We start from the raw sequence: 144179 nt of genomic DNA on the forward strand, positions 1-144179 counted from the left end.
CACAGGCACTCCAACTGACTCCGACAGCTGAACTTGAGGTGAGGAAGAATGTTTCATTCCTACCAGAGTTACTCCTATAATCTAACAATATAATGTGTATCTTTATACAAAATATTCAGCTAAAAAATGTACAAAGGACCCTCCTTCTATACATCTATATCTGTATAGCAGGCCCAGTAGGCATCTGATAAAGAAATGCATGTCATGTAGTAGAATGCCGCTGGCATATCTCTATCTCTCTCTATCTCTCTGGAGCTAGGCCTAAGCTTCTCTTCCTTTTATATAGGATATATACAGTGCATTTGGAAAGTATTCAGACCCCTTCCCTTTTTCCACATTTTGTTACGTTAAAGCCTTATTTTAAAATTGATCTATATCAATCTACACACAATGCCCCATAATGACAAAGCGAAAACAGGTCGGATCTGAATGCATATGGATGTCGGGTACATTTCTCAAATGTTCGGTAAATTAAAATCCGGTCACGTTGTCCGTCGCCACATTTTCCTGAAGGAAACCCTGAAACCCAGTCTTCCCTGTGGCTCAATTGGTAGAGCATGGTGTTTGCAACGCCAGCATGGTGTGTGCAACGCCAGGGTTGTGGGTTTGATTCCCACGGGGGGCCAGTACAAAAAAAGTACAAATAAATGCATGAAATAAAATGTATGCATTCACTACTGTAAGTCGCTCTGGGATAGGCTTAAACAAAAATCTCAAAAACAAATTTCTATCTCTGGAATCGAACATGCACCCTTCGGAACCAGAGGCAGATGCTTATGCCCATCCGCAAAACCAAAACCTACTTGAAGGTAACAGTGCTCAGTGTTGTCCCAAGTGACCGGTTTTCACGTCATCTCCCGAAGTCCTCAGACATGGATGGACGTCGAATACTGACTTGTATCACAGGTGACCTGGCTGAGTTGTAGACCCCGTCTCATGAAAGTGTTTTTATTTTATTTGATCTATGCCATCTTTTTTCCTATCTGTTTTTTTGCATGGGCTGCATCTCAATCCACCACATCTGTCAATGTCAACCTTGGTGGAAGGTGGCGGAGCTACAGTGATGTTTGCAGTTGCCGTGCGTGGGTAAAGTAACTAGGGAAACTAAGCCAGGAAAAAAGCCATATTACAACCTATGTGTTATGATAATTGCATTGTTTGCTCTATAAATCCTGTTAATTGATATGCCATGCCACCGTCATATATAGGCCTAGGGCCGAGAAAATAAGAAAACACAGTAGCAGAATAAATTCAACCACACATTTGTTTCATCACAGAACTGGAAAACAACATCTGTCTGGTGAAGTCCACAAAGCATATTGCATGTAACCAACAGTTACATGAATTACAGCATGCTCAAGCAAGTTAATGTTTCCAACATTTTTGGACTACTAAATAGCTATTGATTTAGAACCATGGAGAGTTACTGCAAGTCGCAAAGAAAGCAGGAGCTGCCTCCAATATTCCAGCACCATTTCAACTTTGTTGGGTTTACATGTAAACACCCTCCAAACACCAGATCTCAGCTTAGGTGCACTACTTTTCATGGTTTTACTACACAATGATGGTATTTTGAGTCTTTCTATTTTACCAAACCTAATGTGAGAAAAACTGACAGAGACACTCTTCCCAGCACCTCACCTGAACAGATGAAAACAGAACCTGATAAAGAGGGCCACAGTATATCAGAACCAACCAGTAAATCCACTCTGTTCTGCAGCACATTGAAAATAGTGATGATCGGGTGGAGAGAGGAGGATCTTGGTGACTAGGATCAAAGAGAATACAGACTATAAAAGAACAAATAGTCATCAGCGGTAATAAGGGTAGGAAATCCATGGAATTGTCCCATTTGAAATCACCTAGTAGTGTAAGTCAAAGTCCTGCTGCTCTGCCTCTTCATTGCGTTAAAGGTGTGTGTGGAAAGTATTTCATCTCCATGGTTTCTTTAGTTAGTCACATGAAAATGCATACAATGGATGAAGACCTTTTTTGTGGTATGTGTGGAAAGTATGCAAGTTCATCTCCAAACTCATAGTGAAAGTGACTCATAGTACTTCACTATGAGTACTAAGCTAATAATGCATATGGGGATTCACAATTATTAAAATGGCCACATTTTGGGAAATGTTTCAGCAACAGCTTTAATATGATCAAACACATTAGTAGCCACTCAGGGGAGAAAACCTATCAATGTCCTCATTGTGGCAAAGGTTTCAGCAATAGCTCTAATCTGAAAGTTTACATCAGGAGCCACACAAGGGAGAAATCGTATCACTTTTACTTTTGTGGCAAAGGATTCATTCAGAAAACAAACATGTTGCATATAAGGATTCACACATGTGAGAAACTTCATACTACATACTAGTAGTTTTTGTGGGAAAGGTTTCCGCTTTGGCACAGATATGAACGCGCACATGACTAGACACACAGGAGAGAAATTGACATGGGAGAAATCCCTTAATTGCAGTTTGTGTTTCGCCGCTCACATTTCTCTGACAATTTACATGAGGATTCATACAGGGGAGAGATCATACACTCAGTAGCCAATTTATTAGGTACACCTCCCCGTTCACAAAAATGGTTCGCTCCTACAGACATTGAGTCATGTGGCCATGGCATGCTATATAAGGCAGACAGGTATTGAGACATTCAGCTGCTGTTTGATTGAACGTTAAAATGGAAAAAACGAGTGATCTAAGTGACTTTGAGTGTGGTATGACTGTTGGTGCCAGGCACGCCGGTTCCTGTATCTCAGAAACGGCCTCCCGGGCTTTTCATGCATGACAGTGTCTAAGGTTTACCGAGAATGGTGCCACAAACAAAGAACATCAGTAAGCGGCAGTCCTGTGGGCGAAAACAGCTCGTTGATGAGGGAGGTCGAAGGAGAATGGCAAGAATCAGGCAAGCTAAGAGACAGGCCACAAATAGGCAAATAACGGTGCAGTACAACAATGATGTGTAGAACGGAATCTGAGAATGCACAACTTGTCTGTCCTTGTCACGGATGGGTTATTGCAACAGACGACCACACCGAGTTCCACTCCTATTAACTAAAAACAAGAAGAAGCGGCTCCAATGGGTACACGACCACCAACAGCAGAACACAATTATTGAGGAGTGGAAAAATCAGAGGGAATAGCCTGAGTGCCTTGTGTGGGGAGAGGGTGTCATGTCTGCTCCTGCTCCTCCCCTCTGGCGTACGACGTCAACAGAATACTAACCACCGGCTTGATTCAATCTGTATCACGGAATTTACATTCAATCTGTATCACAATTTACATTTAAAGGCAATGTTCTAGGGTTCGCGTGACTGCATTCACAGTAAACGCTACATATGTTGGCTCAATCGTAATTTACCTTTACATTTCAATTGCACTATACCACGGATCTTCTGCGATACTGATTGAATCGAGCCCTAACAAAGAGCAGTAAGTGAGTTTCTGCGCAACAGTAGTCACTGCTAATTTGTTCAACAGGACATTTGAACTGATGTATTGTATCTGTACACAGAGCTTGCATTTGATTTGATGTAGAATTTAATGATATTTGACATCTTTTGATATCCCAGTTGTTTTACTATTTTGTTCCATTGTATTGAAAGCAACTTATTTTGAAAACGTCACTCCATGGTTGTTGAATAAAGATTTTATGAACCATACTGCAGCTCTCAGAGGTGTCATGACCTGAGGAAACCTCAAAGGTGTTATGAATGCCTATGTATACCCATTAAAGTGTTTTTCAGTGGGGTATTCTTATATACAGTGTAGTACAGTAGAGACAAATGCAGATGATTTGACACATGGTAAGTGTTTATTAGGTGGGTTTTTCTCCATTACAAACAGCGCAATAAGGGGGAAAGCAATATCAAAACTGACCATTATACAAAAGACAGGATTGACATAAAACAACCAAAGTCAAAGGGATATGGAGACAAGTGGACCTGCAAATACAGTGGTATAACCATCGCATATATATTTACATATTAATTTGTAATTGCATGGGAAAAGAAACAAAATGTAGAATGCTACAAAAGTATTTACAAGTTAATAAATAAAGCAAACACACACAAAAAATCTAAAGTACAAAGGACATTGAGTCTTTTATAATACAAAAAATACAAAAAGAACATAGAAAAAACATTGAACAGGTAATCGTTAGAGAGTTCTGAGTCTTTGCCAGTGATGGAGAGCGATGGCACAAAGGTTTTAAGGATGATCATTGTGAGAGGGTGAGGCATGGGGACATATTCCTGATCAGGCAGTGTTTCTGAGAGGGACTAACTTAGTTTGATCGGTGCAGTCTTTGGCCCTTACTTCTACCAAAAACAACACAGAGACAGAAGAGAGTCTCTTTCACACACACACACAGACTAACATTTGTGAAACCTGAAATGTTGACATCTTTATGACAGACCCCCCCCCCCCCCTCTCTGATAAATAGATATTCTGGGTACCTGGGCACACAAAGACATTCGCAAAAAAAGAGAAACAATAAGCACACATTCCGGGATGAACTCTCACTTACACCCACACATTTATTGGGAACTTACACAAAAGTTTGAGATGTGGACAAAGGATCCATCCCTCATTCATTGACGCATTACAGAAGTTGTCTTTAACCACAGATCTAGGTTTAGCATTCCCAACCTCAATCCTAACCTTGGTCATAGGACATAGGAATAGAAGCTGACCTTGAATCAGGGCTTAGGGGCAACTTCCATCAACACCACCGATATGAAGTCCAGCGAATGACATAAGGGCAGTAGACTCCCGGACTCCAATATTCACAAACATACAGCAACCATCACTGTCACCAACCAGCACAGTTGAATGCATTCATAATGCAGTACTTACATAATGTGACTAGGGAGAGGCTATAAGGACACATCTGGTGCTCAAATGGATGACATTGTCACGCCCTGATCTGTTTCACCTATCCTTGTGCTTGTCTCCACCCCCCTCCAGGTGTCGCCCATCTTCCTCACTATCCCCTGGGTACTTATACCTGTGTTTTCTGTCTGTCTGTGCCAGTTCATTTTGTTCGTTCAAACCTACCAGCGGTTTCCATTGCTCCTGTGTTCGCTATAGTCCCTGTTTTCTAGTGTCACCGTTTTTACCTTTTCTGCCTGCCCTGAGCCTGTCTGCCTGCCCTGAGCCTGCCTGCCATCCTGTACCTTTGCCTCTACTCTGGATTTACTGACCTCTGCCTCACCTGACCCTGAGCCCGCCTGCTGTTCCGGTGCCTTACACTCTCTCTGGATTATTGACCTCTGCCTGCCTTGACCTGTTGTTTGCCTGCCTCCGTTTAAAGAATAAACTTTTGTTTCTTCAACACTGTCTGCACCTGGGTCATACCTTAAAACGTGACAGACATATGTCGCGCAGCTGAGAGTCGAGTGTGGATTTGGTTCAGTCAATCGTCCTGATAGGCCCTTCCCAGCTAGTTTATGCTGACTAGCTGGCAACAGCAGCAGCGTGGCGCTAGTTAAAACTTGTAAAAGAAAGGGATGGGCGAGGAAGAAATAACTTGTAGTATTGGTAATCTGGATTTGGTCACCATCTCCAATTTGTTCCATCCCACTTGATTTTATTTTGAGTAGGATAGCAGCCTACATGAAAAATAACTACCAACATTAACTACGTAATGTTGGTAGTACTCTAGATGGATGTCACCGTTATGCAGTCTACACTGCTCAATGGGGAGAGTTTGCACTGCAAGCCAACGCAACACAGGGCACCGTGTCCTTCTCTCCCGCTTGCCGCAGTAAGGATAGGGAAGTAGATAGTGTAGCCAATAGTTATTTTCACCGAAAATGTACTACTACGACATTAACCTCTAACGTTACATTTTGTAAAATAAATAATTTGACAAAAACTAAAGGATTCTGAACACTCCCAAGTCCCAACTTCGGCCGACAAGTCTCAAGTTCTCGCTGAAATTTTTAGCCACAAGCATTAAACTAGCTTGCTGGGAACGGCTCATCAGGAAGACTGTCTGAAATGACTGCACCGAATCCGTTCGTCACCACTCGACTCTCACTGCACAACAAACGTCATAAATTTGGGCACCAGGAGTGTCCATATAGCCACTCCCCTATGACCACCCATCCTTATGATAAGTGACATATGAAAAACTATCATTATAGCACCTGAAAACATTTCCATGGCTTTACTATTAGGCACATCAAGGATGTGTTGTGAAATGTAAATTCAATGTTTCAAACTGTTGTGGCAGTTGACATACCCTTTTTACACTACTGTACTGAGCTGAGCCAAGCTGTACTGCGCTGGCCTAGTTATGCATCAACCATAGTTGCTGGAACTGTGCTGGAAAGGACCATGTTAAAATAAAATATCAGAGCCAGCCAGCACACTATGGTTCAGGTTGGCACAGTATGAAGTAAAGTATAGCCAGCCTACATATAGCCTGCCATCTGATAGAGACCCAATCCTGTGTCCCTTTTAGAATGTTTATTGTCATGCACTGGCCACAGTGTGACACGGTCACAGTCAAAAAGTCAATCATTTCAGAAAACCCTTTGAGCATGAACACAGGCTTTAACACTGTAATCCACAATACCACTGACATGGCTGCTGATAATTAGGGACGTTAGGTTTGATCCTAAGTGCTGCAATACTGTAAGAAATTGATAAACATGGGGTACTACAAACCAAGGACTCGTCATGTCAGATTATCTTCTATCAGAGTCATAGACAGAGAATCACACATCTGTGCAAGGAATCTCTCAACAGCAAGCAAACTCACTCCCCCACTGCAATCTCCATGCTCCCAAAAACGGTCTACGATCATATATCATAGTCCACTCTTCTCTGTTCTTTGGCACACGTGGAGTGGACCAGTATGTTTTAATTTGAGTTATTTATTTTCCTCTCTTTCATTTATCTCCTGAATTGAACTGAATTGAAATGAAGTTGACCCCTACCCTGGTACACAAGGAAGAAAGGCCTTAATGAAAGAGAGAAATAAAGGAGGGAGCAGACAAGAAGAACAGTCCTTTCATTCTTCTTTTTTTCTTTACACTACATGGAACAAAACGACTAGACATTTAAAGACCACGGTTCATTTCACAATACAACATTCATGTTTCCATCTCTGTCCATCTCTCTCTCGCTCTTTCTCTGAGTGCTTGAGTACTTTGCACGCACGCACGCACGCACACACACGCACACGCACACACACACAAAACATGCTGCATCTGCTGAGGGAGGGTTCTGTAGAAATGATAGGGAGTGTAACTCCTTTAGAGGGAAGGCCTTTTCAGACGCACCTGGAGGAAATACAGTTACCATTTTCCCTCAGTTTTCCCTCTTGAGTGCTCACTCTCGATTAGGATGTCCACAGAGAGCTGAAGCTAACAGGAAGTGATTTGTGCAAGTTCATTGGCCTATAGGGCTTTCCATCCCACTCAGCTGTATTAGTCCTCTGAGGCTTTGACGCTCAGACGCCGAACACAAGACCGAGCTGGTGGCTGGCCCCTCTACCATGGCACAGCAAGGGTAGTACTAAAAGATGGCACCCAGAGAGCCCAGCAGGAAGCGGGAGGTGGGCGAGGACATGGTGTAGCCCCTCAGAAGATGCCCTTGCCGATTTTCAGGCCTTTCTGTTTCATGCGCGGCAGTGTGGAGCTGGCCACGTGCTTGGTCCGGCACACCTTGGGGAAGCCACGTTTCTTCAGGACAAAGTCGTAGTTGGCCGAGGAGTTCATGGCATAGAAAACGTTGGCATTGTCTGGAATCTTCAGCTCTGTGGAGGGAAGGGGGTGCAAAAGAAACACAGGTACGGTTAAAAGACACATTGAACCAACAGGCAAGATGGAATGTTCAAATCTGGTTGAGAAGATGGACGGAGAGATTGTTAGACAAGACTTAAAGTGTGCAGATATTTCTAAAAAGTACAGTAGGACCAGAGATAGGAACACATTGGAAATGGGTTAGGAACACTGAAATGTTTGTAACTTTGTAATGTAGTTCAAAATGCATCAACTCTGAGGTTTGTATCTTTCAGGTTCCGCTCAAAGTCTTGAGGTGAGCATGACAGACAGCTGACTGACCTTTCTCCTCAGAGATCTTCTGCAGCAGTTCGTAGTCCTCTGCTCTCTCCCGGTCCAGGTTGTGTTTCACCATGGCCTTCCTGATCACCGCCGGCGTCTTGTCCTGACTGGTCACCTGGAGATCACATTATGACCACATTGAGGCATTGGGATTGGCTCAACCAGACCCCACAACCACCAAACACATTAGCAGGGAATTTCTCTTTCTAATCTACTGTAATCATCACCAACGCGGCAGCTCACCAGGATGCTCTTGTACATGTTGCCGTTGTCCACGTCCAGGCTGACCCGGATGATGCAGCAATCGTCCACCTGCTGGTTGTAGAGGGGCAGTGACAGCGACGAGTAGTTGGACACACCCGACACGGAGCGCTTGTGTGAGCGGGAGCCGGCCCCTACCACGGGCGTGGAGGACATGGAGGAGGAGGAGGCGCTGCTGGAGCCCGAGCCAGATCCCACACCAGAGGCGTCCAAGGAGGACAGAGAAGTGGACTCCCAGAACTGGAGAGAGACCAAGAGAGAAGGGGGACAGCACAGGTTAGACCACAGTGCCACTTAAGACTATTGAAATGCAATCAAGGAAAGCAATGCATTTTAAACAGGTACATTTAACATGTTTGGAAACTGTTGAATAAATTCCAGTGTATTTTGACAAACATTTGGGAACACTGGAATTGAGACTGGTGTTGTTTTACATTATGAGTAATGGGATAGTGTTTGCATGACTTGAACATGCCACTAACATGACATGCATGTAGAAAACACAATGAAAAATGTGGACTGATGAATGTGCAACCAGGTGAAACCCACAATGCTACTTCAATTGAGTTGTTATGAGCAGTATGGATACAAGGTGAACTCTTCATCCCCGATTAAAGACACAACAAATGAAACCAGTCAAAAAAACAGGTCAAAGTGCAGTGATGATCAAAGTGAGCAGACGTATAAATCGATTCGACACCTGCACACATTCGAAAACTACTCAACATGCACACGCCATTCTCGCCCAACAAATGGCTACAGGGATGATGTAATGGTGACGTCACACAGCTAGATAGAAACAGTGCAAACAGCACACTCCTCTAATGGTAGTGTAAAATGGCTGTGCCACAAGCTAGTGTAGGTGAAACAGAAATATGGTACAGGAAGTAGTAAATAGTACCGTGGGTGCCAGGTCAGGCAAGGGGCCGCACTTCCCTAACGTGGAATTGGAATGTTTTACGGAAGGCGTGGAGGTCTACAGAAAAGGAATTAAGAGCTACAGTCACCTGTGGGCTTCACATGGGCTGTTTCTTGTGGGCTGGAAGAGTTAGAATATGCTATGACAGTAGTTTCGCTATAGTGATCATACTGGTATCATGGTCTTTAAAGGTAGACTCAATGATATGACATCATCATCTTACACAGTGGAGCAACTTCCTGCTTACAGACATCAACAATGACAGAATTCAATAGCACACTGTCCTCTGACATGTCTTCATTGTAAATAGGAGTGTATTCTTAACTTACCTTCCTGTATTAATGAAGGTTAAATTGATAAATAAAACATCTTTCTCACCTTTCGTTCGTGGGCGTCAGGCGAGTCAGAGATTAAGCTGATATTTATCTCTTCGACGTCGGAGCTGCTGGAGCCGGCTGAGGTGACGCTCAGGGAGTCCGCTCCATCACCCCCTCCACCTCCACTTGAGCCCCCCAGGCAGGGGGCGTAGCGCAGCTGGTCAAAGGACTTGGAGTGAGAGCTGCCCGCACTGCAGTAGCCTGGCTCCGAGCTGGCCGGCTGGCGACTGAAAGAGGGAGTGAAGGAATGGGAGGGAGAGGGAGGAGGGAGAGATGGAAAAGAAAATGCAGAATGAGAGGAAGAGTAAGAGAAAGAAGAATGAGTAAAATAAATAAAACATTGACACAAATAGACTGCAAATCATTAGGGGGGAATTCCGACCCGAGTTAAGCACGCGTAATTGGAATGTAATTCCCTTTTATGCACTTTTCTCGATACACGTATTCTGACCTTGAACTTAAGCATGAGAACAGCATGCTATTCCCCCGCCATTGGGTTGAGGTGGAGATGGAATAAATGAACACACACACAAACACTCACTCCATCATTTGCTCACTTACACATAATATGCACACACATCTAAACTGACTCTACAGTACACACCCACTCACATACAAACTGCTTCTACTCTGCTTATCTTATATCCTGTTGCCTTGTCCCCTTACCGTTATCCTCATCTACCGCCATCACTCCAGTATCCATGCACATTGTAAATATGGTATTGGAACTGACTTAAAAAATATATTTCCTGTATCTAGTATGCTTACTTACTTATGTTAGATTCTGGGTGAAACTTGGAATATTGTAATACTCAGAAGCATAGCATATAAAGGAGTGAAAGAGGCTGGTTTTTATATCCGAAGTTAATGGTTATCTGTAGGAGACAGATGGCTTTGGAATGTGTTTGGTGGACGGGAGGAAGTCACAGGATTGCTATAGGGGAAGCGGATGGACATATGTGGATTAGGCGAAGGAGGGGTTGAGGTCAGGTCAGATCCCCTGAAGGTAGAAATGATGGTTTATTACCCTATTTCCCTCTTCCTGTGGAACCATAAGGATTGGAGAGAAGGAGGAGGGCCTAAAGTGGAGCATATATACTTGTGATGGTGGGAACATGTTTTTGTCTGAATGCAGCTGTATCGACCCTTTGGGAAGAATTAGACTTGGTTAACCTTCTCTAGTGTCCGTGAGGTATTTACTCTGGTAATACATTGTTTTTGATTATTGCATTGATGGGTTTTGAGTTTGCACATGTACTTGCATGTGACATTAAAACTTGGAAACTTGAGGTGTGTCTACAGATACACCATATTCTGACCTTGACTAATTCCCTAATAATTCTACCACCTTTACGTGCGATGAAACCATGAATAAGGTCGAGAGAACATACTGGTTCCAAGTGGGAAAAGTATCTACTTACTTTTTTCAATTGAAATAACACAATTTTCCAAGCACTGTAATTTATAACTTACAAGAGCTATTGATCAGAGGTAAGTAAATAAGTAATCCATTTGGATATGGGGATTGTAAATATAAATTACACATGTTTTAGATCTATAATGTCTTATTATGATCGCTGGAGACAAATGTGAAACCAGTCATATGGCAACAAACTGAAGCATATCAACATATCAACTTTCCCACAGTAAAGTTTGGGAACTCTCGAATGTCTTAATTATAGGCTATCCCGACATCCTCTGTTCCCTATTTCTATCATGTTAAATATTAGCCACTATAAGTATTGAACATCGCTTCCCTTCATTTGGTTAAGCCTACATGATCATTTAATTACATTGTTTCCTTTACCTTCATTTGCCTCCTCTGTAAACACCATCATGGCCGTGTGGTTGTTGCTGAGGATCATTAGTAACAGTTGATAATATTTTTTGTTGATAATACATGTAGGCTAATTACATCGTTATGGAGCGCAGACCAAGCCGTAACAGTTTGAACCCAACGCATGGCGCAGTACTTGGCTGTGTCATCACACAGTTCCATGGTTAGTGCAGGCAATAGAGGAGGGTATAGCCTACTATTGAACACTATTCTCCCTACTATAATTCTATGTACACTAATCTTCCAACATTACAATGGGTTAAAGAAATGAATGTGGCAATTTTCAGAATTAATCTTTCTTTTGTGCGTAAAGGCTCTCCAAATCTGTTTTCTATGATTCATAAATACTTTACTAAACCTAAATAATCTACAAGATCAGAGTCTTTCTAAATCTACCAATTGGTGCTGAAACAGAGATGAATATACATATATTTAGATAGCTTTCTTTCATTGATCCCTAATATTCTGAACCCGTTCTCTCGATATATTCTAGTGATTCTGTTGACAAAATTCTAACTAAAAGGGTACACTTATTTAAAGGGATGGCTTAAGATACTGAAAACCCTATTGTATGAAAACTCCACGAGAAAATCCTTTGCCCAACAAGTGTGAGGGTTTTCAGTTGTTTAATAACATTTATTAAGAGAACGCAAGGTAGCACCTGCAGAGCACGTTACGCGAATGAATAAGGTAAATCTAAAAGGTGTACATTTCCTAAGACTGAATCGGACCCATATTGCACCCATTGAACAGAAATACTTTCTGCAATAATTTTGGGAGGATTTATTTCTTGACTCACTCGCTCCAGCGTTTGATGATTCCTGTGTTCTTCTTTTTCAGAGTATTTGAGGCTGACTCCGACAGCGGCTCGATCTCACACGACTGACTGTAGCTGTGGAAAGCACATGAAGAAGAGTATGTGTGTGTTCCTGTCTTTTCAAATGTCTAGTCCTCCCCTTCCCTCTCTTCCACTGTCCCTCTCATAATCCTCTCCCCTCTCCCACCCTTCCATTATAATGCATACTGTTTGTCACACCCAGCATAATCTTTTTCTGGTGTTTATGAAAATACTATTTCATGTATTTCTAACAGAATACTCTCTGTTCCTTCTCTTACCTCTCGGCCTCAGTGAGTTTGTCCACACCGGAGAACCACTGTCGGAAACGCTTGTTGCGGGTAAAGTTATAATTGTTGCAGGCCAGCTGCAGAAGCTTGATCTGGGCAATCACCTCAAACTCCTACGAGACCAGAGGAAATATAAGGGTAAGTGTGCAGTGTTCATCTTCATCATCATCACACATTAAATACATGTGGCATTTCTTACCTTCCTCCTCTTCTCAAAATGTATCAGCCCTCCCTGTAAGCAAGAAAATATGTTCTTTAGAACAGAAATTGTTTAAGAAGGTGTGTGTTCATGCATGCATGCGTGCCTGCGCGTGTGTGTGACTCTCACGTCCAGGTAGTCCTTCATGGCAGTATCCATCATGACTAGGTCTGTCAGGAAAGTACCCAGGTAGGGAATGGTCCCCTGCATCACACTCTGAAATACACACACACACAGGCAGACAGAGACTGGGGTTAGTGTGTGTGTGTGTGTGTGTGTGTGTGTGTGTGTGTGTGTGTGTGTGTGTGTGTGTGTGTGTGTGTGTGTGTGTGTGTGTGTGTGTGTGTGTGTGTGACTTTGCTAGTGATGAAATGATGCATTACAGACTTTTTCCCCGCTGAGGACACATGTAGATGAAAATAAATACACATATTTATTAATCTCCCTCTGTGTACAATGATTAGGTTAATGAACTATCTCCAGTTGGCTATTGTTCCCAGTTTAATAATTGCACAACTGATCATATGACTACACTGTAATTACAGTCAAATGAAACTGTAAAGTTGCGTATCACTACTACAGTCATGGCCAAAGGTTTTGAGAATGACACAAATATTAATTTTCACAAAGTCTGCTGCCTCAGTTTGTATGATGGCTCTTTGCATATACTCCAGAATGTTATGAAGAGTGATCAGATGAATTGCAATTAATTGCAAAGTCCCTATTTGCCATGCAAATGAACTGAATCCCCCAAAAAACATTTCCACTGTATTTCAGCCCTGCCACAAAAGGACCAGCTGACATCATGTCAGTGATTCTCTCGTTAACACAGGTGTGAGTGTTGATGAGGATAAGGCTGGAGATCACTCTGTCATGCTGATTGAGTTTGAATAACAGACTGGAAGCTTCAAAAGGAGGGTGGTGCTTGGAATCATTGTTCTTACTCTGTCAATCATGGTTACCTGCAAGGAAACACGTGCCGTCATCATTGCTTTGCACAAAAAGGGCTTCACAGGCAAGGATATTGCTGCCAGTAGGATTGCACCTAAATCAACCATTTATCGGATCATCAAGAACTTCAAGGAGAGCGGTTCAATTGTTGTGAAGAAGGCTTCAGGGCGCCCAAGAAAGTCCAGCAAGTTCCAGGACCGTCTCCTAAAGTTGATTCAGCTGCGGGATCGGGGCACCACAAGTACAAAGCTTGCTCAGGAATGGCAGCAGGCAGGTGTGAGTGCATCTGCACGCACAGTGAGGCGAAGACTTTTGGAGGATGGTGTGGTATCAAGAAGGGCAGCAAAAAAGCCACTTCTCTCCAGGAAAAACATCAGGGACAGACTGATATTCTGCAAAAGGTACAGGGATTGGACTGCTGAGGACTGGGGTAAAGTCATTTTCTCTGATGAATCCCCTTTCCAATTGTTTGGGGCATTCGGAAAAAAGCTTGTCCGGAGAAGACAAGGTGAGCTCTACCATCAGTCTTGTGTCATACCAACAGTAAAGCATCCTGAGACCATTCATGTGTGGGGTTGCTTCTCAGCCAAAGGAGTGGGCTCACTCACAATTTTGCCTAAGAACACAGCCATGAATAAAGAGTGGTACCAACACATAATCAGAGAGCAACTTCTCCCAACCATCCAGGAACAGTTTGGTGACGAACAATGCCTTTTCCAGCATGATGGAGCACCTTGCCATAAGGCAAAAGTGATAGCTAAGTGGCTCGGGGAACAAAACATTGATATTTTGGGTCCATGGCCAGGAAACCCCCCAGACATTAATGCCATTGAGAACTTGTGGTCAATCCTCAAGAGGCGGGTGGATAAACAAAAACCCACAAATTCTGACAAACTCCAAGCATTGATTATGCAAGAATGGGCTGCCATCAGTCAGGATGTGGCCCAGAAATGAATTGACAGCATGCCAGGGCGGATTGCAGAGGTCTTGAAAAAGAAGGGTCAACACTGCAAATATTGACTCTTTGCATCAACTTCAAGTAATTGTCAATGAAAGCCTTTGACACTTATGAAATGCTTGTAATTATACTTCAGTATTCCATAGTAACATCTGACAAAAATATCTAAAGACACTGAAGCAGAAAACTTTGTGGAAATTAATATTTGTGTCATTCTGAAAACTTTTGGCCACAACTGTAAATTGAGCTGTGAGCATTTTACGAGTAAGAGTGATTCCATAAATAACCACTAGAGGTGTGTCTCCCTTCTATCCACCACAGAGAGAGAGCAAATAACTATGAACCCCTTCATTTTGAAAATAAAAATACTGCTCCTCTAAGCTATCTACATTAGATGCATCCATGACAGTCATTTGCTACAAAGTGGGCCAATTTCAAAGACAGTGATTTTAAAGTGGAGAAGACGAGTGAGAGTGAAAGGGCAAGAGGAGAGCGTTTTGTTTGTGTGTATGTGTGTGTGCATGAATGACTATGCACACCTGTGTGCTTGTGTGATAGTACGCTGTGTGTTTGTGTTGTGTGTGTGTGTGTGTTAAAGTGAATGCGTCAGCAGAGTTCAGTGAGGACAGAGAGAGGGGCTGCTTGTTTCCTGTTCGATGGCTCTTACCCACTGGAGCGCTAATTGACAAAACCCAATACTCCCGCCAGTCTTATCTATAGGGCCAAGATGGGAGTGCTTTCATTACATCTGGCACCTCCTTCTCTCTCTCCATCTGTCTCTTGAAACAGACAGTTGAAGTCAGAAGTTGAAATACACCTTAGCCAAATACATTTAAACTCAGTTTTTCACAATTCCTGACATTTAATCCAAGTAAAAATTCCCTGTTTTAGGTCAGTTAGGATCACCACTTCATTTTAAGAATGTGAAATGTCAGAATAATAGTAGAGAGAATGATTTATTTCAGCTTTTATTTCTTTCATCACATTCCCAGTGGGTCAGAAGTTTACATACACTCAATTAGTACTTGGTCGCATTGCCTTTAAATTGTTTAACTTGGGTCAAACGTTTTGGGTAGCCTTCCACAAGCTTCCCACAATAAGTTGGGTGAATTTTGGCCCATTCCTCCTGACAGAGCTGGTGTAACTGAGTCAGGTTTGTAGGCCTCCTTGCTGGCACACGCTTTCTCAGTTCTGCCCACAAATGTTCTATGGGATTGAGGTCAGGGCTTCGTAATGGCCACTCCAATACCTTGACTTTGTTGTCCTAAAGCCATTTTGCCACAAGTTTGGAAGTATGCTTGGGGTCATTGTCCATTTGGAAGACCCATTTGCAACCAAGCTTTAACTTCCTGACTGATGTCTTGAGATGTTGCTCAATATATCCACATAATTTTCTTTCATCATGATGCCATCTATTTTGTGAAGTGCACCAGACCCTCCTGCAGCAAAGCACCCCCACAACATGATTCTGCCACCCCCGTGCTTCACAGATGGGATGGTGTTCTTCGGCTTGCAAGCATCCCCTTTTTTCCTCCAAACATAATGATGGTCATTATGGCCAAACAGTTCTATTTTGTTTCATCAGACCAGAGGACATTTCTTCAAAAAGTACGATCTTTGTCCCCATGTGCAGTTGCAAACCGTAGTCTGGCTTTTTTATGGCGGTTTTGGAGCAGTGGCTTCTTCCTTGCTGAGTGGCCTTTCAGGTTATGTCGATATAGGACTAGTTTTGTAGACACTTTTGTACCTGTTTCCTCCAGCATCTTCACGAGGTCCTTTACTGTTGTTCTGGGATTGATTTGCACCAAAGTATGTTCATCTCCAGGAAACTGAACACGTCACCTTCCTGAGCGGTATGATGGCTGCGTGGTCCCATGGTGTTTATACTTGCGTACAATTGTTTGTTACTGATGAACGTGGTACCTTCAGGCGTTTGGAAATTGCTCCCAAGGATGAACCAGACTGATTTTCCCATGATGCCAAGCAATGAGGCACTGAGTTTGAAGGTAGGCCTTGAAATACATCCATAGGTACACCTCCAATTGACTCAAATAATATCAATTAGCCTATCAGAAGCTTCTAAAGCCATGACATCATTTTCTGGAATTTTCCAAGCTGTTTAAAGGCACAGTCAACTTAGAGTATGTAAACTTCTGACCCACTGGAATTGTGATACAGTGAAATATTATAATAATTATAAGTGAAATAATGTGTCTGTAAACAATTGTTGGAAAAATTAATTGTGTCATGCAAAGTAGATGTCCTAACCGACTTGCCAAAACTATAGTTTGTTAACAAGAAATTTGTGGAGTGGTTGAAAAACGAGTTTTAATGACTGTAAACTTCCAACTTCAACTGTATATCTCTATCTCTCCCTTCTCTCTTTCCCTGTCTGTCTCTCTTTCCATCTCTCTTTTCCCTCTATATCCCTCTATATCCATCTCTCTCTTTATCTCTGACTGTCACGCTTTCACTTTCATTTTTTGAGCTCCCCTTTACTCTCTTCTCCTGCCCTCTTCTCTCTCTAAATCTGTCTACCAGGTCATTTAATTTCTCTCTTCGCTCCCTCCCTGCTTTTCATGTCATCCTCCATTTCCCTAAAGCCACTTTTTCTATCTTCCTCATCAATCTTTTTAGTCCTTTATCTCTCTCTCTCTGTCCAGTCCATCTCCCCCTCCTTTGTTGCATTCCCTCCATCTTAATGTCCTTACCAGGTCTCGGGGTTGCTGCTGTCTCTTCTGGGCTCGTTTGGGGTTTATTTCCAGGGTGGCAAATTTGGACGTGCCCTCCTAGACAGAGAGAACAGACAACAAAAACACAGTGAGATCAAATGCCTAAGCCCCTATTTCAGCGATCAAATAATACCGGTTTCTGTTTTTGTTTGATTAACATGGTTAATTAAATGGAAGAATACACGCCTTTTTCCTGGAAAGCGTCCTGTCCTTTATCAAGCTATGAAATGGTAAACATACACACTCCCACATTCTACTTCAGAGGAACAGGCAGAGTAGGGATATCCCCAACTGGCACAGCCTACCACCATGCTATGATGTCACTGGGGGATTCCCCACCCCCCAATAACACACCTACCCATCCTTAATACACACATAAAGGCTACCTCTAGGTGCCCTGACATCTGTGTGCGTTTGCTTTGGAATTTGGGGAATGTTAGGGTTTGAGGTCTATGTGTGCGTAAGCGGGCTTAGTTACTATCCCTCCAAACAAACACACCCCCACGTCCAAGTAAAGACCAACCACCCATGACCTGCCCTTTATATCGTTCTGTTCTATTCTGTTCTGTTACATAACAGTTGATAATGGATTAGCTAAATTAATCATGTTCCCAAGTGCACAAAGCGCTATACATTGTTAGGTAAGAACTCTTCTCATAGGGAATGACCAGACATTTCACCAAGATATTGCATTAAGATAGGAAACTCCTGATGACAGAATTCCACACTTTGTTTTTTAATTTGATGGTGGAGAAATTGTATTGCTGTCCATTCAACTACCTGAATAAAGTCTTGTTTTTATGTGTCACAAATTAATTTCAGAATGACCTTTTTGGGCACCAAGCACGTCACACGGCCTGTTAGTTACTGCAGGGTAGTGTGTCAGCCACAACCTGTCATCTGATCCTGAGTGATGACACCCTCAGTGTGTGTGTAGGAGTAGTCCTAGAGGGGTGTGATCCCACACGAAGGAAATCATATCACTCAACTGCCTAAAAGGTGACTCCATCATAGCCTACTGTGATCAGAGCAGTGTGTGTGTGTATAACATATTTATTAATGCTTTATTGATTCTGCCCCCCAAATACATAATGCATGCACATGCACGCACACACATACAGGTGCGCCAGGGTTTCTGTTAGGAAAATGTGGCGCCGGACTACGTGACCGGGAAGATTTTTATTTACCGGCCATTTGCAAAATGTACATGACCCATATGCATTGGGTGCATAACCCACGGTGCTCAGAATGACAGAGATCACATTTAGATTATGGTAATGCATCTTAACAGGATGTTAAGTTAATGCATCTCAACAACTCATGTAATGAAGCAGCCAATAAAAGGTCATTTTCAAACCTTTGCCATAAGGCGATTCGTGGGAAAACACCATTCTAAACAACGCACCTGGGAAAACACCATTCTAAACAACGCACCTGGGAAAACACCATTCTAAACAACGCACCTGGGAAAACACCATTCTAAACAACGCACCTGGGAAAACACCATTCTAAACAAGGCACCTGGGAAAACACCATTCTAAACAACGCACCTGGGAAAACACCATTCTAAACAACGCACCTGGGAAAACACCATTCTAAACAAGGCACCTGGGAAAACACCATTCTAAACAGCGCACCTGGGAAAACACCATTCTAAACAGCGCACCAGGGAAAACACCATTCTAAACAGCGCACCTGGGAAAACACCATTCTAAACAGCGCACCTGGGAAAACACCATTCTAAACAAGGCACCTGGGAAAACACCATTCTAAACAACGCACCTGGGAAAACACCATTCTAAACAGCGCACCTGGGAAAATACCATTCTAAACAGCGCACCTGGGAAACTACCATTCTGAACAGCGCACCTGGGAAACTACCATTCTAAACAACGCACCTGGGAAACTACCATTCTAAACAGAACACCTGGGAAACTACCATTCTAAACAGAACACCTGGGAAACTACCATTCTAAACAGCGCACCTGGGAAAACACCATTCTAAACAGCGCACCTTGGAAAATACCATTCTAAACAGCGCACCTGGGAAAATACCATTCTAAACAGCGCACCTGGGAAAATACCATTCTAAACAGCGCACCTTGGAAAATACCATTCTAAACAGCGCACCTGGGAAACTACCATTCTAAACAGAACACCTGGGAAAATACCATTCTAAACAGCGCACCTGGGAAAACACCATTCTAAACAGAACACCTGGGAAACTACCATTCTAAACAGAACACCTGGGAAACTACCATTCTAAACAGAACACCTGGGAAACTACCATTCTAAACAGAACACCTGGGAAACTACCATTCTAAACAGCGCACCTGGGAAAACACCATTCTAAACAGAACACCTGGGAAAACACCATTCTAAACAGAACACCTGTGAAAACACCATTCTAAACAGAACACCTGGGAAAACACCATTCTAAACAGCGCACTTGATAGCGGTTCCATAAGTGAAAGAGATAAAAATCTCTGTTAGAAACTTAGAAAGAGGTAATATGACTGGGATTGTTCCTTTGGCTTCTGGACAACAAAATAAATATGAAAACCAATAGAACAGGAGAGAAATGTCATAGCGGTGGGTGCAATAAGGAAGTAAATGGAAATAAATTAGCCAAAATGATATTACTCCTGTCTATACATAGAATCGTGTCTACAAATAAAATCATTCAAAATACTTCACCAGAAAGCATCACTTAGCCACAGAGGAATAGAGGATCAATCGCTTCTTTTAAAAAATTGCTGTGGATTGTTTCAAATCACAAGCTCGTAGGCCTATGCCTATGCCTATTTGGGAAGCCCACAATTTGGGCAGCGCGCGTGACAATAGGCCTAGCTGATTATTGAGTTTCGGCTATCAGTGAAAAGCATCTTTAAAATATGTGTGAAGATAATGTGTCTTGAGTGTAATTTAAAATGTTGAGACAAGAAGAGGGGGAGGGGTGTGTGGCGATATAGGCGAGTCGCTCTCCAGAATGTGTCACGTTCGTCGAAAGGAGCGGACCAGGCGCAGCGTGCGTAGAGTTCCACATACTTTATTACAAAGTGAAATTTAACAAAAACAACAAAGAATACACGAACGAACGAACGAACGTCCAGTACAGCGCGCACTTAGGCACTAACTGAAAACAATATCCCACAACACAGGTGGGAACAATGGGCAACTTAAGTATGATCCCCAATTAGAGACAACGATAATCAGCTGCCTCTAATTGGGAACCATACAAATACCAACATAGAAATAGAAATGCTAGAAACCCCCCTAGTCACGCTATGACCTATACACCATAGAGAACCCAGAGAAACAGTTTTTAACAGGCGATTGCATTTGAAATTGTTGGGCAATGAATGGGCTTATAAAAGCACATGTTTTACACCAGCATCAAACACCTGAGGAGCTGCAGGAGAAATCCTGCTCATAATTGGCTCTGTATGCTCAATATAGTCTCTGTAGACCACCAAGTGCTAACAGTCAGTATCTGGATAACATGTGTGAAATGCTTGATAATGTATGTGATATCAATAGAGGTATATTTTCTGGGTGATTTAAATATTGACTGGCTTTCATCATGTTGCCCACTCAAGAGAAAGCTTCAAACTGTAACTAGTCCCTGCAACCTGGTTCAGGTTATCAATCAACCTACCAGGGTAGTTATAAATAGCACAGGAATGAAATCATCAACATGTATTGATCACATCTTTACTAATGCTGCAGAAATTTGATTGAAACCAGTATCCAAATCCATCGGATGTAGTGATTACAATGTAGTAGCCATATCTAGGAAAACCAAAGTTCCAAAGGCTGGGCCTAATACAGTGTATAAGAGGTCATACAATACGTTTTGTAGAGATTCCTATGTTGTTGATGTAAATAATATTTATTGGTACATGGTGTGTAATGAGGAGCAACCAGACGCTTCACTTGACACATTTATGAAATTGCTTATTCCAGTTACTAATAAGCATGCACCCATGAAGAAAATGACTGTAAACTGTTAAATCCCTGTGGATTGATGAGGAATTGAGCAATTGTTTGGTTGAGAGGGATGAGGCAAAATGGCAAATAGGTCTGGCTGTACAACCGATTTGAAAACGTACTGCAAATTAAAAAATCATATCACTGAAATCACTGATAAAAAGAAGAAGAAACTACACAATGAAACAAAGATAAAGGACATAAAGAATGATAGTAAAAAGCTTTGGAGCACCTTAAATGAAATTTGGGGCAAAACGTCAAACTCCACTCCATCATTCATTGAATCAGATGGCTCATTCATCACAAAACCCACTGATATTGCCAACTATTTAAATTATTGTTTAATTGGCAAGATTAGCATGACATGCCAGCAACAAACACTGACACTACACATCGAAGTATATCTGACCAAATTATAAAAGACAAGAACTGTAAGAGGTTAAAAAATGATAGTTGTCTGTCAACAATGACAAGGCACCGGGGTCTGACAACTTGGATGGAAAATTACTGAGGATAATAGTGGACGATATCGCTACACCTATTTGCCATATATTCAATATAAGCCTACTAGAAAGTGTTGCCCTCAGGCCTGGAGGGAAGCAAAAGTTATTCCCCTACTGTAACGCCCTGGCCATAGAGAGGGGTTTTTGTTCTTTATTTTGGTTAGGCCAGGGTGTTACATTGGGTGGGCGTTCTATGTTCGTTTTCTAGGTTTTTTGTATTTCTTTAAATAAAGGTTAAATAAATAAATAAAATAGTAAAGCTCTCTTTAATGGCTCAAATAACTGACCAATCAGCCTGTTACAAACGCTTTGTAAACTTTTGGAAAAAAATAGTGTTTGACCACATATAAGGCTATTTTACAGTAAACAAATTGACAACAGACTTTCAGCACGCTTATAGGAAAGGACATTCAACAAGCACTGACACAAATTACTGATGATTGTCTGAGAGAAATCGATGATAAAAAGATTGTTGGGGCTGTTTTGTTAGACTTCAGTGCGGGTTTTGACATTATCGAGCATAGTCTGTTGCTAGAAAATTTTATGTGTTATGACTTTACACCCCCTGGTATATTGTGGATAAAGCGTTAGTTGTCTAACAAAAACACAGAGGGTGTTCTTTAATGGAAGCCTCTCCAACAAAATCCACTTAAAGAGCTGCAGTTAGTGACCGAATGGGTGGCAAGGAATAAGTTAGTCCTAAATATTTAAAAAACAAAAAGCATTGTATTTTGGGCAAATCATTCACTAAACCCTAAAGCTAAACTAAATCTTGCAATGAATAACATGGTAATTGTAACGATGTGCGCTGAGAGACGGGAAGCAAGTTCAGGGAGTGAGTGTTTTAATAAATAAAACACAGCATAATACAAAAATAAGAAACACGAACAACGCACAGAACTGACACAGGAACAGAAACAATGACGCCTTGGGAAGGAACCAAAGCGAGTGACATATATAGGGAAGGTAATCAGGGAAGTGATGGTGTCCAGGTGAGTCTGATGACGTGCAGGTGCGTGTAATGATGGTGACAGGTGTGCGCCATAACGAGCAACCTGGTGACCTAGAAGCCGGAAAGGGAGCACACGTGACAGTAATTGAGCAAGGGAAGACTAAACTACTTGGAGTACCCCTGGATTGTAAACTGTTATGATCAAAACATATTGATACAACAGTAGCTAAGATGGGGAGAAGTCTGTCCATAATAAAGAGCCAGTCTGCATTCTAAACAGCACTATCAACAAGGCAGGTCCTACAGGCCCTAGTTCTGTCACACCTGGACTACTGTTTAGTCATGTGGTCAGGTGCCACAAAGAGGGACTTAGGAAAATTGCAATTGTCTCAGAACAGGGCAGCAAGGCTAGCCCTTGGATGTATGCAAAGAGCTAACATTAATAATATGCATGTCAATCTCTCCTGGCTCAAAGTGGAGCAGAGATTGACTTCATCACTACTTGTATTTGGGAGAGGTATTGATATGTTGAATGCACAGAGCTGTCTGTTTGAACTATTGGCACACAGCTTGGACACCCATGCATACCCCACAAGACATGCCACCAGAGGTCTCTTCACAGTCCCCAAGTCCAGAACAGACTATGGGAGGTGCACAGTACTACATAGAGCCATGACTACATGGAACTCTATTCCACATCAAGTAACTGACACAAGCAGTAAAATTAGATTAAAAAAACAGATAAAAATACACCTAATGGAACAGAGGGGACACAAACATAGGCACAGACATATGCATTCATACACACGATAACATACGCACTATACACACGTACACATAGATTTTGTATTGTAGATATGTAGTAGTAGAGGGGGCCTGAGGGCACAAACTTAATATGTTGTGAAATCTGTTGTGAATCTATCATAATGTTTTTAAAAATGTATAACTGCCTTAATTGTGCTGGACCCCAGGAAGAGTAGCTGCCAGCAGCTAATGGGGATCCATAATAAATACAAATTCAAATGCTGTGCGCGCGTGATAGTTGTGTGGGTATTCAACAAAAATACCCACAGGCCAATTTAATTCCACTAGATTATGCAAATTAACCTATAGACCGATAAGCATTCTGGTCAAACGTATTTACATTGACTAGTAATTCCATCAATAAAAAAGCATTAAATTGCAATGGCATTTTTTTCCTCACGGTTATTTTGGCCGGCAACAGGTTTATTTTTTGACTTTTCAAATACATTTTTTGCCCAAAAGCCAGCAACATACAACACCAGTCAAAAGTTTGGACATACATACTCATTCAGGGGTTTTTCTTTTACATAGTAGAATAATAGTGAAGACATATTAACTATGAAAAAACACATATGGAATCATGTAGTAACCAAAAAAGTGTTAAACAAATCTAAATATATTTTATATTTGAGATTCTTCAAAGTAGCCACCCTTTGCCTGGTTGACAGCTTTGCACACTCTTGGCATTCTCTCAACCAGCTTCATGAGGTAGTCACCTGGAATGCATTTCAATTAACAGGTGTGCCTTGTTAAAAGTTCATTTGTGGAATTTCTTTCCTTCTTAATGCGTTTGAACCAATCAGTTGTGTTGTGACAAGGTAGGGGTGGTAAACAGAATTTAGCCCTATTTGGTAAAAAACCAAGTCCATGTTATGGCAAGAACAGCTCAAATAAGCAAAGAGAAACAACAGTCCATCATTACTGTAAGACATGAAGATCAGTCAATACAGAACATTTCAAGAACTTTGAAAGCTTCTTCAAGTGCAGTCGCAAAAACTATCAAGCGCTATGATGAAACTGGCTCTCATGAGGACCGCTACAGGAAAGGAAGACCCAGAGTTACCTTTGCTGCAGAAGATATTTTCATTACAGTTACCAGCCTCAGAAATTGCAGCATAAATAAATTCTTCACAGAGTTCAAGTAACAGGCACATCTCAACATCAACTGTTCAGAGGAAACTGTGTGAATCAGGCCTTCATGGTTGAATTGCTGCAAAGAAACCACTACTAAATTGTTTGGGCAAAGAAACACGAGCAATGGTCATTAGACTGGTGGAAATCTGTCCTTTGGTCTGATGAGTCCAAATTTGAGATTTTTGGTTCCAACCACATCGTCTTTGTGAGACGCAGAGTAGGTGAACAGATGATCCCCGCATGTGTGGTTCCCACAATGAATCATGGAGGAGGTGGTGTGATGGTACTTTGCTGGTGACACTGTCTGTGATTTGTTTAGAATTCAAGGCACACTTAACCAGCATGGCTACCACAGCATTCGGCAGCGATACGCCATCCCATTTGGTTTGAGTTTACTGGGACTATCATTTATTTTTCAACAGGACAATGGCTACCAGGCTGTGTAAAGGCTATTTGACCAAGAAGGAGAGTGATGGAGTGCTGCATCAGATGACCTGGCCTCCACAATCACCAACCTCAACCCAATTGAGATTGCTTGAGATGAGTTGGACCGCAGAGTAAAGGAAAAGCAGCCAACAAGTGCTCGGCATATGTGGGAACTGCATCAAGACTGTTGGATAAGCATTCAAGGTGAAGTTGGTTGAGAGAATGCCAAGCGTGTGCAAAGCTGTCATCAAGGCAAAGGGTGGCTACTAAGAATCTCAAATCTCAAATATATTTTGATTTGTTTAACACGTCTTTGGTTACTACATGATTCCATATGTTATTTCATAGTTTTGATGTCTTCACTATTATTCTACAATGTGGAAAATAGTCAAAATAAAGTAAAAACCCTTGAATGAGTAGGTGTGTCCAAACGTTTTACTGGTACTGTACACATACACACACATCCTACCTTGATGAGCAGCTCTCTGCTGAGCGAATGGTTATTTTCATCTGAGAAGATTTCTGACAACTCGTGGAAGATGCGGAAGTTCTCCCTGGACACCTCATCCCATGTCCTCTTCAGCCGGTGGACCGGGTTGCACTGCAGAGCAGAAAGGATGGCCCGCAGCGAAGAAAAGTTCTTCAGGATTCGACACTCCTGAAGGGAAAAAAGACTGTATGAATATCAAGGAGATATCAATGAACCCAATTAAGCACCGGTGGCATATCAATTCATTGTATTATTATGGAAAGAGAAGCATCCAAACTTTTTTTACTCAAATATATATTTTGAACATGGCATTATGGGTACTGTAGTCATCATGCTACACAACACACACTGTGCCTCTGCAGGAACTGACGCCAAGGACACCTCAGAATCTCATGCCAACAACAACAACAACAACCACAACAACAACAACAACAACTCCTGATAACAACAGCTCCTCACCCTGGCCACTTCGATCCAGCGCTCCACCAGTTTGGCCCGCTGTGTGGGTTTGAGCAAACGCTCGCTCAAGCAGGTGGCAATGACACAGTTGGTGACGCAGTTGAACTGTGTGACAGTGGCACGGATGGTGGGTGCCAGATGCTCCTTGCCCTTCTTGTCCCGCTGCGACCAGATACTCCCCAGACAGTGGTAGGGGACCACCTTCTTAAAGAGCTCCTATGAGGAAAAAGGGGAGTAAGAACTCGCAACCAGTGATGTATTTTAGATGAGTTTAACATGTTTTCACTCTCATGGACAGGAGGGAGAGAAAAGAGAGGCAGGCAGATACTTTAGAAGGCTTCAAGGAGGGATGATAAAAGTGTCTGCTGCACTCCTGTCTCCTAACAAAAGTCCGTAGGAAAGCCTTTGGAGTGACATTTGTTTATGAGTGGTAACTCAACAGCAGAGTGGGCATAAAGCCCTCGGTGTCTTCTGTCTCTCCTCACTTCTTCTGACTCTCCTCACTTCCTGAGTTAACTAACACGGCTTATAGTCCTGCATCAGGTCGCATACCCACGGTTCCAAGTCGTTGACCCGCAAAAAAATCAACTGGTGGGTGGAATGAAAACATTCTGGAAAACATTTTTAAATCAAGATAATATATTTTTTACAAACACAGGAGCTTGTTGTGATGAATTGTGTTGCGAAGTCCATTAGGCTAGGTGAGCGGTGAGGCAGACAGCCACGCAGCGAGAGAGTGGAGCGGGGAACTATCCATTATTTGTGTGGTGCTGAAACATTCCTAATTTGTCCACGTGCAGAGTTTATATATTCCCTTCCACCACGCAACATAATGTTGCTAAGTTTATTTTCCCTGATTCCTAGCTCACGCGAAAATGTCTAACGTAACAGAAGAAAGGTTATGATGGTGGAATAGGCTACACCATCATGGAAACGTGTTGCGCAAGTGAAATCCCCGGTTTGGAAGAATTTTGGAGTCATTGTGGACAAGGAGGACAACAACCCGGTAGATGGATAAAAAGTGCAAAAGTGCACGCAGGTATTTATTTACAATAATTCAGTTAACTATTTGTTAATTATTATGTTAATTCAGGCTTTAATTCATTTAGACCATACACAGGCCATATAAAGTTTAAACCTGTGAGACTGGTAAAAGTTTGAGTAGCAAATATCCTACTAAATAAATGTAGCCTAGGGTCACGTCCTGACCATAGAAAGATGTTATTTTCTATGGTAGAGTAGGTCAGGGCGTGCCAGTTTTTTTCCTATGTTTTCTATTTCTATGTTCATGTTCTAGTTTTGTATTTCTATGTTGGTTTTGTTTGGGATGATCTCCAATTAGAGGCAGCTGGTCCTCGTTGTCTCTAATTGGATATTATACTTAAGTAGGTTTTTTTTTCCCACCTGGGTTTGTGGGAGATTAATTTTGAGTTGTGTATGTTTCACCTCTGCGTCACGTTTTTTTGCTTTTGTTTATCAGTTTATTTATGTATTGCATAATTTCACAGTATAAATAAAATGTGGAACGACACACACGCTTCACTTTGGTCCGCTCCTCCTTTCGACAACCGTGACAGAATCTCCACCACAAAAGGACCAAGCAGCGTGATCAGGAGTGGACCTGGGAGGACATTTTGAACGGCAAGGGATCCTGGACGTGGGAGGAGATCCAGGATGGATGGGATCGCCTCCCATGGGAACAGGTGGAGGCAGCGAGAGCAGAGCGGCGACGAGAAGAGGAATTAGCCCGGCAACGAGACAAACACAAGCGGCAGCCCCCAAAAATAATTTGGGGGGGGGAGCACGGGGAGATTGGCAGAGTCAGGGTGGAGACCTGAGCGAACTCCCCGTGCTTACCGTGGGGAGAATAGGACTGGTCAGGCACCGGTTATGCGGTAATGAGCACGGTGTCTCCAGTGCGCAGCCACAGCCCAGTGCGCTCTGTGCAAGCTACTCACAGTGGCCGTGCTAGAGTTGGCATTCAGCCAGGAAGGATTGTGCCGGCTCAGTGTTCCTGGTCTCCTGTGCGTCTCTTCGGCCCAGGTTATCCTGTGCCAGCTCTACGCACGGTACCCCCAGTTCGCCAGCACAAACCAGTGCGACCTGTTCCAACACCCCGCACTTGCCAGGCTACGGGGGGTATCCAGCCAGGACGGGTTGTGCCAGTCATAAGCTTCAGACCTCCAGTGCGCCTCCAAGGCCCAGTATATCCTGCGCCAGTTATACACATTGTGTCGCCAGTGCGCCTGCACAACCCAGTTCGTCCCAGCGACCCGCCTTTCCGGACTAAAGTAAGCATCCAGCCAGACCTCCAGTGCGCCTCCACGGCCCAGTATACCCTGTGCCTGCTCTGCGCACCCGACCTCCAGCGATGTTCCCTAGTACAGAGCTCCCAGCCACGTTCCCCAGTCCGGAGCCTCCAGCAACGTTCCCTAGTCCGGTGAGACCTGTTCCGGCTCCACGTACGAAGCCTCCGGTGATGATCCATGGCCCGGAGCCTGTAGGGATAATCCATGGCAAGAAGCCTGTAGGGATGATCCATGGCCCGGAGCCTGTAGAGATGATCCATGGCACGAAGCCTCCAGTGATAATCCATGGCCCGGAGTCTTCAGCGACGATCCACGGTCCGGTGGTACAGAAGCAGAGGGATCAGCGGGCGGCGCGGGGGTTACGCCCCGAACCGGAGCCGCCTCCTCTGTGGGAGAATCCGCAGGATGAGAAGGTTATGGGTACTGCACCAGAGCTGCCATAGACAATAGTTACCCACCCTGCCCTCCCTTTTTTTTGGGGGGGGGGGATTGTTGTTGTTTTGTTTAGGTGCGGTCGGAGTCCGCACCTTTGGGGGGGGTACTGTCACGTCCTGACCATAGAAAGATGTTATTTTCTATGGTAGAGTAGGTCAGGGCGTGACAGGATTTTTCCCCCTATGTTTTCTATTTCTATGTTCATGTTCTAGTTTTGTATTTCTATGTTGGTTTTGTTTGGGATGATCTCCAATTAGAGGCAGCTGGTCCTCATTGTCTCTAATCGGAGATCATACTTAAGTAGTTTTTTTCCCACCTGGGTTTGTGGGAGATTAATTTTGAGTTGTGTATGTTTCACCTCTGTGTCACGGTTTGTTGTTTTTTTGTCATTCAGTTTATTTATGTATTGCATAGCTTCACAGTATTAATAAAATGTGGAACGACACACACGCTGCACTTTGGTCCACTCCTCCTTTTGACAACCATGACACCTAGGCAATTTTTTCAGCATATAATCTACTTGATTCTTGGAACTGTACATTTAAGTTTCAATTAAACTATGATTATCTAAACAATATTGAATGTAAACATTTTGTTATTCTCGGCTATTAGGCTTTCATTATGTAAGAAGAAGACTTTTTTCCAAAGGCTTTTAAGTTGTCAATGTACATTGTGAAAATAAGAAGACAGGCCTATTGTTCTTAATTCATGGCATGTTTTCCTTGTATCCAAATATTGAATAGACATGCAGACTAATTAATGTGGGGAATGGCAATAGCCTAAAAGCCTACTACTCTGGAGTCATAAAAACAATTAAATAAATTGATGTTATTTGGCGGATCACGGACCGGCTCTCTGAACAACTCCATGCGGGTTGGTTGGGTTGTGGAGAAAAATCTGTCCTGATGTTTATTATCAGGTGGGGCATGGAATTGATGTGGCCAGTGTGGGGCGGGTGCGGCTCCAAAAAACTGACCCGTGCAGGACTCTATCTCGGCTCCAATGCTCACAAGGGGACAGAGTTACAGCGTTTCATTTTTCATTGTGGATCAAATCTGGCGTGGAAAAATACACAAACTTTTTGAAAACAATGAGAAAGTAACTAAACACTATAAAGTGCAATGGTGGAAAATGATGATGGAAAATAATAGACTAAATGTAATTAAAAAATCGAACAAAAACTGAGTTAATACTGTATAAGCATATGTTGTTAGTACAAGGACATGTGCTGTTGGGAATCTGAGTTTTGTAATGTTTTGGCATCTTACCGCGTCCATGAGGGTGAACTGCTCGGCTACCACCGCTGGGTCAAAGTTCAGAAAGTCCAGTCGGTCATCCTCGTAGCCATTCTCCAATAAGGTGAAAGGATAGCCGCCATGGTCCAGCGCTGAGGGATGACATCACAACTCATTAGCTTAATTACGTCAAACACACTTTCACCACTTTTTATGAGCGGCTGGGGTTTATAAAGTCCTTAATGTAGTGGAGGGCCACCACACTCAGATATAACTTTCGTTGAAGATGTAGATCGAAATGTCGTAAGCTAATACAGGTGTGTGTCTGACTAATAGAGCATCTGACTGTGCTGGTCCTACTTTACTGCATGACACCCACGACCACGTCACACAGTTTTGTCTGTAACACAAAAAGGGATTCACAAACAGCAGTGTTCTCTTATTTGGAGTACCACCCAAAACATCTCTGGCCTTCTACTTAATACGAATTATATGGACTCTACATGACCATGTTTAGGAGCTGAGGTCAGGGTTCAAAGTGCATAAGTTTAGTTGGGGGTTAGGTGAGTGCCTTACACTCACTCTCGGGCTCTTGGAGCTGCCGGCGGTGGAAGTGGGCCAGGAGGTTGCAGGCGCGGCGTTCCAGGTCCGATCCCGGGAAGTTGAGGTGCAGGTAGGAAATGAGACGTCGCAGGCAGCTGTACTCCGGAGGATTCCAGAAGTCCTCAGAGTACTGGTCAAGCCATGCCCCCAAGATGGAGGATATCGTGCTGGGGAGAGAGAGAGAGAGAGAGAGCGATGGAGAGAGTTTGGATGGCAAATTTCTCTACCTTTAATAATAATAAAAAAGAGAGGGAAATGGAGTTGAGAGATAGGAAAGATAAAGTACATAGAGAGAGGGGTGTATCAAGTACAGGAAAAGGATGGGAGAGTGAAAATAAAGGGACTAGCTACCTAGCTGCTTAAAGTCAGAGAAGGACAGGAAAGATATATATATAAAAAAGTGCCCTGAGGATATGGATCACAACCTATAGGACAATGATGACAAACTTTGTAATGCGGTACAACACCTATATGAACACAATAGAAACATATCCAATGTCCATAATGGCAAAACTGCCTACGTCAGCAGAATAGTGCTTGTGGCAAGGAGAAAAAAGAGGTACACAGATGTAGGATTTTAATTTGACCTGTGTTTAGTCCATAGTGTTTCTTGATCAGTGGGTAGGATATTAGCTGGTCAAAATGAGGCTACATTAAAAGTGGAATACTGTTACTATAACAGTGTGTTAGTGCAGGTTTTCAGTGAATTTATGTTAATCATGAAGCTCATCTGCATTTCTTGCAGCGAAATAAAATTCTCAGCAACAAAAGAATGATCAAATTAAGATCCTACAACTATACTAGCTTGTAGGACAGATGAAGTGGCTTACTTTCTTATGTCTTAGAATAATGTCTTGTAGGTGTAAATATTACACATTCCTGGCAACAAAATGTGAAAATTATGTACGTTTCTCTGTTTTCTGTCACAGTACAGTATGTGTTGAAAAGGAGGCTATTTGAGAGAACTATTGTCCACAATGTGTTTCTGAGTCAGACAGAGACTTACTTCCTCAGATCTGTGCGATCATCATGAGTCAGTCTGTGGCCCTCTGAGCCAGGCAGGTGCTGGAGCTTGGCATACCTGAACAAGGTGGGGTTGGTATACAGAAGATAGCCCTATTTGGTAAAAGACCAAGTCCATATTATGGCAAGAACAGCTCAAATAAGCAAAGAGAAATGACAGTCCATCATTACTTTAAGACATGAAGGTCAGTCAATGAGGAAAATTTCAAGAACTTTGAATGCTTTGTCAAGTGCAGTCGCAAAAACCATCAAGCGCTATGATGAAACTGGCTCTCATGAGGACCGTCACAGGAAAGGAAGAGCCAGAGTTACCTCTGCTGCAGAGGATAAGTTCATTAGAGTTACCAGCCTCAGAAATCGGCAATTAACTGCACCTCAGATTGCAGCCCAAATACATGCTTCACAGAGTTCAAGTAACAGACACATCTCAACATCAACTGTTCAGAGGAGACTGCATAAATCAGGCCTTCATGGTCGGACTTCTGCAAAGAAACCACTACTAAAGGACACCAATAAGAAGAAGAGACTTGCTTGGGCCAAGAAACACGAGCAATGGACATTAGATCAGTGGAAATCAGTTTGTTAGTCATCTATCTATCTATCCATCCATTCATATATCATCCCTGTATCAAGACATTCATTCCTCCACCCTCTCGTCCACACCCTCCATTCATCATGTCATTCATGCATCACTCCATCCACCCACCTTTTCCATCCATCTATAATTCTTCCACCAATCAACTGATGGATCCACCCATGCATACATCCGTAAATTCATCCATCTATCCATCCATTTATGCACCAATGTATCCCTACCTCCCTCTCTCCCCCTCTACTCACCTGTTGAGCAGCAGGTCCAAGACCTGCTTGGTGGAGGCGAAGGAGCGGTAGGTGCAGAGGAAGATGGTAACATAGGTGGAGTCATTGCCCCGGAATGCCGCCACCATGTACTCCACCAGCTTCTCCAGCGTGCCTGCCTTGATGGTGCGCACCTTGCACGTCTCATACAGGCTGAGCGATGCGTCCACACCTAGCCAGCGTTGGCCCTTAATGGCCCCGCTGCCACCAATGTGGTGGCCAGGGTGGTGGTGGTGGTGGAGCATCTGCACCTTCCGCAGGGTGATGGTGTATACCACCCCGTCCTCCACCTCCTCGCCAATCTCCTGGGTCGCATTCTGAAAGACAGAGGGAAAAAGTGAGAGATAGAGAGAGAGGTTTAAATACTCTTTCTTTCTTTTTTCCACACACGTGAAAACAAAATGAAGCCTGGTCCATACTAATTCTGGTATTTCTCCAAAAGGTAAGGGCTGGCTTTTCTTTAGTTACACATCGAACCATGCATTACATATAACCATTGATTAATAGACTACATGTATATTGCTGTAAAATACAGTATTGGAGTATTCCCCTTCACACATTATTTGTATTATTGTGTGACAATTTTAGAAGGAAGTGATTTTATTTGCCTCTGGTCTAGGCTATAGTCCCATTATCCAGTGACAGACATCACAAGCTTTTGGCCTCTCTCCCTCTGTTGATTTGTTGGGCTAACACCCATATCACTCTGGCCAAACAATATTCACTCCATCATCCTGTGACCCATTTGTTCTTTTATGGATTATTTTTCTATCAGAGTCCAACTCAATACCTCACAATTTAACTAGCCCCTAGCCTCGGGCCAAAACCAATTATGGCACTCGACTCAATGTTTTGCCACAATCTGTTCCCTGTAGTTTTTGGTTCCCCAGCCAGCTATTCACCAGCACGACACAGCACAGGGAACGACACTGAACAGGGCACAGCACAGGCCACAGCACAAGGGTACAACACAGGGCATGCCTTCTTAACGGTTGGCATACAGGATGTGGATAAGGGCTGATAGCAGAAGTGGATGTTCGTAAACAGAGTGAAGACTGAACAGCTGTGGTGGTAGAGGATGGACATAATGGGCTTAGGTTTGCTTGCAGACACATTGGAGGATATTTTGACAGTATAAAATAAAAAAATGTAAAAACCCAGTTTTTAAAGTAGGTGCTATAGCTTTTGGCTTTTTAGCACTGCACTGCATCTATCTGGGATTGCATTGAATGATTCACAATGCAAAGTTTTGATCACAATGTCGAATGCCACTGCCAAGACTCTATTCAACTATCCAATTTAGTTAAACCGTAGATAGGGGACACCCATGCATCAGATGGGTCAACAGTCTGACGTTGAAGGCAGACAGCCTTTCTGTGACATGCTGAGGAAGTTTTGAGCTGGACTGAAAATCGGCAGGCAAATATTTGATATTAGAAAACATGTGGTATAAATATTTACTGAACGTGAGCAGGTACAGTGTCACGTATTCAGTATCAGTGTCAGTCTGTGCCAAGTATGCTAATCTGAGAACAGTTATGCTGTGATGTCTACGACTACATAAACACTCAGTTTCATGACTGATACGTTCATTGAGCTATTATAGGTCAGGATATAATGTGCATGCTACAGCAATCTTTTGTTCTGGCCAACCAGTAACGTGATGGATTCTACTAATAAATTAATCATAGTCTTTATTCAAGACTTTCATTAGGAGAATCGGATGTGTTAGTGCTTGGTTGGAACAAAAGCCTGCACCTACACCCAGAATGCGCATACAGTGTACGAACAGTATATGTTTTAGCTAACTTCAAGGAAGTAAAAGAGAGAGAGCCTCTTCCATATAAGGGGGATAAGAAGAAAACATAGAAGGGTATAGCAGGGTTAGGGAATGTAATCGCTGAAGGAGAGCGGACACAGATGCTGCATTGTTGTTGTCCGCCTGCCTGCCTGCCTGCCTGCCTGCCTGCCTGCCTATCCGCCCTTTAGTCTGGCCCTGGCCCTGTCTGGCTGTTCTGGTATGTCATCCAACACTCCAGATAACCATGGCTCCACAGAGAGTAATATCAGTTCCAGTTTGTTTGTACTGTCTGTGTGTACTGTATGCGTGTGTGCACACACACGTGTGTGCGGTGTGTGTACAGTACATCAGATCTGAACCTGTGTGTGAGTATTTGGAGAGTGTGTATGTCAACTGCAATAGAACTCTCCAAAATGTCTGCTTTTAATATAGTAGGATTTACTGTATGTAGTGAGGATATACCTACAGCTAGGTACAGTTATGCTAAAATAGACACATGTATGGTCTGTTTATGGTGTTGCTATGACAATGGGAGGGAGATTACACACACACACTAGATATGCTGAAAGGCACATTAGGAAGGGTTTGTCAATCAACAGGCTCCAATTGGTGAGTCACCAGATAGCTTGGACCGCACAGTTGGCTTGGGTTTGGCTGACACACACACATACTCGCACACACAGAACCGAGCACCATTCACAATGACCTACTGACTTTTCTTAGTATATACAACAAAGTGAGAGCACTGAAAGCCTTTGGATTACTTTGACAATCTTAAAGTGTCAGTCCAGCCAGGTCTGGTTCAGTTTCCCCTCGATGTGACTCAGGGTCTTAAAATCCTGTCACACACCATACACACACACACCACACACACCTCCCTGCCCCCCTTCTGGCAGGCGCTATGACTACCACTAGCTTGAATTCCTCGACTTCCCCTCATCTCTTACTTTCTCCATCTCTCCCTCTGTCACTTTTGTGTGGTTCCTCTCAATATTATAATTATTACAGACATTCCACTGGCGCTTCACCGGCACTCTCGCCCTGCCGCCATCGATCGAGAGGGGGCGGGGGGGTGAAGATAGACATAGAAGATGAAAAGGAAAGAGGGATGACAGAAAGGGAGAGAGAAAAAAAGTGAGAGGGAGAAGTAAGAGGGAGAGGGACTTTTGTGCATGTGTATAATCACTGTGTGTGTATGTGTATGCGTGTTCATGTATGTGTTTGTGTGGTACTAAGGCAAAGCTGTGCTGCTGTGAGAGGGGTTATTGTGGCGCAGTGGTCTAAGGCACTGTATCTCAGTGCAAGAGGTTTCACTACAGTCCCTGGTTCGATTCCAGGCTGTATCACATCCGGCCGTGATAGGGAGTCTGTTACATTCCCCAGTTTATGTGTGTGTATTTCAGGAAATGGCTTCCTGAAGTCCTAAGCAGCTGATTGGTCGGCCCCATTGATGATTGGAGCTCTGACCCCGCCCTCTCATCTGGAGATACAGCTGTTTTCAATTACCGACTCCTTCTGCAGCTTTAAAAGCCAGTGTTCCTTTGTTAGGAGGAGAGAGCTTCTGGGTATGTCCTGTATTGGTTGTTGCTCAGAGAGAGCTACTTGGTATGTCCTGGTTTAGGCTGTCATTGTAAATAAGTATTTGTTCTTAACTGACTTACCTAGTTAGATAAAGGTCAAATAAAAAAATGCAGCCTATTCTGGGAAAGTTTCACACACAGCACACGGATGCTTAGTCATAGACTTCAGAGGGGGGTTACAAGGGGAGTCTTGAAGTTTGGGCACTTCTCTGCTCTCTGTGGAGAGTGGGAAGAGATGGAAGTGAGATGGGAAGACAAGAAGAAGGGACCTCACACATACACACTGCACGTACACTCCTGGCTCTAGTTATGAGGAGTACTTATGTTTGCCTGCATTTGTCTACTTTGTCTGACATACACAAGGTGTAGCACTGCCAAGTGGTGGGTTTGTGTGTGTGTGGGGGACATTGAACTAACTACTAGTTGTTCCTGGGGAAAAAAGAGAGTTTAAAGGAAAAGTACATCCTGACAGACACATCCTAGACAACTGTGTGTGTCCCCTGTACTAGGACAAGAGAAAGGTATGACATCCTTCCTCTGGAATCATGGATGGGTTGAGGATGGATGGGTTGAGAATGGACCTGCGGTCCAAGCTAATTTCCCATATCTATGTGTGCACTATTATTTACAAAGAGGTGGTTACGTTAATGCAAAGTAGTGCCACATAAGCAAACCTTTGGACTCTGTGAGCTAAATTATATATACCTAAGTATGTGGACACCCCTTCAAATTTGTGAATTTGGCTATTTCAGCCACACCGGTTACTGACAGGCGGATAAAATCAAACAAACAGCCTTGCAATCTCCATAGACAAACATTGGCAGTAGAATGGCCCGTACCGAAGAGCTCAATGACTTTCAATGTGGCACCGTCATTGGATGCCACCTTTTCAACAAGTCAGTTCATCAAATTTTGGTCCTGCTAAAGCTGCCCCGGTCAACTGTAAGTGCTGTTGTTGTGAAGTGGAAACGTCTAGGAGCAACAACGGATCAGCTGCGAAGTGGTAGGCCACACAAGCTCACAGAACGGGACCGCCGAGTGCTGAAATCATCTATCCTCGGTTGCAACAATCACTACAGAGTTCCAAACTGCCTATGGAAGCAACGTCAGCACTGTTTGTTGGGAGTTTCATGAAATGGGTTTTCATGGCAGAGCAGCCCAGTAGAGGCTGCTGAGGGGAGGACGGCTCATAATAATGGATGGAATGAAGTGAATGGAATGGCATCAAACACATGGAAACCAGGACATTTTCAAGGCATTGTTAAATAAATGGACAATGTATTTATTTTTAAAACAAGGACATTTCTAAGTGACCCCAAACTTTTGAACAGTAGTGTATATTCTTTTGCCCCACCAAGATTTACATCCTAAAATCATCACTGGAGTGATATAAAACTGGACCATACCTGACAATTAAGTTATTTAGGTTCATTTCTTATCCTTTGTGGGCTCTGCCTCAAGCAGCATAAGGGCACATTTGTCAATGTACAGTAGCTGGTAATGTTTACATTGCAAGCTAATGGTAGAAACTTTGTACAGTGGTATGTAGATCTAATGTACTTTTTTTTCTCCAACCAATGCAGGCCTACCTAGCGAATTTAGCTAACATCCCCTTTAAAACATTGATTTGAAGTGTTTAAATCACGATTTGCTGCTGACAGACATGACAGGCTACATTGATTGATGGACCACGTCAAATTGGCTAGCTAGCTAATAATAGATCAAGTCAATATCGTAAGCTAACTTTCAGGGGATAAACTAGATGGCTATATCCAAATATATGGCCATCTATAGTGGTGATGACAGTAGTCTGACTGACAACTTTACCAGGACGAGGACTTTCCAAAAGGCTAATCTCTGATGAAGCAAGCTAAATTACAAGTTGTTTTCTTAGCTAGCTAGCTACATGACAAATGAATAGGGTACCCTCAAGTATCTGAAATGACATGATCAATTGATGTTTCATGATCATGAAAAGCTGTCCCTCCGGCGCTCGACATTGACGGTATATTAACCACCGGCACTGGCAACTATATTACGCACACCTGTTCCCATCATTACGCACACCTGGTCATAATTTTCTCCTTGATTACTTCCCCTTTATTTAGCCCTCAGTTGACATCAGTCATTAGGTTGTATTGATTTCTTTCACATTCAGTACGTGGCTGTATCGGTGCTTTATTAAACTCACCTTCTGCACCTGCTTCCTGACTCCCAGTGTATATGTTACAAAAGCATGCAGTTACTTGCTGTATAACTCTAATGATAGAATGTGGAATAATCGGACATTTGTTTTTCTGACGATGGGGTCTTTTATTGATAATGACCTATAGAATTAGAATACGAGAATGGACATGAACCTTCTTATGATGGGATGAAGGTCAGCCATTCTGGTCAGGCAGCTGATCAACCATGGTTTGCCAGTGCTGTGATAAGGTATTGTGTAAAATATTGAATTTGAAGATTTTATCTGCACTGTATGTTTGTTAGCTAGCTAGTCATCCAGTTTTAGAGGAATAACACACATAGAACACAGACCTGAAGCCATGATACAGGGATAGGGATTAGAATGGGGGCCATATGCAACTGGGTGAAATCAGCCCATGTTGAAATAAAGCAAAATTTGTTCAACTGCCAATACAAACCACGACTGTATGTTTTGTTGAGTTTTAGACCGCGATACAATCCACAGAAAGTAAATAAGGAAATGCTGTTGGAGTATTAGTGTATTAAGAATGCTATAAGGACTTGTGTTAGCTGGGGCTGGAGAAAAACTGTGACACCAATCAGGCCCTGGAGGACTGGAATTGCCCACCCCTGCTGTAAGTCTAGAAGGCCAGACTATGTTTTGAGCACCAAGCCCACTCCCTCCCTCCCTCCCTCTCTCTTTTCTCCTGCCCTTCTCTTCCCCTCCCTACTAATTTCTTCTCTCCCTCTGTATGACACATTTGAAAATAGTCTCTCTCTCTCTTTCTCTACCTCCCTCTTTTTCAAGTATTCTATTCACTCCAAGCTTGACCTGGTTCCTTTCCCTCATTGTAATTTGGAAGCATAACCACAATGGGGCTTGTGCACGTAACATGAACACTAACAGAACACACAAGTATGCACACACAACACACACAAAGACAGTGCAATCCTCATTAGTCTAAAAGTGTGTGTGTGTCTGTATGTGTGTGTGTGTGTGTGTGTGTGTGTGTGTGTGTGTGTGTGTGTGTGTGTGTGTGTGTGTGTGTGTGTGTGTGTGTGTGTGAGTGTGTGGTGTGTGCGAATGTTTGTGTGTTTCTCAAGAGTGTGTATAAGCTCAAGTACCAGTTTTCTACACACATGCACTGTGGCACAAATACACACACAAATACACACACACACACACACACACACACACACACACACACACACACACACACACACACACACACACAGACATCAAACCACTCACACACCGAGAGCATTCAACACTCTGTTCGTTTATCCGACTCTTGATAAGACTACATTGGGAAACAGTCTGTCAAACAGCATTGCTCTGGGAAGAAAACCCCCATAAACTTCTCAAACTATACACAAAACATTGAGCAACAAATGTGACTGCACTGGTGACCTAATAGGCCATGTGAATACTATTTGGTATTTATTAGGATCCCCATAAGCCACTGTAAAAGCATCAACTAATGTTCCTGGGGACCATATGAAAAATGACATAATACATACAGTACCAGTCAAAAGTTTGGACACACCTATTCATTCAAGGGTTTTTCTTCTACATTGTAGAATAATAGTGAAGACATCAATACTATGAAATAACACATATGTAATCATGTAGTAACTAGATTTTGGGATAAGTTGGACGCAGAGTGAAGGAAAAGCAGCCAACAAGTGCTCAGCATACGTGGGAACTCCTTCAAGACTGTTGGAAAAGCATTCCTCCTGAAGCTGGTCGAGAGAATGCCAAGAGTGTGCAAAGCTGTCATCAAGGCAAAGGGTGGCTACTTTGAAGAATCTCAAATATAAAATATATTTTGATTTGTTTCACACTTTTTTGGTTACTTTATGATTCCCTATGTGTTATTTCATAGTGTTGATGTCTTCACTATTATTCTACAATGTAGAAAATAGTAAAATAAAGAAAATCCCTTAAATGAGTAGGTGTGTCCAAACTTTTGACTGGTACTGTACGTGTTAACAACCATACTAGATTGCGTAAAGCATGGGTTGAACAGGTTTTTCATTCTACTTTTAACGGCAAAGCAAAACATCAATAGTGATTCACAAACTAGTAGAGTTTTCACCCTGACAGATAATTTTAGATCCTGGAGGACAATAGTTAGTGGCAACCTCTTCCAGACCCCTGTAGTACTTGCAAATGTTTATGCCCCTAACTGGGATGACACTAGATTTATGACACTAGATTTGATCTCTTCTAGCCTCTCTACCTAATCTTGACACCCACTGCCTCATCTTCGGCGGGGACCTAAACTGTATTATTGAACAAAGACTCGCATAGACTACTTTTTTTAGATAGAGCCCTTCTCCCTTCAGTTAAAACTACTGAACATTCTGCTATAGTAACTTCGGACCATTCCTTCGACATTCTGGACTTAGCTCTTACTCCAAACGCAAAAAAAAATCTGTGGATTTGGAGATTTAACACGGTCCTATTGTCTAACAAAGATATCTGTGACTTTATTTCAACCAACATAGATGTATTCATTCAAACGAATAAAAAGGATGACACGTCTCCCTCTCTTCTTTGGGAGACTTTCAAAGCTGTATTACGGGGAAAGATAATTTCTTACTTATGTCAAACACACAGAACTGAAACATCAAGAACTGGTGGACTCAATCCTGGCAATAGAAAGCGCAATATTTAACTTCACCATCCCCTGAATTATACACAGAGGCTGAAACTGCAAACTCAATTTAATCTGATTTCCACTGATAAAGCAGTTTCTGTTGCAATGAATAATACTACAAATATGGTAACAAGGCCAGCTGCCTTTTGGCACACCAACTTAAACGCCAGTCAGCATATCATCTTATCTCTCAGGTTTATGACTCTTCCCGTAATCTTGCAAGTGATCCCTCTAATATTAATTCAACTTTTGCGGCATTTTATTCTAATCTCTAGAAATCCGAACCACCGTCAGATAATACGGCCATGGTCAACTTTTTAGAAAACTTGGATATCCCATCTGTTGATATGGACATGAGTAATGTTCTGGACAACACTCTGCATCTAGATGAGATAACAAAGGGTCTAAAGTTAATGCAAGGCCCCAGGCCGTGATGGCTTCCCTGTCAATTTCTATAAAATATTCTCAGATCAACTCGCCCCATTACTATTAGATATGTTCACTGACTCGTTATCACAGGGCTCTCTCCCCCGATGCTAACTCAAGCCTTCATCTCTCAAGAAAGATAAAGATCCGTCAGAATGTGGTGGATATCGGCCCATTTCACTTTTGAACGCTGATGTTAAAATATTAGCTAAGATTCTAGCATGCCGGTTGGAACCTTGCCTTCAGAATGACATATATGATGATCAGACGGGTTTCATCAAACGGCGACAACTGTTTTCCAATATACGCCTTCTTTTGAACATCATACTCTCTCCTATTGTCTTTCCAGACCCCAAAATTGTTGTTTCTCTTGATACAGAGAAGGCTTTTGTCCGGGTGGAGTGGGATTATTTATTTAAGATTTTGGTTTTGGGTCCAATTTCATCTCATGGATACGTCTGCTCTATTCTGCTCCGACGGCTAGCATACAGACGTGGCCAAAAGTTTTGAGAATGAAACAAATATTAATTTCCACAAAGTTTGCTGCTTCAGTGTCTTTAGATATTTTTGTCAGATGTTACTATGGAATACTGAAGTATAATTACAAGCATTTCATAAGAGTCAAAGGCTTTTATTGACAATTACTTGAAGTTGATGCAAAGAGTCAATATTTGCAGTGTTGACCCTTCTTTTTCAAGACCTCTGCAATCCGCCCTGGCATGCTGTCAATTAACTTCTGGGCCACATCTTGACTGATGGCAGCCCATTCTTGCATAATCAATGCTTGGAGTTTGTCAGAATTTGTGGGTTTTTGTTTGTCCACCCGCCTCTTGACGATTGACCACAAGTTCTCAATGGGATTAAGGTCTGGGGAGTTTCCTGGCCATGGACCCAAAATATCGATGTTTTGTTCCCTGAGCCACTTAGCTATCACTTTTGCCTTATGGCAAGGTGCTCCATCATGCTGGAAAAGGCATTGTTCGTCACCAAACTGTTCCTGGATGGTTGGGAGAAGTTGCTCTCGGAGGATGTGTTGGTACCATTCTTTATTCATGGCTGTGTTCTAGGGCAAAATTGTGAGTGAGTCCACTCCCTTGGCTGAGAAGCAACCACAAACATGAATGGTCTCAGTATGCTCTACTGTTGGCATGACACAGGACTGATGATAGCGCCCGCCTTGTCTTCTCCGGACAAGCTTTTTTCGGGATGCCCCAAACAATCAGAAAGGGGATTCTTCAGAGAAAATGACTTTAACTCAGTCCTCAGCAGTCCAATCCCTGTACCTTTTGCAGAATATCAGTCTGTCCCTGATGTTTCTCTTGGAGAGAAGTGGCTTCTTTGCTGCCCTTCTTGACACCATGCCATCCTCCAAATGTCTTTGCCTCACTGTGCGTGCAGATGCACTCACACCTGCCTGTTGCCATTCCTGAGCTAGCTCTGTACCGGTGGTGTCCCGATCCCGCATCTGAATCAACTTTAGGAGACGGTCCTGGCGCTTGCTGGACTTTCTTGGGCGCCCTGAAGCCTTCTTCACAACAATTGAACCGCTCTCCTTGAAGTTCTTGATGATCCGATAAATAGTTGATTTAGGTGCAATCTTACTGCCAGCAATATCCTTGCCTGTGAAGCCCTTTTTGTGCAAAGCAATGATGACGGCACGTGTTTCCTTGCAGGTAACCATGGTTGAATGAGGAAGAACAATGATTCCAAGCACCACCCTCCTTTTGAAGCTTCCAGTCTGTTATTCGAACTCAATCAGCATGACAGAGTGATCTCCAGCCTTGTCCTCGTCAACACTCACACCTGTGTTAACGAGAGAATCACCGACATGATGTCAGCTGGTCCTTTTGTGGCAGGGCTGAAATGCAGTGGAAATGTTTTTGGGGGATTCAGTTCATTTGCATGGCAAAGAGGGACTTTGCAATTAATTGCAATTCATGCGATCCCTCTTCATAACATTCTGGAGAATATGCAAATTGCCATCATACAAACTGAGGCAGCAGACTTTGTGAAAATTAATATGTGTCATTCTCAAAGCTTTTGGCCATGACTGTACACACCAACTCTCAACATTCAAAATACTTCCCCCTTTCCAGAGGGATCCCGTCAAGGGTGCCCTATGACCCCGCTCCTTTTTGCAATTGGGATAGAACCGCTTTCCTTGGCCTTAAAATGATCACCATCATTCACTAGAATCCACCGAAATGGTGAAGAACACAAAGTGTCACTGTATGCAGATGGCCAGAACAAAGCACTTTCTTCTAAAACTCGTCAGTCTATTCTTGTTCTGAGAAATGAAGGCTATTCCATGCGAGACATTGCCAAGAAACTGAAGATCTCGTACAACGCTGTGTACTACTCCCTTCACAGAACAGCGCAAACTGGCTCTTACCAGAATAGAAAGAGTGGGAGGCCTCGGTGCACAACTGAGCAATAGGACATGTACATTAGAGTGTCTACTTTGAGAAACAGACACTTCACAAGTCCTCAGCTGGCAGCTTCATTAAATAGTGCTACAAAACACCAGTCTCAACGTCAACAGTGAAGAGGCGACTCCAGGATGCTGGCCTTCTAGGCAGAGTTGCAAAGAAAAAGCCATATCTCGAACTGGCCAATAAAAATAAAAGATTAAGATGGGCAAAAGAACACAGACACTGGACAGAGATATGGCTTTTTCTTTGCAACTCTGCCTGGAAGGCAAGCATCCCGGAGTCACCTCTTCACTGTTGTCGTTGAGACTGGTGTTTTGCGGATACTATTTAATGAAGCTGCCAGTTGAGGACTTGTGAGGTGTGGTTTATCCTTATTTATAGATACTTCCAATGATTAAAGATGTTGTTGACATGATTAAAAAACTATTTAATAGAAACTATTTCATAAAAACAACAGACCGAGTGTAGCCAGTACACTGATCTGAACAAAAACTTCACAAAATGTCATCATAATACGTGCACGAACTCTTCCGAAAATGTTCTGCTGGGAAGCATGCGGATGCCTACAGACAATGTGCCATAAAAGTGCCACCTACAGTAGGTGCGATACCATGTAAACTCACAGGACTACTAAAGAGCTCTCTCTCTTAATCCCATTACATTCAAAGGGCTTTATTGGCATGAGAAACATGTTTACATTGCCAAAGCAAGTGAAATAGATAAAAAACAGAAGTGAAGAGTAAACATTACACTCACAGAAGATTCAAAGGAATAGAGACATTTCAAATGTCATTTTATGGCTATGTACAGTGTTATAACGATGTGCAAATAGTTAAAGTACAAAAGGGAAAATAAACATAAATATGGGTTGCATTTACAATGGTGCCCTCTTCTTGTGGCAACAGGTCACAAATCTTGCTGCTGTGATGGCACACTGTGGTATTTCACTCAATAGATATGGGAGTTTTTCACAAATTAGATTTTTTTCCTAATTCTTTGTAGGTCTGTGTAATCTGAGGGAAATGTGTCTCTAATATGATCTTACATTTGGCAGGAGGTTAGAATGTGCAGCTCAGTTTCCACCACATTTTGTGGGCTGTGTGCACATAGCCTGTCTTCTCTTGAGAGCCAGGTCTGCCTACGGCAGCCTCTCTCAATACCAAGGCTATGCTCACTGTGACTGACCATTTTGGGTCAGTCACAGTGGTCAGGTGTTCTGACACTGTGTACTCTCTGTTTAGGGCCATATAGCATTCCAATTTGCTGAGTTTTTTGGTCAATTCTTTCCAATGTGTCAAGTAATTATCTTTTTGTTTTCTCATGATTTGTTTGGGTCTAATTGTGTTGCTGTTGCTGTCCTGGGGCTCTGTGGAGTCTGTGTTTTTGAACAGAGCCCCAAGGACCAACTTGCTTAGGGGACTCTTGTTTAGGTTTATCTCTCTGTAGGTGATGGCTTTGTTATGGTTTGGGAATCGCTTCCTTTTAGGTGGTTGTAGAATTTAAGGGCTCTTTTCTGGATTTTGATCATTATCGGGTATCGGCCTTATTCTGCTCTGCATGCATTATTTGGTGTTTTAGGTTATACACGGAGGATGTTTTTTGCAGAATTCTGCATGCAGAATCTCAATTTGGTGTTTGTCCCATTTTGTGAATTATTGGTTGGTGAGCGGACCCCAGACCTCACAACCATAAAAGGGCCATGGAGTACTGTAACTAATTCAGATTTTTTGCCAGATCCTAATTGGTATGTTGACTTTTATGTTCCTTTTGACGGTCTAGAAAGCCCTTCTTGCCTTGTCTCTCAGATCATTCACAGCTTTGTGGAAGTTACTTGTGGTGTTGATGTTTAGGCCGAGGTTGGTCTAGTTTTTTGTGTGCTCTAAAGCAACGGTGTCTAGATGGAATTTGTATTTGTGGTCATTGCAACTGGACCTTTTTTGGAACAGATTACTTACTGTTTAGGCTTTCTACTGCCAAGTTTACACCTTCACTACTACAGTGAAATGTCTCGTCAAGGAAGTTGTCTAAAAGTGATTGAATTCGTTGTTGCCTAATTGTTTTTTGGTAGGTTTCTACACTACTTTCCTTCCATCTGATACATAGCATTTCTTAATATTGTGCAGTTCCTTTGGCTTTGATGTTTCCATGATTGAGTATTGCTCTGTTCAAGTAGACTGTGACTTTGCTGTGATCTTATAGGGGGTGTCAGTGGCCTGACTGTGAATGCTCAGATCTGCATGAGTTATGACCTGTTTCTGTTGGTTGTTTTGTCATAGTTGTGTCTACGGGGGTATATTTGGGAGGGAATACTGTCACCTCCAGATAGGTGTTTGTCCCCCTGTGTGCTGAGTGTCAGGTTCTTGTCTAATTCTGGCATTTAGATCACCACAGACTAGTACATGTTCTTGGGCCTGGAAATGGTTGATCTCCCACTCTAGGATGGAGAAGCTGTCATCATTAAAGTATGGGAATTATATTGTGAACCCTTTGGATGTGAACCCTTTGGAATTACCTAGACTTGTGCATAAATTGGTCATAAAATTTGATCTGATCTTCATCTAAGTCACAACAATAGAGAAACACAGTCTTCTTAAACTAATAGCACACAAACAATTATACCTTTTCATGTCTTTATTGAACATACCCTGTAAACAGTCACAGTGCAGGGTGGAAAAAGTATGTGAACCCTTGGATTTAATAACTGGTTGACCCTCCTTTGGCAGCAATCAAATCAAATCGTATTAGGTCACATGCGCCGAATACAACAGGTGTAGACCTTACAGTGAAATGCTTACTTACGAGCCCCTAACCAACAATGCAGTTAAAAAAAAATACGGATAAGAATAAGAAAGAAAAGTAACAAGTAATTAAAGAGCAGCAGTAAAATAACAATAGCAAGACTATATACAGGAGGGTACCGGTACAGAGTCAATGTGTGAGGGCACTGGTTAGTTGAGGTAATATGTACATGTAGGTCCAGTTATTAAAGTGACTATGCATAGATGATAACAACAGAGAATAGCAGCGGTGTAAAAGAGGGGGAGAGGGGAGGGGGCAATGCAAATAGTCTGGGTAGCCATTTGATTAGGTGTTCAGGAGTCTTATGGCTTGGGGGTAGAAGCTGTTTAGAAGCCTCTTGGACCTAGACTTGGTGCTCTGGTACCGCAGGCCATGCGGTAGCAGAGAGAACAGTCTATGACTAGGGTGGTTGGAGACTTTGACCATTTTTAGGGCCTTCCTCTGACACTGCCTAATATAGAGGTCCTGGATAGCAAGAAGCTTGGTGATGTACTGGGCCGTTCACAATACCCTCTGTAGTGCCTTGCGGTCGGAAGCGGAGCAGTTACCATACCATATCATACCATACCAGTCAGGATGCTCTCGATGGTGCAACTGTAGAACCTTCTGAGGACCCATGCCAAATCTTTTCATTGTCCTGAGGAGGAATAGGTTTTGACGTGCCCTCTTCACAATTGTCTTGGTATGCTTGGACCATGTTATTTTGTTGGTGATGTGGACACCAAGGAACTTGAAGCTCTCAACCTGCTCCACTACAACCCCATTGATGAGAATGGGGGCCTGCTCGGTCCTCCTTTTCCTGTAGTCCACAATCTTCTTTATCTTGATCACGTTGAGGGAGAGGTTGTTATCCTGGCACCACACGGCCAGGTCTCTGACCTCCTCCCTATAGGCTGTCTTTTCGTTGTTGGTGATCAGGCCGACCACTATTGTGTCATGTCAGTGAAGACCCTTGCCAGTTGGTCAGTGCATGCTCACAGTGCATGTCCTGGTAATCCATCTGGCCCTGTGGCCTTGTGAATGTTGACCTGTTTAAAGGTCTTACTCACATCGGATGCGGAGAGCGTGATCACACAGTCTTCCGGAACAGCTGGTGCTCTCATGCATGTTTCAGTGTTATTTGAATCAAAGCAAGCATAGAAGTAGTTTAGCTTGTCTGTCACTGGGAAGCTCTCGGCTGTGCTTCCCTTTGTAGTCTGTAATGGTTTGCAAGCCCTGCCACATCCGACAAGCGTCAGAGCCGGTGTAGTATGATTCGATCTTAGCCCTGTATTGACGCTTTGCCTGTTTGATGGTTTGTCGGAGGGCATAGCGGGATTTCTTATAAGCTTCCGGGTTAGAGTCCCGCTCCCTGAAAGCGGCAGCTCTAGCCTTTAGCTCAGTGCGGATGTTGCCTGTAATGCATGGCTACTGGTTGGGGTATGTACGTACGGTCACTGTGAGGACGACGTCATCGATGCACTTATTGATGGAGCCAATGACAGATGTGGTGTATTCCTCAATGCCATCGGAGGAATCCTGGAACATATTCCAGTCTGTGCTACCAAAACAGTCCTGTAGCTTAGTATCTGCTTCATCTGACTATATTTTTATTGATCTAGTCACGGGTGCTTCCTGCTTTAATTTTTGCTTCTAAGCAGGAATCAGGAGGACAGAACTATGGTCAGATTTGCCCAATGGAGGGTGAGGGAGAGCTTTATATGCGTTTCTGTGTGTGGAGTAAAGGTGGGCTAGAGTTTTTTTTCCCCCGCTGGCTGCACGTTTAAAATGCTGATAAAAGTTTGGTAAAACGGATTTATAATCTCAGCCAAATGTTTTCTGTAGTTGCGGATCAGACCTGCACAATGGCCAGAAGGAATTTTGGACCATTCCTCTTTACAAAACTGTTTCAATTCAGCAATATTCTTGGGATGTCTGGTGTGAAGTGCTCTCGAGGTCATGCCACAGCATCTCAATCGGGTTGAGGTTGGGACTCTGACTGGGCCACTCCAGAAGGAGTATTTTCTTCTGTTGAAGCCATTCTGTTGTTGATTTACTTCTGTATTATGGGGCGTTGTTCTGTTGCATCACCCAACTGCTGTTGAGTTTCAATTGGCGGACAGATAGCCTAACATTCTCCTACAAAATATCTTGATAAACTTGGGAATTCATTTTTCCATTGATGATAGCAAGCAGGCCAGGCCCTGAGGCAGCAAAGCAGCTCCAAACCATGATGCTCCCTTCACCATACTTTACAGTTGGGATGAGGTTTAGATGTTGGTGTGTTGTGCCTTTTTTTCTCCACACATAGTGGTGTGTGTTCCTTCCAAACAACTCAACTTTAGTTTAATCTGTCCACAGACTATTTTGCCAGTAGCGCTGTTGAACATCCATATGCTCTTCTGCGAACTTCAGACGTGCAGCAATGTTTTTTTTTTGGACAGCAGTAGCTTCTTCCGTGTTGTCTTCCCATGAACACCATTCTCGTTTAGTGTTTTACGTATCGTAGACTCGTCAACAGAGATGTTAGCATGTTCCAGAGATTTCTGTCAGTCTTTAGCTGACACTCTAGGATCCCTCTTAACCTCATTGAGCATTCTGCGCTGTGCACTTGCAGTCATCTTTGCAGGGCGGCCACTCCTAGGGAGAGTAGCAACATTGCTGAACTTTCTCCATTTATAGACAATTTGTCTTACTGTGGACTGATGAACATCAAGGCTTTTAGGGATACTTCTGTAACCCTTTCCAGCTTTATGCAAGTCAACAATTCTTAATCTTGGGTCTCTGAGATCTCTTTTGTTCGAGGCATGGTTCACATCAGGCAATGCTTCTTGTGAATAGCGAACTCAAATTTTGTGAGTGTCTTTTATAGGGCAGGGCAGCTATAACCAACATCTTCATTCTCGTCTCAATGATTGTACTCCAGGTCAGCTGACTCCAATTAGCTTTTGGAGAAGTCATTAGCCTCGGGGTTCACATACTTTTTCCAACCTATACTGTGAATGTTTAAATGATGTATTCAATATAGATAAGAAAAATGCAATAATTTGTGTGTTATTAGTTTAAGCAGACTGTGTTTGTCTGTTGTTGTGACTTAGACGAAGATCAGATTTAATTGCATGACCAATTTATGCAGAAATCCAGATAATTCGAAAGGGTTCACATACTTTTTCTTGTCACTGTAGGTAGCACACATGAGGACATTTTTATCTGTTAATTTATCTGCTAATATCCTTATTCATTTCTAGCCCGATGTAAAATGTTCCTGTTTTGACTAATTTAAAGAGTGGGCTAGGTCTGCTCTATACCAAATTAGCATACCCCCTGTCTCTTCCCTGTTTCACACCTGGTAGTTTGGTGGATGGGACTCACCTGCTCTTTGTGACCTAGCGGGCAACCAGTGGGTCTGTCTCCTCTATACCATCTCTTGTATGATGACAATGTCTGTATTTCCAATTTATTTGATTAAGTCTAGGATGGGCCTTGGATGGGTGTATTAGTGGGGGTTAGGCCTGCTGCTCTGCTCACAACCTGGGCATATTTGCGGTTATATTGAGGTCTTTGCTGCAGGGGCGGGGGGCGTGGGGGGGAGAAGGGGCATAGGTATGATCTGGGGAGGCCTATATAGGGTGCCTCAGCTGGTTGGGGTGGGGGTGGGGATGTGGCTAGTGATGCTGTGGTCTAGGTGTAGGTCCTCTTGGTGTGGGTTCTCTCGGTGCAAGTCCTTCGTGTGAGGTGCTGGGGCTGTGGTTGAGGGTGACGTCCTTCAGGGTCCTGGCAAAAGTTGGGATTGCTGCCTTGTAGAGGTGGACCTCTCTTCCTTCTAGGCCTTCTGCTCTGGGCTCAGCAGCTTCAGCTGCTCCTCAAAGGGGGAAATAACCTCTATTTTAGCAGGCCTACGAAGGGGCCTTTGCCTTTAATGGCAAGAACTGGTAAGTGATAAGTTAGGGAAATTACCTTATAGGGAAGAGTACCCGGGGGGAAAGTACGTTTTAGGGAAAGAGTACCTTCTTAGCAAAGGAAATGGGATTGGATAGCCCGTATTCTAAGCAGTCTCCGTTAAGATTAAAGACTTAAAGAGCTAGTGTAGCCTGAACAGTACACTTAAGCTAAGAAGAAGACACTTCAGAGCATAGGCTCTGAAACTCAAGAAAAGAGACAACAGATGGCCTGAACAACAGAGGCCACAAAATAATTTGCTCAGACTGAGTATGACATCTTTAATATTCTTATCTCGAGGTCTTTACTTCTTATCTTTTACTCTATTCCCTACCTTTTTCCACAATCATTCTCATTATGTTTGTAAATATTTTGATTAGTGTCATTAAATGTTGATTGTATTGTCTTGTTATTCTGGTAAAGAGCTCCAATTGATTCTTAAAGAATTCATACCTTCAGAAAAAACAATTATTACCATTGTTCTCATTTTTGTCATATAGACGGGTTGGATGTTTAGCATTAAAACAGATGTGTGCGCAAATATAGGGCAAAACAAACGGGGTTGGCTTAGATTGTTGATAACATGTCAACTATATTTCGTCTCCAATGATTATTGAAAACATAAATAAATGTGCACAATAAGCACTTGTCACTCAAATACATTGTTACAGATGTTGGTTAGCTAGCTAGCTAGCAAATTTGAGCTATATTAGCGTTGATGTCAAAACGCCTCAAAACAAGACACGACATCAAGAACAAGATCAAACGAGCTGAAAACAGCCACTTTGAGTCACCACATGGCAGTTTCTTGTCATTGGTGCTAGCCATCTGGCCATCCAAAACCATAACAACTGCCCATTTGAAGCGCATTCATAATTCTCATGACGTTGTCAGCTAACCCATCTATAATGTAGTTATTGTTAAATTAATTCATAAATCAGGTCGTCTTATAAGACCAGTTTTGTCCAATATGGACTGGTGCCCCGATTTAACAATGTATAGTAATAACTGGACACACTACTCTACAAGGGCAAGCAAGTGACAGTGGCAAAGTTAAGAATGAACTAGTGAACTTCTCTCCACCTCTCTCGCTCTTAACATCTCTGGCATTTTCTCACGCCTTCCTTCTCTCGCTTGCTAACTATCACGGATTACAAAGAGAAACCAGCCGTGAGCTGCCCAGAGATGCAAGCATACCAGACAAGCTAAATGCTCACTTTGAGGCAAGCAACACTGAACCATGCATGAAAGCACCAGCTGTTCCGGACGACTGTGTGATCACGCTCTCCGTAGCTGATGTGAGTAAGACCTTTAAACAGGTTAAAATGCACAAGGCCGCAGAGCAGCCGGATTACCAGGACGCATACTCGGTGCATACGCTAACCAGCAAGTATCTTCAATGACATTTTCAACCTTTTTTCAACCTTTCCCTGACCCAGTCTCTAATACCTACATGTTTCAAGTAGACAAGGGCATGACAATGGCTCTTCCCCCTCAAGAGGCTGAAAAGATTTGGATGGGCCCTGAGATCTTCAAAAAGGTCTACAGCTGCACCATTGAGAGCATCTTGACTGGCTGCATCACTGCTTGGTATGGCAACTTCTTGGCATCCGACCGCAAGACGGTACAGAGGGTAGTGCGTATGGCCCAGTACATCACTGGTGCCAAGCTCCCTGCCATCCAGGACCTCTATACCAAGCGGTGTCAAAGAAAGGCCCTAAAAATTGTCAAAGACTCCAGCCACCCAAGTCATAGACTGTTCTGTCTGCTAACGGCAAGCGGTACCAATGCACCAAGTCTGGAACCAACAGAACTCTCAACAGATTCTACCCCCAAGCCATAAGACTGCTAAATAGTTAACCAAATACCTACCCGGGCTATCTGCACTGACCTTTTTTGCTCTAACTTTTTTGATTAATCACATGTGCTGCTGGTACTCTTTATTATTTATCCTGTTGCCTTGTACCCCTGTACATCGACTCGGTACTGGTACCTCGTGTATATAGCCAAGTTATCGTTGTGCATTTATTATTGCTTTTATTTTTGTATTATTTCTCTATTTTATTTCTCTCTGCATTGTTGGGAAGGGCCCGTAAGTAAGCATTTTGTCACAAGGCCGGAGGGCAGCCGGATGGTTGCTATAATTGTCATGCCCTGGCCATAGAGAGGGTTTTATTCTCTATTTTGGTTAGGCCAGGGTGTGACTAGGGTGGGCATTCTATGTCCTTTTATCTATGTTTTGGCCGAGTATGTTTCTCAATCAGGGACAGCTGTATATTGTTGTCTCTGATTAGGAGCCATACTTAGGCAGCCTGTTTTCCTTTGGGTTTTGTGGGTGGTTACTTTCTGTTTAGTTCATGGTCCTGACAGAACTATTTAGCTGTCGTTGGTTCTTGTTTTGTTGAAAGTGTTCTATTAAAAGTTAATGATGAGCACTCACCACACTGCGCCTTGGTCTACTCCTTTCAACGGCCGTTACAATAATATGTGGCTATAATAAGGAAACTCCTTGCACTATCCATCCAGGTAGGTGTAGCATGTACAGTATTGTGTGCTCAAAGTATCGTTAAAGACCCCCTGTTTTGGGCTGGATGTGGAAATGTGTAGTTAATTCATGCACACACAGCAGAGCGAGAGAGACAGCAATGACATGGGGCCAATATCTGCACATACAGTGGGGGGAAAAAGTATTTGATCCCCTGCTGATTTTGTACGTTTGCCCACTGACAAAGAAATGATCAGTCTATAACTTTAATGGTAGGTTTATTTGAACAGTGAGAGACAGAATAACAAGAAAAAAATCCAGAAAAACGCATGTCAAAAATGTTATACATTTATTTACATTTTAATGAGGGAAATAAGTATTTGACCCCCTCTCAATCAGAAAGATTCCTGGCTCCAAGGTGTCTTTTATACAGGTAACGAGCTGAGATTAGGAGCACACTCTTAAAAGGGAGTGCTCCTAATCTCAGTTTGTTACCTGTATAAAAGACACCTGTCCACAGAAGCAATCAATCAATGAGATTCCAAACTCTCCACCATGGCCAAGACCAAAGAGCTCTCCAAGGATGTCAGGGACAAGTTTGTAGATCTACACAAGGCTGGAATGGGCTACAAGATCATCACCAAGCAGCTTGGTGAGATGGTGACAACAGTTGGTGTGATTATTCGCAAATGGAAGAAACACAAAAGAACTGTCAATCTCCCATGGCCTGGGGCTCCATGCAAGATCTCACCTCGTGGAGTTGCAATGATCATGAGAATGGTGAGGAATCAGCCCAGAACTACACGGGAGGATCTTGTCAATGATCTCAAGGCAGCTGGGACCATAGTCACCAAGAAAACAATTGGTAACACGCTACGCCGTGAAGGACTGAAATCCTGCAGCGCCCACACGGTCCCCCTACTCAAGAATAAATATACATGCCCTTCTGAAGTTTGCCAATGAACATCTGAATGATTCAGAGCACAACTGGGTGAAAGTGTTGTCGTCAGATAAGACCAAAATGGAGCTCTTTGGCATCAACTCAACTCGCCGTGTTTGGAGGAGAAGGAATGCTGCCTATGACCCCAAGAACACCATCCCCACCGTCAAACATGGAGGTGGAAACATTATGCTTTGGGGCTGTTTTTCTACTAAGGGGACAGGACAACTTCACCGCATCAAAGGGATGATGGACGGGGCCATGTACCGTCAAATCTTTGGTGAGAACCTCCTTCCCTCAGCCAGGGCATTGAAAATGGGTCGTGGATGGGTATTCCAGCATGACAATGACCCAAAACACACGGCCAAGGCAACAAAGGAGTGGCTCAAGAAGAAGCACATTAAGGTCCTGGAGTGGCCTAGCCAGTCTCCAGACCTTAATCCCATAGAAAATCTGTGGAGGGAGCTGAAGGTTCGAGTTGCCAAACGTCAGCCTCGAAACCTTAATGACTTGGAGAAGATCTGCAAAGAAGAGTGGGACAAAATCCCTCCTGAGATGTGTGCAAACCTGGTGGGCAACTACAAGAAACGTCTGACCTCTGTGATTGCCAACAAGGGTTTTCCCACCAAGTACTAAGTCATGTTTGGCAGAGGAGTCAAATACTTATTTCCCTCATTAAAATGCAAATCATTTTAGAACATTTTTGACATGCGTTTTTCTGGATTTTTTGTTGTTGTTATTCTGTCTCTCACTGTTCAAATAAACCTACCATTAAAATTATAGACTGATCATTTCATTTACTTTTTTCCCCCACTGTATGTGACATAGTGCACAATTTTTGGGGACCACTTTTGGCTCGTGAGCACTACTTTCAGAACTACTGGCTAAAAAGTATACAACAGCATCAAAGAATCTCTAAAACTAATACATTATTGGTTTTAGAGTAAGCTACAGAGGATAAACATACAGAGAAATTGGAGGAGAAGCCCAGAGAGAGAGCAAAGACAAAGGGAGGGGAAGTTCTTTGGCAAAGGGCTAATGCTGGTGACGTCTACTGTGATATTCTCTAAAGTGGTCTGAATTGCCGTGAGGACACTAGGCTAATAGCTTTAATGTCCCCCCTCTTGTACTCCCTCGCGAGCAAGTGAGTCAGTCATCGATCCCCAGCAGGCTCCGTGTGCATACTCTCTGGTCCCACTGTGCCACAACCACCAAGGCAGGCTGCTACTGGCTGACAGAAGCCCCACTGCCCTCTTGGGGCTGTCCCCAGGGACAAGCATAACAGTCTGGGGCCGAGGGGAGAGAGAAGAAGGCCGCCTGGTGACCCAGCTAAGCAGCTGGATCAGTTTCACCATGGAGTGTTCCATGGAGTGTTATGGGTTGATTTAGCTTTCAAATATACACACACGCATGCACACACACACATCCAAATGAGACACACACATGCACATCCTGGTGTATCCATTTGAAATGAAAGATCACCAAATCCCATTTCCTTTTGTCCTTCAATACCATATTAAGCCTCCAGTCCTTTACGCTTTCTACTTCCCCTAACACAATTAGAAACTGTTATTTTGTGAGAGAACATACTGAGCCCCTGTGTCCTGTACTATGGTAAACAAAGGATCACAAGGTTGAACTTTCTTTTCATTTTCCATCTCACACACTAGCCCTTCATCTCCTTTGGAAATTAATATCCTCCGATTAAATAAATGTGTGCTTTGGTCTGGGTTGGAGCAAGATATTTGGCCTTGTCTGTTCCGGCACCGTGCTGCTGGTTTTAACAGAGTAGTGAGAGTCAGCACATGAAACATTACGCAAACCAAAAGTGTGTGTGTGTGTGTGTGGGGGGGGGGGTACAAGCAGACTGACCTGGGCTTCTTCAGTTTGAGTGTTATTATGACAACTCTTGTGTTGCCTTCATTTATGTCCAGCTGTGGGGAAGTGTAGGCTACTTAAAATGATTTGGCATCCAATACTCCAAATCAACACTTTGGCTATCTAAATGAAAGAGGGTGTTAGGTGCCCATGTGCTTACAGAGCAATGAAAAGTTGGGCTGTCTGAAAATACCCTCTCAATATTTATTTCATGCCAAAAGGCATTATCAGTCTTTTAGAGGTGGGAGTTAGGATTAAAAGGATTGATAGTGTCAATCTGTAGCTGACCAAAGGAGTGAGTCTGTATGAAAGACAGTTTATTAAACCCGTGTAAGCATAGAGGAGTAATGCTATCACCAGTAGTGAACTCCCTACGCAGCAACACGGAATGGCCATAGAATATCTAACCGGAGCAAGCCCAAGGCTGGATCTTTGTGTTACACCTCCATTGTTCGGTTGTAGTGAAGAAGGTCAAGATATTTCATTGTTGTGGCTATGAATCGGAACGTGTAAGATAATAGGATAATACTGGTGACAACACTGGCCTGCGTCAGTGCTGTTTTGGGTCACACACAGCAAGGGGGAGAGAGGAGGGGCTGCTTTCATGCTTCCCTTACTTGTTAATTCACTGCAGACGGTTTGGTCTGTTTCTCTCAATCTGCCTCCTGTGTGCAGGAATCCGAAAGAATAACACCCTCGCGCTTTGCTATGAAAACATAGAGGAGAGACATGAGGACTGGAAGCAACTGATTTGATTTGACCACAGGGGTGAATTCAGAGACCAATCTTTATTTTAATGTTCATACAGTGAGGGAAAAAAGTATTTGATCCCCTGCTGATTTTATACGTTTGCCCACTGACAAAGAAATGATCAGTCTATAATTTTAATGGTAGGTTTATTTGAACAGTGAGAGACAGAATAACAACAAAAAAATCCAGAAAAACGCATGTCAAAAATGTTCTAAATTGATTTGCATTTTAATGAGGGAAATAAGTATTTGACCCCTCTGCAAAACATGACTTAGTACTTGGTGGCAAAACCCTTGTTGGCAATCACAGAGGTCAGACGTTTCTTGTAGTTGCCCACCAGGTTTGCACACATCTCAGGAGGGATTTTGTCCCACTCCTCTTTGCAGATCTTCTCCAACTCATTAAGGTTTTCGAGGCTGACGTTTGGCAACTCGAACCTTCAGCTCCCTCCACAGATTTTCAATGGGATTAAGGTCTGGAGACTGGCTAGGCCACTCCAGGACCTTAATGTACTTCTTCTTGAGCCACTCCTTTGTTGCCTTGGCCGTGTGTTTTTGGGTCATTGTCATGCTGGAATACCCATCCACGACCCATTTTCAATGCCCTGGCTGAGGGAAGGATGTTCTCACCAAAGATTTGACGGTACATGGCCCCATCCATCGTCCCTTTGATGCGGTGAAGTTGTCCTGTCCCCTTAGCAGAAAAACACCACCAAAGCATAATGTTTCCACCTCCATGTTTGACGGTGGGGATGGTGTTCTTGGGGTCATAGGCAGCATTCCTCCTCCTCCAAACACGGAGAGTTGAGTTGATGCCAAAGAGCTCCATTTTGGTCTCATCTGACCACAACACTTCCACCCAGTTGTCCTCTGAATCATTCAGATGTTCATTGGCAAACTTCAGACGGGCATGTATATGTGCTTTCTTGAGCAGGGGGACCTTGCGGGCGCTGCAGGATTTCAGTCCTTCATGGCGTAGTGTGTTACCAATTGTTTTCTTGGTGACTATGGTCCCAGCTGCCTTGAGATCATTCACAAGATCCTCCTGTGTAGTTCTGGGCTGATTCCTTACAGTTCTCATGATCATTGCAACTCCACGAGGTGAGATCTTGCATGGAGCCCCAGGCCGAGGGAGATTGACAGTTCTTTTGTGTTTCTTCCATATGCGAATAATTGCACCAACTGTTGTCACCTTCTCACCAAGCTGCTTGGCGATGATCCTGTAGCCCATTCCAGCCTTGTGTAGGTCTACAATCTTGTCCCTGACATCCTTCGAGAGCTCTTTGGTCTTGGCCATGGTGGAATGTTTGGAATCGCATTGATTGATTGCTTCTGTGGACAGGTGTCTTTTATACAGGTAACAAACTGAGATTAGGAGCACTCCCTTTAAGAGTGTGCTCCTAATCTCAGCTCGTTACCTGTATAAAAGACACCTGGGAGCCAGGAATCTTTCTGATTGAGAGGGGGTCAAATACTTATTTCCCTCATTAAAATGCAAATCAATTTATAACATTTTTGACATGCGTTTTTCTGTATGTTTTTGTTGTTATTTTGTCTCTCACTGTTCAAATAAACCTACCATTAAAATTATAGACTGATCATTTCTTTGTCAGTGGGCAAACGTACAAAATCAGCAGGGGATCAAATACTTTTTTCCCTCACTGTATTGCTAGCAAATTGTTCGTCCCTGTTCTGTAAATTCCCCCCAGACTTAACTGTAATCTTTTCCCGTCCGATAATCAGATCGAACGTAACGTAAAGTAAACTAGTTTTTAAAATGATTATCTTCTCTCAGTGGCCGTATATCAATACCTGGCTCTGGCTGCCAGAGCTTTGCGGGGGTGGAAGTTTAAAATTGGGAAGATAAAGAGCTAGGCCTGATGGGGTCCAGCGGTGTAGCTGTAGTACTGTACTGCTCAGGCCACAGTCTTCCATTAGAGAGGCATGTCACCACAATATGGCCTCTATCCACCCCTTGGCTATTCTATGCCTCTTTTAAGCCTCCTCTCTCATATCCCCTCTCTTCTACCGCAGCTCTCCTTTTCACTGCCCTAGATCAATCCGCCCCCCCCTCAACTCCAAATCATTGTCCTTTCTATTGTCCACCCACTTTGTCATCCTCTGCTGTTCAGTGTTCTCTCAATCAATAATAACAACAATTGATGTGAGGACAACAAAAGGAGCTCTGTCTCTATCTGCTTCTGTGCCTTTGTTTTGGTTTATCATGGCTGAACTCTTGGCTTCTGACCGGAGAGTTCAACAATGAATACACAAAGCCAAATTAATGAGCCAGAGATGAGCCCACCATTTTGTAACAGAGAAAGATAGGAAGAAGAAAAACAGAAAAAGTCAGGCTTGGAGAAATGTTAGGCAGAAATGAAAGACATCCCTCTCTGTTTTCCTTCCTTTATATGACCTAGAACAATATATAATCCTGTCAACGTGTTGTGTTTTGTAATTTATTTATTTTTTATTTAACCTTTCTTTAACTAGGCAAGTCAGTTAAGAACAAATTCTTATTTACAATAACAGCCTACAATGATGGGCTATTTAATAAGGCATAGGTATAAGGTATCAACTACATTAAGCTGTTTGGGTTCTTATTTTGTAGCATGACCTGTAGAACATACTCTAACAGGATAACAACGGTGTTATTTAACAAATCTGCAAGAGTTAACGCAGGAGCTTCAAATTAAAAAGACCAAAACAATACAGAAGTGACAACAAGCAGACCTGACCATAAAAAATGCTATGTCAATCGAAAGCAGAACCTTGAAAGCCATTCAAAAACGATTTGAATATTTCTGAAGCTAAAGCCTTATCCTAAACTACTTTGTGGTATTTTAAAACCTTTTTGAACCATTCTAACCCAACAGCAGACTAATCTCAACCTGTGTTTGTTTTGAACAGTTAAAGGGATACTTCGGTATTTTGGCAATGAAGCCCGTTATCTAATTCCCCAGAGTCAGATGAACTCGTTGATCCCATTTTAATGTCTCTGCGTGCAGTTTGAAGGAAGTTGCTAAGTAGTGTTAGCACAAATGCTAGCTGCTACCATAGACTTCCAGTCATTGTGCTAATGCTAGCATTGGCTTGCGAAACTACCTCTAACTTCCTTCATATTGGATGCAAAACTTAAAAATTATATCCATTAGTTCATCTGACTCTGGGGAAGTAGATACAGGGTTTCACTGACAAAATTGGACACACTCTTTTCACGCTATTTCTATTCGTCACGATGGGCGTGAGTACAATGGCTGTCCGATGCGCATCAACATTCAACCGAGAACCCTCCACCTGGGACCTCATTCACAACTTCTTCATCGACATTACTATGGTGGGTTTATACTTTATAGTTTACAATTGCATTTTCATAGAAGTACATAATTTTTCTTTATTTGAACTAATGATAGCTAGCTACCAAGTGGCTGAACCAGTTTTCCCAAAAGTGAACGATGTGTAATGTCAAGTTTTTGCTTGCTAGCCAACCAACAACGCCAATGCCGCTATTAAGCCAATCTACTAAACTTACCTGAAGGAAATATATTAAACTGATCATGACTAGATTGAATCAAATTTCACTGAGATTGGTTAGTCAACATGCAATAATACCTGTATACTGTCAATCACTGAGTTTGGTTAGTCAACATGCAATAATACCTGTATACTGCCTATCACTGAGATGAATGATCTGCGTTTAGATCAAGGGTGTCCAATTCATTCCATGGAGGGCAGAGTGTCTGCGGGTTTTTGTTTCTTCCTTTAAATTAAGCCCTAGACAACCAGGTGAGGGGAGTTCCTTACTAATTAGTGACCTTCATTCAGCAATCAAGTAAAAGGCAGGAGCGGAAACCCGCAGCACTCGGGGTGGAATGAGTTTGACACGTGTGGTGTAGATGAACAATATCAAATTAACTCAGCCTACCCTTTCCCTCTATCTTTTCAGTGACAGTGCTGTGAAGAAAAAAAATGCTAACAAATACTTCAGATCAATATGATCAATGATCATGCCTAAATATATTGATATGCTGAGATGTGTGTGAGTTGTACAGTAGTGTGTGAGTTGTACAGTAGTAGACCTAGCTGCATAAACTGTATGTGTGAGCATCTCTCTCCCAACCCTATACTTCACAATATGTAGACTTCTTCAACTACCAAAGACATACTTTTATCCAGCTGAAGCAATCTATGATGTGTATTATATGGTGTCAGTTTTACAGAAAATCTAGCTACATAAGCTGTATGTGTGTGAGCTCGCTCTCTCTCCCAATGTGGTAACTTTTTTCTTTCAAAAAATCTATTTAGTATCAGCCTTACTATCTTCACTCATTTGTTCGAGGGCCTATACATGAGACCAACTTTACCTTATTATCCTGGAGGCCTACTTACACACCCAGTCTAATTACTTTGTGTGAATGATATCTCTGAACTTAACCAATGCGAAATTCGAATACAAATTCACTTGTTTAGCTTCTTTCTATTCTGTGGCTGCATTAAATAATAAACATAACGTGAGTTCAGTGAAGACATTACTTCATCTTTGTGGCTCCCTGATGAAACAGTAACATCCATGACTGTAGTTAGGCAGTGTGTTGAAAATAGATTCCACACCGAAATCGTCGCCCACCAGGCAAAATCACAAAGTCTCCCTTTAAGTTCGGCTAATGCATTCCCTGAGCCTGTTAACAACCTGGACTCTTTAGCGTCTAATAGCGTAAATACGTTTCACTTAGAGCTTTGACCTAGAAGAATATGACGTTACTGTTTACGGCCAGAGGATAACAAGAGGTAGTGTTGGATGCATTAAGAGGTAGTGTTGGATGCATTAACAGGTAGTGCTGGATGCATTAAGAGGTAGTGCTGGATGCATTAAGAGGTAGTGCTGGATGCATTAAGAGGTAGTGCTGGATGCATTAACAGGTAGTGTTGGATGCATTAAGAGGTAGTGCTGGATGCATTAAGAGGTAGTGCTGGATGCATTAAGAGGTAGTGCTGGATGCATTAAGAGGTAGTGCTGGATGCATTAACAGGTAGTGCTGGATGCATTAACAGGTAGTGTTGGATGCATTAAGAGGTAGTGCTGGATGCATTAAGAGGTAGTGCTGGATGCATTAAGAGGTAGTGCTGGATGCATTAAGAGGTAGTGCTGGATGCATTAAGAGGTAGTGCTGGATGCATTAAGAGGTAGTGCTGGGGTAGTGCTGGATGCAATAACAGGTAGTGTTGGATGCATTAAGAGGTAGTGCTGGATGCATTAAGAGGTAGTGCTGGATGCATTAAGAGGTAGTGCTGGATGCATTAATTAAGAGGTAGTGCTGGATGCATTAAGAGGTAGTGCTAGATGCATTAAGAGGTAGTGCTGGATGCATTAAGAGGTAGTGCTGGATGCATTAAGAGGTAGTGCTGGATGCATTAAGAGGTAGTGCTGGATGCATTAACAGGTAGTGTTGGATGCATTAAGAGGTAGTGCTGGATGCATTAACAGGTAGTGCTGGATGCATTAACAGGTACTGCTGGATGCATTAACAGGTAGTGCTGGATGCATTAACAGGTAGTGCTGGATGCATTAAGAGGTAGTGCTGGATGCATTAACAGGTAGTGCTGGATGCATTAAGAGGTAGTGCTGGATGCATTAAGAGGTAGTGCTGGATGCATTAACAGGTAGTGTTGGATGCATTAAGAAGTAGTGCTGGATGCATTAAGAGGTAGTGCTGGATGCATTAAGAGGTAGTGCTGGATGCATTAAGAGGTAGTGCTGGATGCATTAAGAGGTAGTGCTGGAATCATTAAGAGGTAGTGCTGGATGCATTAAGAGGTAGTGCTGGATGCATTAAGAGGTAGTGCTGGATGCATTAAGAGGTAGTGCTGGATGCATTAAGAGGTAGTGCTGGATGCATTAACAGGTAGTGCTGGATGCATTAATTAAGAGGTAGTGCTGGATGCATTAAGAGGTAGTGCTGGATGCATTAACAGGTAGTGCTGGATGCATTAACAGGTAGTGCTGGATGCATTAACAGGTAGTGCTGGATGCATTAACAGGTAGTGCTGGATGCATTAACAGGTAGTGCTGGATGCATTAAGAGGTAGTGCTGGATGCATTAACAGGTAGTGCTGGATGCATTAAGAGGTAGTGCTGGATGCATTAAGAGGTAGTGCTGGATGCATTAAGAGGTAGTGCTGGATGCATTAAGAGGTAGTGCTGGATGCATTAACAGGTAGTGTTGGATGCATTAAGAGGTAGTGCTGGATGCATTAAGAGGTAGTGCTGGATGCATTAAGAGGTAGTGCTGGATGCATTAAGAGGTAGTGCTGGATGCATTAAGAGGTAGTGCTGGATGCATTAACAGGTAGTGTTGGATGCATTAAGAGGTAGTGCTGGATGCATTAAGAGGTAGTGCTGGATGCATTAAGAGGTAGTGCTGGATGCATTAAGAGGTAGTGCTGGATGCATTAAGAGGTAGTGCTGGATGCATTAAGAGGTAGTGCTGGATGCATTAAGAGGTAGTGCTGGGGTAGTGCTGGATGCAATAACAGGTAGTGCTGGATGCATTAAGAGGTAGTGCTGGATGCATTAAGAGGTAGTGCTGGATGCATTAAGAGGTAGTGCTGGATGCATTAATAGGTAGTGCTGGATGCATTAAGAGGTAGTGCTGGATGCATTAAGAGGTAGTGCTGGATGCATTAACAGGTAGTGCTGGATGCATTAACAGGTAGTGCTGGATGCATTAACAGGTAGTGCTGGATGCATTAAGAGGTAGTGCTGGATGCATTAACAGGTAGTGCTGGATGCATTAAGAGGTAGTGCTGGATGCATTAAGAGGTAGTGCTGGATGCATTAACAGGTAGTGTTGGATGCATTAAGAAGTAGTGCTGGATGCATTAAGAGGTAGTGCTGGATGCATTAAGAGGTAGTGCTGGATGCATTAAGAGGTAGTGCTGGATGCATTAAGAGGTAGTGCTGGATGCATTAAGAGGTAGTGCTGGATGCATTAAGAGGTAGTGCTGGATGCATTAAGAGGTAGTGCTGGATGCATTAAGAGGTAGTGCTGGGGTAGTGCTGGATGCAATAACAGGTAGTGCTGGATGCATTAAGAGGTAGTGCTGGATGCATTAAGAGGTAGTGCTGGATGCATTAAGAGGTAGTGCTGGATGCATTAAGAGGTAGTGCTGGATGCATTAAGAGGTAGTGCTGGATGCATTAAGAGGTAGTGCTGGATGCATTAATTAAGAGGTAGTGCTGGATGCATTAAGAGGTAGTGCTGGATGCATTAAGAGGTAGTGCTGGATGCATTAACAGGTAGTGCTGGATGCATTAACAGGTAGTGCTGGATGCATTAACAGGTAGTGCTGGATGCATTAACAGGTAGTGCTGGATGCATTAAGAGGTAGTGCTGGATGCATTAACAGGTAGTGCTGGATGCATTAACAGGTAGTGCTGGATGCATTAACAGGTAGTGCTGGATGCATTAAGAGGTAGTGCTGGATGCATTAACAGGTAGTGCTGGATGCATTAACAGGTAGTGCTGGATGCATTAAGAGGTAGTGCTGGATGCATTAAGAGGTAGTGCTAGATGCATTAAGAGGTAGTGCTAGATGCATTAAGAGGTAGTGCTGGATGCAATAACAGGTAGTGCTGGATGCATTAAGAGGTAGTGCTGGATGCAATAACAGGTAGTGCTGGATGCATTAAGAGGTAGTGCTGGATGCATTAAGAGGTAGTGCTGGATGCATTAAGAGGTAGTGCTGGATGCATTAAGAGGTAGTGCTGGATGCATTAAGAGGTAGTGCTGGGGTAGTGCTGGATGCAATAACAGGTAGTGCTGGATGCATTAAGAGGTAGTGCTGGATGCATTAACAGGTAGTGCTGGATGCATTAAGAGGTAGTGCTGGATGCATTAAGAGGTAGTGCTGGATGCATTAAGAGGTAGTGCTGGATGCATTAACAGGTAGTGCTGGATGCATTAACAGGTAGTGCTGGATGCATTAACAGGTAGTGCTGGATGCATTAACAGGTAGTGCTGGATGCATTAAGAGGTAGTGCTGGATGCATTAACCTGTTTGATCTAGGGGGCAGTATTGAGAATTTTGGAAAAAAATATGTGCCCATTTTTAACTGCCTCCTACACCAACTCAGAAGCTAGAATATGCATATTATTGTTCAGGTTTGGATAGAAAACACTCTGAATTTTCTAAAACAGTTTGAATGGTGTCTGTAAGTATAACAAAACTCATATTGCAGGCAAAAACCTGTGAAAAATAGATTTTAAAAAAAAGTGAATTTTGTGACTGTACTATTTAGTGTCATTGTTTTATAGATACCATAGTGAGAAAGGATTCAGTTCGCAACTCCTAAGGCTTCCACTAGATGTCAACGATCTTTATAAAGTTGTTTGAAGCATCTGTGATGAATACAGACCGAATTAGAATGCTTGTAAGTTGACACGTCATCACTTCATTTTTTGCGCCTGCGCATAAATCTGAGAAGAGTGTCTTTGTCATAATCGTTTATTCTAGACACTTGATAGGTTGTGTGAAAATATTACTGATGTTTACTGATGTTTCACGTTAAAAATGGACCAAAAGATTAATGCTAAACAACGTTTGACATGTTTGAACAAACGTAAATAGATTATTTACTAGGTTTTTTTTAGCTTTTCGGCGTGACTTTACACAACCCACCACGTTTTGTGGGAGCCTACTGAACGCTAACTATTTGGTGTTATTTGGACATAAATTATGAACTTTGTCAAAAGAAACCACATTTGTTCTGGACCTGGGATCCCTGGCAGCGCCTTCTGATCGAGATAATCAAAGGTAAGGGGATATTTACAATGTTATTATCGATATTAGAAGATGCTAACTGTATAGCTTAGCTTATAGCTTAGCTTATTGTTAATAGCATAGTACCACATTTATTGCAAAATGTGATTTCCCAGTAAAGTTATTTTGAGATCTGGCCATTCGGTAGCAATTACGAGATGATAATATATTATTCTTTGAATGACAATATTATAATTTACCAATGTTTTCGAATAGTAATTCCGTGATTTGTAATGCTGGATTCACTGGGAGCATTCGAGCCGAAAAAAATTCTGAATTTCACCACGACTGTAAATGCTGTTTTTGGATATAAATATGAACTTGATGGAACTAAAAATGCATGTATTGTATAACATAATGTCCTATGAGTGTCATCTGATGCAGATTGTCAAAGGTAAGTGCATAATTCTAGCTAGTTTTCTGTCTGTTGATGCCCTTCTTTGAATTGGCTAAACTTTACACACAGCTATTGTCAATGTACTCTCCTAACATAACCTAACTTTATGCATTCTCCGTAAAGCCTCTGAAAATTGGACAGCGTGGTTAGATTTAGGAGATATATCTTTCAAATGGAGGAAAATAGTTGATTATTTGATTATTTGAAATGATTACTCTTGCAGTTTTGAATTCCCCGCCATGGTCACATGACAATGAATCCCAATACCGGGATAAGATCGGGATAAGATCCTCAACAGGTTTTAAGAGGTAGTGCTAGATGCATTAAGAGGTAGTGCTAGATGCATTAAGAGGTAGTGCTAGATGCATTAAGAGGTAGTGCTAGAAGCATTAAGAGGTAGTGCTGGATGCAATAACAGGTAGTGCTGGATGCATTAAGAGGTAGTGCTGGATGCATTAAGAGGTAGTGCTGGATGCAATAACAGGTAGTGCTGGATGCATTAAGAGGTAGTGCTGGATGCATTAAGAGGTAGTGCTGGATGCATTAAGAGGTAGTGCTGGATGCATTAAGAGGTGGTGCTGGATGCATTAAGAGGTAGTGCTGGATGCATTAAGAGGTAGTGCTGGATGCATTAAGAGGTAGTGCTGGATGCATTAAGAGGTAGTGATGGATGCATGACATCAACTGTAAACGAGTGGAATTGATATGATAGCCTTCACTGGAAGCATTTAATTTAATTTCATAGTGGAAAGCTAAAGGAAGAGCAGAGAGAGGGAGGGAGATGGGTAAAGAGAGGGAAGAAGAGAAACAACAGGGATAGAAGGTGAATGTTGGAAGAACCGAAACTGGCGCATGGAGACGGTGTGTTTACAGGATGTTGGGGAAGCCTCTTTCAAACCCAGACCAGCTTGATATCCAACCATTACACAACCCCCCACACAGTATCAGATGGGAGAAGCCAGGTATTGAGTTTCCAGGAGACACTGGATACAGAGTCGAGGATCAATACGTCTCCAGGGGAACAACTGGGTCCGAATTTAAACACCATCTGCTTCTATGGCCTCAGGATAGGCATAGAGAGTGTGTGTGTGTCTACATTTGGTAGGAAGGAACAGGAGGTCCTTCATTTTCACTGCAGATTAAAGGTCACAGAATGGATTGATACGTCCAGTGAAAAGGCAGAGTAGGGTCTATAAAGTGGGTGTAGGGAGACATTAAATATGACAGAAATGCCATAATGTAACATTCTACACTTTTTAGGGGACCAAACGAAACATAAAACAGGCATGCATTAAGGAAAAAAACGTTATTTGAAAATGTCTGCTCTATTTTACAGAAATTAGATAAACTGCCTGCAATTCTGGCCTCAAGCTCACAGTCAATCCGCATGACCAAATTTTTTTATAAAATACTAACATCAAAAAGCCACCCAGAAGAACCTGGCTCTCTTAATGGTTACTGATGGAGTTGGTTTGCAGGGGTGTGTGTATGCGGCGAGAGCCCTGGAGTGAGAAGACCGATTAGCCTAATCAACTAACAGGATTAAGTGTGAGGAATAGATGGAGACACAGTACCGCCACTCTCTAGGCTCGTGAGCAGCATTGGCGATACACACGTAGATTCACAAAATGTAGCTTTTTGGGGAAAATGTGCCACTCCGTACTGTGATCAACTGGAACCATGAGACAAAAGCAATGCTTGTTCGATAGCCTTGTGGCATCCAGCTAATTTATATGAATATGTAAAGTGCATTCGGAAAGTATACAGACCTCTTGACTTTTTTGTTGTTGTTACGTTACAGCCTTATTCTAAAATTGATTAAATAGTTTTTTTCCCTCATCAATCTACACACAATACCCCATAATGACAAAGGAAAAACTATAATTTTTTCCAAATGTATTTAAAATAAAACAACTGAAATATCATATTTACATAAATATTCAGACCCTTTACTCAGTACTTTGTTGAAGCACCTTTGGCAGCGATTACAGCCTTGAGTCTTCTTGGGTATGACGCTACAAGCTTGGCACACGTGTTTGGGGAGTTTCTCACATTCTTCTCTGCAAATCCTCTCAAGCTCTGTCAGGTTGGATGGGGAGCGTTGCTTCACAGCTACTTTCAGGTCTCTCCAGAGTTGTTCGATCGGGTTCAAGTCCGGGCTCTAGCTGGGCCACTCAAAGACATTCAGAGACTTGTCCCGAAGCCACTCCTGCGTTGTTTTGGCTGTGTGATTAGGGTCGTTGTCCTGTTGGAAGGTGAACCTTCGCCCCAGTCTGAGGTCCTGAGCGCTCTGGAGCAGGTTTTAATCAAGGATCTCTCTGTACTTTACTCCATTCATCGTTGCATCGATCCTGACTAGTCTCCCAGTCCCTGTCGCTGAAAAACATCCCCACAGCATGATGCTGCCACCACCATACTTCACTGTAGGGATGGTGCCGGGTTTCCTCCAGACGTGATGCTTGGCATTCAGGCCAAAGAGTTCAATCTTGGTTTCATCAAACCAGAGAATCTTGTTTCTCATGGTCTGAGAGTCTTTAGGTGCCTTTTGGCAAACTCCAAGCAGGCTGTCATGTGCCTTTTACTGAGGAGTGGCTTCCGTCTGGCCCCTCTACCAAAAAGGCCAGATTGGTGGAGTGCTGCGGAGATGGTTGTCCTTCTGGAAGGTTCTCACATCTCCACAAAGGAACTCTGGAGCTCTGTCAGAGTGACCATCGGGTTCTTGGTCACCTCCCTGTCTAAGGCCCTTCTCCCCCAATTGCTCAGTTTGGCCAGGTGGACAGCTCTAGGAAGAGTCTTGGTGGTTCCAAACTTCTTCCATTTAAGAATGATGGAGGTCACTATGTTCTTGGGGACCTTCAATGCTGCAGAAATGTTTTGGTACCCTTCCCCAGATCTGTGCCTCAACACAATTCTGTCTCGGAGCACTACAGACAATTCCTTCGACCTCATGGCTTGGTTTTTGCTCTGAAATGCACTGTCAACTGAGGGACCTTATATAAACAGGTGTGTGCCTTTCCAAGTCATGTCCAATCAATTGAATTTACCACAGGTGGACTCCAATCAAGCTGTAAAACATCCCAACGATGATCAATGGAAACAGGATGCACCTGAGCTCAATTTCGAGTCTCATAGCAAAAGGTCTGAATGCTTAAGTAAATAAGGTATTTCTGTTTTTTATTTGTAATAAATGTGCAAAAACAAATGTAAAAACTGTTTTCACTTTGTCATTATGGGGTATTGTGTGTGGATTGCTAAGGAATTGTTTTATTTAATCAATTTTAGAATAAGGCTGTAACGTAATAAAATGTGAAAAAAGTCAAGGGGTCTGAATACTTTCCCAAAGGCACTGTATGTTTACTGTAAGGGGGGTATTTCAGGAACGAAGGACCCAGCGATGGCTAAAATTATATTATATATTCTCAAAATTACGTAGGCCTATTGAATACTGATGGTTATCGAGACATCAAGGGCTCAAGGACCTCTTCTATGTGTGATACAGTTGACAATGGGCAGTCACTATACGAAGTGACCCTCAAATAATTTGAGCATTACAACTTGCGTGTTCAAAACAAGTTAGGCAAGTTGCCACATGACACATAATTAACTGTTACATGGTCTTATGCAAGAACTCCAGTGAAATCAGCATCCTGCAGCAGCAGTGCTCAGTTAATGACAGGGGCGGTCAGTTTCTGTTTAAGATGAGGGAGGACAATTTTTTCTTCATGAGCATGGCCTTATTTCTATTACACCATATTGGATGACTGTCATTCATATTCCATTCACCCAGTTCAATGTAACATCGATAGGTTTAGGCAACTACATGATACTCAAATTTTCCCTATATCCATCATGAGGTTGCGACAACCTAGCCTATGAATAAAAGTTTACAATGTAGGTGCACACAGGTCGAGAGAAAAATTAGGGTGTAATCATTAATCCAACAGTTGCAAACTAGTTTTTATTGGACACATTTAGGTATGTTTATCCTCGTTTTGTTATGTTTAAGAAACGTTTTCAACAGAATCGTCAGAATGAATACATTCACATGTAAACACAGTTCACTTTCATAACAGCCACGTTGTAGTCCTTCACGCATCTATGCATTTCCCTTCCTTGCTTGTGGACGTCAATCCAAACCACATCAGCTCTCTATGTGACCAGTCGAAAAAACCTTTCCAAGCCAAACCGCTACACACAGTCTACATCGTTGTCCCCATATTAGCTAAAGTAACGTCCTAGTCAACATGGCTAATAGACCTAATGCATTAGTAAACCCGCTACAATCACGCAGTAAAGTTACAGTGCATAGTCAGTAAGCAGTTAGACCGGCAGGCCCCGGTGGTAATAAATTAGTAATACCAAAACCTTACATTGACTTGGAAGAGTTCCAGTGTTGTGTTGGAAAGTCATAGCCAGCTAGCTAACATAGAATCATTCTGTTTGAGCAGGGTGTTTCAGAAGGCTAAACTAGCTAGCTGCATTTGCTAGCTAAGTAAGTAAACTGAAAAAATATATCTATCTCTTGCCTCTCCTTCATTTGGAAGGAATTAATTTGTAAAAAATTGTTAAACTATTGGTGTTCTCTTTGAGTCAACTACTCACCACAACATGTCAGTTCATGCTGTACAAGCTCTGATAGGCTTGCAGCATGAGTGTACGGAAGGGGGTGAGAACCATGAGCCTCCTAGGTTTTGTATTGAAGTCAATGTACCAAGAGGAGGACGGAAGTTAGCTGTCCTCCGGCTACACCATGGTGCTACCCTACAGAGTGCTATTGAGGCTACTGTAGACCATCATTGCAAAATAGTATGTTTTAATCAATTATTTGGTGACGTGATTATATTTAGTATAGTTTTACCTAAAAAAAGGATAACTTTTGAAATGTTTTACAATTTATTTTTCTGATAATCACTGAGGAAGATGGTCCTCCCCTTCCTCCTCTGAGGAGCCTCCACTGATTAATGAGTAACAGGACCATGGCCATCAAGAGGTATCTTGTCAAATTCTGGCAACATGCATCTTTAGCTATCTGATAATCTGCAGGGGAGATCAATCGCTCCCTTGTTTTGGCCAAAGGGCCTAATGCAAGAGAAGTTCAGTCCCCCTCCTTCCCATGGCCTCCTAAATAAATTGGCAGTTAATCTTCTATGATGCTGCTGGGAAAAAAACGGGAAGCAGCCTTCACAGTATGGATCCACCTGATCAGAGCAGATTTCCATGCTTCAGAACCTGGCTAAATAGGGTTTTCTGCAAATCCCTCTTTATTGGATGGGCTATAAATAGCTATTGTTGACCCAAGCTTGTCCCAAGATTCACAAAGGGAGAACTGTGTGTTGGTCAGATGTTACCGCCTTGGTGTCAGGTTGGCAGAGTCTGTTGGTAGTTGAGTTGGAGTCAATTCAATTTCACTGCCATTTCACTAGCCAATCCTCATTGCAAAATGGACAATCTTCAACTGACAAATTGGATTTCTGTCTTCAACTGACTGGTGTTGAATGGAAATTGAGCCCTACAATGGTATACAGCTAGCACCTGACAGACATGCATGTTGTTATTTGTCCAGCACTGGATGTGTGTTAACACTTTCTTTTTCATGCACTAGTAAAATGAACTTGATAGGCCATGGCAAACAATGTACAGTTGAAGTCGGAAGTTTACATACACCTTAGCCAAATACATTTAAACTCAGTTTTTCACAATTCCTGACATATAATCCTAGCAAAAATTCCCTGTCTTAGGTCAGTTAAGATCACCACTTTATTTTAAGAATGTGAAATGTCAGAATAATAGTAGAGAAAATGATTTATTTCAGCTTTAATTTCTTTCATCACATTCCCAGTGGGTCAGAAGTTTACATACACTCAATTAGTATTTGGTAGCATTGCCTTTAAAGTGTTTAACTTGGGTCAAATGTTTCGGGTAGCCTTCCACAAGCCTCCCACTATAAGTTGGGTGAATTTTGGCCCATTCCTCCTGACAAAGCTGGTTTAACTGAGTCAGGTTTGTAGGCCTCTATGCTTGCACACACTTTTTCAGTTCTGCTCATACATTTTCTATAAGATTGAGGTCAGGGCTTTGTGATGGCCACTCCAATACCTTGACTTTGTTGTCCTTAAGCCATTTTGCCACAACTTTGGAAGTATGCTTGGGGTCATTGTCCATTTGGAAGACCCATTTGCGACCAAGCTTTAACTTCTTGACTGACGTCTTGAGATGTTGCTTCAATATATCCACATACTTTCCCCCCCCATGATGCCATCTATTTTGTGAAGTGCACCAGTCCCTCCTGCAGCAAAGCAACCCCACAACATGATTCTGCCACCCCCGTGCTTCACGGTTGGGATGGTGTTCTTCGGCTTGCAAGCTTCCCAAATTTTCATCCAAACATAACGATGGTCATTATCACCAAACAGTTCTATTTTTGTTTCATCAGACCAGAGGACATTTCTCCAAAAAGTAAGATCTTTGTCCCCATGTGCAGTTGCAAACCATAGTCTGGCTTTTTATGGCGGTTTTGAAGCAATGGCTTCTTCCTTGCTGAGCGGCCTTTCAGGTTATGTCGATATAGGACTCTTTTTACTCTGGATATAGATACTTTTGTACCTGTTTCCTCCAGCATCTTCACAAGGTCTTTTGCTGTTGTTCTGGGATTGATTTGCACTTTTCGCACCAAAGTACGTTCATCTCTAGGAGACAGAACACATCTCCTTCCTGAGCGGTATGACGGCTGCGTGGTCCCATGGTGTTTATACTTGCGTACTATTGTTTGTACAGATGAACGTGGTACCTTCGGGCGTTTAGAAATTGCTCCCAAGGATGAACCAGGCTTGTGGAGGTCTACAATTATTTTTCTGAGGTCTTGCCTGATTTCTTTTTATTTTCCCATGATGTCAAGTAAAGAGGCACTGAGTTTTGAAGGTAAGCCTTGAAACACATCCACAGGTACACCTCCAATTGACTCAAATTATGTCAATTAGCCTACCAGAAGCTTCTAAAGTCATCACGTCATTTTCTGGAATTTTCCAAGCTGTTTAAAGGCACAGTCAACATAGTGTATGTTAACTTCTGACCCACTGGAATTGTGATACAGTGAATTATAAGTGAAATAATCTGTCTGTAAACAATTGTTGGAAAAATTACTTGTGTCATGCACAAAGTAGATATCCTAACCGACTTGCCAAAACTATAGTTTGTTAACAAGAAATTTGTGGATGGTTGAAAAACGAGTTTTAATGACTCCAACCTAAGTGTATGTAAACTTCGACTTCAACTGTACTATGGTCTAGGCCTCTATCTCTTGCAGACTGAGAATTACTGAAAAGTAGGTTTAAAATATATATAGCTAAAGTAGAGTGACTGGCTTGTCAATTATTTTTTTGTCTCGATTGGGTCTATTTCCATTTATTGGAGGGAAAGTTGGCCATGGAAAGAATGTGTCAGCTGGCTCAGACCATGGCATAGGTCCCACTATCCATGGGAGAAAATGTAGTTCTTCCATGAAGATCTCTGTGATCTGTAATAATAATATTATACTATTATTATTTTATAGTGGAAACTACAATCAAATCCAATACAATCTCCATTAGCAATGTGTATTTAGTATCTTTGTTTACAACAGCCGCAGCACAAACACACCTGTCGTATTCTTGAGCAATTCTGAAAGGTTTGTTAGGGGAGTCCATGTCAAATTTAGAGTACTCAAAACCATTCTGAGTTTATCTGACCATGGAAAACAACTTTATGTTCATATCTACTGCTCACTACTGCATAACTACTAATGAGTAAATACTGTAAGCAAGTTACAATTGAATTCAGCCCCTACTAGGCATGTCCCTATCATTAAGGTAATATTCAGTAAAACTACTCCCATTCGTTTCGCAATGCACATACTAATTGCAGAGCACAATCAGCACAAGTTGCTTTAAATTCTCCTCTTTGACCAAGTCTTGCTAGTGATTTATGGCCATAAGATATGGATAGTGTGTCAATTACCACAATACAACCTGTTTCCTTATGCCTGCACACTATATCTAAGTGCATGGCTAGAAATGGACACCAGTTGCTCTCGCTCAAGCCTCCTCTGCTTTTGTACAGTACTGTATGGGTGAGAGAAAGCAGAGTTGCTTAATGCAACAGCAGATGTGAAATGCAGCTGAGGCCATTATTTTCCCAAAGGACAAGCAGCAGTTTTGAGTTAGCCAGTAAGCCAACGTTTCTCCTCCCTCCAGAACTACATGAGGGAAAAGACTTACAAAGATGTCAAAGATTCACGGATGGATGAAACGCTTCACAGTCACACACCCCTCACAAAGGTCTTTAGTGTGTGGGGGTTGGGGGGGTTCTAAGCTAACATACAGAATTTATCTATTTGATTTAGAACTTTAGGACCCCTTTAGGTATCTCCAAAAATATTTAATTTGGACTTCACTATTATAGCCCATAGAAACACAATGATTAACAAATCCATAAATGGCAAAAAAGTCTGTCAAAACATAAATCGTAAGGAGTAAGGTTTTGAAGTGTCTGTTCTATATCTAGGAGATATAAGAAAGCTCAGGAAATATATACACTGAACAAAAATATAAACGCAACATGTAAAGATTTGATCTCATGTTTCATGAGATGAAATAAAGGATCCCAGAAATATGCACAAAAAGCTGATTTCTCTAAAATTTTGGGCACAAAATTGTTTACATCCCTGTTAGTGAGCATTTCACCTTTGCCAAGATAATCCATTCACCTGACAGGTGTGGCATACCAAGAAGCTGATTAAACAGCATGATCATTAAACTCGTGCACCCTGTGCTGGGGACAATAAAAGGCCACTCTAAAATGAGCAGTTTTGTCACACAACACAATGCCACAGATGTCTCAAGTTTTGAGGGAGCGTACAATTGGCATGCTGACTGCAGGAATGTCCACTAGAGCTGTTGCAAGAGAATTGAATGTTCATTTATCTACCATAAGCCGCCTCCAATGTAATTTTTGAGAAATTGGCAGTGCATCCAACAAACCTCACAACGAAGACCATGTGTATGGCGTTGTGTGGGCAAGCGGTTTGCTGATGTCAATGTTGTGAACAGAGTGCACCATGGTGGTGGTGGGGTTATTATACGGGCAACAAACACAATTGCATTTTATCGATGGCAATTTGAATGCACAGAAATACCGTGAAAAGATCCTGAGGATTATTGATGCACATTTCTTTTAAGTTATCTGTGACCAACAGATGCATATCTGTATTCTCAGTTATGTGATTAGGGCCTCGTTTATTTATTTAAATTGACTGATTTCCTCAATCTTTGAAATTGTTGCATGTTGCGTATATATTTTTGTTCAGTATATACAGTGCATTCGGAAAATATTCAGACCCCTTGACTTTTTCCACATTTTATTAAAGCCCTTTAGTTCCACCTCCGACACATACGGTGACCTCACCTGGTTTAAATGATGTTAATAGAGACAATATCGCTCTCATCGTCACTCAATGTATAGGTTTACCTCCACTGTATTCACATCCTACCATACCTTTGTCTGTACATTATGCCTTGAATCCATTTTACCATGCTCAGAAACCTGCTCCTTTTACTCTCTGTTCCAAACGTACTAGACGACCAGTTCTTATAGCCTTTAGCCGTACCCTTATCCTACTCCTCCTCTGTTCCTCTGGTGATGTAGAGAGGTTAACCCAGGCCCTGCAGTGCCTTGCTCCACTCCCATTCTCCAGGCGCTCTCATTTGTTGACTTCTGTAACCGTAAAACACTTGGTTTCATGCATGTTAACATTAGAAGCCTCCTCCCTAAGTTTGTTTTATTCACTGCTTTATCACACTCTGCCAACCCGGATGTCCTAGCCGTGTCTGAATCCTGGCTTAGGAAGACCACCAAAAACCTTTTAATTTCCATCCCTAACTATAACTTTTTCCGACAAGATAGAACTGCCAAAGGGGGCGGAGTTGCAATCTACTGCAGAGATAGCCTGCAGAGTTCTGTCTTACTATACAGGTCTGTTCCCAAACAATTTGAGCTTCTACTTTTAAAAATCCATCTTTCCAGAAACAAGTCTCTCACCCTTGCCGCTTGCTATAGACCACCCTCTACCTCCAGCTGTGCCCTGGACACCATATGTGAATTGATTGCCCCCCATCTATCTTCAGAGCTTGGGCTGTTAGGTGACCTAAACTGGGACATGCTTAAAACCTGTTTTGGATAGAGATGATCAAGAAGGCCAAGAAATGGTCAGAGAGGGCGCTTCCTGTTTGGAATCTTCTCAGGTTTTGGCCTGACAAATGAGTTCTGTTATACTCACAGACACCATTCAAACAGTTTTAGAAACTTTGGACTGTTTTCCATCCAAAGCTAATAATTATATGCATATTCTAGTTTCTGGGCAGGAGTAATAATCAGATTAAATCAGGTATGTTTTTTATCCGGCCGTGAAAATACTGCCCCCTAGCCATAAGAGGTTAATTACATCTAGACGTTCCGCTAGCGGAACACCTGCTCCAATATCCAATGATAGGCGTGGCGCGAATTACAAATTCCTCAAAAATACAAAAACTTCCATTTTTCAAACATATGACTATTTTACACCATTTTAAAGACAAGACTCTCCTTTATCTAACCACGCTGTCCGATTTCAAAAAGGCTTTACAGCGAAAGCAAAACATTAGATTATGTCAGCAGAGTACCCAGGCAGAAATAATCAGACACCCATTTTTCAAGCTAGCATATAATGTCACAAAAAACAAAACCACAGCTAAATGCAGCACTAACCTTTGATGATCTTCATCAGATGACACCCCTAGGACATTATGTTATTCAATACATGCATGTTTTGTTCAATCAAGTTCATATTTATATCAAAAACCAGCTTTTTACATTAGCATGTGACATTCAGAACTAGCATTCCCACCAAACACTTCCGGTGAATTTACTAAATTACTCACGATAAACGTTCACAAAAAACATAACAATTATTTTAAGAATTATAGATACAGAACTCCTTTATGCAATCGAGGTTTCCGATTTTAAAATAGCTTTTTGGTGAAAGCACATTTTGCAATATTCTGAGTAGATAGCTCGCCATCACAGGCTAGCTATTTTGACACCCACCAAGTTTGACCCTCACCAAACTCAGATTTACTATAAGAAAAATTGGATTACCTTTGCTGTTCTTCGTCAGAATGCACTCCCAGGACTTCTACTTCAATAACAAATGTTGGTTTGGTTCAAAATAATCCATAGTTATATCCAAATAGCGGCGTTTTGTTCGTGCGTTCAAGACACTATCCAAGGGTGACGAAGGGTTACGCGCTCGACACGTTTCGTGACAAAACATTTCTAAATATTCCATTACCGTACTTCAAAGCATGTCAACCGCTGTTTAATTAACACCCCGGCCATCCTACAATCTAAACTTGATGCCCTCAATCTCACACAAATTATCAATGAACCTACCAGGTACAACCCCAAATCTGTAAACACGGGTACCCTCATAGATAGCATCCTAACCAACCTGCTCTCCAAATACACCTCTGCTTTCTTCAACCAGGATCTCAGCGATCACTGCTTCATTGCCTGCATCCGTAATGGGGCTGGGATCAAACGACCACCCCTCATCACTGTCAAACGCTCCGTAAAACACTTCAGCTAGCAGGCCTTTCTAATTGACCTGGCAGTATCCTGGAAGGATATTAACCTCATTCCGACAGTAGTGGAGGCCTGGTTATTCTTTAAAAGTGCTTTCCTCATCATCTTAAATATGCATGCCCCATTCAAAAAAAGTAGAACCAGGAACAGATATAGCCCTTGGTTCACTCCAGACCTGACTGCTCTTGACCAGCACAAAAACATCCTGTGGCGTACTGCATTAGCATCGAATAGCCCCCGCGATATGCAACTTTTCAGGGAAGTTAGGAACCAATATACACAGGCAGTTAGGAAAGCAAAGGCTAGCTTTTTCAAACAGAAATTTGTATCCTGTAGCACAAACTCCAAAAAGTTCTGAGCCACTGTAAAGTCCATGGAGAATAAGAGCACCTCCTCCCAGCTGCCCAATGCAGGCAAGAGAGAGGCTAGAAAAGGCTAGAAAATACTGTCACCACCGATAAATCCATGATAATTGAGAATTTCAAGAAGTATTTTTCTACGGCTGGCCTTGCTTTCCACCTGGCTACCCCTACTCCGGTCAACGGCCCTGCACCCCCTGCAGCAAATTGCCCAAGCCTCCCCCATTTCTCTTTCACACAAATCCAGATAGCTGATGTTCTGAAAGAGCTGCAAAATCTGGACCTCTACAAATCAGCAGGGGTAGATAATCTGGACCCTCCCTTTCTAAAATGATCTGCCGAAATTGTACAACCCCTATTACTAGCCTGTTCAACCTCTCTTTCGTATTGTCTGCGATCCCCAAAGATTGGAAAGCTGCCGCGGTCATCCCCCTCTTCAAAGGAGGAGACACTCTAGACCCAAACTGCTACAGACCTAAATCTATCCTACCCTGCCTTTCTAAGGTCTTTGAAAGCCAAGTTAACAAACAGATCACCGACCATTTCCAAACCCACCGCACCTTCTCCGCTATGCAATCTGGTTTCTGAGCTGGTCATGGGCGCACCTTAGCCAAGCTCAAGGTCCTAAATGATATCATAACCGCCATCGATAAGAGACAATACTGTGCAGCTGTATTCATCAACCTGGCCAAGGCTTTCGACTCTGTCAATCACCACATTCTTATCGGCAGACTCAACAGCCTTGGTTTCTCAAATAACTGCCTCGCCTGGTTCACCAACTTCTTCTCAGTCAGAGTTCAGTGTGTCAAATCGGAGGGCCTGTTGTCCGGACCTCTGGCAGTCTCTATGGGGTGCCACAGGGTTCAATTCTCGGGCCGACTCTTTTCTCTGTATACATCAATGATGGCGCTCTTGCTGCTGGTGATTCTCTGATCCACCTCTACGCAGACGACACCATTCTGTATACTTCTGGCCCTTCTTTGGACACTGTGTTAACAAACCTCCAGACGAGCTTCAATGCCATACAACTCTCCTTCCGTGGTCTCCAACTGCTCTTAAATGCAAGTCAAACTAAATGCATGCTCTTCAACCGATCGGTGCCCGCACCTGCCCGCCCGTCCAGCATCACTATTCTGGACGGTTCTGACTTAGAATATGTGGACAACTACAAATACCTAGGTGTCTGGTTAGACTATAAACTCTCCTTCCAGACTCACATTAAGCATCTCCAATCCAAAATTAAATCTAGAATCGGCTTCCTATTTCGCAACAAAGCATCCTTCACTCAGGCTGCCAAATATACCCTCGTAAAACTGACTATCCTACCGATCCTCGACTTCGGCGATGTCATTTACAAAATAGCCTCCAACAGTCTACTCAGCAAATTGGATGCAGTCTATCACAGTGCCATCTGTTTTGTCACCAAAGCCCCATATACTACCCACCACTGCGACCTGTATGCTCTCGTTGGCTGGCCCTCGCTTCATATTCGTCACCAAACCCACTGGCTCCAGGTCATCTATAAGTATTTCCTAGGTAAAGCCCCGCCTTATCTCAGCTCACTGGTCACCATAGCAGCACCCACCCGTAGCACCCGCTCCAGCAGGTATATCTCCTTTGGCCGCCTTTCCTTCCAGTTCTCTGCTGCCAATGACTGGAATGAACTGCAAAAATCACTGAAGCTGGAGACTCATATCTCCCTCACTAACTTTAAGCACCAGCTGTCAGAGCAGCTCACAGATCACTGCACCTGTACATAGCCCATCTGTAAATCGCCCATCCAACTACCTCATCCCCCATACTGTAATTTATTTTATTAATTTTGCTCCTTTGCACCCTAGTATCTCTACTTGCACACTCATCTTCTGCACATCTATCACTCCAGTGTTTAATTGCTGTATTGTAATTATCTCGCCACTATGGCCTATTTATTGCCTTACCTCCCTTATCCTACCTCATTTGCACACACTGTATATAGACCTTTTCTATTGTATTATGGTTAAATAAAGGTGAAATACAATTTTTTAAATCATGTACATAATTAATATGTTGTACTGTAAATATGTAGCCATTGAAAACATCTGATGTATCGTGGTGGAAAGTTTGAAATCATGCCATGAATAAGATCATTTTATATATGGAATAAATCATTACATTTACATTTGAGTCATTTAGCAGACACTCTTATCCAGAGCGACTTACAGTTAAGTTAGTGCATTCATCTTAATATAGCTAGGTGGGACAACAACATTATCACTGTCACACCCTGATCTGTTTCACCTGTCTTTGTGCTTGTCTCCACCCCCTTCCAGGTGTCGCCCATCTTCCCCAGTGTATTTATACCTCTGTTCTTTGTTTGTTTGTTGCCAGTTCATTTTGTTTTGTCAAGGCTACCGGAGTTTTTCCTGTGCTTCTCTTTCTCTAGTTCCTGTTTTCTAGTTTTCCCGGTTTTGACCATTCTGCCTGCCCTGACCTGGAGCCTGCCTGCCGTTCTGTACCTTGTCACACCACCCTGGATTACTGACCTCTGCCTGCCCTGACCCTGACTTGTTCCATTTATATAATGATCTATTTCATGGCATGATTTCAAACTTTCCACCATGATACACCAGGGGCTGTGAGGTGGGGTGCTGTGAGATTATTTAAGATACTCTTTGTCCTAGCTTCAGGGGGAAGCTGGTTCCAACATTGGGTTGCCAGGACAGAGAAGAGCTTGGACTGGGCTGAGCGGGAGCTGACCTCCTGTAGGGGTGGGAGGGCCAAGACACCAGAGGTGGCACCCATGAGTGAAAAGCAGAAATGACAAGTATAGAACATATACAGTATTGTGTACCCTACAGGTTATCTCTGTTACTTCACTTACTACTTCACTTACTACAGTTTATCAAACAGGGGAGGAGCTCTGATATCCGTTCAGACCCCAGTCCTACCCACTTACAGTTTACGGAAAATGTGCTGTTTTAATATTTGTCCAGTAGATTTCCTCAAGAAGAAAGCCCCCACTTATATGTCAAAGATAATAAAACAAAAACACTATAGTAAATGCTACAGTAATTTCTGCAAAAACACTACAGTATACTGCAATAATGTTCGCTATAACACTTCAATAAATACTACAGTATGCTACAGTCATGACCACAACAACACTACAGTGAATACTATAGTATATAAATATATTAATACTACAGTATTCATACCATATCAAATCAAATCAAATGTTATTGGTCACATACACATGGTTAGCAGATGTTAATGCGAGTGTAGCGAAATGCTTGTGCTTCTAGTTCTGACCATGCAGTAATATCTAACAAGTAATCTAACAATTTCACAACAACTACCTTATACACACAAGTGTAAAGGAATGAATAAGAATATGTACATGTAAATATATGGATGAGCGATGGCCGTGCAGCATAGGCAAGATGCAGTAGATGGTATAGAGTACAGTATATACATATGAGATGAGTAATGTAGGGTACGTAAACATTATATAAATTGGCATTGTTTAAAGTGACTAGTGATACATTTATTACATCAAATTTTTCATTATTAAAGTGGCTAGAGATGAGTCAGTATGTTGGCAGCTGCCACTCAATGTTAGTGATGGCTGTTTAACAGTATGATGGCCTTGGCCCATAGCTTACTATAGTATTTTTTCATGTGGTTACCCATGGCATTCACAAACGTTCACATGCACACTACAATACACACAAGCCTAACACACTTAAGCTCACACAAAATGTGTCACACACTAAAACCATTATGCCCACACATGGCAGCAACAAACATATATAAAGATGAGTTGATACTGACCCAAATGTAAAAGCCAACCTGAAAAAAAGCTTGTGTCTACTAGCTGCACTAGACCAGACAGAATAAACCCTTGTCACCTTCTCAAACAGTGACAGACAAAATCTCAGAACCAAAGAGACCTTATGACATAGCCTATAACCTATGGCATCTCCAATGAGAGGGTGTTATTTGGTAAGTAGAACACACACTGCTTGGACAGCAATCAACACGGTGACCCATTGGAATCCAGTTGAATCAATTACTTCTACTGGCTCACTGGCACAGTTTTAAAAGCTGCCTCGTGCCATTTGGATGGGAAAATAACTAGTGACTGGTGTTTGTTCCATATAAAAATAATTGTTTTATTCAAATCAAATTGATGATGGCTCAAATGCATGTCACCTTGTCCTCCAATCATGGATGATTAATATGACTGATTAATGCAATTTATTAATCACAGTATTATTTTAGTAATGTTATGTTATTTGCAGAGATTATAACAGTTCTAGTTGAGTGTCTATACATTATGGACTATTGTAGTTTCATCACATGACTTGTACTAAAACATTACTTGTACAGCATGTTGTTTGCAGGGTTCACTTGCAAAAGAGACCTGTGTCTCAATGTTGACTCCCTGCAAAAGTTAAAGTAAAATAATAAAAACTGCCTATATTATGAAACTGGTTTCATGTTTATTCTTCATCAATAAAGCATGTATATTTCACAACGTTGCGGAATATCAAAAGGACATCCGCACTTAAATGTATTGAACTTGAGTAACTGTGTCATTGACACTAAGGCAGAAAGAAACAACAAAACACATCAGAACATACCGTTTCTCCTCTAAAAACCATAGACCATTCTTGCTTCTCGATCAGATGTCGCAGATTCGACAGCAGACCCGTCACCAGACGCATGAATGAACCACACAAATGTACAGTGCGCCCAGCGCGCAGTGAACAAATTACTGGTGATTTCCTTACCTCCAACAGCGGAAGGTCGGGGTCCAATTGGGTGAAGCTATGCAGGACAACGGGGCTCACATTCCCGGCAACCTCTAGTTTCACCCCGTCCCAGATGTTGCGAATCCTCCAGGTGCTGGCATCGAACATCACATCAGGGGAACCCAGCTTGATTATGCGCCCCTCGCACTGAGCTACTGTTAGATAAACCATTGGTGTTGTCCGTCTGTATTGCTACAACAGCAACATTGTTACGAAGCCCACACCGCGGTAGTCTTCCATCATGTCATGCGGTTAAAAACGGCGGCACAGTCTTTTTTCTCACAAAAGCAAGCAGAATGTAGGCTACAAACCGATTTTGTGTGTGTGTACAATACGTATGTCTGTTGCGGGAAGCGAGGACGGGGTTAGCTTGGAAAGGTCCTCCACAGATCCTCCTCCGACGCAGGAAGCCTGCCCTCTCTTGAGAAGCTGATGTCATTTTCGCAGCAAAGTGATGAGGGTAGAAAGTAGTTCTGTAGGACATAGGTAGTAAACTTTAGTGCTCTTACCACGATTCACACCCTCATGTTAACGTTTCTAAATGTAACCTTTATTTAACTAGTGAGTTAAGAACAAATTATTATTTACAATGACGGCCTACCCCGGCCAAACCTGGTCCAATTGCGCTCTGCCCTATGGGACTCCCAATCACGGCCGGATGTGATACAGGCTGGATTCGAACCAGGGACTGTAGTGATGCCTCTTGCACTGAGATGCAGTGCTTTAGACCGCTGCGCCACTCGGGAGTATAAGGGCATATGCATAAAGTGGCCAACAAAATAAATTTAAACAACTGGGCAAAATGTCTCATGACCTTTTCAGTTTTCACTTGCAAATAGCCCTTGATTTCTATGATAGATCTGTATCCTTCTATCAAGAAATGACATCCATTCCATGAGAGCAATATTAGGCTCTTTTGCCACTATGGGCAATATACCGCGGCTAAGGGCTCTTAGTCATGATGCAACTGGATACAGCCCTTAGCCAAGGTACAGTGTATTGGCCATTTACCACAAACACCTGAGGTGCATTATTGCTATTATAAACTGGTTACCAATGTCATTAGAGCAGTGGTATATGGACTGATATATCACGGCTGTCAGCCAATCAGCACTCAGGGCTCGAACCACCCAGTTTATAATAGTGTCTATAGCTCTACTGTGCAGTATGCATGCCAGAGCATAAATTGGGATTTATAAGGGTGGTGCTCTTCCAAAAACCATCTGTTAAACATTTCTAACAAATCTTTTAGGCCTACATTCAAACCTACATTCTCACTGTCTACCACCTTAAAGTGCTATAAAAAACGGACATAATATTGTATTACACTATAGACGGGTTAGCTGACAACGTCACGAACACGATGTGCACGCTTCAAAGGGGTAGAAAGCCGTATGTTGTTATGATTCTGGATGGCCAGATAGCTAGCAACAATGACAAGAAACTGCTTTGTGGAATTGTAGGTGGCTCGTTCTTGATAGCATGTCTTGTTTTGAGTTGTTTTGACTGATGTCACGTCTATACTAATATTGCAAATATTTGCAAGAGAACTTGCTAACAATTGTAACAATGTATTTGAGAGACACGTGTTCATTGTGCAACTATTTGTTTTCAATAAATATTGGAGACCAAATATAGTTTACAAGTTATCAACAATCTATCCAACCCCGGCTGTTTTGCCCCACAGTTGAGCAAGCGTCAGTTTTTTTGCTAAACAACCAACCCTTGTATAGCATTGAAGCATATTTACTCTGGGCCTGCTTAAAGGCAATGTTTGAAAAACCGTCTTTCACAGTGTAAAATTACACTGTGAAAGTGAAATACAAAACAGAGAAAGAAACAAACTCATTTGTGTCTCAAGTTGCCCCCACACATATCCATAGCAACATCTTGGCTGCTCCACTTTCTACATCTGTTTTGCGTTATGCGTGGACTGAGTAGGCCGACTCACTGCCAGTAAGCACAGGCTGAAAACCAGGGTTGGGTAGTAGTGAACTAAAAAAAAGAAACGTCCTCATTTTCAGCAAATTTAACGTGTAAATATTTGTATGAACATAACAAGATTCAACAACTGAGACATAAACTGAACAAGTTCCACATTCATTTGACTAACAGAAATGGAATAATGTGTCCCTAAACAAAGGGGGGTCAAAATCAAAAGTAACAGTCAGTATCTGGTGTGGCCACCAGCTGCATTAAGTACTGCAGTGCATCTCCTCCTCATGGACTACACCCGATTTGCCAGTTCTTACTGTGAGATGTTACCCCACTATTCCACCAAGGCACCTGCAAGTTCCTGGACATTTCTGGGGGAAATGGCCCAAGCCCTCACCTTCCGATCCAACAGGTCCCAGACGTGCTCAATGGGATTGAGATCTGGGCTCTTCACTGGCCATGGCAGAACACTGACATTCCTGTCTTGCAGGAAATCACGCACAGAACGAACAGTATGGCTGGTGGCATTGACATGCTGGAGGGTCATGTCAGGATGAGCCTGCAGGAAGGGTACCACATGAGGGAGGAGGATGTCTTCCCTGTAATGCACAGCGTTGAGATTGCCTGCAATGACAACAAGCTCAGTCCGATGATGCTGTGACATACCGCCCCAGACCATGACGGACCCTCCACCTCCAAATCGATCCCGCTCCAGAGTACAGGCCTTGGTGTAACGCTCATTCCTTCGACGATAAACGCGAATCTGACCATCACCGCTGGTGAGACAAAACCGTGACTTGTCAGTGTAGAGCACTTTTTGCCAGTCCTGTCTGGTCCAGAGACGGTGGGTTTGTGCCCATAGGCAACGTTGTTGCCGGTGATGTCTGGTGAGGACCTGCCTTACAACAGGCCTACAAGCCCTCAGTCCAGCCTCTCAGCCTATTGTGGACAGTCTGAGCACTGATGGAGGGATTGTGCGTTCCTGGTGTAACTCGGGCAGTTGTTGTTGCCATCCTGTACCTGTCCTGCAGGTGTGATATTCGGATGTACCGATCCTGTGCAGGTGTTGTTACACGTGGTCTGCCACTGCGAGGACGACCAGCTGTCCGTCCTGTCTCCCTATAGCGCTGTCTTAGGCGTCTCACAGTACGGACATTGCAATTTATTGCCTTGGCCACATCTACAGTCCTCATGTCTCCTTGCAGCATGCCTAAGGCACGTTTACACAGATGAGCAGGGACCCTGGGCATCTTTCTTTTGGTGTTTTCCAGAGTCAGTAGAAAGGCCTCTTTAGTGTCCTACGTTTTCACAACTGACCTTAATTGCCTACCATATGGAAGCTGTTAGTGTCTTAACGACCGTTCCACAGGTGCATGTTCATTAATTGTTTATGGTTCATTGAACAAGCATGGGAAACAGTGTTTAAACCCTTTACAATGAAAATCTGTTTAGTTATTTGGATTTTTATGAATTATCTTTGAAAGACAGGGTCCTGAAAAAGGGATGTTTCTTTTTTTGCTGAGTTTATATGTAGTTCAACTAGAAATTTAACAGCATTTTGCAGAACCTTGGTGGTAATTGAACTATATTCAAATCTAGGTAGTGTTTTCAGTAGTTAATAACTTTTTTTGCCATGTAAGCGGTATAGATAATTACTGGAAGTACACGCTCCTTTTTTTTGCAAAAATAAAATATGGATGAAGTACGCAATAATTTATTTTCTATTTCAGAATCAGATCTGCCTAATTTCACTTTAAATATATGTTTTGGTGTTTAATAGACTAAATTACAAATTCTGTTAATTTTACACCAAAGTGAACTGTTCTTGCAATTTGTTGTCTATGACATTTCAGATTGACTTATGACAATTTTGTAGTGAACTACTTTTTCAAAGTAACTAGTTAATAAGTAAACTATATTTTTCATAGGGGTAGCTTTAGTGTAGCTACTTTCAGTGTGAAGAAATTCGTAGCTTGGTAAACTATCTTTTCAGAGTAGCTTCCAACACTGCTGAAAGTAAATTTAGAGTTGCTGAGGAATGTAACGAAAGAGAAGGGAGAGGAGAGGAGGGGGAAAGGGGTTTGGTGATGGAGGATGTTGGGGTCCTGCTGTCTACAGTGATAAACTGAGGTCATGGGTGGGTTTCTAAGTGAGTATGAGATTGTACCTTTGCATAATTGTGAATGTCTTATTGTAATGAAACATGTAATAGTAAATGTGATATTTACGTTTTTTGCTAAAATTTCTAAAACCTGTTTTTGGTTTGTCATTATGGGGTATTGTGTGTAGATTGATGAGGGGAGAAAAAAACAATTTCATCCATTTTATAATAAGGCTGTAAAGCAGGGGCGCAACTTTCACTGGGGACGTGGGGGACATGTCCACCTAAATTGTAAAATTGCATTTTTGTCCCCCCCTGTTTTATCATTGGAATGTGATAGAAAACGAGGCACTGGTGTGCTTTAGGACCACGTGGACACCTCCGAGCGGTCGGGTAGGCTGTTTGGAGTGTTTATCCGACTGAATAAAGAAAATATATGAAAAAATTATAATAATTTCCCCCCCACACTTCTAAACCAAAGTTGCGCCCCTGCTGTAACATAACAAAATATGGAAAAAGTCAAGGGGTCTGAATACTTCCGATGCACTGTATGTATTTATTGTGCGTCTGTGAGTGTGTGTGTACACACACCAGAGAAAAAGCGGTTATACTCCTTTTGACTTTCCCTGCTTGTTCCAATAGGTAATCGCTGTAGAACATTTTTGCTGCAGGCTTAAGTTTACTATTGGCAGGGGGATGACTTCAATAACATCAAATCAGGGGTGAGTAGTCCACAGCCCCCTGCACCCTTACATGAGAGATAAGTGGTACGGTGGCACACTGCCGTTGCGATCACTTAAGTCATGTCAACTCAGCCACTGCACTAAGTGACAACCCAGTGTACAGTATATGACTTCCTTGTTGTTTGGTCAAATGGACCGGAAACTAGGAGAGGCAGAGAGAGGCCAGACAGAGAGATGAAAATGAGGGGAGGGAAGCAGTGGTGTAAAGTACTTAACCTCTATGGGATCGGTGTCCCTATACCGGGATGGTTGTTGCTAATGTGCGCTAATGTGACTAGAATGACGTTGTAAGTCACAACCAACTTTCCAGGACATAGACATGTCTTATATGTGCAGAAAGCTTAAGTTCTTGTTATTCTAACTGCCCTGTCCAATTTACAGTAGGTATTACAGTAAAAAAAGAGCATTCTATTGCTTGAGGAGAGTGCACAACAACAAAAAACTTTTATCACGGCACTTGGTTTGATACATTCACCTCTGAAGGTAAATAATGTACTTACATTCAGTAATCTTGCTCTGATTTGTTATCCTGAGGGTCCCAGAGATAAAATGTAGTATTGTTTTGTTTGATAAAATCCATTTTTATATTCAAATGTAGGAACTGGGTTCTAAAGTTTGAACCCCTGCTGTTTCTGGCCCCACACCTAACCGCCCGGTCATCTAGATGTGTGATGGTTGGTGCCTTTTCTATAGGGAAGCTAATTTTCCATCATGTATGACCTTCCTGTGAGTGTGTAAATTTACATTTTTTATTGCCATATCATTTTTTATTACCATATCATGTTTTATGTTCTCTATAGTCATGTAGTTGAAAATGTATCAATTGACCAATTCGGCACATTTGGGCAGACTTGATACAACATTTTGTGCAGTATTGCAACGCTTCACTGGATCAGTCTGAAACTTTGCACATACACTGCTGCCATCTAGTGAACAGCATCTAAATTGCGCCTAAACTCCAATATTATACTAAGGCCTTTCTCTTCCATTTCAAAGGTGATTAAAAAAATATATATATTGAAAACGCATGTTTTTTTTGTTTGTATTATCTTTTACCAGATCTAATGTGTTATATTCTTCTACATTAATTTCACACTTCCACAAACTTCAAAGTGTTTCCTTTCAAATGTAATCAAGAATATGCATATCCTTGATTCAGGCCCTGAGCTACAGGCAGTTAGATATGGGTATCATTTTAGATGAAAATGTAAAAAAAAGGGTCCGATCTTGAGTAAAAATACTTTAAAGTACTACTTATCAAGACATTTTTGGGGTATCTGTACATTACTTTACTGTTCATATTTTTTGACAACTTTTACTTCACTACATTCCTAAAGAAAATGATGTACTTTTTACTCCATACATTTTCCCTGACACCCAAAAGTACTCGTTACATTTTGAATGCTTAGCAGGACAAAAAAAACAGTTAAATTCACACACTTATCAAGAGAACTTCCCTTGTCATCCCTACTGAGTCTGATCTGGCGGATTCACTAAATTGGAGTGTTGGAGTGTGCCCCTGGCTATCCGTAAAAAACAAAAACAAGAAAATGGTGCTATCTGGTTTGCTTAATATAAGGAATGTGAAATGATTTATACTTTTACTTTTGATACTTAAGTATACTTAAAACCAAATACTTTTAGACTTTTACTCAAGTAGTATTTTACTGGGTGACTTTCACTTTTACTTGAGTCGTTTTCTATTAAGGTATCTTTACTTTTACTCAAGTATGAGATTTGGGTACTTTTTCCACCACTGCTCTGTGGAGGCTTATTATTGCCTATATTTTTGACTCTTCTGCATTTTCGACGGTAACCTGCAGGTAAGGTTCAGAAACAAATTATGGGATGTCATTTTATTAGTCGGTCTGGCTTTTTTGTGATCCCAGAATATAAAATGGTTATTGGAGCAGAAATAGCTTGTGTGCTACTTGAGGGTAGCTTTGAACCAAAGATTCTCAAGCACGTTATATAATAGTGTGGGCCGGGGCTATCAACCTTAGCCATCACCGATGGACGAAGCACTGCAGAGATTTCCTCTTATTTTGTGCTCGTCAGACATCAGTGTTGGTTACAGATGAGAGAAATGTATTTGAAAATAGCACATTTACACAAAAAGCCAGATTCCCAAACGCAGATTAAGACAGATTAATTCCTGGACTAAAAACCACTTTCAATGGAGATTCTTAATTTTCATCCGGGAAACCTTTCCAAAGAGTACAGACATAATTGTACAGTGTAGGAAATGGCAATGGAAGAGCATTTCTCCTCGTGTCACCTCTCTTTTCTAATTACTACACAGCTACTCAAATAGAACGGAATCCAGGCATAGCTCACCAGCTTTGAAATGCAAAGCATCAATCCTGCTTCATGCCCTGGCCTAAAACTGTTCCCTTACCCACTATTGTACACTCTTAGAAAAAAAGGTGATATTTACAACCTCAAAGGGTTCTTTGGCTGTTCCAATAGGATAACCCTTTGAAGAACCCTTTTTGGATTCAGGTGGATCCAAAAAGGCTTCTCCCTGGAACTAAAAAGGGTTCTCCTATTGAAACAGCCAAATAACCCCTTTTTTCTAAGTGTGTAGGTGACCCAAACCACCCATGTCTAACTGCCATTTATCTCTCTCTCTCTCAATCTCTCTCTCTCTCAATCTCTGTCTCTCTATTTCTCGCTCTCTTAATAGGAGGAATGATAATAACTCATAAATACCGGTCAAACAAAGTAATACAGGACAGCCAATTAACCAGGCGACCCTCATATTCACCAGTTCCTTTCTAGATACAATCAGGTGCATTGCCTCTATAATTATCAAATTAGATCTAGGCTACACTTTGAAGCATAGGGACAGAGGTACAGTAACATTCTTCACTGTTGTATAACATAAAAGTTGCTACAGTAATAGGATTGAAATTAGCCGAATGCCAGTCATGACAGAAATGTGGCTCTGCACTCTGGACTTAAATTATTGGGGTGTCTTGAGAGTTCTGTTTTTAGCGTAATTGTATGCCAAAGTACAGTATATATAATGTAGGTTATATCTCTCCATGTGAGGACAAAGACACATTCTCACAATCCCACACACATACATGATCACATACACATTCATTATAACATCCTCATTCACATACACAAAAACTCATGATCTTTTGAACTCAAGTTCAACACTGTAAAATATGCTCACTAAGTCACACAGGTGAATCCAATACAGACATCCCACTCTTTCTATTTCCCTTTATTTCTCTCTCTCTCTCTCACACACACACACACACACACACACACACAAATATCTGAGCGTTCAAAGCAAGAATCTACAGCAGAGGTCTTCATTAAAGATTTGATAGACTTCCCCCTGCACTCCCTATCTCCTTCTCCCTCTCCCCTTCCTCCCTCTCTCCCCCTCCTGGTTGAGTAGAAGTATAAATAAGTCCTCATTAAAAAGGTGCTGATCAGTAAAGGAAAAACTGGGACACCACATCCATGAACTATAGATATGGCTGGTACTATAGCTGAGCCGGATGGGCTTTTGGACTAGGAAATGCAGAGGAATTCTGGAATTCATTTTTCTGAGAAAATGAAAGTGTAAGTAACTACTGGAAAATTTGCCAAAATATGATGGGATTTCCCAAAATGTGTATAACATTTGTGTTGCGTCAAATCAGAAATACCAAGTTAAGAGTGAACATGATAGTGGAAAAAGAGGGACAGATCTCTTCATCTGCCTATAAAAAGACACTCAATCATTGACACATTGCTGTATTAGAGAAGTTTGTGGTCATACGCACATCCTTAAAAACATAGGTGCTGGGCTAATAAAGAATACTATTATAGAACAAGATGGCCCGCACACTGTTATTACCCATGTTGACAGCACTGGGGTATACAGGTTATTGCTGTATATGCCAGCATAGTAGTAGGACTTGGGCACACATGCACACACACATCCCATGATATGCGGAAGAGCATATGAAGTCATTGCTAGAAAGTCATGTGACTTCTAGGATACCCAATGATGACTTAGTCATTTTATGATAGGTCAGGTCACTGCGCAGTGTGTGTGAGTGTATGTGTATGAGTGTGTGTGTGAAGGGGGTGGCTGACCGTAATACGATACGTTCTATTACAGAAAGCCATACGGGGTCGCACGCACACACATACAAAAGAGCAATGTTTTCCTTACCAATACCTACACATGAGGACACCTCGTACTTCTAATAGAAATGACACAAATAAAAAATATAATAATGATAAATATATAAATATATGAAAGTATTCAGACCTCTTCACTTTTTCCACATTTTGCTATGCTATAGCATTATTCTAAAATTGATTCAACTGTTTTAATACCCCATAATGACAAACAAGATTTAATTGTTTTTTGCAAATGTATAAAAAAAAAAAAAAAATGAAATATCACATTTACATAAGTATTCAGACCCTTTGGCAGTGATTACAGCCTCCAGTCTTCTTGGGTATGACGCTACAAGCTTGGCACACTTGTATTTGGGTAGTTTCTCCCATTCTTCTCTGCAGATCGTCTCAAGCTCTGTCAGGTCGGATGGGGAGCATCGCTGCACAGCTATTTTCAGGTCTCTCCAGAGATGTTCAATCGGATTAAAGTCCGGACTCTGGCTAGGACACTCAACGACATTCAGAGACTTGTCCCGAAGTCACTCCTGATTTGGCTTGGCTTCATGCTTAGGGTCATTGTCCTGTTGGAAGGAGAACCTTCGCCCCAGTCTGAGGTCATGAGTAATCTGGAGTAGGTTTTAATCATGAATCTCTCTGTACTTTGCTCCGTTCATCTTTCCCTTGATCCTGACTAGTCTCCCACTCCCTGCTGCTGAAAAACATCCCCACAGCATAATGCTGCCACCACCATGCTTCACCATAGGGATGGTGCCAGGTTTCCTCCAGACATGACGCTTGGCATTCAGGCCAAAGAGTTCAATCTTGGTTTCATCAGACCAGAGAATTTTGTTTATCATGGTCTGAGAGTCCTTTAGAAGCCTTTAGGAAAACTCCAAGCGGGCTATCATGTTCATTTCACTGAGGAATGGCTCCCGTCTGGCCACTCTACTGTAAAGGCATGATTGGTGGAGTTCAGCAGAGATGGTTGTCCTTCTGAAAGGTTCTCCCTTCTCCACAGAGGAACTCTGGAGCTCTGTCAGAGTGACCATTAGGTTCTTGGTCACCTCCCTCAAATGCTCAGTTTGGCAGGGCGGCCAGATCTAGGAAGAGTCTTGGTGGTTCCAAACGTCTTCCATTTAAAAATGACAGAGGCCACTGTGTAATTGGGGACTTTCAATGCTGCAAAAATGTTTTAGTACCCTTCCCCAGATCTGTGCCTCGACACAATCCTGTCTCGGAGCTCTACGGACAATTCCTTCAACCTCATGGCTTGGTTTTTGCTCTGACATGCACTGTCAACTGTGGGACCTTATATAGAGAGGTGTGTGCTTTTTCAAATCATGTCCAATCATTTGAATTTACCATTACCACAGGTCGACTCCAATCAAGTTGTAGAAACATCTCAAGGATGACCAATGGAAACAGGATGAATCAGAGATCAAATTTTGAGTCGCATAGCAAAGGATCTGAATACTTATGTAAATAAGTTATTTCTGTTTTTCGGTTTTATACATTTGAAAAAATATCTAAAAAGCTGTTTTTGCTTCGTCTTGATCGGTTTTTGTGTGTAGATCGATGAGGATTTTTATTTTATTTAATAAATTTTACAATAAGGCTGTAACGTAACAAAATGTGGAAAAAGTCAAGGGGTCTGAATACTTTCCGAATGCACTGTACATACCACACTATAACATATTCCCTATACACCAGCAGCCCCTCTACCTGACTGTTGTGATACCAGTGCAAAAAATGCAGAGGGCCTTGCACACGAGGCTGCTATTTCTAGGTTGTGTGTGTGTGCATGCTTGACAGCCCTCACCTTGTCCCCAAACCCAAATTGAACCCTCTCGCCAATTCATTTGAGTCCAATTTCATTTCCCAATACCCCTCTCTTATGCAATGGTGGGGGGAGGGAGGGAAAGCACTGTGTTATTTTCAGCAGTGCTGTCCTTCATCGTAATGGAGCTAAAATTGGGTTTTAGAAACCACTCTCATCAAATGCAATTTAACAAATCAAAGGCAGCTGTGTAAAAAAAGCACCCTCCTCCATCCAAATCCACTTCTTGTCCATGGGTGATCAGATCTAAGGGGGAAACAAGATGTTACAGGGAACCAGCTGTCTCGTGGAATCACTCTTGGTGTAATAAATAGAGAGGAAGCCAAGGAGCTTGAAACACCTGGAGTCTGGGCGAGACACTCCCAACTATAAGTCAGTCATTTACATAAGCCAGGTGTTTTTTTACTTTTCTGAAACCAAATAGCTGCAGTGTGTTTGATACGATCTGGGTTTATGTCACACCCTGATCTGTTTCACCTGTCTTTGTGATTGTCTCCACCCCCCTCCAGATGTCGCCCATCTTCCCCATTATCCACTGTGTATTTTTACCTGTGTTCTCTGTTTGTCTGTTGCCAGTTCGCTTTGTTTCGTCAAGTCTACTAGCGTTTTACACTCTGTTCCTGTCTCTCGATTGTTCCTCTTTTCTAGTTTTCCCTGTTTGACTTTTTCTGCCTGCCCTGACCCTGAACCTACCTGCCATCTGGTACCGTTGCCCCACCTCTGGTTTACTGATCCCTGCCTGCCTTGACCTGTCTTTTGCCTGCCCCTGTTGGATTAATAACCTGTTGTTAATTTGACGTTGTCTGCATCTGGGTCTTACCTCAAACGTGATAGTTTAATTGGTTTTATTTCCTGTAGGAAGTCCTTCTAGGGCCACGGACATCTTTAAGATCAAGAAACACACGTGGGCCAGCTGATCAAGGCTGCCGCCGAAATGTGTCTGTTTGTTCTGACCTCTGGTGCTAAAAAAAATACATTAAACTTAAAGAATATTTCAGTGAGTGCAGGTTTTTCCTCTCTTCCAGTTCCCTGAGGGTCAATAAATGGGCTGAACCATCTAAAGGTATCCCCCACACAGACCCCACGCCATTCCCAGATGAATGGGACAGTCCAGATGGGGCTGGGTTAAATATGAACACAGGAGATCAGAGGACAACCAAGAGCATTTTGTTTTGTAGCCCTACCAATTCAAAGGATGTTCTAAAATACACCAAAGATGATTTTGCTAAAGAGGTCACAGGGTACATCCATAGAGATTATAATGCAATAGGTCACTTACACGGCAAAAGGAGAAACAAATTCAATCAAAATTGGTTGGCTGGTGTTCGTGGAAAGACGGGAAATTGTTCTCATTTGCCTATTTAGTGTTATGTCACTTTCAAGCACATAAACGTATCAACCGATAGCACCTACCCTGTCTAGAACTCCCTTACATGAATCATACCATGACCCCTGACCTGTGCTATGAAAACAGAGACACATGACATGCCAGCACACACAAAACATGTCTGAAGTTGACCGTGAGAGATTCACACAACCAGAAGTTACCAAACACTGCAGACACCTCTGAATGTACTTCAAACGTTGCGACAATAACTTTAAGTGTGGTAGTACTTCATTATATAAAGTGACACTAACCACATGAAAAAATAGTATAGCATATTATGGTATAAATGGTTCTCTGTAGTGTTTTTGCTGACTTTACTGTAGTATTTATTTTGCGGACAACAGTATTATTTTGTATTTACTGTAGTATGCTGTAGTATTTACAGTAAACTATAGTATAAATACTGTAGTCAAAGAAAACTGTTGTATATACTATAGTAATTAATGTAGTGTTTTTGCAGATTGTAGTATACTGTAGTATTTACTGTAGTGTTTTTGCGGACATTACTGTAGTATTTACTATAGTGTTTTAGTTGAAGTGGAGGCTTTCTCCTTGAGGAAACCTACTGGGGGAATATTAAAAGAGCAAATTTCCCATAACCTGTAGGTAGGACTGGGGTTTGAATTGATAGTTCAGTAGAAAGGCCTCTTTAGTGTCCTAAGTTTTCATAACTGTGACCTTAATTGCATACCATATATGTAAGCTGTTAGTGTCTTAACGACCGTTCCACAGGTGCATGTTCATTAATTGTTTGTTTCATTGAACAAGCATGGGAAACAGTGTTTAAACCCTTTATAATGAAGATCTATGAAGTCATTTAGATTTCTGCGAATTATCTTTGAAAGAAAGTTACTTTTTTTGCTGAGTTCAGTACATTAACGAAAAATCCTCCTGCCAGTGTTCAGGTAACATACACACTGTAAAGTGCCTATTGTAAGAACAAATATCAGTTTGAATCTGTGTTCAATCCAGAAAGATTCAAAGGTGAACTGGAGCATACTACATGAGCATATACAGTCACAACAGATATCCACACTACCACTGTCCTAGTATTGCATTCTGTGATCCCCTTTCCACACACACTCAGACATCAACCAGCTGGTCCAGTATGAGAGGAACATCCAGCATACACATCATCATCGGCTGGACAAGGGCTCAGTGGAGAGAGCTGAAGCTGAACCAAAGGGATCTCTCTTTACAAGTCCTCTGCTGCACTTTCCTTTATCTCTTTTCCTCCTCTCTTCCTCACTTGTTGCTTTCCAAAATTTACAAAGGGGAAAATAAGTATCATAAGTAGACTAAGAAGTCACCTCTTCTTCCTACAGACTCCATTTTTCCCCTTCTTTGTCTGTCTCTCTTCTCTTTTTCTCCTATGTTTCCCCCCTTTTTTTAAATAGTCTCGAAGTTGCTATAAGATCCTTATGACATGCTGCTACATGTTAGAGCTCGTCTGTCTACTACTTTGTGACGCACACACATTGTAAACCTTTAAGGAATCCTGGGGTGTGGGAGTCGAATCAGCAAGCAGGTACTCACTACTCCCTCACTCTTCTCTCCTCTTTGAACAGATGCTGCTAAAAGGCTATGGAGTGTGGCCGGTTAGCATGTATGTTTGTGTACGTATGAACATATGTCGGTATGTACTGTATGAGCCAGGAGTGAGAGAGAGCACTATTAATGATTGAGTACCAAAGAGGTATGGCTGTCGGCTGATCACGCTTCTATGTGCTTTTTTCCGTCCTCCTCTGTGTACATTGACTTCAATACAAAGGGAAAGGGGGGTACCTAGTCAGTTGTAAAACTGAATGCCTTCAACTGAAATGTGTCTTCCGCATTTAACCCAACCCCTGTGAATCAGAGAGGTGCCGGGGGCTGCCTTAATCGACAGCCACGTCTTCAGCACCCGGGGAACAGTTGTCACGTCCTGACCATAGAAAGCTGTTATTTTCTATGGTAGAGTAGGTCAGGGTGTGACAGGGGGGTGTTCTAGTTTAGTTTTCCTATGTTGTCAGGTTCTAGTTTTGTATTTCTATGTTGGGTTTTGTTTGGGATGATCTCCAATTAGAGGCAGCTGGTCCTCGTTGTCTCTAATTGGAGATCATACTTAAGTAGGGTTTTTTCCACCTGGGTTTGTGGGAGATTATTTCTGAGTTAGTGTATGTTTCTACTCTGCGTCACGGTTTGTTGTTTTTGTTCGTTCAGTTTATTTATGTATGTATTGCAAAGGTTCACAGTGAAAATAAAATGTGGAACGACACACACGCTGCACTTTGGTCCGCTCCTCCTTTCGACAACCGTGACAACAGTGGGTTAACTGCCTTGCTCAGAACAACAGATTTTTACCTTATCAGCTCAGGGATTTGATCCAGCAACCTTTCAGTTACTGGCCCAACACTCTAACCACGGGCTACATGGTTCTCACCCCCTTCCATAGACTTACACAGCAATTATGAAGACTTCCGGAGGACGTCCTCCAACCTATCAGAGCTCTTCCAGCATGAACTGACATGTTGTCCATCCCATCAAAGGATCAGAGAATTAATATAGTACTAAAAGCATAAGCTACAGCTAGCTAGCACTGCAGTGCATAAAGAGAGGTGTTTAGTTGACTCAAAGAGAAAAACAATAGTTAAACAGTTTTGAACAAATTCATTTCTTCAAAAATGTAGAAGAAGCAACAGAGAGAGAGCAAGAGGAGCTAGCTATATTTCATTTATTTATTTTTCTTCTTAGTTTACCTTTCACTTACTTAGCTAGCTAATGCAGCTAATTTAGCCTACTCAACAACCTGACTCAAATAGCAAGGAATATTATTTGTGTTAGCTAACGTGAACTAACTCACTTTTGTACATCGTGCTGGTCCATACAATTTACCTTATTTTAGCGCCCCAAAACGTAATACTTCCAGATCAACTGTAATATCAATACCATTGTAAAGCACAATTTCTCCCCTTTCCAACAAAACCAATGACGAGACCTTGATGATGCCCATCTCTACATGATTCAAGAAGGCAATGAGCTCCGTCGGGTCTTTTTAAAAATGGCGGGTGGGGAAGCTAAACCTATTACGTGATAGTGAGAAGGAGAGATGTCGTGGGGAAACTTCTTTTTTCACTCGATCTGTCCAATTTATCACCTTATCACCTCTAAAATGTAAACAAAACACTATAAAGAGTTGATATAATGTGTCATTACATACCTATTTGAAGGTTTGTGTCGAATTTGAATCAGGTTTTTAGGGCAATGCTAAAGTGATCTTCAGAAGTAAACAACGGCATTTGAGACTCATGATAGCTTGCAGTGATGACGCAAAAACTGACTAGGTATCCCCCTGTCCCTTTCTTGTTTTTAAATGGTGAGAGAAGTGCTACACCAGGTGGAGAGAGGCTGTATGACAGAATTAGTTGCATTATGCGTGCCGTACATTACGCCATGACACGTCACAATTTAACGTACAGCGTCGGAGGGGTCAGTTTTTTCAACTTTTCTCCAATACTATAGAGCCATTACCATGTCAATCAACACTTGAATAGAAACATGGTTCACACCCCAGATTTTGATGTCAACACAATCGCTACAGTCCCATTAGTTTTCATTGCAGCCTCGTTTGAATGTCGCGGTTGCGCAACTTTGTATAGAATGGGGTTAGTCACCGTTAGCTGGCTAAGGCTATCCAACATCGCAACTCTTCTACATTATGTTATTTTTAGCATTACGTTGTTATTGATTACTGCATTGTTGTGTTTAGACCAGAAAGGCATTTTACTGTACATGTGCATGTGATATAAAAATGTAAATTGAAACTAAAGTCAAGGTAAGCTTTCGGTTTTATTAATTTATTGCCACCGGGGCCTGCTGGTGTAACTGCTAAACTGGTAGCTGTAAACTTTACTGTGTGATTGTACACATGGATTGGATTGTGGGTTTACTAACTCGTTAATTAGAGTTTGTTGACTATAACGTTAACAATGTATGCTGTGTAGCTTTTAACGATTATGATAGGAAGGTTTGGCTTGTAGATGTTTTTTGCATCTGGTCACAGAGAGCTGTTGTGTTGTGCACTGAAGTCCACAAGCAATGGGAAAAGGTGAGAGGAGGACAGCGTGTAGATGCAGGAAGGAATTACAATGCATTCGGAAAGTATTATTTTTCCACATTTTGTTACATTACAGCTTTATTCTAAAATTCTCCCTGACTGGCCAGTCAAGGACAGTATGCCATGACAACACAGTGAGCAATTTGATCCCCCCTCCGGAAAAAAAAAGGAAGTGCCCTTTCACTTGGTCAAAAAAACTAGACGTGATGCTACACTGAACTCTACACTTTTGAATAGGCATATTTCTGGGCCCATACGACACGTATTCATGTGTTTTGTCTCAGGGAAGACAACTCGGCCATTCTCCCAGCCGCCTAAGCACAAAATCTCACCCCCGTTGAGAGGCTTTCGAAAATAACGAGTGGTACGTCAATAACGAGCGGCAGAATTGACACTGACTCATCTTCAAAAGCTTGATGCTAACATTTACGATAGCCAATTTTTATGTAATTTTTTTTGAACAGTGTAATTTAATTTAATTTTAATTTTTGTTTTCGTCTTTTGAGCTTCTAGTCATGAAATCAATGCAGCCTACTCAAAAAGCTGTTGCGCAGCAACTCACTGCCTTCCTGAAGACAAACAATGTATTCGAAACGCTTTAGTCTGGTTTTAGACCCCATCATAACACTGAGACTGCACTCGTGAAGGTGGTAAATTACCTTTTAATGGCGTCAGACCAAGGCTCTGCATCTGTCCTCGTGCTCCTAGACCTTAGTGCTGCTTTTGATACCATCGATCACCACATTCTTTTGGAGAGATTGGAAACCCCAATTGGTCTTCATGGACAAGTTCTGGCCTGGTTTAGATCCTATCTGTCGGAAAGATATCAGTTTATCTCTGTGGATGGTTTGTCTTCTGACAAATCAACGGTAAATTTCGGTGTTCCTCAAGGTTCCGTTTTAGGACCACAATTGTTTTCACTATATATTTTACCTTTTGGTGATGTCATTCGGAAACATAATGTTAACTTTCACCACTATGCAGACGATACACAGCTGTACATTTCAATGAAACATGGTGAAGCCCCAAAATTGCCCTCCCTGGAACCCTGTGTTTCAGACATAAGGAAGTGGATGGCGGCAGATGTTTTACTTTTAAACTCAGATAAAACAGAGATGCTAGTTCTAGGTCCCAAGAAACAAAGAGATCTTCTGTTGGATCTGACAATTAATCTTGACGGTTGTACAGTCATCTCAAATAAAACTGTGAAGGACCTTGGCGTTACTCTGGACCCCGATCTCTCTTTTGAAGAATATATCTAGAATATTTCAAGGACAGCTTTTTTCCATCTTCATAACATTGAAAAAAATCTGAAACTTTCTGTCCAAAAATGATGCCCTAAATAAACTTCAGTTAGTGCTAAACACGGCTGCTAGAACCTTGACAAGAACCCAACAATTTGATCATATTACTCCAGTGTTAGCCTCACTACACTTGCTTCCTGTTAAGGCTAGGGCTGATTCAAGGTTTTACTGCTAACCTACAAAGCATTACATGGGCTTTCTCCTACCCATCTCTCCGATTTGGTCCTGCCGTACATACCTACACGTACGCTACGGTCACAAGACGCAGGCCTCCTTACTGTCCCTAGAATTTCTAAGCAAACAGCTGGAGGCAGGGCTTTCTCCTATAGAGCTCCATTTTTATGGATTGGTCTGCCTATCCATGTGAGAGACGCAGACTCGGTCTCGACCTTTAAGTCTTTATTGAAGACTCATCTCTTCAGTAGGTCCTATGATTGAGTGTAGTCTGGCCCAGGAGTGTGAAGGTGAACGGAAAGGCACTGGAGCAACGAAACGCCCTTTCTGTCTCTGCCTGGCCGGTTCCCCTCTCTCCACTGGGATTCTCTGCCTCTAACCCTATTACAGGGGCTGATTCACTGGCTTACTGGTGCTCTTCCATGCCATCCCTAGGAGGGGTGAGTCACTTGAGTGGGTTGAGTCACTGACGTGATCTTCCTGTCCGGGTTGGCGCCCCCCTCGGGTTCGTGCCGTGGGGGAAATCTTGGTGGGCTATACTCGGCCTTGTCTCAGGGTAGTAGGTTGATGGTTGAAGATATCCCTCTAGTGGTGTGGGGGCTTTGGTTTGGCAAAGTGGGTGGGGTTATATCCTGCCTGTTTGGCCCTGTCCGGGCCACAGTGTCTCCCGACCCCTCCTGTCTCAGCCTCCAGTATTTATGCTGAAATAGTTTGTGTGTCGGGAGGCTAGGGTCAGTCTGTTATATCTGGAGTATTTCTCCTGTCTTATCCGGAGTCTTGTATGAATTTAAGTATGCTCCCTCTAATTTTCTCTCTCTCTTTCTCTCTCTCTTTCTCTCTCTCTTTCTTTCTGAAGACCTGAGCCCTAGGACCATGCCTCAGGACTACCTGGCCTGATGATTCCTTCATGTCCCTAGTCCACCTGGTCATGCTACTGCTCCAGTTTCAACTGTTCTGCCTGAGGCTATGGAACCCTGACCTGTTCACCGGACATGCTACCTTGACCTGGTGTTTTAGACTCTCTCTCTACTGCACCTGCTGTCTCTAACTGAATGATCGGCTATGAAAAGCCAACTGACATTTACTCCTGAGGTGCTGACCTGTTGCACCCTCTACAACCATCTGACCCTGCTGGTCATCTATGAACATTTGAACATCTTGGCCATGTACTGTTATAATCTCCACCTGGCACAGCCAGAAGAGGACTGGCCACCCTCATAGCCTGCTTCCTCTCTAGGTTTCTTCCTAGGTTCTGGCCTTTCTAGGGAGTTTTTCCTAGCCACCGTGCTTCTGCATCTGCATTACTTGCTGTTTGGGGTTTTAGGCTGGGTTTCTGTACAGCACTTTGTGACATTGGCTGATGTAAAAAGGGCTTTATAAATACATTTGATTGATTGATTGATACTTGACTCTGGTTCGTGCTCAAAGACTTGAGCCTTATTGCCAGGTCTGGCACAGTCTCACCGATCTCCAGTGCATTTTTGATGGTATATCTATCAGGACGAATCTGTATGGCTGGACGTGTTTCAATGAACTTGATGTACATGTTCTTAGTCTCTGGGACATTGTGTACTATAGTGAAACAGGGTGGCCTTTGGACAAGAACAGCAGATATCCTCTCTCTTCCACCTCAGCCTTCACTTCCCTCTGCTAATCTTTTCTTAGCCAACCATTGACAGATCCATTGTCGGCTTTCACAGAAAACACATGGGGGGGGGGGGGGGGGGGGTCTTGGAGAGGTCTGGATGAATCCCAAATCCCAATATTATATAATAGACCCAGCACAGTGATAGTGAATATCTTGGATAGTAATATTAAGTGCTAGTTGCTACATGATCTTCTCAGTAAACATGTTACCTTGACTGGCGCCTCTTTGCCTCTTCCATATATCTAATAACGTAACAGTTGGTGTCAGAAGTGGGCTCTAGCACTGCAAGTATAGTTACCTCAAATGAAGTACTAACTACTAATTTAATAGGCCTTTGTTAGGTCAGGTAAGCTAAAGAATGACAAGGCCAGGTGAACCAAGGTTAGCGGCTTGAGAAAAGGAAGTAAAATTAAACACTTAGTGGGATAAAGTTTTGGGTTATTGCCAGGAAGTAATTGTAAGAGATGTGAAGAAGGGAAGACGATTGAAATAAGTAAGCAAGAAAGGGAGAGAAAGAGAGAGAGAGAGAGAGAGAGTGCTTGATCTGTGATTGATATGAAGGTTAATCAGTGTGAGTGAGCGGTGTGTGCATAATAATGTCTGTTTGTGAGTGTATAGATATCAACAGTGACAGAACTATTCTGTACACCACGTTCAAGCCAAACCAAACCAATCAAACACACTTAGTTAGTGTGTGTATTTGTTTGCATTTGTTCATTAGCCCATTATGTCATTGACATTGACTAGGCCAAAACTAGCCTTACCTCTATGGAGGGCTACAAAACAAGAACCCATTTCAGCTTTAGGCCACTCTCGCTACTAGCCTATATGGTGATGACACAACACATTCTTCCCCTCACACACCAGGCACAACACCCAGGCACAAATGAAGCCTAGTGTGCCCTCACATTACGACAGAGTGACCTTAGGCTGGTGACCAGAGGCCAGACCCAAACTGAGAGAGACTCCATTCAACCCCTCGTATTGTCCCCTTGTCAAAGGAAGTGGCATTTACCTGCCCTCACGTTCTATGTGATTACATGTAGGTGGAAAAAAAAACATGAGCAAAGGTCTCAACAAGTTGACCATGAGTGGCTACAAGAAACCACATTTACAGCCGATTGTAACGGACGGAATGACAACATTGTGGGAGGCCATTGGCCATTGAACTGCAAGTGTTGCTCGTGGTTTGTGGTTGCTCATCAGCTACATTGGTGGTAATTAGATCATATTCACGTTGTTGTTCATTATAATGAGAGAGAGACGAGGGGGATTATGGGAAGGTGGCTGACTGGCTCTTTGTGACATTATCCCCTGTAATGGTTGGTCGGGGGTGTTGATGATCTGATTGATGAGGGCAGTGTGTCATGTGATTTCCCATAAAGCACAACTGATTGTCAGGCCCTATTCCTAGTGGAGATGACGCTATAGAATTACAATGAGTAAAGACTAGGATATTCCCATTCAAATCCATGTCATGTGATTAGTGGGCTGGTGGTTTGGCGGCCATATTGGCGGTTCACTTTGGACTGTTTGGTTAATTGATGCTTATCACAATTGGGTGCACATTGATGAAATAAGCTGCTTTCTATGCGTTAGAATTGAAAATGTGATGTGTTCTCTGTGACCATTGCAAGGGAATGCAGAAATGTACACAATGTACAAATTATGATGAATCACTATAACATTGTTTTTACTAAATCACCATAATACAGGGAAAAGCATGGATGTTCATTAAACATATTCCTCATGATTATCTTACAATTAGTCATGTATTTCTGCTTTTATTTCACAAAGGTTTCATGTCCTGTGAACACATGGCCTTGCACAAAAACAGGAATTCAACTTTTTTTCAGCCTTTATGTACAGATGTGGGACCTTAATTTGAGTCAGGTACAGCAGGAAAATTATCCCGCAGCAAAAGGAAATGTGAAATATTACGTGGATTATAATTAATGGATATTTTCATAGGGGTTGATACATTTTTCGTAAATTATAATCAAGTCTGAAATTTCTAAATGGAAATTACAAACTTCAGAATTCCTTTTAAAACCTCAAATACACTACACGTTTTAAATGTCCTACATTGCACGAAAGTTCTCCTGCAATAGGGTGATCAAATTAAGATCCTACATCTGTAACTTTCCTTTCCTGTGCGTTCAACAGAACTCCCTGAATACAAGGCCCAGCAGAGCAAAAACATCTGGAAAAGACCAGCTTGCACTGTAAACAGCTGGGCAGGCCAACAATTCACAGGAGTGACAGAGACACCTACTGGACACGTTGGGTAACACAGCTCTCTATCACAGCTGGTTCCAATGCATTTTCCAACTCACACCAAAACCTGAAGCATCTTCTTCCTCATGTATACCACCACAATAGAAAATATGGAGATGGTTAACTTCTAGAAATTATGCTTAGAACCTATCTATAACCTACAAACTAAAAACAACATTTGTGAAACCCTAAGAATGCATAAGAATGCTATATAAAAAACAATTTGTTATACTGAACAAAAACATAAACTCAACATGTAAAGTGTTGGTCCCATGTTTCATCAGCTGAAATAAAAGATCCCAGAAATGTTCCATAAGCACAAAAAGCTTCTTTCTCTTTTGTGCACAAATTTGTTTATATCCCTGTTCGTGAGAATTTCTCCTTTGCCAAGATAATCCAACCACCTGACAGGTGTGGCATATCAAGAACCTGATTAAACAGCATGATCATTACATAGGTACACCTTGTGCTGGGACAATAAAAGGCCACTCTAAAATGTGCAGTTTTGTCATACAACACAATGCTACAGATGGCTCAAGTTGAGAGAGTGTGCAATTAGCATGCAGGAATGTCCACCAGAGCTGTTGCCAGAGAATTTAATGTTAATTTCTCTACCATAAACCGCCTCCAACATTGTTTTAGAGAATTTGGCAGTACGCTCAACCGGCCTCACAACCCCATACCACGTGTATGGTGTCGTGTGGGCGTCCGGTTTGCTGATGTCAACGTTGTGAAGAGAGTGCCCCATGGTGGCGGTGGGGTTATGGTATGGGCAGGCATAAGCTACGGACAACTAACACAATTGTATTTTATCGATGTCATTTGAATGCACAGAGATAATGTGACGAGATCCTGAGGCCCATTGTCGTGCCATTCCTCCACCGCCATCACCTCATGTTTTAGCATGATAATGCACAGCTCCATGTCACAAGGATCTGTACACAAATCCTGGAAGCTAAAAATATCCCAGTTCATCCATGGCCTGCATACTCACCAGACATGTCACCCATTGAGCATGTTTTGGATCCACTGGATCATTGTGTACGACAGTGTGTTCCAGTTCCCACCAATATCCAGAAACTCTGCACAGCCTTTGAGGCTACCTGCCACCCTACAGCCGTTGGGCACGGTTTTTGCTCTCAATTCAGGTATTCTCCTATAAAGCACTAATATGGGCAGTGCAGCGGCAGGGAGTAGAGTTCTAGCTAAGTGAATTGGAAGACTCCCCATTTTCCCACAGTGGTCCGAGCTGGGCTGTTTGCCAATGGAGGCTTAGGTCCACAGGCTTGGCTGTCTCTAACCTATTAGCATAGCAACGCTCTCGCAAGGGGGCCAAAGAGGACAGATGGATGAGTATGATCTGTTTCATTGTGGCTACTCTAAAGTTTATGGTCACACTAAAACTAAAGGGTATATAGGCTGCCATTCCGAAATTTTGCTGCACATTCTTTTAGTAATAGAACCACATATACATCATCACAAAAAAATCTCACAAATACAAACATACATACTGTATCTATTTGTGAGAACAATTCTCATGACCAAAAGTTTACAAAGGGTCCCAAACATCAAGTTCATCTCCACTTGTATCAAATTACAAGCACATTATAAGTGGTGGTCCTACAGTGCTTCCCGTAACAAACACACACACACACACACACACACACACACACACACACACACACACACACACACACACACACACACACACACACACAACAATACTTTGGCTGCACAGAGACTGATCTGTCTTCGGCAGATGGGCATGCTTGGTCGCACAATAAGACTGATCTCCAATCAGACAAATCATATTAAAGGGGAGATAAACAGGAAGAGCTAAAGTCTGTAAGGTTTCCACTCATTTCAACTAATGAAATACACCCCTTCATTTGGAAAAGTATGACTTCTAAATACCTTAATAATCTGATTAGTGTAGCTGTCTTATTGTATCAAATTCAAAAAACGAAGGACCTACAGTATTACTGCATTTATGTTTTTGTTGTCACAGGAGACTTGCAGAGTGTGGCTTTAAAGACCAAAAGAACAGTGAGAAACAGAGATTGGAAGTGTAGCTAATCGAGGACATAAAGTTTTAAAAAATGTATAAAGTGCCTGTCTATCGATCTCTCCCGGATACATTCCAACCCGGCATCTGTCTCTCTACTCTCTTGTCTATTATTTATTGACCTGGCTCAAGCCCAGTAAAACTTCACAACTCCAACTCTCTCCAGCCCATTCATTCTGATTCAGACTGCCAGAGAAAGAGACCTAAACTGAAATTGCTTCCCAGTTCCCACACTAAGTTAGCCTAGCATTAGCACCACAAGCTGAAGTTAAGGGTCTAGCTATGGAGACACAAGCACTTGACCATACTGACTGAGGCCTCAATATGTGGCTATATACAATGTCACAGTGCAGCACCCGCAAATGTCTTGTGGCTATAAACTACAAGTCTTGCAGATAAAAGTGAAAGGAAGCTCGGAGCAAAATGCATTTGAGGATCTCCAAAGTAATCAGACGAATGTTTAATTAAAAATAGTAAATAAGTCAAAGGAGGGATACACTGTAACTAGGCGAAACAGAGAGAGAGGGAGCGAGTGAGTGAGACCTGGGAGAGATCAATTAGTCCAAAGTCTTCTACCGGCAGTAACAAAAAATGTTTAATATGCTGACAATCTCAGGAACAAAATGCCTTATGAAGAGATGGATATATGGATTTTACTTTATATTATGGACCAAGACCAAGACTAACATAGGTTAGTAGTGCAACTACATTGTAGGTACATGTTGTTACAGTTCCATATCACCAAACTGGTCAAACTGGTGCGGTAGTAGCTCTCCAGGACTGGAGTTGGAGAACTCTGCAGTAGAGGCAAGGCCCAGGGGAACAGCACAACCAGCCACTCCTTCTGTAACCACCAGAGTCGAACAAACAAACCAACAAATCAACAAACAACGACTGTCCCCCACGGCCCCCCAGTGCTCACCCCTTCGGTCCTCAAACACATGCAACAAACAGAGGCTCCATTTAAGAATGATGGAGGCCACTGTGTTCTTGGGGATCGTCAATGCTTTTTGGTACCCTTCCCCAGATCTGTGCCTCGACACAATCCTGTCTCAGACAATTCCTTTGACCTCATGGCTTGGTTTTTGCTCTGACATGCAGTGTCAACTGTGTGCCTTTCCAAATCATGTCCAATCAATTGAATTTACCACAGGTGGACTCTAATCAAGTTGTAGAAACATCTCAAGGATGATCAATGATAATAGGATGCACATGAGCTCAGTTTTTGTCTCATTTCAAAGGGTCTGAATACTTATGTAAATATAATTTTTTTTATATATATATACATTTGCAAAAAATTCTAAAAACCTGTTTTCACTTTTTTGCTCTTTGCTATTGTGTGTAGATTGATGAGGAAATATATATTTTCTTTTTATCAATTTTAGAATAAGGCTGTAACATAATAAAATGTGGAAAAAGTAAAAGGGTCTGAACACTTTCCAAATGCACTCTATTTATTCAGAACTTCATTTTGGTTTTAGAAGTGTGTCTGAACACTTTCCAAATGCACTCTATTTATTCAGAACTTCATTTTGGTTTTAGAAGTGAGGGAGACATACCTGGCGGGGGATCTGGGGGTCCTCTAAAGGGCATCTAAAGCAAATTTATTGCATTTTTACACAATTCAATATGCCATCTCTACTTGACCACAGTCATCAAGCTAGGTAAGAGATCCTTATTAAATATGTTTAAGTGATTAGACAGCAGGTGCGGTAGAGATACTCTGAATGATCGGCTATGAAAAGCCAACTGACATTTACTCCTGAGGTGCTGACCTGTTGCACCCTAGACAACCACTGTGATTATTATTATTTGACCCTGCTGGTCATCTATGAACATTTGAACATCTTGGCCATGTACTGTTATAATCGCCACCCGGCACAGCCAGAAGAGGACTGGCCACCCCTCATAGCCTGGTTCCTCTCTAGGTTTCTTCCTAGGTTCTGGCCTTTCTAGGGAGTTTTTCCTAGCCACCGTGCTTCTACACCTGCATTGCTTGCTGTTTGGGGTTTTAGGCTGGGTTTCTGTACAGCACTTTGAGATATCAGCTGATGTAAGAAGGGCTTTATAAATACATTTGAATTGATTTGATTAATAAGACTGAACTAGATAAAGGGATTTAAATAATACATTTTGAGTTGCACCTTTAATCAATAGCCTAAGAAATGAACAACTCTTGGAAAAATACAAAGACTTTTGATTGTCTTTATTAAGACATCATCTATCAAAAATTTCAGCCAGACCGACCAGTCAGCCCGAGCCGCCTGCATGCCCAACCCCCACCAGTCTAGTCAATAACTCAACTCTCTCCCAACACAATTTCCTTCCCAGTTCACACCTTTCATTATTTGTTTTTCCCCAAGGGAAAGATTTGGAAACAACAACAAGAAAGACATACACCTCAAATATACATTAACACACAGAAACAGCAAATCCTCCATATAATTAATCTCATAGGCCTAATAGTACTGTAGAGCTCTTTTTACTTGCACACAATATAGCCGGGTCACCCTGTCCTGTCCCTAGGAGTCCACCACCCTGCACAGCCCCAATCCAATACACAACACTCAGCTTTAGGATCTTAGTGAAACATTAATATATTGGTTTTGGGTGTGTTAGGTCAAGGCCAGAGTGACAACCCCCAGGGCCAGGACTGAGCAGCCCAGCAGCTAGGGATTGCCTAAATAGGTATCTCCCCTGACATGGACATGTTTTCAATACAGACTCCTTTAGTCGTACTGTATTGCATGTAAGGCATCCAGATTTTATGAAAGTCGCCCAGTATACACAGTGACACATAACTTGACATTCTTGGAAGGATGACCAACCTTCCAATTAATGGCAATGCATTTCTTAGCCGATATAAATGCTTGGTTACACATTTTCTTCAGATAACAGTCTCCAGTATCAACATTTCCAAGCAAACAAAAACAGTGAGATGGGAGAATCTGTAGACATGCTGAGATAAAAGAACATATTCTTTACCAGAATTCAGCCAGCGTTCACAAGACAATAACATATGCAAATATGTCTCCTTTTGTGTTTTACACTTCCTAATCCTCCTAAAATGAGTCACGACAAAGAATTACCTTGGTGTACATGAAAACATTATTTTATCCAATAATATAATCAGTGGTTGAATAATTGAAATGACCATTATTCCCAGATCCCAGACTGTAGCTTTAAGCTGCTGTCCTGTAGCTACTGTAGGTCTACCCATCAACTCAAGATAGAACTTCGTATCATTCACTGGTATTGTTAATATACAGCAAAATTCCCCTGAGCTCTGTAGACTGGTCTTCCCTGGCTGTATCTACCCTGCTGGAACCCCTGTCACCATCTGATCCTGCTAAGACATGATGAGAGTAGTGTTATGTACTGACTGCACTAGAGGGCTGCATTCCTGCGGGACACCTGCAAGACCTGCGGGTCCCGACAGAGATCATTGCGGCTCGGTTGGCATTTTTCATGCTGCAGACTGACAACTTTGGGATTCAAATATTTTTGTTGTCCCACAGATTATTTTGAAACGGTCCTCTTTCTGCTTTGTATGCGTAAACCTACCTATTGAATTAAAAGCACATATTTTTTCACATTATTCACACACTTTGCTGCTTCAACTTCAGTAGCCTACCTCTCCTAGTTGGGCATGAGAGTTCAGGCTTGCCTAGTATGTGTGGTCTCATTGAAATAGAGTAGGCTGCATACATGGGTGGAGAATCAAGTGGCAGTTAACTTATAATACTTATATTAACTTACTAATACCAACATGTTTCAAGCAGACCACCATAGTCCCTGTGCCCAAGAACACTAAGGTAAATGACTACTGACCCGTAGCACTCACGTCTGTAGCCATGAAGTGCTTTGAAAGGCTGGTCATGGCTCATATCAACACCATTATCCAAGAAACCCTAGACCCACTCCAATTTGCATACTGCCCCACCAGATCCACAGATGATGCAATCTCTATTGCACTCCACACTGCCCTTTCCCACCTGGACAAAAGGAACACCTACGTGAGAATGCCATTGACAACAGCTCAGCGTTCAACACCATAGTGCCCTCAAAGCTAATCACTAAGCTAAGGACCATGCGACTAAACACCTCCCTCTGCAACTGGATCCTGGACTTCCTGACGGGCTGCCCACAGATGGTAAGAGTGGGTAACAACACATCTGCCACGCTGATCCTCAACACGGGGGCCCCTCAGGGGTGCGTGCTCAGGTCCCTCCTGTACTCCCTGTTCAATCATGACTGCATGGCCAGGCACGACTCCAACACCATCATCAAGTTTGCTGATGACATAACAGTGGTAGGCCTGATCACCGACAACGATGAGACAGCATATAGAGAGGAGGTCAGAGACCTGGCCGTGTGGTACCAGGACAACAACCTCTCCCTCAATGTGATCAAGACAAAGGAGATGATTGTGGACTACAGGAAAAGGAGGACTGAGCACGCCCCCATTCTTATCGACAGGGATGTAGTGGAGTAGGTTGAGAGCTTCAAGTTCCTTGGTGTCCACATCACCAACAAACTAACATGGTCCAAACACACCAAGACAGTCGTGAAGAGGGCACGACAAAACCTATTCCCCCTCAGGAGACTGAAAAGATTTGGCATGGGTCCTCAGATCCTCAAAAGGTTCTACAGCGGCACCATCGGGAGCATCCTGACTGGTTGCAACACTGCCTGGTATGGCAACTGACCGGAAGGCGCTACAGAGGGTAGTGCGAACGGCCCAGTATATCACTGGGGCCAAGCTTCCTGACATCCAGGACCTCTATACCAGGCGGTGTCTGAAAATTGTCAAAGACTCCAGCCACCCTAGTCATAGAATGTTTTCTCTGCTACCGCACGGCAAGTGGTACCGGAGCATCAAGTCAAGGTCCAAAATGCTTCTTAACAGCTTTTACCCCCAAGCCATAAGATTCCCGAACAGCTAGCTAATCAAAGGCCTACCCAGACCCTTCTTTTTTACTTCTGCTACTCTCTGTTTATTATCTATGCATAGTCACTTTAACTCTACCTACATGTACATTTTACCTCATTTACCGCACACTGACTCTGTACCGGTACTCCCTGTATATAGCCTCGCTATTGTTATTTTACTGCTGCTGTTGAATTATTTGTTACTTTATTTTCAATTTTTTACTTAACACTTCTTAAACCATTGTTGGTTAAGGGCTTGTAAGTAAGCATTTCACTGTAAGGTCTTCACCCGCTCTTTGTATCATATTGCAATGATAAAACTTGGGGGGGGTACATGCGCCCCCGTCTCCAGTGAAAGTTGCTTTCCAGTGAAAATGATATTTTGGTTCCAACCCCTGGTCTTGTTGCACTACATGCAATAAGGACATGAACAAGTGGTCCTTATGGTATAGCTGACCCTGACGGAGTTGACCAAATCTCTGGACACATCTTTTAGGAATCGTAGTTTTGTGATATCCCCCATGCTGGCCATGACTGGCCATAACCTGCCTTGTTACAGGCCCTAATCTCTTTTGTAAAGACCATACAAAGATCATCCCCCTGCCTGGGGCAGTTATTTGAATAGTGAATTATTATGATAATCTATTCCAAAACATTCTAGCAACTACATCCAGGTTGTTTATATTCATTTGTACTCTGAATGCTGTTTTTGCATTCACCGTGATATAGTAAATAAATAGTGATTAAATAGCAAATCGGACCATACATTGATGTGTTTTGGTGACAAATGTTATGTTCTCTTTAATGTCTGTCCAGGTAGCCTAGATCTACAGATGAAAACACAATCACCTTTGTCATCAATAACTTAATGCAAACTATAATTATTTTGTTACCTGTGTATCCAGCATCATCATCACCTTCTCGGATTCATATCCCTTTCTTGTTCTTTTTCTGTCGTGAGGCACTCCTACAATACAACTTGCCACATTTTGAGCGAAACAACCAAAAACTTGAACTTGCACTTGAATTGTGTCGAATTTCCAGTGACTCTGGTAGTGCTCCTGGCTTGTACCGTGCAATATCCTCGGAGTACAACAGCGGTGTCCAGGTATGTGTCATCAATTCCACCTCTGTTAATGTCACTCACAAAAAATCTGACTATAAGCATCAAAAAAGCTTATCGCACTTGACAGTAAGACTATTGTCTGCGTTTGAAAAACATGTTCAGCAATGGGGAGGAGAAAAAAAATCAAGTGGGCCACATATGGTTTCCATTCGGGGTAATACATTTTCAATCCAGAAATTAGTGGAGGGTGGAAAAATAACATTGAGAATAAAGACCATCATTCACTTGAGCATGGAGAGGCCATATGTTCATATGACAGCTATAGACCTACTTATTTTCTGTGTGCCATGGGATGTTTCCTTGGATTGAAACATTAGTCTCAATTATATCGAGGTTGCTCCCTTTAAATGTCAAATTCCAATGTCGATATTCATTTCATTTGAAATTTGGAATGGATACGCCCCCAAACAGACACTAATTCAACGTTTGCCTTGAAATAAATATGTAAAAGGAAGTTGTTACATTATGAAATAGGCCTAGTCTATGAAAAAATCCCATAGGCCTACAAATCGGCGATATTTATGTTCAATTCAGTTTATATTCTCCCGCAGCCACTCCACATTATAACATGATGTTGAAGGCACTGGTGGATATCTGGGACATCTTTTCCTATTGTATTTTTCCCGACAAGATGGAATCAAATGTAATGATGCTTTATTGGATATGATCCAGCCATTATCATATAGGCCTAGTTATTGTAATCATACAATTAATAGGCCCAACATGTCTTTTCACAGCTGGGTGCTCCTCCTGTTTCTATAATTATGCCTATCCCAGTGTCCCCTTCCTCAAAATCTTCTCCAGACACAAAATGGATGATCTCTCCAATGTCTTGCTTTTTCATATTCTTCTCTGAGCAGCCCCTCCTTAGATGTGTGGAATCCGTGTCACATCTCTTTCATATGCCTCTGAGTTGTTGGTCTTTACGTGGAGAAGAAAATACAAATCCCATAAATAGCATGACGCGAATCCTGTCTCAGCCGACACATTTAAATGCGCAACGAGAAGGGGGGAAATGTCAAAATAAACGACACAAATAACTGATATCCTCAATGCACTATGGTAGAAAATGAAATTGGAATGGTTCGGTACCCACGAGCTGTTATTGACGAAGCTGGGATGCCAATGGTTTAAGCTTTAGCCTACATCAATTTCGCAGCGTACCCTGAACCTGAACCTACAGCGCGCACCTCCGCGAGCGGATGGTCATTTCTGACCCCGAAACCGGCATATAATCCATTAATTCTCAAAGATGTGTTGTTCCTTGGTGTATTCCCTGGCGGGGGAGAAACCATAGTCAATCGCTCTCACCAGCGGATTACGGAGGAGATGAAGAACAGAGCGAATACTGCCAGACCACACGACGCGCTCTGGTTGAATTCTGCGTGCGCAGCCAGCCAGGGCAGAGTTAAACTCAATCAGAAATTGCTACATTACAGACATGAATATAATCTATATTGGGTGCCTGGTTTAGTCTACTGTAGCTGTCACCAAAAGCTCAAAGGCGGTATAAAAAACAAATGGGATCACATAGCCTAGTGATTATAAGGCCTTGATAGGCTAGACTGGGAATTGTATTGTCATCAAATGTAGCCTATTTAGTAAAATACCACACTGAGCCAAACATTGAACCATAGTCAAAATAACTAATTCATTTGATGGAAATGAGACATTTTGGTATTCCTCTCTTTAGAGCTGTTAGCTCGTGCATGAGACGGGTAGGCTCTGGAATGGGCACGCTGGGCAGTGTAGCAAAGGTCGAAAGACTAGCCTAATTTCACTTTCAGCTCACACGGCATTACTACCATTGACACACGTCCTCAGATGTACATCATTAGACTAGATCAGTGGTACCCGTCATTCAGGGCACCTGTTTTGAGCCCCGTATTTTTGGCCTGGCCTGTTTTGCATGTTATTTAGGCACTAATACCTGTCGCATATCAGTTTGCAAACAATGTAAAAATATATATAATTGAGTTAATAAAGCTGCCTCTTTTTTGTTTTCTTGAGTAAGGCAGCTCCAAAATGCAGGTGTTTCAGCCTAGCTCAGTGCTTTCTGTGGTGGTGGGGCAAGCCAGCAGAAAATACAGAGCGTTGCGCCGTGATTGGCTCAGTATTCTGTCATTCATGGGGACACTACCTCACAGCCAAGTCTAAGGGAAGATGTTGAAAATTCGAGCCCCATGGGTGCTGCCATAGAGTTACATTAGAAGTGCCCATCCAAGAAGGCTCAAGGTCATTGGCCACAGATAAAATGATGTCAAATCCTTTTTAATCCTTGTCATATGATGAGAAATAATGAAGAGAAATTATAGATTAAATATATTGGTGCTCATCGGCCATTGTACATAAACATTACACAACAAGTTGAAAATCGTAAATTCAACAATGAGTGGTGTGGAAGGAATCAGTGCCAGTGGCTGTGTTGTCCCAAATCTGGGATTAAGGGACTCTTTTACAAATTGAAAATAAACATTCAACATTGGCCATGCTGTTAATGAAGCATGATTTGTGTCAGGCACAAAACAACTGTTAACTCGGAATGGCGAAAACTTGACTTCAGTGAGTTCAAGACAACTGGGAAGTCGGGAATAAACGAGCTCCGAATGGGAAAATACGTTTTGAATGGTCATCCAACTAGGAATTGTAAATCCGGCCTCTTTATAGAGTTACAACCTGAAGATCAATGACGTCATCATGATTCGACCTTGTTTTTTTCCGTGTTACCAATTGTTTTGAAAGCACCATAAATACAGAGAATGCCAAACTTTGATGACAGAATTTGCCCACGAAGGACTGCTGCGCCACCTTCCTGTTCAAGTGAGCACAGCACAACAAGGTGAGTCCAAAAATGTATTGTATGATGCTGAATAAATTATGTAATATGCCAGGGAAATATGTATACTGTAGAAAGAAAGTAATAGTAAGTGTATGTTGTGTAGGAATATGTTGGTAGCCCATGTGGCTCACCCTAATAATTTGGTCTATTTACCCCTCTTAATTTCACCTACTGTTCTGACTTGGTGGTGCACATATAGCCTATAACCTGTTTTAGAGAAATATAATCATCGAATATTGTAAGAGCTTTCATTGTCTGATTATATGCCCCCTTTATTTATCCTACGGTTCTGACTTGGTGTACAGGGAGAACACTGTAAGAACGGCCCATGTTCTGAATTCTGTCGCTGTACATTTCAAAAGTGCTAAACAAAAAGTTATATTGACTACGTCCGTTGTAGCTCGCTCATTAATGTCTTAATCAAAATTACAGATTGCCTCTTATCCACTTGTTGTCCCCTTATGCCATAGTTGGTACATTTCAATTGTCATTAAAAACCACATTTGTTTAAGCAAGTCAGCCATATCAGCTATGTTTTTTTTAAAGGCAGTAAATGAGGCTGAATTAACTATTTTGCTGCTAGACAAGGCTCCGCTGATAGCCAGGTGTAGCAGTGATAAGATGTTGGGACTGCTGTTGGGACAGTTTAATGTAGGTCCTAACAATTTGTATAGTGCAATTAATGTATTGTTTAGTGTAGTGGCTTTACTGGCATGTATCCCACTTTGTTTTTTTTTGCCCTACCAAGATTTACATGCCAAAATCGCCATTGGGCTTGATGTAGGTTTGTAGGTCTTGAGGCGCAGCAATGGCAGGATAATTGGTACGCTTTATACCTATACACATGGCTGGAAATCAAGAGTCCCCTGCGCTTTGGGAAAGGTGACGGATATGCCCATTGCACGCGCAGTTCCTGTGACACCTGCTCTGGCAGATGCTTGGGCAGAGGCCACACGATTTCTCGTAACACACTACGACTTCTGCTTGCCCAAGTCAAAACATAAGATTGACAATTTTACAAAAATATCAAAGTCAACATGAGCCTACTCCTGAGGTGCGCTCAGTTCACTTGAACGTTTGCTACATTGTGGAACAGTTTGTAGTCTACTGAACAACACGTTTCCCCAAAACGTTCTTGTACGTCCTTGAACACACTTTTAGGTACGTTGGTTCCCCTTTGGTGGGTATGGCGAGGTGGGCTTGAAGCAACAAGTGACATATTTAATGGGCAGTGGCCATGCTGACATTGTTCCACAACCCAGCCCCTCCCCGTTTTTCAACTGGTCATTCAGAACAGCGTCGTTTCCGTTCAAATGCACGTACCAGGGCGTAAGAATGTACTGAACGCAGCCCTGGAGCAGCACTTATGGTGCTTTCAAGATAATTGTGAACTCATGTTGTCAGTGATTTTAGGAAAGTCGAATCTCTAGAAAGATACCAGAGTTTCAAACTTGGAATTCCGAGTTGAATGACAGTTCAAAACGATTTGTCCCAGTCTGAAATCATTTTCTTCCGAGCTCCCATTTGTCTTGAACGCACTAAAGTCAGATGTCAGAGATTTCTGAGTTCCCAGTTGTTTTGAATGCAGCATTAGGCGCTACAAGGATGATGTGATGGACAGTGGTGGAAAAAGTACCCAATTTTCACATTTGAATAAAAGTAAAGATACCTTAAAAGAAAATAACTCAAGTAAAAGTAAAAGTCACCTAGTCACCTATTACTTGAGTGAAGGTCTAAAAGTATTTAGTTTTAAATGTACTTACGTATCAAAAGTAAAATTATAAATCACTTAAAATGTCTTATATTAAGCACGATTTTCTTGTTTTTTAAATTTACAGATAGCCAGGGGCACAGTTCAACACTCAGACATAATTTACAAACGAAGCATTTGTGTTTAGTGAGTCTACCAGATCAGAGGTCCATATGGCAGAGGGAAGTGCTCTCGCCAAAGTTGAATTTTAACTTTTAGATTTTTATCATTTTACTTCAGATTTTATGATTAACCACGTAGAAATGATTTTGAGAAACATAAACGTTATTATTGAAATTAAACTGTTCCATGAAAATGCGCATATAAAAACAATAACTGGCACGCAGATGGTAGAAATGGTAGGATAAATTGTAAGCTTCCTTAAATTCACGAGCTGCCTATGGTCTTTAGGCTATTATTACAGCCTTTAAAAATATTGCAAACTGGGCTAGCACATGCACACAGGAGGTCCCATGAAATAACGTGCGCCTCTATAAAAATCAACGGCCTGTCCAATTGATTCGTTCTGCCGCCGGGACTTAACCCCTCCCTCACTTGCACCATAGCAGAGAGGAGGAGATGAAGCGAGAGGATAAAAGGGCTCAAAATCTGTCTTCTCCAGCAGGTGTTTTTTTTTCGCTCACCGAGTGAGGAGTTTTTGTATTGAGGTCAATTAGTGTCGAATTTGGTTATCATGTATTGGCTTATTTTCTACGTGTGGCTTATTTAATCAAATACAAGTTTCGCAATGATTAGGTTGTTACGAGTGTACTAATATAGGTATGATGTGACATCCCTGCAACTTTGAGAAAAATACTTCATATCGGAGTTGTGCCTGGTCTTCACTAGCTAGCCACAAAGTCATAAACCCTGCCTATTTATACAGTTGATCTTATTACAATTTGATTTAAAACCCAACATTAACCCTAACCTTAAAAAACATAACACTTTTGTTTTCGTGAATTGTTTTACTGTATAGCCAATGTTGACTTTGTGGCTGTGATAACTAGCCCTCTCATTGGCTAGAATGGTCCCACCTGATCTTGCCTCGTCTCGATTGCCAGTGACTTCCATTTTTGAAGCCACTAGTATCTGGTCAATATAATGGATAATCTGTTACTTTATGCCGTGTTTAAAACAACTGGAAAATGTCAATGATCTTCAGGTCGGAAAGTCTGAGCTCTAGAAAGAGGCCTCAATTCCCGAGTTGGAATTCCGAGTTGGATGACAGTTCAAAACGATTTTTCATAGTCGGAACTTGTTTTTTTAATTCCGATTTCCCAGTTGTTCTTGAACGCACTGAAGTCGGAAATGTACAAATTGTGAATTCCGAGCTCCCAGTTGTTTTGAAAGCGCAATAGGACGTCTTGGTGTCATGATTATTGTTCCTCTGTAGTCGATGATAGATTATCGTCATGGTTGTCATCATCTTTAACCAGTGGTGTAAAAATACTTTAAAGTACTGCTTAAGTCGTTTTTTGGGGTATCTTTACTTTACTATTTATATTTTTGACAACTTTTACTTTTACCCCACTACATTCCTAAAGAAAATAATGTACTTTTTACTTCTTACATTTTCCCTGACACCCATAAAAGTACTCGTTACATTTTGAATGGTTAGCAGGACAGGAAAAATGGTCTAATTCACGCACTTATCAAGAGAACATCCCTGGTCATCCCTGCTTGGTCCAGCTTGAAGATGTCGCTAGCAAACTTGCAACACTGTATCAACAAGCCTTTTCCCGGCCCTCAGAGGTTCCTGCGCCAGTGAGCTCCGGACAGAAAGCTGTTTTTTTAAATGAAGTTTCCACTGGATATATGCTGCGTTCAAAACAACTGGGATCTTGGACATCTCACACTTCAGACTAGAGTGTGTTCAAAACAACTGTGAAAAATCGATTTGAAAGGTCATCTAACTCCGAATTCCAACTCGGGAACTCAGGCCTCTTTCTAGAGGTCCAACTTCCCGACCTGAAAATGACTGATGTCATGATTTGACCTGAGACTTTTCCCGAGTTCCCAGTTGTTTTGAATTCAGCAATAGGCCCTATGGGATCATCAGATCATATATATTACTCTTTCACACTGAGGCTTTGTGATTATTGAGGTCGGGAGTGTTGGAAAGATTTTTCAAATACTGAGGAACTATCATTCGCAGTGGATGTTAAAAAACAGACTTAGTAAAACAATTTATTGACTTGTGTGAGACAAATAAAAAACAGAGTGGTGTATGTGGTGAGTTAAGACAATCAAGAAATCAGACATTGACAAATGGACGCACTATACCTTCGCTACACCCCCCCCCCCCTTCCCGATGCAACATTTTAAATTCTACTCAAGACACATTGTCTTCACACACACTGAACAAAAATATAAACTCAACATGTAAAGTGTTGGTCCCATGTTTCATGAGGTGAATCAAAAAATCCCAGAAATGTTCCATACGGATAAAAAGCTGATTTCTCTCAAATTTTGTGCACAAATCGTTTTACATACCTGTTAGTGAGCGTTTCTCCTTTGCCAATATAATCCATCCATCTGACAGGTGTGGCATTTCAAGAAGCTGATTAAACAGCATGATCATTTCACAGATGCACCTTGTGCTGGGGACAATAAAAGGCCACTCTAAAATGTGCAGTTTTGCCACAGATGTCTCAAGTTTTGAATGAAAGTGCAATTGGCATGCTGACTGCAGAAATGTCCACCAGAGCTGTTGCCAGAGAATGTAATGTTAATTTCAATACCATAAGCCACCTCCAGCGTCGTTTTAGAGAATTTGACAGTACGTTCGACCAGCCTCAAAACAGCAGACCACGTGCATGGCGTCATGTGGGCGAGCGGTTTGCTGATGTCAACGTCGTGAACAGAGTGCCCCATAGTGGTGGTGGGGTTTGGTATTTTATTAGGATCCCCATTAGCTGTTGCAAAAGCAGCAGCTACTCTTCCTGGGGTCCACACAACATGAAACATAATACAGAATGACATAATACAGAACATCATTAGACAAGAACAGCTCAAGGACAGAACTACATACATTTTTAAAAAGGCACACGTAGCCTACATATCAATGCATACACACAAACTATCTAGGTCAAATAGGGGAGAGGCATTGTGCCGCGAGGTGTTGCGTTTATCTGTTTTTCTAAACCAGGTTTGCTGTTTGTTTGAGCAATATGAGATGGAAGGAAGTTCCATGCAATAAGGGCTCTATATAATATTGTACGTTTTCTTGAATTTGTTCTGGATTTGGGGACTATGAAAAGACCCCTGGTGGCATGTCTGGTGGGATAAGTGTGTGTGTCAGAACTGTGTGTAAGTTGACTATGCAAACAATTTGGGATTTTCAACACAATGTTTCTTATAAAAGGAAGAAATGATGCAGTCAGTCTCTCCTCAACTCTTAGCCAAGAGAGACTGGCATGCATAGTATTAATATTAGCCCTCTGATTACAATTAAGAGCAAAATGTGCCGCTCTGTTCTGGGCCAGCTGCAGCTTAACTAGGTCTTTCCTTGCAGCACTGGACCACACGACTTGACAATAATCAAGATTAGACAAAACTAGAGCCTGCAGAACTTGCTTCTTGGAGTGCGGTGTCAAAAATCAGAGCATCTCTTTATTATGGCTAGACCTCTCCATCTTTTCAGCCATTCAATCTATATGTTTTGAACATGACAGTTTACAATCTAAGGTAACGCCAAGTAATTTAGTCTTCTCAACTTTTTCAACAGCCACACCATTCATTACCAGATTCAGCTGAGGTCTACCACTTAAGGAATGATTTGTACCAAATACAATGCTCTAGGTTTTAGAGATGTTCAAGACCAGTTTATTACTGGCCTCCCATTCCAAAACAGACCGCAACTCTTTGTTAAGGGTTTCAGTGACTTCATTGGCTGTGGTTACTGATGCATATATTGTTGAATCATCAGCATACATGGATACACATTCTTTGTTTAATGCCAGTGGCAGGTCATTGGTAAAAATATAAAAAAGTCGAGGACCTAGAGAGCTGCCCTGCGGAACACCACACTTTACATGTTTGACATTAGAGACACTTCCATTAAAGAAAACCCTTTGAGTTCTATTAGATTAATAGCTCTGAATCCACGATATGGCAGAGGTTGAAAAGCCATAGCACTTAAGTTTTTTCAACAACAGGTTATGGTCAATAATATCAAAGGCTGCACTGAATTCTAACAGTACAGTTCCCACAATCTTCTTACTATCAATTTCTTTCAACCAATCTTCAATAATTTGTGTCAGTGCAGAACATGATGAATGCCCTTCTCTATAAGCATGCTGAAAGTCTGTTGTTAATTTGTTTACAGAGAAATAACATTGTATTTTGTCAAACACCATTTTTTCAAAAAGTTTGCTAAGAGCTGGCAGCAAGCTTATAGGTCTGCTGTTAGAACCAGTAAAGGCCGCTTTACCACTCTTGGGTAGTGGAATTACTTTGGCTTCCCTCCAGGCCTGAGGACAAAGACTTTCCTCTAGGCTCAAAGTAAAAAATATGACAGATAGGAGTGGCTATGGAGTCAGCTACCATCCTCAGTAGCTTCCCATCTAAGTTGTCAATGCCAGGAGGTTTGTTATTATTGATCGTTAACAATCATTTTCCCACCTCTCCCACACTAACTTAACAAAATTCTAACTTTTCTCTCATTATTAGTTTTTTTATACATTAATATAATTGCTCACTGTTTGTCCTGAGCATTTCCTGCCTAAGTTTGCCCACTTTGCCAATGAAATAATCAATAAAATAATTGGCAACATCAAATGGTTTTGTGATGAATAGATGAAAGATGGAGTTGAATGTCTTTCTACCAAGAATTTAATTTAAAGAACTACAAGTTTTTTTCCCCCATCATTCTTTATATCATTGATCTTGGCTTCATAATAATTTCTCAATTTGCAGTAAGTAAGCCAGTCAGATGCACAGCCAGACTTATTAGCCACTCCTTTTGCCCCATCTCATTCAACCATACAGTTTTTCAAATCCTCATCAATCCATGGAGCCTTAACAGTTCTAACAGTCTGTTTCTTAACAGGTGCATGCTTATCAATGATTGGAAGAAGCAATTTCATAAATTCATCAAGTGCAGTGTCTGGATGCTCCTCATTAATCACATCAGACCAAAATATTTGTAATATCATCCACATAAGAGTCACAGCAAAATATTTTGTATGATCTCTTATACACTATTTTAGGCCCAGCTGTTGGAACTTTGGCTTTCCTGGATATAGCCACTATATTGTGATCACTGCATCCAATGGGTACGGATATAGCTTTAGAACAAATTTCAACAGCATTAGTAAAAATGTGATCAATACATGTGGATGATCTTGTTCCTGTAGTGTTTGTAAACACCCTGGTAGGTTGATTAATAACCTGAACCAGATTACAGGCACTGGTTACAGTAAAACAGCTTGATGAAAACCAGTCAATATTCAGGTCCCCAAGAAAGTAGACCTCTCGGTTTACATCACATACACTATCAAGCATTTCACACATATTATTTAGATACTGACTGTTTGCACTTGGTGGCCTATAGCAACACCCCAAAAGAAAAGGCTTTAGATGTGCCAAGTGAACCTGCAACCACAACACTTCAATAACACTTGACATAAGATCTTCTCTAAGCATTACAGGGATATGGCTCTGAATATATACAGCAACTCCTCCCCCATAAGCATTTCTGTCTCTTCTATAAATGTTATATCCTTGTTTTGCTACTGATGTATCATCAAATGAATTATCTAAGGGAGTCTCAGAAATGGTTAATATATGAATGTTATCTGATGTTATGATTTCATGAACCTTATTTCTAAGGCTACATATATCATAATGGGCTATTTTGAGCCCTTTCCTGGGTAGCTTATCAGGGATAGACATCATATTGAAAAGAGCAGACAAAGCAAGAGAAAAAAATATATACATTCAGCAGTTGGTGTTGTTATTAATCAATTGGTGTGTGTGTGTGTGCTGCCGGGTTGAGGCTTCTGGGAGGGAGGGTGGACAATGAGCCTGTCGTAGCGGATGTACGCAATGTCCCCGCGTGAACTGGCTGCTTTCATGGCTGGAATCAGTTATTTCCTCTTCTTGCGCACAGCTTCAGAATAGTCCTCGTTGAGGAAGATATACGTTCCTCTCAAGTTCTTCACTCTTTCCAGAACAGCTACCTTGCCCTTGAACCTCAGGAACTTTAGCACTATCGGCCTGGGCCTATCACCTGGGCCGGTGGTGGGTTTTCCAGTCCTGTGGGCGCGCTCCACCTCAATCTTCCTGTGGTCCATCTTCAATTTCTTGGAGATCATTTCCCTCACTTTGTCCTCAGACTCCATACAGGTCTCATGTGGAGATTCTGCAATTCCGTCCACAACCATGTTGTTTCGCCTTGATTGTCCCTCGAGATTGTCCCTCATTTATCTGTCATTGTTATCATGGATTCACACAGAGAACTGATGTCCTCTCTCAATGACTTAGAGATTGCTGTCATCTTGCCGTTCTCCTGTTTCAACTCGTCGAGCTGACCCTAGGAGAACTGCAAACTGTTCTTCCGGTCCTGGGTCAGGTCGTCCATTCTTTTATTAGTAGAATCCACAAGCATTTGGACAAAACACTTGAAACTATTTTCTTGTTGTAACAACTGCTAATCTGTTTTTGTTTGTTTAAAAGATCCTTCACGTGTGACAGAGACCATTGGCACTGTCCTCAACGGTACTCCCGCCGGCTTTGGTCTTTGTCATGGTAGCTAGCAACGTATGTTAGGCTGTTACTCCTCTCAGTTCCAGGCAGAGCAGGTCAAGGGGAAAATTGAAAACAACAAACAGCAGGGATCTAGACAGCCACAAACCCGGAACAATCTGCGGTCCCAGCCACAACGGCTAACCGCGTTGCAGACTGCGTTCAAGAACACCTCACTAGCTTGATGTCCAGCTAGCTAGAAGCTAGGCTAAATGCGATGCCAAATAGCCCTCAGACCCGACCTTGGTCAGCAAGATCACTGTAAAGATACAAGCAGTCCCAGCAACTGATGCCAACTGCGTCGTGGGATCCAACATAAGAAGCTAGGTTATTGTATGGGCAGGCATAAGCTACGGACAACGAACACAATTCAATTTTATCGATGGCAATTTGAAATGCACAGAGATACCGTGACGAGATCCTGAGGCCCATTGTGAGGTCCATTCCTTTTTAAGGTATCTGTGACCAACAGATGCATATCTGTATTCCCAGTCATGTGAAATCCATAGATTAGGGCCTAGTGAATATTTAAATTGACTGATTTCCTTATATGAACTGTAACTCAGTCAAATCTTTGAAATTGTTGCATGTTGCGTTTATATTTTTGTTCAGTGTGTGTGTATGTATATGTGTATATACAGTTGAAGTCGGAAGTTTACATACACTTAGGTTGGAGTCATTAAAAATCTTTTTCAACCACTCCACAAATTTCTTGTTAACAAACTATAGTTTTGGTAAGTCGGTTAGGACATCTAATTCGTGCATGACACAAGTAATTTTTCATTTGGAGGTACACCTCCAATTGACTCATATTATGTCAATTAGCCTATCAGAAGCTTCTAAAGCCATTACATAATTTTCTGGAATTTTCCAAACTGTTTAAAGGCACAGTCAGTTTAGTGTATGGTAAATTCTGACCCACTGGAATTGTGATAGTGAATTATAAGTGAAATAATCTGTAAACAATTGTTGGGAAAAATACTTGTGTCATGCACAAAGTAGATGTCCTAACCGACTTGCCAAAACTATAGTATGTTAACAAGAAAATTGTGGCGTGGTTGAAAAACAAGATTTAATGACTCCAACTTAAGTGTATGTAAATTTCCGACTTCAACTGTATGTATGTATGTATGTATGTATGTATGTATGTATGTATGTATGTATGCATGTAAGTCACAGTGAAAATGTCAGGTACATCTCACAAATATTTTATTTAAACTGTAAATTAAATATTTATTGTGCATTTGCAAACATTGTAAAAACATGTATAGAATTTCCACACCCATACAAAAATGTATAATCATGCAAGAAATTTTTTTGAGAACTGTCTTACAGACACACAAGCATATACACACACACATAGAGCAGAGTACACATGAAAAAGAACAAACACTTATCAGGGGTGGACGCTTCTGATCCCTGCTTGAAAAAGCTACTTCAGTTTACGACATCCCTTCATCCAATGATGTCCAAGGCTCAAATTTATAACATGGCAGCAATAAAAATAATGATTAGAAAGAGACAGAGTAAAGCTTGGTGTTAAGTAACCAGAGACGCTGGTGTTTTCCACCACACAAATACAAAACAAGTTAGACAATCAAGAAGAAAATGTATTTATATGCTAGACATTCATTCCGACTCGCTTTCCCACTCATCCCACCCGCCTCCCTAAAAAAAAAACGGAAAAAAAAACAGGGAAATGAAAAAAAAAAGAGTAAAATCATTCTCTTGCAATTTTTGTTCAGGCACATGTGAGATGAGCACCAAAAAAAAAGAAACAACAAAAAAGTACTGCTACAAGTTTACAAGAGCCTGCATGATGTTTTTGAATTGAGTGAATTGAAATTCATGGTTTTGTCCTTTCAGCTCTGTGAACACAGACGAGGTAGGAGGTAAGGACAAAAAATGAATAATGCTGAAACAAACATAATGAGTGTTGACTTGCTTTGCCCTTCAACAAATTCCTCTACAACAATTTGAGGGTCTTAAACCACTTCTTTTATTCAGTTGCTTCCTTTCTTTATATCTCATTTCCTTCATGTACGCTGATCTGAGGACTTCTTAGAAGAAACAATATTGTGGAAACCTATCTGGTCCGTTCACCAATCAGCATAAGGAAAGAAGACATTACATGGCAAGGAAGGGATTTAAGTTCATTGGAACTCAGCCAATGCCTCCAGTTCGCCAGGGAAGATGCAGCTGGGATTAAGTCTCCCTTAGCTAAGAGCACTTCAAGCACAAATAATCAATCTAAACATGACGTCCCTCTCTTCTCCAGTCTCTCCAATTTCACGAGCTATTAAACGGAAGGGGTGGGAGGAAGGCGTTCGTTTCAGAAACATTAGTACAGAAACATTGGTTGTGCCAGGCAAGTAGACACCTGCCACGATGACATGCTGCTATCCACCATAGTCACCAACTAACCACAATGCACTCTGATAAATCTTGTTGTTGGGTGAGAGGAGTGGCCATTTTGTCTGCATCACCCAGTCAGTCAACCAATCAGAATGATCATGACTGTAAACAAAAAAAAAGGTTGCTACGGTTTTTCACTGGAAACCCTTTTGACTGGTAGCACTTCTCTTATGTAAAGGATTTTAAAGTTAGCAGGAGAGCAGCTGAACTCTCTGACCGGTCAGTTGTCTGCAAATGGGCCATAATGTCATGAAGTTATGATACCCATTACCAAGAACCAAATGGACAAAGTTCACATGGCTTTTTTAAAATAATTTTATTGTGAAAGCAAATTACTCCCCAACACCAAAACCAACTTTGAAAATGGTTGAACTACTAGTGTTCTGCTTTTCCTAACCCACTTGTCTGCTATTCTTATACTTTGTATCGACTATGCATACTCTCCCTCTCTAGCCCTGTTATTCCACAATTATAGGAGCTTTTTGCCACATATAGGCTATACTGGCTCCCATCAAATAGTTGGCAGAGATGAGAGACCAGAGGCCGCGAGCTGCCTTCTGAAACAGTCTCCATATTGCTGTAAAACAGATTTTGTTTGAAGTCCAGAAAGGCAAGAGCCAAGGGAATGATGAAAGAAGGAAAAAAATAAATCCCAATGGAGCAAGATAAGAATGAGAAAAAGATGGAGAACGATAAATCATTAATCGTTGACAACAGACATTTGTGAATTACAGGAAGATGAGACTATCCTTCTTTGTCATTGGTGAGTCTCCAAGGGGGAATGTGTCACTGTTTATATACACAACGCCTTCAGAAAGTATGCACAGCCCTTTACTTTTTCAACCTTGTTTTGCTTGACAGCCTGAATTTAAAATAGATTAAATTTAGATTTTGTGTCACTGATCTACACACAACACCCCATAATTTCAAAGTGGAATTTTGTTAATAGAACACTAAATGAATCAGTCAATAAGTATTCAACCCCTTTGTTACGGCAAGCCTAAATAAGTCAGGAGTAAATGTGTGCTTAACAAATCACATAATAAGTAGCATGGACTCACTGTGTGCAATAATAGTGGTTAACATCATTTTTGAGTGACTACCTAATTTCTGTACCCCACACATACAATTAATTGTAAGGCCCCTCAAATCAAGTAGTTAATTTCAAGCACACATTCAACCACAAAGACCGGAGAGGTTTTTCAATGCCTCGCAAAAATGGGCTCCAATTTATATAAAAAATCTAAATAAATAACCAGATGCTGAATTTCCTTTTAAGCATATTAAGCTTTGGATGGTGTATCAATACACCCAGTCACTACAACGATACAGGCGTCCTTCCTAGCTCAGTTGCCGGAGAGGAAGGAAACGGCTCAGGGATTTCACCATGAGGCCAATGGGGATTTTAAAACAGTTACAGAATGTAATGGCTGTGATCATAGAAAACGGAGGATGGATCAACAACATTGTATAGTTACTTCACAATACTAACCAAAATGACAGAGTGAAAAGAAGGAAGCCTGTACAGAATAAAAATATCCCAAAACATGTATCTTGTTTGCAACAAGGCACTTAAGTAATGCTGCAATAAATATGGCAAAGAAATGAACTTTTTGTTCTGAATACAAAGAGTAATGTTTGGGGAAAATCCAACACAACACTGAAAGCCACTCTCAGCAAAGGGGAAGCCAACTCCATATTAATACCCATGATTTTGGAATGAGATGTTCGACGACCAGGTGTCCACATACATTTGGTCATGTAGTGTAGTATCCCTTAGTACCTCACTTTAGTACAATAATGCTACATTGAATTATAGCTAGTCACAGACTGTTAATTTGTACAAATTCCTGCCTAGGGGATTTGTCAGTTGGAGGATACCATCTTAACAATGAAATAGCGTTAGAATGTATAGTGCCATCGGAAAGTATTCAGATCCCTTGACTTTTTCCACATCTTGTTACGTTACAGCCTTATTCTAAAATGGATTAAATAAAAATAAATCCTCAGCAATCTACACACAATACCCCATAATGACAAAGTCGAAAACTGGTTTTTAGAATTTTTTGCAAATTTATTACAAATAAAAAAACAAATACATTATTTACTTAAGTATTCAGCCACTTTGCTATGAGACTTGAAATCCTGTTTCTATTGATCATCCTTGAGCTGTTTCTACAACTTGATTGGAGTCCACCTGTGGTAAATTCAATTGATTGGATATGATTTGTAAAGGCACACACCTATATAACACTGTCCCACAGTTGACAGTGCACGTCAGAGCAAAAACCAAGCCATGAGGTCAAAGGAATTGTCCATAGAGCTCTGAGACAGGATTTTGTTGAGGCACTGATCTAGGGAAGGATACCAAAAAAATGTCTGCAGCATTGAAGGTCTCCAAGAACACAGCGACTTCCATCATTATTAAAACGGAAGAAATTTGACCACCAAGACTCTTCCTAGAGCTGTCCCCCCGGCCAAACTGAGCAATCATGGAGAAGGGACTTGGACAGGGAGATAACCAAGAACCCGATGGTCACTCTGGCAGAGCTCTAGAGTTCCTCTCTGGAGATGGGATAACCTTCCAAAAGGACAACCATCTCCACAGCACTCCACCAATCAGGCCTTTATGGTAGAGCGGCCAGACGGAAGCCACTCCTCAGTAAAAGGCACAACAGCCCACTTGGAGTTTACCAAAAGGCAACTAAAGACTCTCAGACCATGAGAAATAAGACTCTCTGGTCTGATGAAACCAAGATTGAACTCTTTGGCCTGAATGCCAAGCGTCACGTCTGGAGGAAACCTGGCACCATCTCTACGGTGAAGCATGATGGTGGCAGCATCATGCTGTGGGGATGTTTTTCAGCAGCAGGGACTGACTAGTCAGGATCGAGGCAAAGATGAACGGAGCAAAGTACAGAGAGATCCTTGATGAAAACCTGCTCCAGAGCGCTCAGGACCTCAGACTGGGCCGAAGGTTCACCTTCCAACAGGATAACGACCCTAATCACACAGCCAAGACAACGCAGGAGTGGCTTCGGGACAAGTCTCTGAATGTCTTTGAGTGGCCCAGCCAGAGCCCGGACTTGAACCCAATCGAACATCTCTGGAGAGACCTGAAAATAGCTATGCAGAAACGCTCCCCATCCAACCTGACAGAGCCTGAGAGGATCTGCAGAGAAGTGAGAAACTCCCCAAATACAAGTGTGCCAAGCTTGTAGCATCATACCCAAGACGACTCGAGGCTGTAATCGCTGCCAAAGGCGCTTCAACAAAGTACTGAAAAAAGGGTCTGAATAGTTATGTAAATGTGATTCAACAAATGCATTTGCAAACATTTCTAAAAACCTGTTTTTGCTTTGTCATTATGGGGTATTGTGTGTTGATTGAGGAGGAAAAAAACATCTAATCAATTTTAGAATAAGGCTGGAACGTAACAAAATGTGGATAAAGTTAAGGGGTCTGAATGCTTTCCGAATGTACTATAGACCGAAATGGATGGCAATACTTGGGAGTGCCAATAAAACTGAAACGCAAACAGTAAAAAGGTAACTGTTTTTTGAGCTGAATCATTCTCACAATAATGATTATCATTACAAAGCAAGCCATTCTCTGTGTACTTAACGAAGTATCACATTATTATGTAGGTCCTACAGTTTGAAAAGGTACATTTCAATTGTGTATTAACTTTGTGGTAACTGTTAGCGTTTTGAGATAAAAAAATAAATTATCAATAACACATTAAATGTTAGTGATTTTCAGTTGTCAACTGTAATCTGTCAATTCCATTATCTGAGTACAGAAATGTTATCGTAGCATTTTAATGTCATTAATTATACATATTTAGTTATTATTATCAATAATTTGTTCTCTAATTATCCAACAGTATGCAGAGCAAAATGTGTTATTCTTCACTTAACATGTCATTAATGTTCAATTTATTATGCTTTACATGTGAACCACTTTATTCTAATGCGACCAGAAATGACTAAAAATATATTAAGAAATTACTCAAAATATATTAAAAACTTGAATGCCCAATTGAAGGACTGTTTTGTTTGCAAAGTAATGCCCTTACAATAAAATAGACCATCATCATCATCACTGTATCAATTTCCCCCTAAGGCTAGATTTAAGACAATCAAGGGTAAATTTAGCGTTTCCTTCATGCCTGTTGCTTCATTAGCTTTTGGGCTAATGTATAAGCATGCACTTTGGGTTAGTGAGTAAGGTACAGGTTTCACACCCCATTCATTTGATACCAACATTTGCGAAACACATTAATATTGGAGATTCAAGAGAGGATACAACTGTCTGGTTTTAAACTGGCTAGACTGAGTTTAACCGAAAACAAACAGAGGACCTTCACGTTTCAATTGCCCATTACCAAAGGCATATGATCCTAGTAACAATCTATACTTATTTTTTGTTGTGGTTAGACTTTACACGGTAGTATTATATTTCGTCTTTCGTACGAGCTACACAATAAAAAAGAACCATATTCACATGTAAAAAAACAAAAAACGGAGAAAAAAAACAAACTTAGTTTTAAAATAACCTAGGAGTGTTATAATAGCACTGACAAACTTTATAATGACGCTGTTGTATGGGTAACTGGTTTCTCTGCTTCATATATGTAGATTGTCATTTTTTCAAGTGTTCAGTGCAAAAATAAATAGATTGAGCCCACACACCCTCTCTGAGAGAGTGGAAATACTGTCGGGCAGTGAGAGTGAGACAAAAAGTCAAAGTATTGAGTTTGGTTGCTTTGACCAACCGTGCACCACACCGGCACCAGGTGGCTTCCTCTCCCTTCCAGGGTGCAATGGGGCCTTGTTGTCACCTAGGGTTACCAGCTTCAATGGTGCATCCCCAAAATCCAGGAGAGGGAGATAGGGGGAGGGGTGGCTATGAGCCACCCTGAAGCTCCTTGGCCTTGGCCAGGATGGTGTGGACATCTGAGATGGGGTAGTCCTGAAGAAGAACATGGACAATCAGTCAAACGTCAAATAAAACCTTCTTAGTTGCCCAAGCATGACCTATATTGGCCCCACTATTTGGATAGATGCTTTTAGATGATCTTACCTGCAGCAGTCTCATGTTGACCGTGAAGTCTCCTGCCAGCAACTGATCTCGAATCAGTCTGAAACCACACAGGACAAGCATGCCAATCAGGACAGAAATAACAAACATAACACATTATACGGTAAGATGAAATTCCTATCCAAATCCATCCAAATTCAAGTCAATTCAGGAATTGCATTGCATTCCTAAAAAAAAAAAAAAATCAACAGACTTGGGGAATTGGGTATGGGGTCAATCTGGGGTTATGGACGCGGGTTTGTCCAGGGGGTAGTGGTTCATTGCTGGGCAGGCCAGAAGGGGGAACTCACACGAGCATGGCGCAGCAGACCAGGATGAGGAAGTCGAAGCGGTCCTGGTCGGAGAAGAGCGTGTCCCAGATGCGGATGACGTCGGGCAGGAGGAACTCCTGGGACAGCAGCAGGGTTAGCCAGCGGAAGGTGAAGTACTGCGGCTTGATGTTCTGCTCCTGCTGTTAGAGAGAAGGAAAGAGGTTGAAAAATTTAACTAGCCTCCATCATTACTACAAACAAAACATTAGCCCACTAAATGAAGTCATTTAACTAAATCCAACACACTTTTTGTAATTACATGAAAATAAATAAATAAATGTGTGCACCTGTCACCTTTTGCAAAATCTACCCCCCTCCCCTATCCATACGAACTTGTATCCTTTCAGAGCCGTGAAGGGCAGTCAACAAGGGCCTAGGGAAAGGGCCAAGGGATGGTTTTGGGACTAGGCCCAGGAGGCCTTTGCTCACCAGTTTCATATAGAGGTCCATGTCCTTCTCTTTGAGCATGGAGTAGACGCTCTCCATCTTGTAGGTGATGCCGCACTGCGAGTCGTCCAGGCTCTTGATGAACATGTCCCGGTTCTCTGACATCAGGTTGGTGAAACAGAAGAAGGTGTCTGCCTCGGCGTGCTCTGATTGGTTGGACAGGCAAATCAATCAGTCGATCAATCATGCCCTACCTAGTGGCAATTGTTTCTGTCTGTTCAACGACTGCCAGTCAATCAAATATATTATAGACAGTCACCATGTTTCCATCAACAGTTTTTATGCAAGTAAAGTCATACCATATAAAAACAAATCAAGACAGCTGTGATGGAAATAGGAAGTGTCGGTACAATTTAAAAAATGTCAGGCCTCCTGAGTGGCATAGTGGTCTAAGGCACTGCATCGCAGTGCTAGCTGTGCCATTAGAGATCCTGGTTCGAGTCCAGGCTCTCTCACAGCCGGCCGCGACCGGGAGACCCATGGGGCGGTGCACAATTGGCCCAGTGTCGTCCGGGTTAGGGGAGGGTTTGGCAGGCAGGGATGTTTTTGTTCCATCATGCACTAGCAACTCCTGTGGCGGGCCGGGCGCAATGCACGCTGACACGGTCGCCAGGTGTACGGTGTTTCTTACGACACATTGGTGCGGCTGGCTTCCGGGTTAAGCAGGCGTTGTGTCAAGAAGCAGTGCGACTTGGCTGGGTTTCAGAGGACGCACGGCTCTCAACCTTCGCCTCTCCCAAGTCCGTATGGGAGTTGTAGCGATGGGACAAGACTGTAACTACCAATTAGATACCACGAAATTGGGGAGAAAAAGGGATAAAAAATGTATAAAAAATAAATAAATAAAAGGCGCCAGATAATTTGTTCGTTCGACATTGTGGGATCTTTTTGTGTCTGTAAAATGAATTATGCGACAAATTGGGGTGAAAATGATTTCTTGTGCAATTGTTGATAGAATAACTATCATGTCGAGGTAGATTTGCAGTCACGCGATGCTAAGTTGTGTGGTGGTCCGACTACGACTTGAAAAAGCATTCAGTTTATAAGGCTACAGATGAACTAGTTATGATGAACTTCATAGGGTGGTGAAAGTACACAGTGATGAGCTTGATGCTCATTTCCAATAAATATCCTGGGTCTTAATTTGTATGTTAGTGACATGATGATCAGTGATTAGCATCCAATTAAGAAATAAGAATGATGTTGATCTTATCCATCTCATCATACAACCTAACCTGTCCACTTTATCGGTGAACTGTTGTCTAGAGAGAAGACTCGGCAAGTTTGCCATTTATTTGCCAACAATTTGTGACAAAACCATAGATAGAGTGGAAACTGCAATGGAAACACACCGATTTTTGTTTTTTCTCGTTGCATTAGAACTTTAGAGCAAAAGGGGTTTTTATGTGCATTACGTCATCACACATAGCCTTTTTAATAATATTTGCATGAAAATCTGTCGCAAATTGGACTGAAATCTAGCTAGTAAAATACTTCTTTAGAGGTGGCACAATAAAAATCTGAAGATGAGATGGAAGCATATGAAATGTTGGCCATCCCTCATTTGTCCTGTAATGCTGACTCAGCTTGATCCATTCCATCACAGAACATTAGCCTTCTGATGCAGAATACAGTGGAATGGGACTAAAAGAAGGAAGTAGCAGCAGGCAGCAGCAGATTGGGCTGATGTTTGCGTTTAATACAATAGGAATTTATTTGTCCATCTGCACTAGTGACGAAAATGTGTCTTCTGCTATGCTCCCAAAATACACACGCACGCACACATCCCCTCCTGCACCCACCTTTCCACTCGTTGTTGGGGTCGGTGGCAAAGGTGTAGTAGATAGGGCCCACCACCTCGTTCATGCCCTGCACGTAGGCGATGCCCGGGTTGAGCTTGGCGTAGATGAACAGGATTCGCTCCACCACCTCCCAGTGGGCCTCGCAGCCGCTGGGCAGCACCTCGTACTCGTTGGACGGGTACAGGTTAAGGGCCTTGCCCGGGGAGCTCACCTGGAGATGGGGAGCGGAAGACAGAGGAAAGAATTAGGACCGGATGAGAAACAAGTCCTAGTTCTGAAAGGATTGGATTAGGTATACACAATATGGCCAAATTTCTACCACGCCTTTCAGAGGGTAACCTAACGTAGCATGAGTAAAATAAAAGCCTGAAACTATATCCCCTACATACTGGTCTTGACGAGAAAAAAAAACTGCTGGGGGAGGTTCTCTTCTGCACTGTTCAACCAATCCAGTAAATGTAGAAGAGGAGTTAAGATGGAGTGTCGCGGATGTCACGTCACAGGCTCATTCCATTTCCCCTGAAAACCGGAATATCCGGATGTTGGGGACTCAGCAGAGGCTAATCAGAGGGCAACATGGATCTACTACCATATTGCTTAGAATGACAAAACAGATTTAAGCCACTCTTGAGAGTTCTTAAAGCAGTTGAAGCATTACAGCTCTCGGCCATAGAAGACCATTGGAGGGGCATCGAGTCAATTGTTATGGGATGGAAATGGGCACAAACTGAAAACACCCATAAGTAAAATAAGGTTATCGACCCATCATCGTCAAGCCAATACACTCACCTGGACCTTACAGTACACACGCACCACCGCGTGCACATCATGAATGCATTGCTTAAAGCAGGAGAGGGGGATTGAACATAACACAGGGTGGTAGAGTCAGCCCATCTGAATAGTGTTTCCCCTAGCATTATCGAAACAAGGTCACCCTGCTGCCTCCGGAAGTGGAGGCATTAACATTGACAGACCAATATGTCTGTTCATACACATAAAAAACAAAAACGTACACGACTCTCCCCCCCTCACTCACATTGGTGACCCCGCTGCGGTTGCGGTCCACAGTTTGGGCCTTGAGGGTAGTCTGTTCAACACGGCGCCTGAGTGTCTCGTAGTCGTTCTGGGGATCCAGGATCAGCTGGCAGGGGTAGTCTGTGGGCCGCTGGAAGAACGCCATGTCGGGGTACAAGCGCCTGCCGTCATGAAATACACTAGTTAGTGTATTCCTATGTGGAACATAAGGCTTCCACGAGAGAGCCACTGCTTCCAATCTTCTGCCTTTTTGGAGATGGTATTACATGACTGGGTACTGGAATACATTAATAGACTTTAATCATCAGTCAAGTTGCTCGCCCCTGCTCTAAAGGATGAGTGACTTAAAATACATGGAGATGCACTTCAGTCAGCCAAAGAAGTACCTAGCTTGTTGCCCAGGCAGTCAGACCTACCGGACATCTTTATCAATCTGTAGCAGCACCTCGTTGTCTCTGAAGTAGTTGTTCCACTTGCTGTCTGGGTTGGGGTTGAGAGGCTGAGAGAGCGAGAAAGACAGAAAGAGGGCATGAAAATGAATATATGGGAGACTGATCTGTGAAATCTGTGAAAAATCATATATGCATTAGCTCAGACAGTCCAGCAGTGTGTATTAGAGTAAGAAATTTTAATATTTTGAGGGCAAAAAATAGGGAGAGGAGAGGGGAAACTCACGTGGTCCTCCATAGTCACGTCCTCTCTGGAGAGGCCCAGGTTGGCCTTAGCGATGCCTGGTTGGATGATCATCTCCTTTAGGAACTGGGAATACACCTCCCTGTGGGCCACAAATAAATACGATAATCTCTATGTCTGTGGGTAACCGCAAGAGCCCGGACCATCGGAGGTCTGAAACGCCTAGTAGTTTCCTTTAAGGAGCTCAATTTGACTTGATTTTGACTTAGAGGGAAAAGTCCTCAAAGATACAGCCATGATATCATGGAGATACCAACATATTTCTTATACTGACCCAATTCTCTCTGGTTTACATGAATTGACTAGGGGCTAGGCATTGTTTCTTGACAGGGCCAGTAAAGGTACTTCAGGCAGGATCAACCAAACACTTGAAGTATTTTATGTATTTGAATAATGTGAGGAGAGAGCCAATAGAAGCAGCAGACAAGCATGACTTATCACCATCGCTGTTTCCCAGGCCGAGCAGACCTGATATAGCTGTCCGGTGCTGGGTGTTGTGTTTTAGTGTGAGATTTTAATGGGTCAGGTTCCATTATGACTCAGCTGTTTGTCTAGAAACACTTGGTAAAATCTGAAGGATTCAAAAGTAAACTCCAGTGGGACAGGAGGGATATACTTGACTAAGAACTGGTTAGTTACCAAGGTATAATTCAGGCATAGATGGAAGGACACATGCAGTGGCTAAGTCTTGAGCAGTAGATGTTTTCATGCACTTTATACACTGAGAGTACATAACATGTCCATTCATCTCCTCCTGTTGATAAAGAATTGATGTCCACCAGCACTGTTGGAGACATTTTTACCTCTGCTTTTTGAGGAAGGAGTCCCATATCATCTGGTCCAAAGGCAGGTAATTGAGCAGGACCTGGAAACATTGAAGCAAGTCATCAGAAATAAGAATCCCAACCATTCACAGATAAGATTAGAACAACAGGCTTAAACTATTACTAAAACTAAGGCTAATGCTACATACTGTAGATCACGTGTCAAACAAAAGGCCTGCAGGCTGAATCCGGCCGTGACACATTTCCATCCTGCCCGCGCAATTTTTTTGGTTGTCAATTCATTTTGGCCCACCTCCATACCACCCCCGATGCACTGCATTGCGAACGTGCTGCACGCCAAAGGCAGTGCATTGCCACAGACACATTCCTCCTCCCAGATCCACACACAAGCCAGTGCGCTGCATCATATCATCGCTAATGGCACTGACCAAAAAAAGTTATAAAATAAAGCATTCACACATGGGTACACCTTACTACTAAAGGACAATAGGACACACACACACCCACGTGTGTAAATGAGTCAACAGTTGAGTCAACAGTTGACAGAAAATTACAGCCTGATGCACTCGCATCTGTGAATTCAATGTCAATTGAGCTACTTTTGTGTGTCCCGTTTACAGCGGGCAGCGGAGAGAAAATGTACATAAACTGTACATACACATGCCACAGTCCTAGGCTACTAAAATGTTGCAGTCTGGCTTCGGTTTTTAAAGCTTGACAATGAATATCCAGAAAACTAAACTTGCAACAAAACACCATGCAAGGAGAGACATGTAGGCCTATTACAGCAACATTTGAACAGTAGCCTATACTCAATTACAAGTTGTCAATGTGCAGGTGTAGAGGTTAGTTAACGTAATTTGTACATGTAGGTAGGGGTGAAGTGACTATGCATAGATAATAAACAGTGAGTAGCAGCAGTGTAAAAACAAATGGAGGGGGATGGTGTCAATGTAAATAGTCTGGGTGGCCATCTGATTAATTGTTCAGCAGTCGTATGGCTTGGGGGTTGAAGCTGTTAAGGAGCCTTTTGGTCCTAGACTTGGCGCGCCGGTACCGCTTGCTGTGCGGAAGCAGAGAGAACAGTCTATAACTTGGTTGACTAACATTTGACAATTTTTTGGACCTTCCTCTGACACCGCCTAGTATAGAGTCCCTGGATGGCAGGAAGCTTGGCCCCAGTGATGTACTGGGCCGTAGACACAACCCTCTGTACTGCCTTCCGGTCAAATGCTGATCAGTTGCCATACCAGGCGGAAATACAACCGGTCAGGATGCTTTCGATGGAGCAGCTGGAGAACTTTGAGGATCTGGGGACCATTGCCAAATCTTTTCAGTCTCCTGAGGGGGAAAAGGTGTTGTCGTGCCCTCTTCACAACTGTCTTGGTGTGTTTGGACCATGATAGTTTGTTGGTGATGTGGAATCCAAAGAACTTGAAACTCTCGACCCGTTCCACTTGAGTCCTGTCGATGTTAATGGTGGCCTGTAGGGCCCTCCTTTTCTTATAGTCCACAATCAGCTCCATTGTCTTGCTCACATTGAGAGAGCGGTTGTTGTCTCCGGCCTCCTCCCTGTAGGCTGTCTCATCGTTGTTGGTGATCTGGCCTATGACTGTTATGTCATCAGCAAACTTAATGATTCGAATTTGGCCACACAGTCGTGGGTGAACAGGGAGTACAGGTGGGGACTAAGCACGCACCCGAGGGGCCCCAGTGTTGAGGATCAGCGTGGCAGATGTGTTGTTGCCTACCCTTACCACCTGGGGGCGGCGCGTCAGGAAGTCCAGGATCCAGTTGCAGAGGGAAGTGTTTAGTCCCAGGGTCCTTAGCATAGTGATGAGCTTTTTGGGCACTATGGTGTTGAACGCTGAGCTGTAGTCAACTAACAGCATTCTCACATAGGTGTTCCTTTTGTCCAGGTGGGAAAGGGCAGTGTGGAGTGCAATTGAGACATCTGTGGATCTGTTGGGGTGGTATGCGAATTGGAGTGGGTCTAGGGTTTCTGGCATGATGGTGTTGATATGGGCCATGACAAGATTGATAAGCTCTAGACCACACTATCTACCAAGAGAGTTCATGTCTATATTATTCGTAGCCATCTATTTACCACCACAAACCACTTCTGGATGATCTTTTTCTTGTTTGCTTATGGCCTTATACAGCTCGTTGAGTGCGGTCTTAGTGCCAGCATCGGTTTGTGGTGGCAAATAGATAGCTACAAATAATATAGACTGTCTTGGTAGATAGTGTGGTCTAGAGCTTATCATGAGGTATTCTACCTCAGGCGAGCAATACCTCTAGACTTCTTTTAATATTAGACATTGGGCACCACCAGCAATTACTGACAAATAGACACACACCCGGTATTTACATCTTTTCTTCACACGAATGATGGGGATTTGGGCCTTGTCTTGACAAAGCAGTATATCCTTCGTGTCAGAAATCTTCATCCAGTTTGAGGTGAGTAATCGCTGTTCTGATGCCCAGAAGCTCTTTTCGGTCATAAGAGACGGTAGCAGCAACATTATGTACAAAATGAGTTACAAGAAATTGGAAAAACAAACAAAATAGCACAGTTTGTTAGGACCCTGTAAAACGGCAGCCATCCCCTCCGGCGCCATTATCATCTACAAATTGAGCTCAGGTGCATCCTGTTTCCATTGATCATCCTTAAAATGTTTCTACAACTCGGAGTCCTGTGGTAAATCCAATTGATTGGACATGACTTGGAAAGGCACACACCTGTCTATATAAAGCCGCAGTTTACAGTGCATGTCAGAGTAAAAACCAAGCCATGAGGTCAAAGGAATTGTCCGTAGAGCTCTGAGACAGGATTGTGTCGAGGCATAGATCTGGGGAAGGGTACCAACATTTTTCTGCAGCATTGAAGGTCCCCAAAACACAGTGGCCTCCATCATTCTTAAACGGAAGAAGTTTGGAATCAAAAAGACTCTTCCTAGAGCTGGCCGCCCGGGCAAACTGAGGGGAGAAGTGCCTTGGTCAGGGAGGTGACCAAGAACCCAATGGTCACTCTGACAGAGGTCCAAAGTTCCTCTGTGGAGATGGGAGAACCTTCCAAAAGGGCAATCTTCTCTGCAGTACTCCACTAATCAAGCCTTTATGGTAGAGTGACCAGACGAAAGCCACTCCTCAGTGAAAGGCACATGACAGCCTGCTTGGAGTTGCCAAAAGGCACCTAAAGGACTCTCAGACCATGAGAATTAAGATTATTTGGTCTAATGAAACCAAGATTGAACTTTTGGGGCTGAATGCTAAGCGTCACGTCTGGAAGAAACCTGGCACCATCCCTACGGTGAAGCATGGTGGTGGCAGCATCCTGCTGTGGGGATGTTTTTCAGCGGCAGGGACTGCAAAGTACAGAGAGAGATCCTTGATGAATACTTGCTCCAGAGTGTTCAGGATCTCAGACTGGGGCGAAGGTTCACCTTCCAACAGCACAACGACCCCAAGCCCACAGCCAAGATAACAAACAAGTAGCTTCGGGACAAGTTTCTGCATGTCCTTGAGTGACCCAGCCAGAACCAGGAGAAACTCCCCAAATTCAGGTGTGTCAAGCTTGTAGCATCTTACCCAAGTAGACTCAAGGCTGTAATCACTTCCAAAGGTGCTTCAATAAAGTACAGAGTAAAGGGTCTGAATACGTATGTAAATTTGATATCAGTTTTTTTTGCTTTGTCATTATGGGGTATTGTGTGTAGATTGATGAAAAATTATTTAATCAATTTTAGAGTAAGGCTGTAGCGTAACAAAATGTGAAAAAAGTCAAGGGGTCTGAATACTTTCCGAATGCACTCTGTCTATTAAAAGACTGGAGCAACTCACTTTCCAGCAAAGTGCACGGATGCCTCCTTCAAACGGGATACCTGGAGAGAGATAGGAAACATGAAAATGTGTTAATAAAATATGTAAAAATACATTTTTTTTTATGGTGAAAGCAAAGTTCTTGCTTACCGCTGAAGCAAAGTTCCCGAAGCACCTTTAAGTCAAGCTTCTCTTCACTCAAGGCCACCTTGAAATCCTGGATCCTTCATTTGCACAAGAAAGGGAAAAATAACATCTCAAAGTAGGTTTTGTTGTAAGAGGCATATTGTTTGTTGCATTCATGGTAGATCATAAAATAATGCCTCCCATCAAGAAAGAGGAAGGTAACATTCCTATAATGCCTCATTCAGATTATTACACATGCAGCAGACAGACATAAACAATATAGGACTGTATGTTCTGAGTGGGTAGACTAATATGTTTACTGTGACATCCACAAATAAAGGAGGAGGAAAGGATCCAAAAGATTGCAAAACACATTATTTTGTGTCACAATCTACAAAGGGCTGCACAGTTCCATTTGTTTACCTTGTGCATTGACTGTGTGTGTGTGTGTGTGTGTGTGTGTGTGTGTGTGTGTGTGTGTGTGTGTGTGTGTGTGGGATCAAATCATGTGCCCAGAAAAGGAGGGGGGTGACCAAAATACCCTCCCCCTAACTTGGTACCTATAGCCATAGACCCCTATAGCAACACCGTTAAGTAGTTCAACTTCCACCCTAGACAACTGCTAAGTATACGGTCTTTGACATTCTGATTTACCAACACAACCTGCTCCAACTGTTCTTATGGTACAACATAACATATTCAATGGAGGGACTTGGTCAAAGTGCCAATTTATTGTTTTTTGACACTGTTGAATTACTCATTCAAACTGGAGTACTGCCACTAGCCTATTCACTGAAACATCCTTCTTTCAGCTGGACTGCATGGAGACAATGACACCTATGTGCTCCCATGATCAATGCAGGCTGTCCTGCTGTTATGATCAGCTGAAGATCCAGCCAAATAACAGGACCCATTGATGTGGTGGTTAGGCTACATTACCACTACCAGGAAAAGAAGTATTGATTCTCCCAGAGGAACTCAAAATAGATCGGGTGGCCTGATTGTGAATGATTTAGCCCAAAAAACTCAAAGGCCTAGTCTATACAGCAGACCGTAGGTTATAGGTCTTATAGAAAGAAGTGTGTGTAGAACTGACAGGATTGGCTATTCAGCGATTCAACATCAGAGAGTTGTGTCCATTCTTCATACACCATATCTGTGATATTCAGATTTTGTTCTAATCTACTGAACAGAACCAACCTACTGAACAGAACCAAATATAAAGTTATTTGATTTCAATCTAGTATGCCTTTCTCCTGTAATAGCAATTTCTCTTTCCTATTCTCTTTCCTTGACTTCACCGGCAGCTACATCCTGTTTGATCAGCAAAGTTACTCGGCTTGGGGCAATTCAACGGGAAAACAGTTCATCTGTTTTTTATCAAACACCAGCGCTCACGAGACACCAGCCCTGACCTCAGATCATTAACGAACACCAGGCAAAAGTGCTTTGCTGTCACAGTTAAACCATAACTTTGATTGCCCTTCATAACATTGGATCCACTCTTTTCCCGGAACAAGAAAGTCCAGAAGCATGAGTGAATAGTAGCCTAAACGCCAGGAAAGCTTTATAATGAATAACCTTCAGCTTCTTGCAACAAAATTTCAGCCATCAAAGAAAATAGGTTACTGTAGTAGGCATTTGAACCGTTTTATTTACAAAGAGTCTGCATTTTCTTGGCTACTGTTTGATACACTCCCGCTATTTGGCAGTAAATATATTTAATACAAGTGAATTAGTGCGTCCTGCTTTGAACTGCCCTTGTCTCGCAAGAATTTAAAAGGTTGTCCTGTTAGTATGCCCATTGCATAGGCCAAATGTTATGCAATAGGCTATATAGCAACATTGCATCTTGAGTAGACTAGTTTGTACTTCTCCCTGTATTTGGGGCTTATAATTAACATGAAGTCAAATACAATACACAAGTTTGACTGTCTCGTTTAAAAGGGTCTCAAGTTTGTTTTGATAATTTCATCAGTGGAGAATGTGTGCATGATGTTAGCAACCTTGCTTAGTTGCATAATTGTATTTAAGGAATTAGGTAGGTAGCACCAGTTCTGCATTCTCTTAGTCCTTCCTAATGTTTGCCACTACATCGTTCATTAAAACCTAGAATGAAATGCTCCTTTAGGGGGTGGACTGCTTGAGCCTATGAATGAGCTAGCTAGCTAGAGCAGATAACTAGGAAAAATGTTTTCCATTCAGGCGGATTGGAATTTAAAAACATTGTCTGCAGTGTAGTACAGTACAATGAATCTGACATTTTCATCGATGTTGTTAGCAGATGATTTCCCATTTCCTCGAGACAACGCAACCGGCAGAGTTAGCTAGTTAACGTCAGCCTACAGGGCTTTCAGAGTCCACTACGTCATAATCCACGATCAGGAACGCATCACATGAGATTTACGATTGACAAACATAGCTATATCACATTTAATCGAATGTGTTATTATGGCCTACTTTCCATTTATAAATCAAATATGCATCTCACCTGATTCTGTAAGAACGAGACATGTTGGACGAATCCAAAAGCAAGACCTGTGTGCCACAAGAAAAATACTCCGATGGTGAAACATCCGCAACGACACTTGGGAAAGATTACTTTGCTGTTTGTTTTCAGATCTCACCTGCCTGTATTTCTCTTGAAATCAACCTTATAAAAGTTTGACTGAAAATATGAACATTAATATTTGAAAACCACTATTTCTGACTGTTCTCTCACTGTAAACTACATCAGCATTTGGCAGTGTGGGATGATTTTAGCTCTTAAGAACGCAAGGGGGCTGGCTCCATGTGAACTACAATCCCGACGCTCTGTTTTAACGTTTAAAACGTTAATAATCCTCGCTTGCGATACGGTTTTGGAACATAACTGTCATACCAGCGAGAGAAAAAAAATCAAATACAAAAGATACACTTACTGTACGCAGTTTAGCAAAGTTGCACCCAGGCTGTTTTTCAATTGGACCATTCCACATTTTCGGTCGGAAGTATGAGTTACTCAAAACACAACCTGTTGCAACTTCGCTAAACTGCATATAGCGTGCAGAAAAGGGCTAGAGAGGCCCAAATATATAAAAGTACTCATAATGTCTCTTATGCAGAGGCTGCAAGGCAGATTGGTGAACTATTAGGCAGAATGATGGAGATAATAGGGTTACTCCTGGAATAAGTGGAATAATAGGGTTACTCCTGGAATAAGTAGGAAATGCTGCTTATGTTGGGCCAGACACAGATACGAGACCTGTTCAGAAATCCTGCTGGAGATAATAGGGTTACTCCTGGAATAAGTAGGAAATGTTGCTTAGACCACATCTTGATTTTATTATTTCTGGTTATTGTTCAATAAGATGTGAAAGATCAATAGGACAGGGCGGTTCGTGTGCTATGTTCATAAAGGAAGGTATTGTATATTATGATATAACTGTCCCATCTGAATATGTGATGGTGGAAATCTACAGTGCAGGTGGTAATATTAAGTTACACAATTTGTACAACCCTCGTCGTCAACTATCATTAACGATGTTTGATGAAATATCAGGAGAATTGGGCTCTAGAGAGATATGGTGCAGCGACTTTAATGCACATAGTAGTTTATGGGGAAGCACACATACAGATGCTAATAGTACTATTGTGGAAGATATGATGGAAACAAGCTTTAGTATGTCTTAACAATGGATGTTGTACAAGAGTTGATGTTGTTAGAAGGGTTACGTCCTGCCTGGACTTCACACTGGCTTCTAACTCTATTGCATGTGTGAATGGAATGTAATGAATGATTCTACTGTTGGAAGTGATCATTTCCCGATTTCATGTACCAGGAACTTTGATGTTACTATTCCAGATAGGGTACCATTCAGAAGAAAAGTTTGGTGATCATTGCTTAAAGTCTGTTGGAGAGTTGTCTTTAGAGAGGCCGGTTGATATATGTGCTTCCTCTGTGACCTCTCTGATTTTGAGTGCTGCGAATGTATACGTACCAGTGAATGAAGTGCATGAGAAAAGGAAG

General features: G+C 42.1%; 2 protein-coding genes across 7 annotated transcripts; both read right to left on the reverse strand.

The window, feature by feature from the left end:
• Positions 1 to 3791: 3791 nt before the first annotated feature.
• LOC115203760 (ral guanine nucleotide dissociation stimulator-like) lies at positions 3792 to 113671 on the reverse strand. Of its 4 annotated transcripts, none has more exons than XM_029768731.1 (17): positions 112060 to 113671; positions 32637 to 32971; positions 31780 to 31854; positions 30747 to 30940; positions 30204 to 30322; positions 26192 to 26407; positions 25712 to 25900; positions 17413 to 17490; positions 12922 to 13008; positions 12793 to 12825; positions 12585 to 12706; positions 12268 to 12360; positions 9633 to 9858; positions 9237 to 9311; positions 8318 to 8575; positions 8075 to 8189; positions 3792 to 7767 (listed from the first exon to the last, which is right to left on the reverse strand). In XM_029768731.1, exons 1-17 carry the CDS (start codon positions 112078 to 112080, stop codon positions 7592 to 7594), a joined length of 2412 nt encoding a protein of 803 aa, XP_029624591.1. In that variant the 5' UTR covers positions 112081 to 113671; the 3' UTR covers positions 3792 to 7591. The 4 variants fall into 4 exon arrangements, with proteins under 4 accessions (XP_029624591.1, XP_029624588.1, XP_029624589.1 ...); XM_029768728.1 differs by lacking the exon at positions 112060 to 113671 and adding an exon at positions 82516 to 83071; XM_029768729.1 differs by lacking the exon at positions 112060 to 113671 and adding an exon at positions 82516 to 83070 and having other exon boundaries at positions 30753 to 30940.
• Positions 113672 to 129851: 16180 nt separating this feature from the next.
• LOC115203762 (TBC1 domain family member 13) lies at positions 129852 to 143816 on the reverse strand. 3 transcript variants are annotated; one of them, XM_029768732.1, is made up of 13 exons: positions 143092 to 143816; positions 142662 to 142708; positions 140195 to 140268; positions 140066 to 140106; positions 136241 to 136302; positions 135420 to 135519; positions 135161 to 135243; positions 134746 to 134905; positions 133710 to 133920; positions 131890 to 132053; positions 131440 to 131600; positions 131132 to 131189; positions 129852 to 131020 (listed from the first exon to the last, which is right to left on the reverse strand). In XM_029768732.1, exons 1-13 carry the CDS (start codon positions 143206 to 143208, stop codon positions 130955 to 130957), a joined length of 1344 nt encoding a protein of 447 aa, XP_029624592.1. In that variant the 5' UTR covers positions 143209 to 143816; the 3' UTR covers positions 129852 to 130954. The 3 variants fall into 3 exon arrangements, with proteins under 3 accessions (XP_029624592.1, XP_029624595.1, XP_029624593.1); XM_029768735.1 differs by lacking the exon at positions 143092 to 143816 and adding an exon at positions 142798 to 142935; XM_029768733.1 differs by lacking the exon at positions 143092 to 143816 and having other exon boundaries at positions 142662 to 142935.
• Between the last annotated feature and the right edge of the window lie 363 nt (positions 143817 to 144179).

Source organism: Salmo trutta, chromosome 12 (assembly GCF_901001165.1).
Source record: "Salmo trutta chromosome 12, fSalTru1.1, whole genome shotgun sequence".
Classification (NCBI taxonomy): domain Eukaryota; kingdom Metazoa; phylum Chordata; class Actinopteri; order Salmoniformes; family Salmonidae; genus Salmo; species Salmo trutta.

Bases quoted from the DNA above. Each gene is read 5' to 3' on its own strand.
- LOC115203762 (XM_029768732.1), bottom strand. From the start codon at position 143,208: ATGCAGTTTAGCGAAGTTGCAACAGGTTGTGTTTTGAGTAACTCATAC. The intron at 140,269-142,661 runs GTGAGATGCATA...GTGCAAATGAAG, and splicing joins TCTCGTTCTTACAGAATCAG to GATCCAGGATTTCAAGGTGG. The intron at 136,303-140,065 runs GTGAGTTGCTCC...CAATGTTTCCAG, and splicing joins TCCGTGCACTTTGCTGGAAA to GTCCTGCTCAATTACCTGCC.
- LOC115203760 (XM_029768728.1), bottom strand. From the start codon at position 82,707: ATGGTTTATCTAACAGTAGCTCAGTGCGAGGGGCGCATAATCAAGCTG. The intron at 31,855-32,636 runs GTGAGTAGAGGG...CACCTTGTTCAG, and splicing joins TTGGACCTGCTGCTCAACAG to GTATGCCAAGCTCCAGCACC. The intron at 8,576-9,236 runs GTACTATTTACT...GTCTCTCTCCAG, and splicing joins TGCCTGACCTGGCACCCACG to TTCTGGGAGTCCACTTCTCT.